The 143,470-nt window shown below is 41.8% G+C and overlaps 6 protein-coding genes across 7 annotated transcripts in view; 4 read left to right on the top strand and 2 right to left on the bottom strand.

Annotated features, from left to right (window-relative positions):
• Positions 1 to 9,528, top strand: part of lrguk (leucine-rich repeats and guanylate kinase domain containing) — a gene marked incomplete at its 5' end in the record, with an annotated part of 12,737 nt that extends 3,209 nt beyond the window's left edge. The window contains 14 exons of the mRNA XM_079183701.1: positions 31 to 174; positions 561 to 641; positions 732 to 818; positions 1,031 to 1,137; positions 1,690 to 1,809; positions 1,997 to 2,093; positions 3,882 to 3,995; positions 4,742 to 4,943; positions 5,716 to 5,829; positions 6,171 to 6,334; positions 6,611 to 6,699; positions 7,021 to 7,083; positions 8,505 to 8,623; positions 8,927 to 9,528. Of these exons, the coding sequence (XP_079039827.1) occupies positions 31 to 174; positions 561 to 641; positions 732 to 818; positions 1,031 to 1,137; positions 1,690 to 1,809; positions 1,997 to 2,093; positions 3,882 to 3,995; positions 4,742 to 4,943; positions 5,716 to 5,829; positions 6,171 to 6,334; positions 6,611 to 6,699; positions 7,021 to 7,083; positions 8,505 to 8,623; positions 8,927 to 9,141 (1,716 nt within the window). The 3' untranslated portion in view covers positions 9,142 to 9,528. The remainder of the gene's footprint in view (positions 1 to 30; positions 175 to 560; positions 642 to 731; positions 819 to 1,030; positions 1,138 to 1,689; positions 1,810 to 1,996; positions 2,094 to 3,881; positions 3,996 to 4,741; positions 4,944 to 5,715; positions 5,830 to 6,170; positions 6,335 to 6,610; positions 6,700 to 7,020; positions 7,084 to 8,504; positions 8,624 to 8,926) is intronic.
• A 12,247-nt stretch (positions 9,529 to 21,775) lies between these two features.
• On the top strand, positions 21,776 to 71,731 carry col7a1l (collagen type VII alpha 1-like). The gene is made up of 108 exons (XM_079184125.1): positions 21,776 to 21,895; positions 26,161 to 26,347; positions 29,972 to 30,152; positions 30,403 to 30,562; positions 31,848 to 31,941; positions 33,039 to 33,212; positions 33,520 to 33,680; positions 34,103 to 34,232; positions 34,348 to 34,464; positions 34,632 to 34,787; positions 35,373 to 35,489; positions 35,597 to 35,743; positions 35,876 to 35,995; positions 36,461 to 36,619; positions 37,057 to 37,170; positions 37,373 to 37,522; positions 38,024 to 38,161; positions 38,460 to 38,606; positions 38,819 to 38,938; positions 39,333 to 39,479; positions 40,063 to 40,326; positions 40,486 to 40,625; positions 41,086 to 41,209; positions 41,480 to 41,623; positions 41,777 to 41,964; positions 42,442 to 42,522; positions 42,693 to 42,710; positions 42,800 to 42,826; positions 42,999 to 43,064; positions 43,725 to 43,805; positions 43,904 to 43,930; positions 44,340 to 44,384; positions 44,568 to 44,642; positions 44,729 to 44,824; positions 45,000 to 45,026; positions 45,205 to 45,258; positions 45,423 to 45,494; positions 45,622 to 45,681; positions 45,959 to 45,994; positions 46,098 to 46,142; positions 46,320 to 46,355; positions 46,562 to 46,606; positions 47,346 to 47,417; positions 47,500 to 47,532; positions 48,464 to 48,535; positions 48,677 to 48,736; positions 48,846 to 48,881; positions 49,502 to 49,582; positions 49,817 to 49,852; positions 49,994 to 50,038; positions 50,382 to 50,453; positions 50,616 to 50,651; positions 50,940 to 50,966; positions 51,172 to 51,210; positions 51,288 to 51,350; positions 51,693 to 51,731; positions 51,825 to 51,878; positions 52,000 to 52,032; positions 52,207 to 52,272; positions 52,484 to 52,528; positions 52,676 to 52,711; positions 52,795 to 52,821; positions 52,895 to 52,966; positions 53,062 to 53,124; positions 53,376 to 53,393; positions 53,486 to 53,521; positions 53,607 to 53,645; positions 53,727 to 53,762; positions 53,875 to 54,003; positions 54,331 to 54,429; positions 54,987 to 55,190; positions 55,637 to 55,744; positions 56,507 to 56,551; positions 56,959 to 57,048; positions 57,405 to 57,461; positions 57,706 to 57,807; positions 58,234 to 58,284; positions 59,628 to 59,681; positions 59,764 to 59,817; positions 59,939 to 59,977; positions 60,080 to 60,625; positions 60,741 to 60,776; positions 61,380 to 61,406; positions 61,525 to 61,584; positions 61,934 to 62,059; positions 62,221 to 62,292; positions 62,495 to 62,530; positions 62,711 to 62,770; positions 62,981 to 63,025; positions 63,130 to 63,165; positions 63,824 to 63,859; positions 64,025 to 64,081; positions 64,372 to 64,443; positions 64,663 to 64,734; positions 64,841 to 64,876; positions 64,992 to 65,072; positions 65,147 to 65,200; positions 65,343 to 65,396; positions 65,501 to 65,563; positions 65,638 to 65,700; positions 65,858 to 65,974; positions 66,974 to 67,051; positions 67,511 to 67,564; positions 67,683 to 67,731; positions 68,380 to 68,583; positions 70,391 to 70,462; positions 71,313 to 71,492; positions 71,635 to 71,731. Exons 2-108 carry the CDS (start codon positions 26,272 to 26,274, stop codon positions 71,658 to 71,660), a joined length of 9,039 nt encoding a protein of 3,012 aa, XP_079040251.1. The 5' UTR covers positions 21,776 to 21,895; positions 26,161 to 26,271; the 3' UTR covers positions 71,661 to 71,731.
• A 4,316-nt stretch (positions 71,732 to 76,047) lies between these two features.
• On the top strand, positions 76,048 to 76,491 carry ucn3l (urocortin 3, like; the record flags this gene model as incomplete). The annotated part of the gene is made up of 1 exon (XM_079184126.1): positions 76,048 to 76,491. One exon carries the CDS (start codon positions 76,048 to 76,050, stop codon positions 76,489 to 76,491), a length of 444 nt encoding a protein of 147 aa, XP_079040252.1.
• A 2,085-nt stretch (positions 76,492 to 78,576) lies between these two features.
• On the top strand, positions 78,577 to 85,984 carry copg2 (COPI coat complex subunit gamma 2). Its single transcript, XM_079183576.1, has 24 exons — positions 78,577 to 78,712; positions 79,310 to 79,362; positions 79,483 to 79,563; positions 79,650 to 79,721; positions 79,848 to 79,927; positions 80,154 to 80,229; positions 80,362 to 80,454; positions 80,721 to 80,807; positions 80,931 to 81,088; positions 81,184 to 81,317; positions 81,430 to 81,497; positions 81,631 to 81,819; positions 82,025 to 82,120; positions 82,534 to 82,777; positions 82,880 to 82,955; positions 83,078 to 83,181; positions 83,335 to 83,460; positions 83,566 to 83,634; positions 83,761 to 83,942; positions 84,136 to 84,265; positions 84,573 to 84,670; positions 84,801 to 84,939; positions 85,234 to 85,332; positions 85,576 to 85,984. The coding sequence occupies exons 1-24, from the start codon at positions 78,676 to 78,678 to the stop codon at positions 85,704 to 85,706; spliced, it is 2,622 nt and encodes an 873-aa protein (XP_079039702.1). The 5' UTR covers positions 78,577 to 78,675; the 3' UTR covers positions 85,707 to 85,984.
• A 41-nt stretch (positions 85,985 to 86,025) lies between these two features.
• mest (mesoderm specific transcript) lies at positions 86,026 to 89,849 on the bottom strand. Its single transcript, XM_079183519.1, has 12 exons — positions 89,700 to 89,849; positions 89,187 to 89,376; positions 88,897 to 88,976; positions 88,731 to 88,808; positions 88,484 to 88,620; positions 88,315 to 88,373; positions 88,199 to 88,239; positions 88,020 to 88,090; positions 87,814 to 87,915; positions 87,645 to 87,721; positions 87,049 to 87,112; positions 86,026 to 86,666 (listed from the first exon to the last, which is right to left on the bottom strand). Exons 2-12 carry the CDS (start codon positions 89,338 to 89,340, stop codon positions 86,549 to 86,551), a joined length of 981 nt encoding a protein of 326 aa, XP_079039645.1. The 5' UTR covers positions 89,341 to 89,376; positions 89,700 to 89,849; the 3' UTR covers positions 86,026 to 86,548.
• Positions 89,850 to 94,788: 4,939 nt separating this feature from the next.
• On the bottom strand, positions 94,789 to 127,659 carry atp2b1a (ATPase plasma membrane Ca2+ transporting 1a). 2 transcript variants are annotated; one of them, XM_079183977.1, is made up of 22 exons: positions 127,585 to 127,659; positions 118,847 to 119,352; positions 111,766 to 111,963; positions 111,138 to 111,395; positions 110,853 to 110,978; positions 109,401 to 109,562; positions 108,849 to 108,887; positions 106,707 to 106,862; positions 106,260 to 106,474; positions 105,703 to 105,945; positions 105,338 to 105,579; positions 104,586 to 104,823; positions 103,423 to 103,602; positions 103,249 to 103,336; positions 103,052 to 103,158; positions 102,740 to 102,931; positions 102,138 to 102,351; positions 101,818 to 102,029; positions 101,546 to 101,653; positions 100,610 to 100,798; positions 99,920 to 100,009; positions 94,789 to 97,402 (listed from the first exon to the last, which is right to left on the bottom strand). In XM_079183977.1, the coding sequence occupies exons 2-22, from the start codon at positions 119,037 to 119,039 to the stop codon at positions 97,001 to 97,003; spliced, it is 3,852 nt and encodes a 1,283-aa protein (XP_079040103.1). In that variant the 5' UTR covers positions 119,040 to 119,352; positions 127,585 to 127,659; the 3' UTR covers positions 94,789 to 97,000. The 2 variants fall into 2 exon arrangements, with proteins under 2 accessions (XP_079040103.1, XP_079040104.1); XM_079183978.1 differs by lacking the exon at positions 99,920 to 100,009.
• Positions 127,660 to 143,470: the final 15,811 nt, after the last annotated feature.

The following is a 143,470-nucleotide window of genomic DNA, read 5'->3' on the forward strand; positions in this document are numbered from 1 at the left end:
AAACGTGTCCTCTGTCCTGTTTTTGTCCAGAGGGGGAACCAGCTGGAGAGGATTGAAGGGTTGGATACTCTGAAGTCTCTGCAGGTTCTTGACTTGTCTCTGAACCGCATCACCACTCTCTCTGGCCTCCAGAATCCCCACGTGCTGGGCTCCATCAATCTGGAGAGAAACCTGGTACCATTTTGAGCGAAACTTTCGGAACTAGCGGCTTAACAGAAAAAACATGTCAGCCTAAACCTTAAATGTGATTGAGCTCGTTTATGAGATTACAATTCAGAAACAGATGTAGATTTGTAACGCTTGTAAAAATAGGAATGCACCGTTACTGTACCATCACACATAATAGTAAAACTAGCTCAACACAGAGGTCTAACTGATGATGAAATATCCACAAAATCATGAGCAAAATGACTCAAATGCAAGTAACATCTAATACAACAACAGAATACTTTCGACAAGGTTGAGAATGAACTTTCAAGCTCAACAAGTTAAGGATTTAACAACAACAAATGAACTATTACACAGGGACTCCGCTGCATGAAGTTGTGGTTTTGTTTCAGATCAGCGAAATTCAGGAGTGCAAACACTTTCATGACCTTTCCCTGTTGAGGGACCTCAACCTGCTGGGAAACCCTGTACAGGTAACCCAACCCTTCATCGACCACATGGTTCTATGGGAACATTTATTCACTGTGTTTTTGTAATGAATGCCACGCGAATGTAATTGGTAGGAGCAACCCGATTACAGATTGGCTGTCATCTTCCTCCTTCAACATCTGACTCTGCTGGACCAAGAGAAAGTCACTGCTGAAGAAAAGGTATAAATAAACATACTAATCATTCCATCACCAGAGGAATTGTTCCAATTTAACAGCACAAACACAATATATCAACACGCCTGACCTCCATCTTTAATTAGGGATACTATTTTTTAAGCTAGAATGAAAGCCACCAACCTAATTCAACTGCTACATGTTGCATAGACGTGAGATTGCTTATGTGACACTTGATTACTGGCATTATATTCCAGGTGTCATCAGTAAACAAGTATGACCCTCCTTTGGATGTGGTGGCAGCCAGGGATCACATGACCCACCTGGTGTATCGTCTGATGCAGCCTCAGGTGCTCTATGACAGGTGGGTACAATTATGCAGCATTGTTTAAAATCCAAACCTCTGACTGGTCCTCTGCCTTGTTCTTGAATGTAAAGCTTAAAATAAAACCACCCAGTGGATTTAGTTAGTATAAAGGTTTACAATCAAATTGTAATATTCATAATCACCTTCTGAAGTCACCTGTCAGGAACGCTGTTTTCAAACATGTGCGGCAATTTAGTTGCAGTGTTTCTGTTGCTCATAATATGTACTCCCTAAAAGAAAAAAAATTAGTTTCAGCATCAGCACTTTTTTTTTGAGAACATCCATCGTCAGCAAATAAAATGCTGCAGCTACAGTCCATTTACCATTCTCCTGTGCTTCCTTAGACGGAGCACATCCATAAAGCCCACAAGGCTCCCGTTTGTATTGACCGTAGTAGCTTTCACGACTGGAGAAGCTTGTGCTCTACCTTCATGCTTTATTATACTTAACTCCTGCTCATCTCAGAGAGAACTTCCCTGTAAAGGTGTACTGTATGCACGTGTGTGTGTGTGTGTGTGTGTGTGTGTGTGTGTGTGTCTCTCCAAACAGTACTATGCCCAGTGCAGACTCTCCATATGCCATGCTGGTTCTAACTGGTCCTCAAGGCTGCGGGAAGAGAGATCTGGCCCACAGACTGTGTCAGGAGTTGAGCGAATACTTTGCCTACGGGTAAGTCCCAAACTTCCTGTACACATATCACCTGTCACATACTTAACAGTACTTGCACTGGTACGAAAATAGACTAAGTGGAATCAACTGAAAATGCACAAATAATATACAAAACAAGTGTCTCTCAAATACATTATTTGGCCGGTTATGTTCCATGAGTGTTTCTCTTCTGCGCGTGCGTCCACAGAACCTGTCACACCACCAGGCGGCCGTACGTTGGAGAGGAGAACGGGATCGATTACCATTTTGTCAGCGAGGAAGATTTCCAGAACATGATTCACATGGTGCGTTAGCTTGTCACAGACCCCCCCGGGAGTGACCACGTGGGAAGAAAATACAGGTTTCACGGTTATTTTGAACTCAAAATAATCGTCTGCGGTCAACTTTATAAATCGTGCAAACAGATTAGTGCTCGCCACCAGCTAATTAAATGTACTCTGGGTTTTGAAAGGTTTTATGCTTGAGTCACATTAACTCCCTCAGCAAGGTTCAAATTGAATCCACTCACTGGCCACAATGTTGAGTAGTTGAGATAATTAGTTTTACTTGGATTGATTGATTTGACTTTACCCGGCTGATATTTCAATTAACACGGATACATTTATTTGAATTCAGCCTTTTTTGATGAGGTGCAATTGCTATATTAATTGCATTTTGCTTACGGATGACTCACCAGAGCATCTCCGACAACATTTCCTTGCGAGAGATGATTATTAGTCTGAGATAACTGACAAGGACACACAGAGGGTTTTTATTATCATCAATATGCAGAAACCAAATCTGATTCTTTACACCAGCTTATCTTCTTGGAGTCCGAAAAAATGGGTGCTGAGTTATTGGACACATTTGTTTTCCATTTTGTCCATCTTGTCAAGCTGCCTGTTACGTAAGAGTGGGTGGGGGGTGACGGATAGAGGTCTGGGTCACGTAATGATTTACACAGCGATGGCTTTCATGCTGGAATTGATTCCTTTTGTGTACTCCGACAGAAGTGGATCAGCTTAACTTTAGTCCGGCCCTCCCTCCAGCTGATTTGTCCATTCTTCTCCTTCACCCTCCGTTCTTGAGTCAGCTACTTGGTTTATTGCCATCCTGTCCTCCCTTTCTTACCATGCCCTCATCTTTCATGTGTCAGCTGCCCTCTTTTTTTACCCTCACATGTGCTTTCGGTAACCATGCAATCATAACCTCTCGATCCCACTTCTTGCGGCTGTTCAAAATTATCCCCAATCAGCAGTCCTTGGCACTTATTACGCTCCTTACAGAGATGTAAACAGAAGGAACACCTGCTGTGCAATTTTGTCTGAACAGCGTCCGACTCTGGTAATAAGGAATCACAAGAATAATGTTTATAATCGGAGTGTTTGAATGCTTTTCAATTTGCCATTTAAGAAGGTCCAGGGACACAAAGAAACGTTCGAGGGAGCTTAAATTCCTGTTCGAATTAGTATCTTCAGGATACACATAGTATGTCTTATGAAATGAGTTTTCACCACATTATTACTATTATCATTATTATCATAATACCGTCATACTGTGAGGACAGAGTTGAGCCGTTTTTTATTGGGGAAAGGCTCCACATCTGGTCTCTGTGCTCTCTTAATGCTAAGATTTTAAAACAATACAAAAATAAACCAACAGCTGCTAAATTATTGTAATATAATTCATACAAGAGGACCTTTCCATGGGAATAATGTCTGAAGTCACTTTTGCTACCACAACCCAAAGAAAGAATTACATGTTTTAAGGATTTTAGCGTCATAAATTACGCTGTTTCAAATGAAGCTGCCCAAAGAGCCGGCAGACAAAAGGTCAGGGGGGGGTCATGTGTGAGAAGTAACAAAAGAGAGATTTTTGCTCTGACCACCAGGTCAAAAGTTCAGTTCACAGGTGGGCAAATGACTTCGGGTTGTTCCTCCTGACGGAACATGCTGGGGTTGTGTTTGCATGTCAAATATGATGTCTACTTCAGGAGATAAATGAAGCTCGTGACTGTGGTAACAATGATGAACGATGGGGCAATAAAACGTCCTCTCATTCTTTCCCCTCCATAACTGGCAATTGCCTTGTAGGGTAAATTTGTCCAGACCATGCAGAGCGGGGGTCACAGCTACGGCCTGAGCAGAGACGCCATCGAGGACGTGGCCAAAGAAGGACTAGCCTGCTGTGTGCATATGGAGCTAGAGGTGCGTGTGTAAACCTCTTGCCTGAGAGAACATCAAGCAGAGATACCAAATGTGGTCGAGTGACAGACAGTAAAGATTTAGTATCTATCAGCGACATATTCTTAAAAGGTCCTACGGTTATACATTTATCACGTTTGAAAAGGACAGATCTCCTCCAGGTTTGTCTTCCTCTCCCCTCCCAAACAAAGAGGAGTTGAATGGCAGCAACGTTAACAGAAACAGGGTTTTATTCATCTAGTATCTTGCCTAACTTTTAGGGGATCATAAGATATTGAGTATGGATTTAATTTGCAGAAGCTCCGGTTCAAAAATGAGTCCAAACTTTTCTATGGATGTCAGCTTTTAAGCCACTACAAAGGCCGGATTGTGGCCCGCAACAGACTTGGTAAAGCTTGTTTTTAGCCGTGCTGACAGTCGAAAAATGCCTTTTGCTACTGAAGCACTTATTGATCACACGCGGCCACACTAGTCGGTAAATAGGAGTGAGGAGTCAGCAGTCAATGACGGTTTATAAAACAGTCAATGAAATATGTTTTTCAAAAAATTGTGAATCACTGCAACCTTGAGCATATACCGTCATAAAGGAGCACGTCAAATATTAGGCTGCTGGGTTCCAGTAGTATGCGAGATTAGTCGCGGACGGTCAGAAACACACAACTGGACCAAAACGCATGATCTCCCCAGAGGCTTACGCCCGGCGAATATCAATCCCTCATTGTAACAGAACTGTTTGTCCATCCTCTCAGGGCGTGCTCAGTCTGAAGAACAGCTACTTTGAGCCTCGATACATCCTGCTCATCCCCACCCAGGTTGAGAAATACATGGGCCACCTGAAGCGCCGCGGCGTCTATTCCGCAGCACAGATTGACGCGGCGATGTCACGCGTAGAGCTCTACGCCGACACCAACAGGCAGCGGCTGGGATTCTTCGATAATGTTATCCCCTGTGGTACGGCAAAGAAGCCCTTTTTTCACTCAAGTACTGTCTTTATTGTGACACGGAATGTATTCATTATGGTGTTGTTTGATGCTGTACTTGTTGATTTAAGGATAAGAACGGTAATTATATGTAATCTAGTGGCTAATCGGATCCATTTTATGTTTTAGGTAATGGAAGTTTAAATGGTAGTACAAAGTGTAATTATACGTGTTCCCATTTCATTTTCAACAAGCTAAGAAAACACTGAATTTATTGCCAGGGGAGAGAAATGTTCTTTCTACTCATTCAACCTTCGGTATTGTTGTTAGTAAGAAAGAAGGTTGGAAGCCTTTGCTGTGACTGTTCTGTTCCCTGACAGTTTGTCACTGTCGTGCCTCGCAGAGCTCAAAGAAATGCCCTGCCTCACTCTGGCTTAGAGCAGCGCGAGTGTCATCGGTATGGCCTCGGATAAATTAACACACTTCGCTAAAATCCATGCACTACACTTTCAATCCAATTACCACATGTATTAAGGGCACGTAGCCGCAGAATAGCGGTGTTTATCATTCCCTCATGAAGGCACTTAGACATGTTAGCTGTTTTCTTAATGAGATGAACACACGCGGAGCGCGGAACCTCATCACTTTTATGCACTGCTAGCTACCGCCTCATTAAGCTAAGGTCATCATCCCCATATCTTTGATTTATTACTGTTTGATGGGAGATGCATTGGCTCTGTTCACGACCATATTTTTTGTGTGCGTGCGCGTGTGTGTGTGTGTGCACTTGGACGTGTGAGTAGATGACTGGGAGGAGGCCTATCAGACACTGAGGCAGAGAGTGAAGGAGTACCTGGTAGAGGAGCAGGAAGAAGGAGAAAACAACAACAGAGGATCCCCTGACAACACCTCCACTGGTGTGTATTTGTTTGTTTGCTCGTTCAGATCATCATTAGCAGACTCAAAGCGTCAGGGTGCAATAAACGCCGGCAGTAAAGTGCAGTCAATGGCGCCTTGCGCATTTTTGTTGTCTTATTTAAAGGGGCAATTCCCTTTAAATTCCCACTCAGCCTGTGAAAACAGATGTATAATACCGTCTGTGGCTCTGGAGCAGCTTTGTTGAGTCTGAAAACATTACTCGCATCCCCTTGAGTGCCTCAGCTTGGAAATGCGAGCACGGACGGCTTTAGCTCCATCCAACCAATAACCATCATTATGCGATATTACACAGTAGTGATGCGGTCTCTTCCTCTGTCAGGTCACAAGCCGGAGGAGAAGCCACTGTCGGCACGCCTGTCGAGGTCCGGAGCAGCAGGAGGACTCGCGTCACACTCTGCCACAGCTCTTGACCCCTCGGACCTGTCTTACAGAAACTACTTCAACAAGATCCAGGCAGAGCTCCGCCCTCAGAAGAGCGCCACTGTGAGTTACAATATGTCTGATGTGCATGAAGGCTGTACGCGCAAATGTTAAATAGACAACTAGACTGTAACTAGAAAATATCCTCGCTCTTCTAACAGGATGCTTTGCCATACATTATCACTCCCCCGTCCCACTTTCCTCCCCCCCTTTTCTCCTCTCCCCTTTAATCACCCTTCACTTCAACTCCTGTTCCTCCTCACCTGCTATCCCTCTCCGTCTTCCTGTTTCCTCTCAACCACTCCTCCTCCTCCTCCTCTCCGTCTCTCTCCTCTGCAGGAGCTAGCTTCCATCAGGAGGCGTGAGCAGCTGGTGAGAGAGGCCATTGTGGGGAAGAGTCCCGGGATCTACAGCCAGCTCTTCAAAAGGTTCATTATGAGTAGCGCGCACTCCACTGCACTCCAGTGCTTAATTTCAAGCGGGCACTCTCAGCCGGGCCAAATTGGTTTAATTTGTGCACTCGTCCTAACTGCGGTTTGAGGGTTTGTTTTGGGTTGTTTGTCTGACCTTGAAGGTGAATTGGCAGGTGGCCACATCATTTGAATCCGAGTGTTTGTTAATATGATGGGCTGGTGTAGTGGCACTCTGTTCTCAGTCAAATATACCTGTCACCACTCTGAATGTGAGATTGATTTTCCATATGCTTGTGGAGAATTATTCTGTTTAATCCTGATTTCTGTTCACCACAGCTCTGCTCAAGCAGCACCACCATCACTGCAGAATCCTGATCCCCAATTTAGTGAGGACAGGAGGTAAGAGCACACACACACACACACACACACACACACACACACACAAATGCACCGGATATACACTTACAAGTGCTCACACGCTACCAATGCATTTAATAGTCACAAGTGAGGCCAGATGTAACTGTATGAGAATAACAGATGTAGATACATATTTCAAAGTTGTATAAGATTTCACTCTTTATGGTTTCTAAACTCATAGCAGCACTTTGATTTAAGATGAGGGGAGAGACTCCAGAGGGAAGTCTTGTGGTTTAAAAAAAACAATGTGGAGCAAAAGATTTAGGAGCAGGAAACCACTTTTGTAGTAGTGTTCTTTACTTCCTCGGCCTGTTTTTACAACATTTATTCACTTTCAAAGAGCTCATTCTGCTGGTACAAGCCGCGTGGGGACAAATCTAAGCACACATCACAAATACACGCATAAATTCAGATGTTAAAGCTTTTGGTGCTTTTTAACTGCCCAACGTGTGCACGTAAACAGGCATACTGCACAGTTACGGCTTTAATCAGACATTGACATAGTATGTGTGTGTGTTATGTGTGTCTGTGCACACACAGCTTTTTCTCACTTGTACAAATTAGCATCAATTTATTTAATTTCTTTCAAAAGAAGACATTTAAGATACATGCAGAGATACAGTATGTGTTCAGTCTAAAGCGTTACGTTCCCCCCCCGGGGTTCATGGTCTCAGAAGGCGATTTTCGGCAAACTTTGTTGAAAATCTACAAGTTGTGTCACAGCGGTCTGAGCGATACATGCCCCCAGTATGTTTGCATTACTCAGCCCTTCAGTATTTCCTTTGGAAGATTCCAGACATCTGTCTCCTTGTTGGCAACGCTTTAAATAGGAATGTGTCTATACTTGTGTGTCTCTGTCTCAGCTATAGTAACAGAGGATCCTTTTGTATTTCTTAGATTTTGTTGCGTATAGACTTGTGAGCGTGCTTGCGTGTGTGTGTCTGCATCTAGCGTCATAGGCTAGTCTATATAACAGAATTCAATGACAAAAATCTTTACCTGTTTGTTTGTTTGTTTGTTTGTTTGTTTATTAAGAACCAAATACCAGAAATAGTCATTCCAAAATGAATGTCTCATTACTGATTTGTGGCATGCTGTCAAAAATACGGTCTCCAGCTCTGGAGGTCGTGCTTGATGTTCTCAGCACGATGGTAAAACTTCCAAAACCCATTCTGCAAAAAAAGTTCTTTTAGCAGAAGCTCCTCCTATTTTTTTGTGTTTTTCTGACTTTTGTCTCTGGTCTCTTCAACAACCCAGTTTTTGTTGAACTTCACACATCACACCTCTTGCTACATGAACTTCATCCTCCGTTTTCACTCCTTGTCTGTCTCTTTCCCCCCCCCCCCACCCCCTGGTGTTTCTCTGTTCCTCCATCCCTTCCTTTTTCCTCCTTTCACAAGCAGCTCGGATGAGTCTCGTGCCAGTTCAGCGCCGACTGTGCCCAGTTCAGCCGGGGGCTTTTCTGGTTCGGTGCAGCCGCTAGATATGTCTGTCCTGGGACACACCTTGGAAGCACTCAAAGGTTATTATTGGTTGTTTTTTTTTGTCATTGTAGAGCATTTCTGTGTTGTTATAAATAGATAGCAAAGAGAGGAGAGATGCATGAGTGGCTAGAGTCCAGGGAAAAAGACAGCTTAACAAGTCATTTGTTGTACACTTATAATGCTTTAACACACTGTATTGTTTCTTTGTTATTCCTTTTATAAACAGTCTTTACTACTGTATGTAAATTACCAAAACATTACATCTGATTATAGGATAAGTAAGTACAGTATATTCATTTCCATGTAGTAAAATATTATCATTTCAGACCTCATGGAATCAGGCAAATCTCCTGAAGCCCCACATCCAGACGCAGACCTGCTAGCTGTGGCCGTGTCTCCCTCCTCTGATAGACGTCTTGGATCCAACGTCAACCCCATCCTGCCCCCAATCCCCTCCGGGCGCAAGACCCCTGCATCACCCACTCCAGCGCCGTCACCCAGGCCCAGCCTAAAAGCAGCGGTCGAAGAGGGAGGAGATGTAGACAGAGAGGGATAGCTTCGCAAATAAAGTCAATCAATCAGTAAACGTATGAAGGTACATTACTTAGAATATAAGCTTAGTCCGTTATTAAATTACAACAACATCAAAAGTCTGAACCTTCAAAAGTTCAAAGTCAACCGCCGAACACAACTATGTTGCTGTCTAACCACAAACTACACAGCGTGTGATGTGATGAACACTTGAGGTTAGACTTAATTGTCTTAATTAATTACTGGCTTACTGGCCTACAGGTATAGTGTTGACATGTGTTATGATTCAAGCGCACACACGGCACGTCTTTCAGTCGCGAGGAATACAGAAGTGTGTTAAAGAAAATAGTTCATGTCTGCAAAGTATGCGATACATGTGTTTTATGAATGTCGCATTATATTACCTACTGTTCAGTAATCTCGTCAAATAGGATTTGCCATTGACACCTCGATGCTGATCGTTTATATGCAGCATGGAGCTGTTGTCAATGAATGATAAATACATCATTAATCTTTATCTCTTGTGATGGGATTATTTATTCAGCTGGAAATGCATTCATTTGGAAGTTGTTGACGGGTATTAAACAGTGAGCTATCACAAACAACCTAGTGTGTTTTTGTCATCAGTGTGTGTGTGTGTGTGTGTGTGTGTGTGTGTGTGTTGCACATAGCCAGGCATACAGCCATACATAATTGTGCACCTGTGTCTGTGAATTGTGCACGGTGTTCATTTTTCATTTGTTGTAAATGGAAATTGTCATCTGTCACAGATGTATGCATTGCTTATTTAACTGGTGCCTCAGCCAGCGTGCTTGTAGGTGCATGTGAATGTGCACACATACGTACGCAGAGATCCTGCACACGCGCAAAAAACACACCTGGCCATCCATCACTGTCTGTCTTCCTCTCAGGCAGCAGATGTTGCAACCCCGTCATAATTCTTCGGGAGTTTGAAACCAGACAGTGTCTTCAGGGCCCCTGGGGTCTAACCTACTTTACACTGCAGTCTGCACTGCAGCTTATCATGGACCAACATGTTGTCTTCCTGCGCATTAACATAAGTGGATGCAGCTATGTGCATGAAAAAGTTTGCGAAAGCCTTCGAGCCTAAAGAGAAGAATGACATGAGGAGCAGTTGAGTGAGCCTCTTGTCGTCGTGGATGCGTAATCATATTTACCCTCCGACGATCTACACTTAATGCATGCCTTATATGCTTATATCTATGTTTCATGCATCTGTTACTGTCTCTCTTGTGCCTACCTGTCTGCAGTGTTAGATTGCGTGGCAGCAGATACTGTATCCTATTAGTTCACAAATGTAAAAACTAAATATAGGAAATCTAATCCGTACAATATCTTGTTGCTTCTCATAACGGGCGTGGAACTTTTGCATGGAACGTGCAGTAGATCTGTCATAGCAGCTGCTCTATTTCTCTCTCTCTCTCTCTCTCTCTGCTGGTTTCTATCCATCATAAACCATAATGTAATTTAACACTTCGTCCATACAGAAAACATCATACAGTATGCGTGTACAACGCACCCCACCTGTCTCCTCTCACTTCACCAACTGTTGGAAAAGTAAACGTGTCGCACACTTTCATCCTGACATATAACTCCTCAAGACAGCAACGCTTCACCAAAGAGAGAAAGGAGAGCACATTCTCTGGCAGAAACAAAGACTTGCTTCCTGCTACGCCTGCAGGAAGGAGTTATTAAGGGAGAGATAATTATGCAGAAGCACATTATCAGTTTTCACAAAGCCGGGGTGCCTGATGAATTCATTTTTTATGATATTTGTAAGACTTGAGCTACAGGAGGAAAGAGAATGAATCTGTATTTTCATTCCTGAGAGGATGTTGCACCAAATAACAGAAGTTGCAAGAAATAACGGCACAGTCCTAAATTGTACTTTTCCATATGGTACTATGATGAACTGTTGATGTACTGTTAACATACACATTTCAAAGTAGTCTTTCAAAGATAATCCCCAGAAATGTTCCTAGTTTTTCACTGTAAGAAATGGCCTTCTTTCGACAGCTAATGTATTCAGTCATGTTCAGCAGTCAGCTTCAGTTTAATAAAACGATACTCTTACATTGCCAGAGTTATTTCCACACTCAATTTCACTGTGTTAACACAGGATACACAACTCTGGCTGCACCTGCTGTCATTCTGAGATAGTTGGGGGGAAAAAAAGCTATCTGAGCTGAATTTTCAGAAAAACCAATCAGAATTTGGTGGATCTAAACTGTGTGCTATTGTCACAGGTACTCTGTCTAAACACAGGACTTACTTAGCCCAATTTAACAAGGATCCTTCTTACCTCTTCCTGCACTCTTTTTCGGATACCAGGCCTCCCGAAGAGGTGGAAGTAAATATCACGGAGCCTTATGAGCTGCCGTTTTATTTCAAACCGCTTTCAATTCTACCCCTGCTTTTACAGCGACAGTGATTTGTTACCAGGTACAGGTTCAGCGGTTACATCTAGTTCCCTTTACTGTGGGTTTACCCTTTAAAATGTCGGGACGAGCGAGGGAGGGTTACGAGGCCGAGGATGGACTCGGAAAATAGTCTGTGAAAAAAACAATAATATGTTACAGGTGCTGCTGTAAACGGGGTTACTGCGCTTCACACATGTGGAGTGCACGGTGTGAGGGAGGGTCAGGGACATGCCTACTCTGTTAAACCTCTAACATACACATCCTTCTTACACAGATGGAATGAAACACGTCCTCCATCTTTGATGATCCTCGGCGCTCTTAACAACAGTCTTTGTTGTCTTCATTTACAATCCCTGTTTTCTCTACGTGTGAAAAAGCACGGGTGGTTTAATCAACAGACATTGATGATTGGTATTATTTCTAAGCTTGCATCAGTGATTCTTTTTTGTTGCAGATGTCGTCTTGACGGTTGCGTGAACAGATTATGTGAAGGATAAAAAAGAGCAAAGCGGTCCCAGGTGTTTTGGGTTTGTGCTGAACCTGCTGTTTTGACGACTGGACATTTGCTGGAGGTCTGTTGGAGCAGCATGGATGACTAACTGTAGCACTGACCTTCATGTCCTGGGCTCTCCACCTTCAACTTCATCTCTCTCTTGCATTCTTTCTGTGGCTCTCTCACAGCGGTGGAAAGTCACCAAGTACATTTACTCAAATACTGCATTTTTAAGCTTTACTTTTTCTTTTTGATGCTACTACATACTTTGATACTATACTTCTATTTCTACTTCTGCGTATCTCAGATCACAAACACAATCATAACAGCCAGAGTTCATGGCGTACTTTAGCCCTGTAAAAAAAAAAGAGATAATCAGGTTGTATACGTCCCCTTTTTATAACCAACCAACGGAACATTTTCTTTAGGCCTTGACTTGAAGTGTTTGTCTTTCCTTGCCAAATACTTCCTCTCAGTACGTCTCATCCCCTATCAACATAATTATGCTTCACCCCGAGGGTAAGAGCTACCGATTGGAAGCGGTTACCAAAGGCAAAGACTTCGCTATTTCGACAGAAACACTCTGGATTTATCTCTGCAACCTTTCTCCCTCCGCGCTCGTCTGGAGGATGTTGGAATAGGTCAGGGTGGTGATATAATGAAAGCTTAAATGAGACGCACACACACACACACACACAATACACAACACACACCTCTGCATTAACTCTGCCGCATGATGTGGCGCCACACTCGGTAACTATGGCAACGGCACACTGCACTGCACCTCCCTATATATGTGTGTGTGTGTGTGTAACTCCTCACTGTGTTCCCTGCGGACAGATTAATTCCCTGCCAGATTCATTCCCTGTCAACTTGCTGAAACAAAAAGTTTCTGTTTTAATTAGTTCGGTGCAGTGTCTCGCTTCATCTATCTATCTGTATAGTGTCTCTCTCTCTCTCTCTCTCTCTCTCTCTCTCTCTCTCTCTCTCTCTCTCTCTTTGACTGACTCGCTCGCTCCTCCTTCACTGTTCCTCTTGCTCTCTAGTGTAATTAAAGACAGTCAGCGTGGATAATAGAACCGTAATAGTGTGTAATTGCAATAATCAATACACAGTGCATACTGAGGAACTTGCCATTCATCAATATACGGAGAGGAGGCAGGACGTCTACTTGGCCCTCATTCATGCTACTTATGCTGTAATTGGTCGTGTCGTGTTTGTCTTAAAACTTTTGCTTTTGGTACGGCATGGTGGGTAAATTAAACACGGCAGTGTCAGTAACTAACACAGCAGACGTTCACATATTACCAAAAGACTAATTCACAGTATTTTAGGATAATACAAAGGTTTTAAGTGCAGTTCATCCTTCAGGGTTAGAGGCTACACGCTGCTGAGCTTAGCTAAGCATAAAGACAGGGGAAACTGCTAGCCTGGCTCTGTCCGACTGGATTTAACAAATGAGATGTAATGTGTTCATTAGTGAGCTTTAGAGGTGCTGGTAGGCAGATTTTGTCACCGTTAGATAGAGAACAGAATAGCTGTTTCCACCAGTTTCAAGTGTGCACATCTCACCAGCATGGGAGACGCTATTACTTTATATAATCCAAATATTTTTGATTAACTTTAAATGTGTGCTGCATGTGTAGGGTGTTGCTTTTTAAATATAGACTAACTCTATGCAGGATTCCTTCTTTCTAAGAGCTTAACCAATAATTCATCTTTAATTCCTCTGTTCATCCGACACCATGTCATGTCACAGTTTCACAGCTCTTGGTTGCTAATGAATTCGCTCAGTGATTTACTACATCAGCTTACAGTGGAAACAAAGGATTCAGGTGGCTGTTAGCTAGTTTGCGTACATTAGAAGTGACAAGCAAGCGCAGCAAATAATGCCCTAAAAAGTCAACGGAAAGAAGACTTGACTTGACAGAGCAGAAAAACACACAGACACAAATGTATGTATATGCATCTGTCTTCCTCAGGCCTCTCGTGCCACATCTGGCTGGCCCCCTCAGGCTGCCGGTCAAGTGGTGGGAGATCTAGGTGGAGGAGTTGGACGTGCCCAGACAAATACCCTTACTGGAACAATACTGCCCCCTCCAGGGTGGGCTGACCTCACCTGGAAGCCACGGAATGGCAGCCTTAGGGGGTGCAGAGAGCTACAGCTCGGCTCGGGAGGGGAAGGAAAAGGAGACAGTTTGACTGTGTTTGTGGATTTCTAGTCAGGTGGGCTCTCACAGTCTGTGCATGGAATGTGTGAATGTGTACACTTTTTGATCTCTCCTTTGATTTTCTTTTTTTTTAAGGGGCTTGACCTTTGATCATACTTTTAACCTTTGCTTTAAGGTCGGCTCTCCAAAGGGTGAGGACAGCAGTTTTCATAAACCTCCATATCTCCTCTGCACCCAGCCATGTTTCTGACTGTCTTACTCCCCCCCCCCCCCCCCCCCCCCCTCCGTCTCCATGTGTTTCTCTCTTTCTGCAGATGTTTGCTGCTACTCCTCTTCATGTAGTCTCCATCACCTCATCTCTCCGTCTCCCACTCTTTCATCTCCCGCGAGAAGTGCTGAATCATACAGTAATAGCGAGAAAAGGCTAGACCGGGTCACAGACGCACCATGTGTTAGCGATAAACGTTTTCCGGTCATTCTTTCTTTTCTTGCTCCCTTTCCTCTCTGCCTAGGATCGGATTAGGGTTAGTATTTCACGCTGTCATTCAGAAATCATTACTTTTCAGCTGTTTTCCTCGAGCCCACTCAAGTTGTTACTCCAGCCTCTCGATGCAATTCTCATTACTCTCTCCTCCGCCTCTGTCATTAAATCTTCTGCTTTTACTGCCTGTTCCCAGCCTCTCATTTACCAAAAGTTGTTGCCTTGTTACACCCACAGTCCACTTCCCATGAAATCGAGTGGTCCACTTAATATTTTCTCTTCATAGCGAGAGCCTCTGACTATGCAACAAATTACCGTTTCCCCCCCCCAACTGTGCTATGCATATTAAATTAGACCAAAGAGGGACATTTCAAAGGGCACATGATGGAGGAGAAGAGTCAAAATAGACAGCAGAAGGAGGAGAGACGGAGTTGGATTATGAGGACAAAGGTTATGTGACGGTTGTGAAAGCCCCAAGGCTTTCAGATCCCTCACCCCACCATATGCTCTAGCTCTAATATATTTGTGATCTATTTGCTCCTGGACAGTCAAAGTTAGTGGAGTTCAGTGAGCAGGGTTTGATGTAGAAACAGCCTGCGTCGACGGATGAGAGAGGACACGTGTGCTTTCTGCTTTATTTTGTTTCCATAAAATATGAACATTGTAAAGGTCAGTAAATGGCAACACTAGTGCAGTTAATGAAAACAGACGCCAGGTCGTAGATAATGTTAGGAATTATGCTACCATCTTTTTGTCGACGTTGTTGAACCACATTTACCTCTCCAGGTGTCTGTTGGCTGTCATGTTTATATGCAAAAAAAAAACTGCTCTCCTGAATCTATTACGTCAATGCTTTTGTAAAATGCACATGAAGCAGCAGCTTTCATAGCTGCAGCCCCCCCCCCCCCCCCCCCCCCCGGCCATTTTCCATTCCACTGAGTACTGCCGCAGAGCTCCAATGACCTGCTCTCTGCAGACATACAGCAGACTTGTCTCTGCTTGTGTGTGTGTGTGTGTGTCATCTCTATGCAATATTGTAAAACACAAAGACACATTCCATGGAGTTCACTGCCTGACTGATTGACGGAGTGCATTTATACTTATACAGTATACACAGACCTCAGGTATGAGCTCATATCCTGGTTCGTGTCAAAGTCAGGACTGGGTGAGGGCATATTTAACTCTCACCCATGAAGCAACAGAAGATTCTGAATATCATGTATTCATGTTTTCCTAATTGTCAACAAATCCCATAAAAAGACATGAACAGACGTATTGCTTGTGCAGCCAAAGCCTGATATAGCTATTTCTTTGTGTCACACACCTCCACACGGTCCTCAACATGGAGACGCCCGAGCAGGCGGCTAGCGGCTAACAGTGCTTACAGCATGAACAGCGCAAACGATGGCAACAGTGGCAAGGCGAACAGTGTTCACCTTTGGGGAACGACGTGGGTCGGGACGGCGTCGTCAGCGGTAAAACGCCGTATCAGCGCAGTGCAGAGCGGCGGCCATTAGCCACCAGTGGGAGACAGAGAGACCCACATGTGTGACTTTATTCTCTGCTCAGTTAGACATTACTCCATTATGTATTTACATTGAGAATAGTTGTTTGCTGCTATATTAATGCTCTAAATTTTGAATTTAACAACTTTAAAAATGTACGTCTTCAGTAGGAACCAATGGGCTGAAGGTGGAAAGCCACAGGGCAGTGAAGACCGGAGCACTAGCCTGTCCTTTTATGGGATTTGTTGATAGTAACATTCATCCAAAGTTACATTTCGGGCTACTTTCATCATAAAATTGTTCTATCCCAGGTCTAATGGGACTATACTGCATACCTGAGTAAACTCTGTTACTGTCCTTCACAGTCCTGCTCTGTGAACTCAGTTAAATCCAGTTCTGCTCTGCTCACCAAAGCTGGATTAGGTTTAGCAGAGCAGAAAAAGCACAGAATCATAAGTCTTGCAGCAAACTCCTTCAACAAGATAACCTTTAGAACTGAACTGTCTTTGGTTTCAATAAATATGACGTGTTTTTACAAGGGATCAGTACATACAGTCAACCTCTGGATTAGCTGGGTGGCACGCAAGTGGACAGAAATATGAGTTGTTTAAATTTGTATGCTTAACTGCGTTCATCGGCATAAACATAAGTGCTAAACTCAGACACTAAGTATTCAACAATTACTACAAAAAGGTTTTCTGTCATTTCCTGCCAGATGTGTTGTACAGAGGTTGCCTATGTTAAGCATCCACCTTGACACACTGTCTATTCTGTCTACAGATGTTCCCTCTGAGATAGGTCGGGTTTAATTGCCAGAGTTTAGTCCAAGTTCCCATGCAGTATTATTTCACCAAAAGCACCTGGATTTATAAATCAGTAGCTTTACCTCTCTGTTGTTTGTGCTTTGCAGCCAAACGTCGGGACTGCCAAGTGAGAGGAGTCCGTACAAGTCTGTAGGATGGAGTGATGTATCGTGTAAAATAACTTAGATCAATGAATAAAGGTGCACACACACACACACACACGTCATTGAAGATTTTTAGTTTTCCCCTGAAGCAAAGCATCGCCACATATGCACACTTAAAATTCTCTTTAGACACTGCTTTATCAAGTTTCAAATCCCCTTTGAGTAGTGTATGCAGGCAGAGAGGGATGTTTGAAAGCTAGGCATGACTTCATGCAACTTGATTCTCGAAAAGATTCTTCCTCTGCTTTGAGCTGTGAAGGTGATTGCAACATTTCCATCAGCGGGACACTTTTTTTTTTTCTGCCTGAGTGAGTGACACACCGTCACGGAAGCCGAAACATATGTCTAGCCCTGATGTATTAAAAAAAAGTTGCTCAGTCCCATATCTCCTCTTTTGCCCTCTTTCCCCATCTCCCTCTATCTCTGTCTCTGGGGTCTCCGAAAGGTTCAAAAGGCAATTGCGGACAGCTGCTGCCCTTTAACCTTCAGGGGTTGCCTAGTTCCTAACAATCCCACAAGCATGTGAAGCATCTCTCCAGGCCAGACTCACACCCATCACTCCAGAGATAGAGAGGGTTGTCTTTTGTTATCAACAGACACCATCTCTCTGAGCTTCTGTGTAAACAAACTGTTGCAACATAATCTTTAGCATTTAAATTTCCTAAAGGCCTTTTTAAATAATCCAATCGTATATGTTGTTATAATTAACATCATTGCAGTCATGCATGTCAGTGTAATCTTTATAATCAAGACATTACTGTATCTGAATAACATACAATATGTACAATCTGATGCATTACACTGATTTTCATTGCTGGTCTTAGACATGCAAACATGAACAAAAGCTTTTACAGTTATGTTAAGAAGAAAGTCTGAATTGTGGGTCAAAAATCGTTGTTGCTATGAGATCATTGACTCATATTTCGACATGTGTATCCGCAGTTTTCTCTTTGCGTTGAATATTGGATCCACTGTGACACCGTGTCTCCTTAAGCACAGTGAAGGGAGCTGGTTTTGTTCATTATTTTGATATCCTTTGTGGGCTTCAGAGTGGTAATTGGACACACACTCATGACTAATTCTTTCAGCCCAGACTTCTGCTGCATCTCAATTCTCTGCTGTGGTGCAGCTTGTCCCAACAAACCAGCCCTCACGCTGAAACCGCTGTTTTCTTCTGTTGCCATGACAGCTGGTATCTCAGTCGGAGACGGGAAGTCGCGTGGTTTATGAAATGAATTTATCATGACAAAAACTGTCTGCAAGAGGCAAGCGTCGAGTCTGTGTACGAGGGTTTGGATATGTGTGTGTGTGTGTACTTGTGTCAGTTTCTGTCTTGTGCACACCATGGTTTATCCTGTCTATGTACATCTCTGCTCTGTGTGTGTGCATGTGATTGTATGTTTGTTTGTACTGCTAAAAGGCTTGGCACAGGGGCAGACCTTTTTGTAGTTGGCAGCAGTGGGCACTCTGCCCAGCCTGTATGGTTTATGGATGCGAATCACAGTTACATTAGCCTCCGGCCAGAGAGAGACTACCCACCTTCCTGGTGTGAAACGCCAACAAATGTGCCAACACACCGACAGCATTGAACAGAAACTGATACAAGCTTCAAATACGTCTGACACACATCTCATGCTGTCAGTCTATCAATAGTTACATTACCGCCGCACAAAAGGAGGCTGGAGCGCAAATGAAATGCCAGCGTGAGAAATCCAAGTCTGATTTCACGCTTACAGCAGCAGGTGACACGTCTTGAGTCTGAAAACGTAATTGCAAAAATGTTTCCAAAGTGTCGGTGGTCAAAGTTCAGCTCGGAGTTACAAACACACTTCAGACAAAAACACACTACCATCTTCGTTTTTTAGCTCGAGCTAATGATCTTACTGTAATATACCCACCAATTATACGGAACACTGTATAAAGAAATAATCATTTCTGAATTTCAAACTGAAAGCCTCAACTTTACATAATTAAAGTGCCATGTGAGAAATCGCACAATTAACAGAGTGCCTTACAACCAGCGGCTAAAGTAATGTTTGATTCTCATAACCTCTGTAATGGAACCAGTGGAGCAAAAAAAAAAAGAAAAAAGGAGGAGGAGAAATGAAGATTTCAGAAATGTATTAAATCTGTATTTCATTAAATTAGAAGTAGAAGCTCCTTGAAAAGCTGCCACGAGGCATGAATGGTAAATGACCGCGGCTTCTCCAAACAGAATATTAATAGGTTATTATACTCACTTGTACCTCCATTTCGTACATCATCAGTGGCCTCAGCAGTAACACAGTGGTTATGGAATTGATATGGCTTTTAAAAAAAAAAAAAACGGAACTGTCACAAAAAAAGATGTCTGCATAGTTCTTTTATTCTCCATCTGCATTTTGGAAGAGAAGTGTCAGTCCCTCTGAGAAGAAGCTCTGGTTAAACCAAGGATGTGTAATTATCTGTGAGGGATATTTTTACTGGGTTGTCAGTAAAGTTGGCCAGTAAAGGACCACACACACACACACACACACAAATATTGACACGTGCATACCTGTGTGCAGACATTTTTTTTTATTCTTTTGCCTTCCATACATTCCCCCAGTTCTCCCACTCAGCCACAGTAACCCAACTCGTACATCCTTCCTCCTCAACTCTTGATGGCTTTGCTAATTTACTGTGCTTTTTGTTGCCTCGTTTTAACTCTCCCTCTTTCTCTCGACTCCCACTGCACACAATTGTGTTGTGGGTTAGCCTACAGCGTGAATTTAATCAAATCTCGCTTTTGTGCTGGCACCTAACTAGGGGGGGATTCAGGCCCAGTTGGAGAAGGAGAGCAATTAGCTGAGACAAGGCTTGTTAATATTCCCCATCTGAACACCCCCAACAGGTCCAAAACACCTTTTATTTCTAATCACACCTGCTGCTGAAAGACAGTTAGGCTCATTCACCCGTGATGTAACTGAGCCAGGGAAGCTGTTTACAGTTTATACTGTTTATGTAGTAAAGATGCTTTTTTCGGTTATGCTGTTCTTCTCTCTAAAGTGCAATCGGTATCGACACCGGCAGCTTATCTCCACACCGAGGCTCAGTATCAGAGGAGAACACTGCTGTACTGTACAGAGAGATATACGCGCAGAGACACACTCACCTTTGACTGTCTAGTGAGAGTGGTCCTGATTGATGCCCCCCTCCTGGACTTCCTTAACATATGCTGCGGGCCAGCGGCAGGGCAGCGCCTAACTCAGACGGCCCTGAGGCCAAACCATAATATACCACCTCGGTTTTATCATTTGATCCCCTCAGACTGCAGAGTGAACATTAAGAAAGAAACATACGTCAGTGGTGTTTAAAACATGGACCTCTTCTGTAGGAATTGAAATAGTTTCACTATGTGTGACATCTGGGAAATATCCTGACATTAGTTTCTTATAGATTTAAAGTTCAATCAGCCTGTTATGTCTCGAGACTACTTTAGCAGCCACTGTCATTCTGTATCCCTGTGAGAAATAGATGCTAAAGAGTATACAACAGCGTCATTGCATATGTTCACATCTCTACACCATATTAATCTGTATCTCAGCCAGAACTCACTGTTGCCCCCATCTTAAGACTGTGTGTGTGTGTGTATGTGTTGAGTTATAGCATGTCAAGACTGACAGCTGGCTAAACCCAATTAAACTAGTGACCACATTCCTGGGGTCCACCATTAAAGGTGACCCAATGCCCCTCAACACAGACCAACCGAGAGCGGCTTGTAAAACATGACAGATTTATCATCTTGCCTCTCCTTTCTGTTTTGCTCTACAAGCTATTTTCGGTTGGGTTTATGTGTGAGCATACACACCTTGTCCACGGAGATGTGAGGAATACAAGAACTCGTGATCCAACATGATCTTGGCTGTGTTTGGTGCTCTTATCATCTGGTATTTTGCCTATTTGATGTTGGATAAATACATAATCTCTTGTTTGGATTAATGGAATATTGTGTCAGGGTAGTGTGCAAATATCACAGCAGGTTTTTACAAATAAAATAAGTATTTATTGCCATGTTAAACAGCCAGATGAAAAAAAGCAGTAAAAGACTATTTCCACCACTGTTTGCAGAGGTCACCCAAGACAGTTTATGGGTGGATTTTCACATTCTTTACTCGAGGAAGATTCAACTTACAGTATGATTGTGGGTGACGGCAGACTTAAAAGTCCTTGACATCGTTTTATTTAACTGCTTATTCTGTTACCTTGAAGTGAAAGCTTGGCTGTCTGTCTGCGCCACTATTCACTAAACACATGCAATTTAGAACAGTAGGTCAAAGCTCATCAGTAACCCCCCATTTCTCTCTCTCTCTCTCTCTCTCCTCTCTCTCTCTCGCTCTCTGAGCCAACAGGTTGCAGCAGCTTCGCTCCCACCCCTCTTCTCAAACTTTTCTGTGCTACAGCCGAGCCCAGGAAAGAAAGTCTCTGTCATTCATCCACTCTTACACACATTCAGACACACCCACCTCCTCTTTTTCACGCAGACACAGACACACAGATACGCACATTGATTCTCGTGTACCATTCAGTCGATTATCTCTGATAACGCCGTCTGCAGGAGTACAATATCAATTCCAGACTTTTTTTCCCCCCCCTGACTTGGATGAAACCTTTTTGTGTATTTTAGGGGATATTTTGCCCCCTTCGGCCGTCAAGAGGTCGCCTGGATTGGGAAGATAACAATGATTCACTTGTCTGCATTGGTAAGTGAGATTGTGTGGGCCCATTTTAGGACCGTAGTCAAAACCCATAACTTTAACTGCCCTATAATATGGTGCTTTACTGAGAGTTTTGAATTCTTAACTGCCCAGATACCCTTGTTACAGCATAAGTGTCTGGACTTAAGCCAACACCTTTTATACTGAGTCTTTACTGCTGCTCGTTAAAGTACAATTTCTCCATTACTGTCTAATATTAATGTTTGCTGTTTGTCCATTTTCTTGTTGCCTGAATTGCCTTTATGTGATAAGGTACAGTAATTACCTCAAATCTGTCTAAGAACATGCACTTACAAACACACACACACCCCATGTCCATGCAGTGCAGATGTCCTGAATGCATGTATGTGTGTGTGTGTTCATCTTTGGTATGAGCACTCTGCTTCTCTGCAGGAGTTAATGCAACTATTTTACACCTCTAAACGCAATAGGAGCATAAAAACCAGATATCATTCATTTAACGGTCATGTCAGCTCTACTGTAGTCATGAATAACAAAAGAAGGCCAGGATGTTTGTACGAGCGTTGTCAGGAGATGAAACTATGTAGAATGAGTTGTGGATTTTTCCTTCCCATGCTTAGACTTGTCTGCCGCTGGCTGACTGCAAAATGCAAAGGGACATTAAGACAGTATGCTGTGTGTGTGCTTTTATTTGTTTGTGCGTGTTTCAGCTGTAGATCTGAATAGCACTGCACCAAAGACATCGGCTATCATACATTGTAGTCCTGAGCTGTGTGTGTGTAGGTGTGTGTGTGGGTGTGTGTGCCTTTTCACTGTAACCAGTTTCCCACCTACGGGGATAATCCATCCTGTGAAGTGGTGAGGTGGAAAATGCCATTATGTAGAAATAGCTGACGCGCAGTTGGACTTGCAGGGTGTGTGATGTGTGAGCGAGTGTGTGTGTGTGTGTGTGAGAGTAAAGGAGATAGGGAACAGAGAGGGAGTATCAGAGACAGTAAACTTCATTTTGCAACATTATTTAATCCTCTCGGGGCAGTGATAAACTACAGGTCTCGGACACACAATACTCTGGACAAAGTGCTTGTGATCCCAGCATGGTGTGAGGGATGGATGCAGTGTGGTGCACGTGTGTTTTTTTTGATGTGGGATCGTTGCAAGCACGTCTGACTAGCTGATCACAAACAAGGACATATTGAGGTTTTGTTGGAATGAGCTGGGATTTATAGCATGACTATGTGAATAGCAATGTCTTTCTGTCGGTCGGTAAGTCCATCACTTCCAGACAGAAATACCTCAACAACTATCCTATTGATCGCCAATGGAATTGTGTGAAGGTAGTCATGGTCCCTTGTGGATGAATTGCAATGATTTTGGCTACCCCCCTGACTTTTCCTTCATAATGCCACATTTTTCCCCAATGATTCGGTGTATGACCAAATACCTGCAAAACTAACTCCCATCATCCTCAGTCGTTCTGTCTGCTTAGTGCTCACTGGCAAATGTTAGCATGCTAACAAGCGAAACTAAGATAGTGAACATGGTAAACATAATACCTGCAAAATGCTGACGTTAGCATTTACCTCAAAACACAGCTGCTGGCAGAGCTGCTGGCAGGGCTGTAGACTCATAGTCATAGTTATTGCAATTTCTGTAGGGGTGGGTCAAGTTTTAACTTCATTGAATCTTTTCCAAAATCATTTGGATGAACTCAGAAATACATTTTGGTCAAGCTAAAACCCAAACTCTTGTATTTTCTGCATTTCTTGCATTTTTGCACATTACTGAACAACAAGGATCCGCTGCATGCCTCAGGACACTTCTGCCACCTTTGACCTCTGATGACATGAAAAGATAACGCTTTTCAAAAACAATCTCAGCGAATTTAAGCCGTTTGCCCGTTTGCTTTAATGAACACCCGTGCAAACCTATTTAAAAATCCCGCTGTAGGATAGCTACAAGAAAGTAACTGTGTACTTCTGCACTCGCTTTCATTCATCGAAACACGCGTTTATCCTCGCTAATGCTTCATGATACATGCTGAGACAGATCTTAGATCTGCATTGGTATGTGAGGGGGGGGGGATGGTCGTTTTTTGGCTGTGATACATTAGAGTTCAAGTCGAGTCAGCTCTCACTTCCATCTGCAGAGGCTGTAAACTAGTCAGCCTTAAGCCATTCTTGCTTTGTCTGATTCAGAACAGGTGGTCAATTCTATGGAATTCCGATTATTTCACATTGATCCGATTTATTTTTTTAGTGCTTTATCATATTAATTTACGGTTTATATGCTCTCATGAGGAAACATTTGAAGTGATGTGTTGGCAGATAGCTTGATTGATGTGAATATTTTCATCTCGTGTACAGCGAAGGCAGATCTCTCTTTGATTTTAAAATGTGCAAAACCACATGCTCATACAGCACAGATACTTAGGCACACGTGCACACTTATGTGGGTGCGGGAGTTAGCGAGCTAATGTAAAACACACCAGCACAAACCATTTCCGAGATCACAGTTATTGCGCTGAACATGTTGCTCTCTGATGGAGGTTCATTCATTTCAAATGGGATAATCCGTTACTGCTGCGTGATTCCTTTGCCGGGGCGATTTAAGTTTTGGATTTACTCTACTTAGGCATTGATGATGCTCACTTAACAGAATGTTTTTGTAGCCTTTTCTATTGATACATTTCTGTGGCCCTCAGTATACATTTAACACTCAACACACTCTCAGGCTGCAGGATTCCTAAACTGAATTTGAAGTGGATTAAGCCGCACGAATGCAGTAAAGACACCACAATACGTTAGTATTATTGCAGTATACTTCAATTCTTGCACGTCTCCAGGACGATATGCTGGTAAAGCAGCTGCAACGTTTCAATAGGACTGAATTGCATCCACTCAGTGTCTTATGCCAAGTCATAAGCCTGAGGCTAGTATGAGGCTAATATCATTCATGCTAACCTGAAGTTTCCTCCGTCTGCCAAAAAAGAAGAAGAGGAGGATTTTCTGTATTCCTGGAGTGTTCCTGGAGTGTTACTGGACCTCCACTTACTCTGGAACAGCTAATACTCCCTTTTCGTCAACTTGCAACTTCAATTGCTGTGAAGAACAACTCTGCTGTCACCAGTGAGACTCATCCGTCTCAATAAATCTATGTTATTTCTTTGAAACGCTCCCATGGACCGTCACCATTCATCCCACGCATAAAAATAAAACATGCTTCAAAAACATGATCCTATATACAGTACAAGCAGAAAAACAACACTACATTTTGGATTGCAGATAATTCACATGGTTCCCTTTTACCACAAATTCACTATGGTGTCACACAAAACATAACAAGAGGGGCTGATGGAAACTGTAATTAGACACACTTGGTGTCTGTTACAGATTTGCCACGGGGCTACATTTTTTTGACCAAGTGTAATGTTGGAAGCGCCACTCACACATCGGAAGCGATGAGCCGTGCTGCCCCGGCCTTTAGCCCTGTAGATAATCACCCCTGCATTGTGTGTTCCAGGGCATTGCAGGCCCTCAGGGTGTTTAGATAATCCTCAGTCTTGGACAACATCGTCCAGAGGGTTTGGCTGACCAGTCCAAATATCTTTTGCACCTGTCGACTCATACAAGAGCTTCCTTGAACCTGTCACACCGCTTGAATTTTCTGATGAGGGACAGTGCATCTCTACCCTCATCACATGTATTATTGTGTACAAGCCCAGCAGTTAGTTTGTTACCATTATGTTCTGGTACGGTAAGAAATAGGATCTTTTTTCTCACTTATGAACAGTGTGGACAGCGGCATCCATCCAGGTCAACCTTTATTGGTGCAATAACTTTTAACGTTCATGTAATGTTTACACTCAATAACTGCTTTTAATACCTGGGTTGTGGACAGTTTAAAAGCCTTTTTTGATGCTTTTATTTCCATGGCGTCATCGGAATCTGCTGTAAATCTGTTCACAGGGAATGTATAGATAATGATGGGTGCAACATTATGCTAACCTCATGTGTATTGGCCTAAATGAAAGTTTCACGAGAAGGTTTTATTGACCTGACATGTAAAGTGTGTTTGTTATCAGCATATCTGAAAGTCTTCAGTGTTTGTACAAAGACATCACCTCTGTGTTCATACATGTATTTAACACTGTGTTACTGCAGGTATGCAAGAAAGACTCTCTGACTCTTCAGAAAATCCTTTCCAAATTAAAAAAAATTGCAGATTATATTTGATCTTTTCGTGCCTCTAATGACTGTTTTCCCACTCTCTACTCATCTGTGTGCTTTCAGATAACAGGAAAGAAGAACTGGAATTGATGATTGTGGAGTGGAATTTAAGAAGGGGATTTGTGCAGAGAAGAAGAACTGGGTGGAGGAGCAGGTGATCGAAGGAGGAAGAGTATGGGCTGCTCTTCAGTGTGGATCTTCCTACTGTCCCTTTCTCTCTCTCATCAAAGCGTCACAGCACAAGCTGAAGGTAACGGTTGACAAACCTACACCCAAAGGATGCACTCAAACACACAATTCAGGAATTTGCCTCACATTATCCTCCTCTATATTCTTTTCAAATACCCATATAGCACCATCAAGCTTCTTTCTATGTTTTTTCCCATTCATTTAATCAAGATTACAGTCTGTGACTCACTCCCGCCGTCACCTTTTTCTTTGTTAGCACCATCAGTTTGGCACCTTCGGTTACTTAATTCTGAGTCAACACCATATGTCTGATTGTCAGCAATGTGCACAGATCCATGAATTAGATGACTTGATTTCTCCGGCCAAAGAAAGGGCAGGTGCTCGACGAACGCAGTCTGAGCGAGTGCGCCGTCATTAAATCTCTCCACACATGGATTGATACACGGGGCAGACACTAACCCGGCTCCGCTTTCTCTCCAGACTGTTAAACATCTGCTGGCCTCATGTAGAGTACGGCACTCTGTCTGCCAGCCTGTCAAACTCATCTCCCAGATACAGAACCTTAGCCTCAGGTGCTATTGGATGTCGCCAAAAGGTCAATCAGCCAATCAAAAGTTAGATTTCCACTACATGGAATGCGGTTGGCAGAAAGTTGGTAAAGTTGTTGGGCAGAATTATGAAAGGATATAAATAACCCAAGGACGCATTTTGAAGCTACTGTTACCATTTAACTGTAACCATTTATTCTCCACAGTGTCATCATATGACTGTCTAGCAGTGGAGGCATGTGGTCGGTTTTAAATGAATGAGCCATTAATTCATATTTTTACATCAACAATGAATTAAATGCCTTTGTGCAATGCGAGGAGCCTTCAGGGAATTTTCACCCACCTCAGCAGCTCGATGGAGCTTTTTTTTAGCCTCTTTTCAGCCACTAATTGAATGTCAGGTGGCCACAAGACTGCAAATGAATACACCACGCTGGATGTGTAAATATAACATACATTTAATATGTTAGCCGTAACGACTTCATTTGGCGGTAGCGGCCGAGCCGGGCCCAAGCAGTAAGTGTATAACTTTTAAAATGTCTTTTAAACTGTTTTAATACCATTATTTGAAAATGTTGCGAAGAAAGTTGCACAACAATATAACTATGTAGCTTATTCAATGTGCCCTATTTTCTGGCTTGCAAGCAGCATCACCCCCGTGCATCACCCTAATAAATAGCTTTAACCGTAACCTTAAATTCATTAGGCAGAGTTTAGGTGTTTGGGGAATAACCTACAGCACAATTTTGGAGAAGCACTGTTTATCTTTTAAATGTGATCTGCATAGCTTAATCTGAAAGACATAAAGCGAAGCAGTTTCTGTGAGCGTGCATAAACATAATGATTGTTGGTGCAATTGGCTGTGATGGGAAGGGGGCACCAGCTGAAATGTCGCTTAGAGCACCAAATCAGGGTCAATTCTGACAAATAGAGCCACCGCACAGAATGACCTACCAACACAATGTGCGCATGTGCAGTGATTTAAAAACTGCACTGGGCAGTGCGACGTTTATTCAGCTGTAAACGTCGCACTCACGCATCACCTCATCACGTATCAACTAAAGTTGATAGCAGAGCAACATTAGCATTCACTTGGAGTCATGTTTCTTGTCCCCCAACAAGCCAATATTCCTTCTCTTCTTATCTATGATTTGGTCTCCAACCAACTCTTTAGGGAAATACCTGCTCCACTCTGTTTACCTGCTGGTTGTTCACTTTCTTATTCTGCCGTTTGGGTGCTGGGCAGAAATGCTCAGTAGAGCTGAGGTGAAGTTCAGAGTCACTCAACATGCTATTTTATGTATTATAGGGAGTAATAATGCAAGGAGTCTGACCACATATCAGCGTAGACTCAAACAGTTGTGCAAAACAGTTCAGTAACAGCAACCGATGCAGAATTGTCCCCTCGCTTTGATCCAGGTCTCAACTTATTGTCAGCCAGCTGGTTAGTGGCTATGTGGTTCTCTCCATAATCTTTCAACTGCATTGAATTCAAATGATATCCACAACATAATGACGGGAGTAGTAGACTGACTTACTTGTTTAAACCCCCTGACTGTCCAACAGGGCAGGTACATGTCACTATAATAACACATCTTGGAGTAATGACTGCGCCTTTGTCACATCTCATTTAACATTTCTGTCCTGCGCTTTGCAGCTTCTCTGCTCCTGCTATCACTTCATTTCTTCTTCTTCTTCGATTTTTACATTCATTTGTCGGGATAGAATCTGATCCTGACGGCCGTTTTTGAGTTGTGCTCTCTGATGGTTTGCAGTAGTGCATCATTATTTCGTGGGCATTTTCTTTCCTGGCAGAATTGTCTGCGGCATATGCTGTAAGGCGTAAATCAATGGTCTAACAGGTGTACGCAACCTTTGAGATATCAGCATAGATAACCTTCAAGACAACCATTCCTTATCCCTTAGCATGTGATGACTCCTTATCCTTGCCATGTGGTTCTCACCTGCCTGTCCAGACAGACAAACCTCTGGATAATTTATCTTTTTTTCCACCTCAGTCTGTCTGTCTGACAGGGACCAGCCTCCAGTTGCTTCCTGCAAAGTCTCCACAATGTGGAAAGAAATGGAGATGACCAACGTTGTTGAATCCTATTGTTAAAAATATGACAATAAAGCTTCCATGTAGTCAGAGATAGTAGCTCAGCACCAGAGAAAGACTGCAGAATGATATTCTCAATGATATTTTGTTTCCTTGGTGTGTGGCCAGAACTGTATAGGTGTGTGAGGGAGAACATAATGTTAGGTCGCCACGGGCTGGAGACATATGTCTCCCCCAGTGAATCCTGGGATTGCAGCCAAAGGAAGAAGGGGCGAGATAATAGAGGCGGGAAAGCTCTGTAATGAAATAGAGGACAGCAGAGAAGCTGAGTTATCACTTACAGAACAATCAGTGGTGCCTCTCTCTTATTCACGAGCCTAATCAATGCTGTCGTCACTGTGGTTTATTGCATATGTAATGCCAGAATATTGACTCAGAGGACGTTTGCACTTGCAGCAGATTTCTGTGAGGAGTGTGTACGTTTTGCTGGTACAGTACTGTGCATCTATGTGGGAACATGTGCAAGGGAGTGCATCTGAGACAGAGTTGAAAGAGCTAATGTGTGTGTGTGAGTGTGTGTGTGTAGTCAATGCATCAGCGTACCTTTTTTGTGCGTCTGGCTGAACTACACATTGAAACGCATCTGAATCCTGCCAAACGCAGCGGATCCTTACGTTTAAAGCGCTTGTTTGCTCGAGCGAGGGGACTGACCCTGATTTTGGGTGTGTTTACCTTATTATTATAAGCGTTCCTCTTCGCTGTACTAAAGTTTTATTGCTGGAGTGCTCAGAATATTGATAGTCTCTTTGGCTCACTTGTGTCTCATTAAACATTCATGGGGATTTGTGCGGTGCTCTGGCTGCATGACAGAAAGCAAGTAAAAGGACAAATCTTATCATGATGGAACATGACTGCCACCTGGTGGTCAGCGTAGGGATATTTAGGAATGACCAGCCTCACCCAAAAAACGTATTTGATTGTAAAAGGTTAGGGAAAGAGCATGCAGCTATTTTTTTCCCTTGCACCTCCCTCCTTGGTGTTTGTGCGCACGCTAATTCGCACATTCTTCTTCCCTCAGCATGCAGGACGGTGGTGCAGGCGGACATAGTGTTTCTGGTGGATGAGTCATGGAGTGTGGGCCAGACCAGCTTCACCAGGGTCAAAGACTTCATCTCAACCATCGTCTCCTCCTTCCAGGATAGTGTGATGGGCAATGAGGGGGTCCGCTTTGGAGTCACTGTCTTTGGCGACGTGCCGAGGTAAAACTCAAACATAAACACGGGCACGAGATGTCAAAGAGTTGCACACAGAAAGACATCAGAAAGACTAACCATTACTTTAACAACATGTTTTTTTTCTGCATTATACAATGCATTTATATGCTTCGAGGCTAAGGAACTTTATTCAGAGAAACCGAACAAGACATAAACATAAAGCGATGTTTGTATTAGCTATTCCACTATTTCTACTTGATCCAGTTTTGCTTTCCCTGTAATTTGTTCCTTGTAGGATGCAGATTGCTTTGACCGACTACAGCTCACTGAATGAGGTTCTCAGAGCCATCAAAGACCTCCCCTCTGAGGGGGGATCCAGGAGGATTGGCGATGCCCTCCAGTTTCTGGTTGACCCTGTGTTCAGCCCCGTCATGAGTCGAGACCATACCCCAAAGGTACGATGCTTCAACCAGGGAGACGTGAAAACCAATCCAGGGTGACTGCGTATATGGATTGCAAAAGCTATATCCTCTGCCCTTGAAACATTCCCACAAGCTGATTACGCCCACTGTTACGTACGTAGGTAATATCAAGCAAGAGCAAATGTACAGCAAAGGAGGTACTTCTTTCATGCACGTTAAAAAGCTGAAGGGCTTGAATCCTGTTAAATGTATGACAAAGTGTGGAGACACAAGCAACTGGGAAGTGATTCAGGATTACAACCCACACTACTCCTTCCAGCTGGCCACTGACATGCATATGTAGTATGTTCTGGCCCTGTGCGAAAGGAAATGACGAGTCAGAAGTGTCTACGTGTACTCCAAAGAACAGAAAGTGGAGGCAAAACATTTAGCGTCTGCCACGGATTCAACATGCTCAATCGGCTGAATGGCTGTCGATAAAGGGACGACTATAGTGCCCACAGTGCCAGACACGCCGCAACAAGACCAGTCGATGGTCTGAGATGAATCTGCTTTGCCACGGGATCCTAAATGATGATGTATCAAACTGGTACTGCTCTTAACTTTGGACCCTAACCCAATTGCAATCGTCATCATCTTGATTAAACTTGTCTCATGAGTGCGTCGTCAAATATCCAAACACTCTTCCAACAGCTCTCCATTTCTGTCAGCTAAATGTCTCTGAAAGTCGAACACTGTAGTAGTAGTAGCCTCCGTATAGAAACAGCTGCTTAGCATTCCTCTCTATCTCCGAGCGTGCGTGCGAATCATCTCGCAGCAGCACACTTGACGTGGGAATACAGATAATTGAGGATTAGGCTCATATATTGAATTGCGCAGCCAGAGCACATGCAGAAAAGCAGTTACATTTTCATATCGATCATATCGTCTTCGTTGACTGAGAGGTGAACTTTGAATGAACTGGGTACCTTTTTATTAATGGGCAAAATGATCAGCTTCTGTGGCAAACCAGCATCTTTGAATTCCACTCTGTCTTTGGCTTCGATTTATTTATTATGTATTCAATTATGAGTGAAACCATCTCAAATGTCCGTGGGGGCTTTTTGAGCATAGCTGTGATTGCAAGGATATGTTCTCTTTACCCAAAGAAAATGTTGTGTGGAAGGAGGATAAATAAGTAAATAAGTAGAAACCGAGCGACTTAAACTAACCACGCTGGTATTATTATGCAAATGATGAAGTTATTGTTTGATATAGATGTTATATTATGTTTAGTGACTTTGCATAAGTGCTTTTTGTTCCTCTCTCTTTTGTACAGATCGTTATTTTGATCACAAACGGACGTTCGGACGACCAGGTCGATGCCGCAGCCAGAGCGGTGGCTGACAATGGGATTTCTCTCTTTGCAATAGGTGAGTGTGTGGAAGTTGGTATTGTGAATTCCTCCCAACACCCTCCCTGCAGCGGCCCCTCACATTTTATCCGAGCTTTGCCAGCTTATCTGCAGTGTTTGCAGTCGGAAATCCACATCGTACATTTGAATTCATCGGATTCAGTGTGGGTATTTGTGAGCGTGTGAGAGATTCTTGTTTCTTTGAGTGTCTGAGTGCACCCGTGCAGGTGTATGCACTGTATATGTATGTGCAAACATAACAACACCTACTAAATATGTATCCAGCTCCACTGTATATGTAAAAGTTCACTGTCTGATACCGTGTGTTGCATCAGCAAAGCTTCTTTATCCTATACAGTAAGCCTTTCCCCCACTCATGAATACACACCGCTGTTCACCCACAAGTGTACTTACACGTATCTTTCGCTTTCTCCTACACACACACACGCACAAGCACACAAGCCCACAACTTACTCTCCTCAGCTGGGAGCGGTGCAATAATTACTGCTCATTAGCCGATGGTGTGCTAATCGCAGCCATTATTCATTAGACGATTCAGTGTCCTCCATCTGCACCTCTGACACTGTGGCTTGCTCCTCTCGTTCATCACTCCCGCAGAGAAGCTGCGAGTTGCACTACTAGTGCAGATGCATGTATCTGTGCATGCAAACAGCTAGTAAGAAAACAAATGCACATCCTGTTCAGGTGCAGGTTTCACATAAATATAATTGTGAATCAACTCTCCCAGAAGAGTCTTTATCTTTTGCCCGTAACTTGAGATAAGTGCCAAAGAGTGTTTGAAAAGGCTGCGTATGTCTGCAGTATGTATGTGTGTATGTGTTCGTACATCTTTTCTTGATTTGAAATATATCACTCAAATTGCCACAGCTCTCCCTAGTGGTGTCTGTAGGAAAATGAGTGGAGAAGTTGTCAAACAAAGGACTTACACCACATTATCATTGCTCTGTAATTTGCTATTCACTAGCTTTTATTGTGCATTGATCAAGTAAAATCTACAACAGGTCACTCACTGTGGTAGTTTTTATCTAGCGTGTCAAATATTAGTCGAATAAGTGTGTAAAGAGTACTGATTTCTTTTGACTATGCTGTGACCAGGTGTTAGGGGAGCTGATGAGTCAGAGCTGAGGAGGATTGTGTCAGAGCCACATGAGGAGCACCTATTACTGGGCACTGACTACGCTCTCCTTCAAAGCATCCTTCCCAAACTGTCACGCAGAGTGTGTTTTACCGCCTCGGAACCACCCCTTCCTGTGAAAGCGTCCCCGCCCGGTGAGTCAATACACACGCAGTATGAAAGCAAAGTCTTTCATAACAAGCTTAGATATCCTTTCAAAGGTTCCCTCACACTGACAGCTGTTTGCATTTATTTATTTTGATGGTTTATTGCTTGAAAAGTAAGATGTTTAATAGATTTATTTTATTTCACTCTGCTGTGGAGTCTTCTCACTAAGATGGATTTATCTTGCGAACACATTTTTACATCCTTAAATGTTTTACATGTTCCCTGTTCCTTTTTTACATATATATATATATTTCATATATATTTTCCTCCCATCCCTTCTCCTCCCAATCCTAGTTGAAGAACGTGTGGTGGGTCCCAGAGACCTGCAAGTTAGCGAGTTGGCCCACGGTTCCCTCAGACTGACATGGAGCGAGGCCACAGGAGATGTCACCGGATATCGCCTCCTGGTCTACCCTCTCAGCTCCAGTGGACGCCTCCCCCTACAACAGAGACAAGTGAGGGATTACGCATATGCATGAGAATAATTGAGCTGGACTGTAACGGAGCATCGTCTTATTTTCCCACCCAAACATCCGCTACTGTGCATCCCTCAATTCTTCATCCTCAGGACTGCTAATGACCCAAAACTGCAAGTCACCTTTGTGACCAGAACTAAAATGCAAGTGAGTCATCTCTCAACGCAGCCTGAGTGATTTGTGAAAATTCCATCTGTGTGGCTCTCCACAGCTGGCAACAATGCATTTAATAGGACCAGTATGATATCCACGTCTCTAGCGCTTCTGTGTTTATGCTTGTGCGTACTGTTTTCATGATAACACTGTGGTTGTACCCTTGAAAGAACAAAAGACAGTGCACACACACGCATGCACACATGCACACACTAAGCTCCTTTCATTGTCTCCCCTGTATGTAACAGGTTGATCTGAAGGCAGATGTTAGCACAGCAGTGGTGACGGAGCTGACTCCTAAAACCGACTATTCGCTCACTGTCTACGCCATCTACCCCAGCCTCATAGGAGACTCTGCGACAATCACCGTCCAGACAAGTGGGTGTGACACGCCGTTGCCTGCTCATCCACCTTTTAGAAAATACACAAATACTTCTGCACGTTTGTTGAGGATTTACCTCGCTTCCCTGAGCAACAATGTTCTGCCTTGTAGCCCCTTTGCCTCAGGTGTCGAACTTCCGCGTTATTGAGGAGGGCCTGTTCTCTCTGCGCCTGGGCTGGACGCTTCCTCTAGGGAAGCTCAACGGATTCAAGATCTTCATCCCAAGATGTATGCCAACATTACACCATGCAATTATTATTATTGTTATTAGAAAGGTTTTTTGCAGTATTTATAATCATAATCGTATTTGTAACTCGTTGGTAAAGATGAATCATTTAAATCTAGTTGTTTGAATGTATATTTCATGTATTCTTCTGGATTTTGTTCCTCTGCAGCCAACCGACCAGGATTTACTTATGAGAACTTGCTTCCTGGAGAAACCTCTTCTCACGTGATTGACAGCCTGGAGGAGGATAAGAAGTATACCATCAGTATTTATGCCATTTACCCCCAAGGACAAAGTGAAACCGTTTCAATAGTGGGCAAGACATGTAAGTTGATCGGCGTGAAAACCCCATAATTATACACCATAATTATATTAGTTTACTTTCCAACTTTCTCACACTCAAGTTCATTTCATTTACCATCTATAACTCTCTACACTGACTAAACACTGACAGGAAAACAGCTCTGATAGCTGTAACTAATCAACAATTACAGGACAAAGTCATGTAATAGAGTATGAGACAAGCTATAATGCAAGGAAGCAAACGCCAAGGTGTAGTACCATAATAAATCCACAGCATGGTGCTGTTGTTGTAGAATAAAAATACCAGCATTATGTTCATTACATACAGTAAGATTCTCCTTTATCACAATTGTCATGTTACGCTAGAGAAATGTCTATAAAGTTTTTACTTTTATTTGAATTAAATAACATTTGTATGCTTTTTTCTTTTCATTACATTCTTTTAAATTAACCTTTTTTGCTACCAAAAAATCTGATTAAATATCCTTACTTTCTGGCGTTACTATGATTTTTTTGATCATTCTATAAACTAAAGTGAAATGTTGAACTTGTGTATGTGACTCTGTGTATATGGGTGTGATTGTGTGCGTATGGGTGTGTTTCACAGTAAAGCTGGTAAAAGTTCAGAAGTTCCTGGTCCAAAACGCCACCACAGACACCGTCCAGGCGAGGTGGGCATCAGTTAAGGGGGCCACAGGATACCGTCTGACATGGGAATCCCCAGGTACTGTGGTTCACTCTTTGCTACGTAATTGAATCCAAGGGTGTAGCAAAAAAAGAAATAACCTTGGTTTGTGAAATAAAGCCTGTGTGCCTCTGTGTGTCTTTCAGACCGCCACATCGAGAACATAAACCTTGGGGACAACTTTAACTTCTACATGATCCAGGGCCTCCACTCAGCCTCTGAGTACACCATCACCATCAACCCCATCTTTGGAGACATTGAGGGGCCCATCATCTCCACCAAATTGAAGACATGTAACTAGGACGCTTTCTAGTGGCACGAGTGGATAAAGTATTACAGACCTAGACTAGGTTAGATTTGAAGATGCCCTTTCTGTCTGTCTGTCTCTCTCTCTCTCTCTCTCTCTCTCTCTCTCTGTGTGTCAGTGGAAAGCAGCTCAGTACAAACTTTGAAGGTGTCTGCTGTGAGCACCAGTACTGCTGTCATCTCATGGAACAGCGTCCCAGGAGCCACAGGATACAGACTGGCCTGGGGACCCACCCCAGGTGAATTACTATGTCCCTTTCTCTCACTTTCATCCTTCTGATTTGTTTACCTCATACAACTATATCCTGGTTCTTCCTGTGATACATCTCATGACGCTTGTAGACTCTGGTATATTTAAATGATGTCAATGGTGTCCTTCTACCGCAAGTTTTGGATAAAATGGAGTTTTCATACGTGTATGCATGCATGTCCAAGTTTGGTTCAAATGCTCCCTTTCTCCCAGTGACCGTCTCCCTCTGACAAGAGCTTTTGAAATGCCAGCTCTATTACATTAGACCCATCCACCATGCCAGACTGCCACAGGGATGTGACAGGTGGCTAAGGCTCACTTTGATGGGGGGAAAAAGGAGGATGATGTTGGTTCCAGAGAAGGGGGCTCTGATGCTGAGCCAGAGTTTAGAGGAAGGCCAGGGGAGTAAGAAAGAGTGATGTGACCGTGCTGTCAATGTTGATCTTGTTTTCAGAGTTTGTTGGTCGGGACCGTCCCAGGCAGTTGGCCCTGAATGGCAGCACCACAGAGTACCTGCTGAGGAATGTAGCGCATGACACTGAGTACGTCCTGTCTCTCTATGTGCTGTTTGGACCTGTGGTGGGACCCGGTATCAGTGCTACCTTCAGAACTTGTGAGTAACAATACGTGTGCCTCCCACACTGAAGTGCCACTGAGGTTTAGGTGTGATCATTATGGATTTTTACAATTGGTCGACTGCACAGTCGTGCCAATATGCTGGTTTTGTCAAGCTGATGATTTCACAACTGAAGTCCAAAGTTTGAATCACCTCTGTGTCACAAAATCTAAGTAGTGTAATATTGTATGTCCTTTTCATTGATAAAATATCAATTTAATTTGAATCATTCGTATTGAAAGTGACAGACCACAGTCTTTTTGAGTGAATTAACACCGGGCTGATGACAGGAACGTGGTTAGAGAAACATTAGAAATCAATCAGGCTGTTTAATTTGTCATGAGTATTTCTGTTGCATATCATAGATGAAATTATGTAATTAACCCTGTTTTTACAAGAACATGTTATTCATGTGTCGTTTTCCTCTGTCTCAGCTCCTTTGGGCTATGTGTCCAACTTCAAGGTGACGTCGTACACCAGCACCTCCATAGATGTAGAGTGGAGTGCGATTGTTGGAGCTACTGAGTACAAACTCTCTTGGAACACAGGTGATTACATTTACTCAGCCCAATGTGGGGACTATCAATATGTTTTCACAGGTCAATCAAACAAACTTGTCAGACAACCTGTCATCCATTTTAAAGCCTTTATATCCATTTTCTGTCCAAAATAATGAAGACAAATTGTGTGCGTAGATAATCCCTACTCTGTACGTAATATTGTGTTGTGTATGTACCTGCATGCTTGCAGGTGATAGCAGCCCTCAGTCCCATTACCTGGATCGCAGTGTTCTTTTCCATCGCATGGAAGACCTGAACCCACAGTCCACCTACACAATCACCATCTGTGCAGTTTATGGCAACTCAGAGGGACCAGAACTCTCCTTATCTCAGCTCACAGGTACAGGAAGTGAGGTTTCCCAGTTTGTTTTAATCCATCATGATTCATCTTTAGATCTAAATAGCTCTGTGCAGCAGCTGCGCACCCCATTGTAATTAAACGGGTCGGGAGAGCGAAGCTCCTCATCCCGTACCACGGCACCCTCGTGCTGTCTTTGTTTGACTGACAAGTCATGTACTTTGGTCTTCCCATTTTAACCACAGTTCCTGTCGTTGACACTTGTAGTATGTGTCCCTGTGTCTAAGTCAGCAGAGCTGCTATCACTTTATCACTGTCAAAGTCTTTCACAAAGCTCCCGGTGCTACATTTACTACAACGACAAATGATCGGGTGTGTGAACACCAGCTCATCCAGCTCAGATGAAATGTGTTGATGTTTTTATATAGATTTCTGTTGCATCATGATTGGAATTGATTAGGTACGAGTGTTTTGATACTTTTGAAAACACATTTAAATGTTGTAAAGTCACCTAACATGGTTATTTGGTGGTTATTTTTCCAGCTGCTGTCTCAGGCTCACAGCCGATCCAGGCAGTGAGGGAAGTGAAGGTTGTGGACATCGGAGTCAACTCTTTCTCCCTGTCGTGGAGGAAAACATCGGGGGCATCTGGGTACAAAATCTCCTGGATCCCCTTCCTTGGTAAGGGACCACATGAACAGTCAACCATGTGTGCTGACACCCTGATACTTACATACTGTACATGCATGCACGTATGCACACATGTGTAGACATGCATCTACCTATTTATGTACACAGAACGGTAACTACGAAACCTATTGTCCCCGCACGCTCACAACAAATTGTTATTAATGGGTAATTACTCACAGCTCCTCATAGATCACTCTGTGGACTTCTAACTGTAACTGAGCACACAATCGTATTGTTTCACACTCTCATTGTCTCTACATGTTGGATTTGTATTGTTCCCTGCTCCTAGGGGGTGATGAGAAGTCCCAGGTGGTATCTGCTGCTTCCACCACCTACACCATCAACAAGCTGCGGGAGAGCTCGGCTTATAAGATCCAGGTGTCCTCCATGGTGGGCAAGAAGGAGGGAAGCCCAGTCCTGCTCACTGCACGCACCTGTGAGTCCTGCCTCCCCGAAACAGTGAGGAACAGTACATGAGATGGAATCTCAATCAGAGGTTTCAGGGAGATATTTATGCATTATATACGTAAATAGATAGTGTAGGGATGGCTGTAGTTTTGTAGTATAGCCAGACACATCGGATCTTTTTATTGTTTTGCTTATTCATTCATTTTTATTTCATCACTCATGTGTTTCTTTCTGTTTCAGTGGATCTCCCAAAAGTAAATGGCTTTGCTGCTCTGAACACCACAGACAGCAGCGCTGTTCTGAACTGGACGCGTGTGGCTGCTGTTTCTGGATACCGTCTCTCCTGGAGGCACATCTCAGGTCTGACAAAGTTTCACCTTTTTTTAATCATCGCGTGACCATCATGCAATTTTTCAGTCGCAAAGAGGTTCATTCCCATTCTGTGTACGCTGCATTGCATTGTGCATTGAGCTCCCCGTCATGAGCCCCCGCTGTGTTTAAAATTTTCATTGGTTTGAAAAATATGAGTCTATCGTGTCCTAGATTTTGATTTGCAGCGTGTTACAATTTATTGCGTCGTGTATTGAGTCTCAGCATTAGCACTCTTTTCTTGAAATGAAAAAACAAAAACATTCTCATTCATTAACATTTATTTCAGAAGGTTATTATTTTTATTGCTGTTATTCCTGGATACTAACTCATTTATATGATTGCTCTGCAACAATAACTTCTTCTTCTTTGTGTGTCTTTTCAGTGTTGGAGACTAAAACAGAGACCCTGGGCCCTGGTTTCAGCTCCTATAAGATCAGGGATTTGCTCTATGGAAGAACTTATATTTTTACCATCAGACCTCTGTATGGAGAAGTGGAGGGCCCTATAAGCACCGTGTATCAGAGAATATGTAAGACACTACTCAAATGGTTTGATTCGCTCTGTGAAACATTGACAAACCTTTATCTTGCATACTTATGCTTATTGGTTTGCGAAGGATGTTGTAAGTTGTATCTATATTTTTCCACTCTTACTGCACGCTCATAATGAATATCGTTTAATATATTGATTGCATTGTATTAGATGCTGTTCTTCGCTCTGCTCTTACTACAAGTCCACACCGAATTACACAGTGTCAGTTCTCTGTGGGTTTAAACTTAAAAGCACTTTGCACTATAACCTTAACCGTAATGAGAAAAATCACACCCCGCTGCACCACACAAACTAGTTCGTACGTTCACTTTTGTTTACACTAAATATTTTTTTTGCAATATATAAAAAACAAAATGTAAAAAAGACTGAAACACATATAAACATAATTTGAACTTTTTAAAAACTAAAATTCACAACAATTCTATACACAGAAACTATTTCTAATCATTTTAGTTCCCTGAAACGATGAACACCACCTGTTCCTTTGCTGAAACCCATTTGTTGCTGCATCAGTAGTTTTTTTTTTTTAATCAGTTATGTTTTGTCTCTGTGCAACTCAGTGGGACAGGAACCCCCGCTGGTAACAGTCCAGTCTGTTCCAGCCACAGTCGCCCCTCATATCACGACCGCCTCCATCACCGACACTACCGTCACTCACACAGTCACGAGGATCACCCGGCACCCCATCGCTGTGCCGCCAACTAAATCCATAACCACCAAGAAGCCTCCAGGTCAGCCAAGTGTCCCTGCGTCAAAAGCAGCAGAAGTCCCCTCTCTTCGATTGCCCACACTCCGTGCAGAGACAACAGCTCCGCCGGGACCAGGTATTGTTTATTCATGATTGGATATTGATTAAGCTCTACAATCTACTGTGAGAATATTCTATGAAAAGATAAAGGGTGCATATAGTTTCCACATCATACAAACGTATTATAGACATTAAATGGTGAATATGTATTTACGGTATGTGTGTGTTTTTTCAGTGTGTGGTAAGGCCAAAGCAGACATAGTATTCCTTGTGGATGAGTCCTCCAGCATCGGTGCCAACAACTTCATCAAGATGAAAGACTTCATATTCCGGGTGGCCACTTACTTCCCTATCATCGGTCCTCAGGGCACACAGGTTGGTTTCTCAGTAAAACTTTCTTTGTTTTATATTGTTCCAGCTTGAGATTCCGGTCACGATATGGCTCGTTGGCCCTAAGTTTGTTTCGAGTGGTAGGACAATAACAATCAAAAACTGGATTTTAAATGATAATAGCTGCTGCCAGTTAGCAAACTGCTCCAGTGAGACTTAAGCCAGTGCCGTTAGCAGGAGCGTAATGTGCCATTATTTCACCTGCCCAAGTGGGAAGAATCTGACTCAAACATTTGCAGAAAGGATAAACAGGGCACAATGCCACATGGCTTGTAATCATAAACAGCGGCAGCCAACTAAGAGGCACATGCAGCAAATATCTTTCTCAATATATATATATATAGTATATGTGAGGAGGATGATTCAAATGCAATTTAGAATTATAGCTCAAAGTCACAACGGATGTAATTTAGATGGTGTTTTGATGACGTGTATTTTCTCTCAGATAGCCGTGGTTCATTACAGTGATGAGCCTCGAATTGAATTCCGTCTACGTGACTTTAAAGACAGAAACTCTGTGCTCAGGGCGCTCAGAGCACTACGTTATGGAGGAGGCAACACCAAAACAGGTTAGTGACACTCAATCAAATGTGCCACACTACTTTGCCACCTATCATCCGTTGGTAGGCTATTCCTGCTTTTCATGTCACAGCCTCTAACAGCTAATACATAATATTCATGGGTTGAAGATGCGCATTGCTCACACTCTATATGGTGCATGTCCCTTGCAACGTCACTGCAGTACCTCAAAACAGTGCTGTTCAGACAAGTACATTTCGTCCCACCAGCATATAACTGAGTAAAACTCTCAAAAGTGTAATACCTCTGTGTACCACCAGGAAAAGGCATCAGCTACGTTCTGCAGGAACTGTTCCAGGAGTCTCTGGGGATGAGGCAGGATGTGGCCCACGTTCTGGTTCTGATTACGGATGGCAGGGCCCAGGATGACGTGCTGCCACCCTCCAGAATTGCACGTGCTCTGGGTCTGTGAAACCATTGGAAAAAAAATATTCAAAATGCTCCAAAATGGTGTTTCCAAAGAGTTTTACCGCAGAAAAAAACGTGTATATAGCAGAGCAATATGAATATATGATGAATAGGACTTTGAAAAGCTGATTATCATTGTTTCTCTCTAGGTGTCAGTGTCCTGGCAGTTGGAGTTTCTAATGCAGACATTGAGGAGCTGAATAAGATAGCAGCACCCACCAGCTACAAAAACATCTTCTACTCACCAACCTTTGATGACTTCCCTTCCATTGAGAGAGAATTTATCAAGATCATCTGCAGTGAGGAGGTCCTCTCCGAGTTCAAACTTAACGATGAGGTAAGCAAGAGTATTGTCTGTCACATTATTTTCTTTCTTTGTTATTAATATATGTTATAGTTCAATCACACTTGTTGGAATTACATTTCAAACAACATCTTTAAGCCAATCTCTACAACTGGCACAAATGTGTTTTAGGTGATACTCATTATATTAAAGTTGCACATGTAAAGTACATGCATGTAGAAAAGTTGGAGGGATGGAGATGCCGCCCAAACCACCGCTGGAGATGGTTCTGCATGAATGGAGAACACGTTTTACATAAATGGGAATGTAATCACTTTTTAATTGACTCACAAAGACTGGAAGGAACTCTGCAGCCGACTTGTCTTTATTTTGACGTCAGAGCGGTGGAACGGTGTGACTGGAGCTGCATTACACAGCCGTCTCCGCCACTTAATTCTATATTCTGTCAGTTGACCACAATATCTTTAACCAGTCCATAATTAATTCCTTTTTCCTCGCGTCAATTTGCAGTCCGCTCAGTTGGACACCCCGACTGAGGACCCAGAGGAGTTGGATAAGCCTCAGGGTCCCTGCTCCTCCCAGTGTGTGAAGGTTGGTAGAATCACATTTTTTTTAATTCCCTAGTACATTCAACAGCAGCACAACGTGTCGTTTCTGTGTTTGCATCCTGGTTTAAAGATCACTGATTTCTCACTGAAACAATAGTTTGATTCTTGAGTTCTTCTCTTGATTAACCAACCATCATTTCTTTGTTTATCCAGGGTCAGAAAGGGGAAACGGTGAGTGTACTGAAATGCGTTATTTCAAATTAGAAATATACACAAAAGCGGTGTTATTTATATTTTGTGTTCTTGCTCTTTTTGTTCAGGGAGATGGTTCTGGTCTCGGCGGTCTGGTATGTTTTATCAAGTGTTCTTCTCAACATTATGACGCCCGTTAAGGGATAATACTTTGTTGCCACTATGACTTTTCCTTCCACTGTCCCCTCTCTGTCCTGCATTAATGTCCCCTCATTGCCATTAATTAAACTTTTAGAATAACTTGTAGTCTTTGTTTTGTTTATGTAGAGATTTCGGCAAAGCCCTGGACAGTATGATCCTTTTGCTCCTTCCAAAGGAGAGAAGGGAGAAAGGGTAAGAATCAACATCCAGTAAAAACAAACACACCCAAAACACACTACCGCCATTGTCGTCATTAATTGTCAAGATTGCCTTACCTGTCTGCTGTCGTCATCTATTATACATTTTATCATATACGTATGTAGCAGTGACAAGCATGGAAACAAACAAAAGATGTAAAAGTGCTGCTTATATTTGGTTTACCTCCAGTGAAAGATAAATGTATTGTTCGGTTCCCCCATTTGTGCATTGTGCACTGCAACAGCTATTTACTACAAAGCAAGGGAGAGTTAGCCAGTACAACAGCATTAGTCACAGTCAATGACAGGGATATTGTATATCGCACAAAAATGAAATAATAAAAAATTAAATTTCTTAAATTAGTCCAGTCATTTTCAGTCCATCTAGAGCTGAATTTCAGTGTTGTTATGGCTTTTACTTTAAGTATATTTTCATGTTGTTTAACACTTTTTTGTTATTCGTTCTTTGACTCAGTTACAGTGAATGTTAACACAACTGCTCTGTCTCCATAGGTCCAGTATATCAAATTATTGTTGTAATTACTTCTTCATTTTCATTGTATCAAATTTGATAGCTGTGTGGGTGAGTGTGGCTTTGCTGTGTATGTCTATTATTCTATTTGCCAGCACAGACCATAATGTTTTAATACGACAGGGGCCTCCTGCAACAGATGGTATACCTGGATTGCCAGGACGACCAGGGAGATCCGGACAACCCGGTTCGGCCGGCCAACGGGTAACTTAATTCAGAAAAAAACTAAAACTCACACTGACCTGGTTAATTAATTTAGGTCTGACTCTGAACATGTTTTTTTGTTGTTTGTTATTTTTCAGGGCCCTCAAGGCTTACTCGGTGATATGGTAAGACCGACATGACAAATACATTTAGGGGACAAAAGCTTTTCTATGTGCATTAAGTTGGGTCAGCTAGCTTAAACTCAGATCATGTAAATGTGATTTTCTGTCTTTGAATGTGGTCCCATCCATTTGCTGCATGTATCATCTATTTCCAGTGTAGACTTGATGAACACATTTTTATTTTGTCCTTTCATTTTGAATTTTATATTCACCATTTTTGGGCATTTTTGCCTTTACTAGATTGGAGAGAGTAGAGAGGGGACACACAATGGGTGACATGCAACAAAGCCCCTAAAACCACCATTAACACCATTAAACAATCAGATGTTCTACACATCAGAATAATGACTTGTTCAATATTGTTTATTCAGATCCTTCTACTAATCACTCATCCTGTGTCTCTCCGTGGTAGGGTCTACCTGGACTCACTGGTTCGAAGGGACAGAGAGGAGAGAGAGTGAGTCCAACATCTGCAATTACTTTAGACTGATTGCTTCCTTGATCTTATTACCAAGTTGCCTGCTGGATTGGTCTACTTTAGTGAAAGGGGTGTGAATGCTGCAACGACAACAACGACGAGGATGAAAATGATCTGTTGTGAGTACAGGTTCAAGCTTTCTTTCCTTTTGTTACCGCTTAGGGAGAGCCTGGATATGTTATAGCTGGCGCAGATGCAAACTTCGTTCCTGGTCGAAAAGGAGAACCGGGATCTTCAGTGAGTCCTTAAAAAAACAAACACATTTTGAGTTTTCCAACAGTTAACTTCAGGACAGTTCAAATGTTTCACACTGCATGTTACAGGGTCCCCAGGGGCCTCCTGGCGTATCGGGGGTCAATGGAGCTCCAGGCCTATCTGGCCAGTCAGGACCACCGGGCTCAGCAGGAATATCCGTTAAGGTAACTTGAGAGCGATCGCTTTTTTGGGCCTTGACCCAACATTGCAATGATGATCTTGTGTTGTTTCATGGTATCATATTGCATAACGTAAAGTCAGACCACCCTAGAGGAAGCAGTATGAAGTGTCATGCACCAAACATCGACCAGTTATTTCTACTCTGTTTGCACTCCGTAGGGAGATCCTGGGGAGCTGGGAGCAAAAGTAAGTATCTATTTATTCGTCTTTTTAAAAGGTTGTACTGGAAAATGTAATTATAAAACGCATCATACATTCTGTCTACTTGCATAATGGGCCTTATGCCCAGTGATTTAATGAATCAGATGTTACCAGCTATGAAATATTCATTGTTTCATTGTCATCTGATTATTATTTTTGAAAGGGCTTACGTGGGAAGCAGGGTGTGAAAGGAGACAAAGGAGAGTCGGGAAAAGATGTAAGCACATTGTTGACAATATTCTTAGAAGTGGCAAAAGACGTTGAAAGATAAATCAGAGTTGCTTACTGAAAGTGTTTTTCTCTCCTCTTTGTTCTTCTCTCTCTCTCTCTCTCTCTCTCTCTCTCTCTCTCTCTCTCTCATGCATATGCAAACTTCTGTAGGGTATTGCAGGTTTGCCTGGTCCCATTGGCATCGATGGGGTGTCAGGATTACCAGGCCAGAAAGGGGAGACGGTAAAAGTGTTAATGATTTTAAAAAAAATACACATTTTGAACCAGTCCATTAAAAATACTTAAATATCAAAGTAGTGAGTAAGCAACTGGCTTATAAATGGCTAATAAATATTCTTTTTTTATGCAGGGTGAAGAGGGAATTGGTATACAAGGTATTCAAGGTCCTCGTGGAGAGCCGGGAGAGAAGGTACATTGCAATGGACTTTGCAAAACGAACCATAAATATGGACTATTATAACTTTATTTAGAGTAGAATATATAGTTTTTTTTTAAAGTTCTGAAATCAAAAATGTTTTGTGTTCAGTGTCCGCAACGCCACATAACGGTTTCTATCAACTAAGATAATGAGAACAGCAGGTTGATTGTTTTTTATGGGGAAGATTGTTAAGGTGGGGCAGGATCACACTGGACGCAATAATATAAAATCCCATTTTCGTTTCAGTGTTTGAACTGTTTTTTTGCAGGGATATATCGGCTTAACGGGACCAGTTGGCTCAAAGGTAAAAAACATGAAACAAAAACATTTTAACACTGAGTGTGACATGTTATGGCTAAAAGCCCAAAACCTGTTTGTAAAATAACATTTGTAATTCATCTTTTAAGGGTGATCATGGAGAGCAGGGCCTCCAAGGAATCATCGGACTTCGGGTGTGCATTTCATCATTATTTCCTGTTCAATAGCTAGCAATGAGTTTGTGCATATTTTGCCCTCAAATGCACATTTTACAGCTTAGTCTAGATGAGAGCAAACCTGTTTAAGGGTGAATATTGTGTAAGAATCGATGATGAAAGAATTCAGAAGCAGTGATTTATTTGTACCTGCAGGGGAAGAAGGGATTCAATGGGGAGCAAGGGGTCAAGGTGAGTTCATCCCACACACGCGTCCGCTCTCTCTTCATCAGGCTGAACACATTTGCTTTATAATTAATGTGATGAAGTAAAAGAATCAATTTATTTCAGCCAAGCGTTATGCTTGCAATTGATTTATCAATACTGGCGTCACACAGGAATACAAATGGGTGTACGTGAATGTGTGCGTTCACGTACCTATGTTTTTGTCCTTTTAGGGAGAACGAGGAGAGATGGGACCAATAGGAACACAAGGACCCACAGTGAGAGAGGATTTCATCTTGACGATACACATATATACACATGTTGAAGTGCTGAGACTGCTGTTGCTTACAATGTCTTACAACGTGCATATTGCCTGCACACTGGAGCACGTCATAATGTCCCACTAAACCAACTTATAATCATATTTGCCACCGACTCACCTGAGCATATTTAAATCCACTTTTTAATTCATTTTTGATTAAAAATGAAGCCTGAGGCAGAAGCAATATATTTATCAACCGGGACCAAATGGCTGGAAATGCTGTTGATACACCGTTTATTTAGTCTTTTCTAACGTCTCGAAACAGACATTTAGATTATGATGTATGAACTAATAAAGAAGCCATTTTGTTCTGGGGTTTCAATGATGATAATCATGCGCCAAATTGTCATACCTCAGTGGGTCTCTTTATCAAATGGGCCATTTTGTCATGCATTGCTGATTTTTAATTTGATGCAGTTCGTCTTTTGGAAGTGACAAATCACAAAAAAAATTGGCGTCATGAGGACCATGTTCCTGTCCTTTGTAATACAGCTTTGAACAGAACAGCTAATACAGTGCTGGCTAACAGAAGATAGCAGGGAGTGATAGTTTGTTTATATGGTGTTTTACAATTTATTAGAGCTGAATAACAAGAGATTTGTTGTGTCGATTGGCACAACATATAAAGTAGCAATCGTAATAGAAACGACAATATAGAATTCAGAAATATTTGTAATTTACCTCGATCTTTCCAGGGACTGACGGGGCCATTGGGGTTAAAAGGAGATGAGGGTCCAAGGGGAGCCGCTGGAGATCCGGCCAAGGGCGTAAGAAAACTACTTTACTATAAACTTTAGAAATAGAAGAACTTTAGACTCACAATCAGTCTTCCTTTTTTCATCCCAACAGGTAATTGGCCCAACTGGAAAAAAGGGTGCCAGGGTAAGTAACCAAAGTCAATGTTTTCTGTTGGACCATGCATCACCTCTCTTTAGTTTTTAAACACCTCTGAGCTGTGGAGCTACATCTACATTCTTCTGCAATTTTGTTTTCCGCACAATTCTTTGCTGCAACTAAGGTAAACAGAGAAGGAACCCTAAGTATTTTTCTATCACATCAATGTTTATGACATAAGAGGCAGCAAGCAAAGTTACAGTTTTTAGGATTGCTTTGATCAGATTTGATTGGCAGTGGCCTGTTAACATTAATAAACAACCCCACAGCTTTCATTGCATTTTGATTTAGATGTTAATAAACTCTGATTGGTGCATAGAAATATGTGATATCATGCTTTTTTTCTGTTTTTGGATCCTGAGCTGAGGTTTCACTCAACCAACAAGATTACTCATGGCTCCATAAACGCTGTGCCTCCAAGAAATATTTATATAATCAAAACTTAATTAGTAAAAAGTCTGCAATGGTCTCCATCTGTTGGCCACTGAGCTGCATTGACTACAGATTTGGGGTTTGAAAAGTTGTTGGAAAGTGTTGCTTGCTGGTTAGGTTTTCCCAATTAGTCCAAAGATTTAAACTAGTGACATCATCTAACCTTGTTCAATTTTGTCACAACCTTAGTTGTTTGCCAGAGGGAAGTGATGCTGTGAATGTTTTATTCTGTCGAGACATTGTTAATTAATTGGTCGGGGTATTTCTTGCACACTCAGACTCGGTCCTCTGGGTCGACTTATCAAACACAATTAAGATTTTCTCTCATTAGCTTTTGAAGTGGGACTGAATGCTCCACTGATTGGGACCCCTTTAATCTCTCAGTCTACAGGGTGCCATTTAAAGTGAAGAGTTTTGTTTTGAAACTGTCATGTTGATTGATGTTCCGTGTTTGTGTGCGTGTGTGTGTATTTTTCCTGTCGGTCAGGGAGACATTGGTCCAGTCGGCCCCACAGGCCCCCAGGGAATAAAGGGTGAACAAGGAGACAAAGGAGACAAGGTTAATAATGAGAAATAACTCTCATAATTTGTCATTTCAGCATGTTATCATTTTTCAGATTTACTAAGAAAATAATTAATCAGTTAGCGCAGAAGAAAGGTTTTATAAATATATAAGTATGGTTTGTTTTCATGTGTGCAGGGAAGTCCTGGTTTTGGGATTCCAGGACAGCGGGGACCAAAGGGAGAAAATGGCGAGAGGGTGAGTCACTGTCATTTAACAGTTAAACCTTGTTCTCGTCATATAACACTGAAGCAGAAAACAGCTGGACATTGTATTCATGTTTAATCCTTTTACATTTCATTTACAGGGAAATGTTGGTTTGTCTGGAAAACCAGGACCAAAAGTAAGAGAAAATACTTCTTTCTTAAAGCTGATCTAATCAATATTTTTCATATAAAAAATGAGTCAATGCTAAATGAACGTGAAAGCATTCGCGTGTTCCGACCCTACTAGTGACCCTAAACTCTACCTTTCAGGTTATTGTTAAAATGTTGCTGTTTTGGTTCACTTTGACCGCTCTCATCAACTTCATTACAGTCACAGCAGCTGTTTACTTGAAAAAAAAGTTGTAAAAGCCTAAACGTACATTACTAGCTTAGCACTAAACAGCAGACGGACAAAGTTGGAGACTCGCTAGTCACAGTGGAGCATTTAGCGGATAAAGAAAGATTTTTTTGGGTTGGAGACCAAACCAAACCTAAAATAAGATTATATTAGATTTTGTCAGGTGGTCAGTCACATAACTCTAAATGAATGCTAATGTTGCTCCACGTCTGCTCAAGGTATAAATATTGTGGGAAGCTGAAGCCTAACAATGGTTTACCTCCTAGTGGCTATTTTGTTTTTAACTTTCGGTATATGAAGGATTCCATTGTAACGATCAAAATCCTTGAAACATATTAAAAAATATTTTCATTTCATGGTTGTTAATGTCACTAAAACACAAGTCGTCTGTTTGTCCAGGGGCGCGATAGCTCTAAAGGTGACAAAGGCACCAATGGGTTATCCGGCAATCCTGGAGAACCAGGATTAAGAGGTAAAGATGTAAGTAAATCCTGAGTGGCTGTTACAGCAATGATACAAGTTGTTTGTACTCTACAGCACATTTCATACGTATTTTCCTAATGACGTTTTGTTTTCAGGAGAAAGCTCCTAATATTTGTTAAAATGTGAGACAAACACACAATATGGGATATGTGTGATATGTGCGGATGAGAACTGGAGCAGGAAAATGTATTGAATACAAGTATTAACAATAACGGTTGACTTTGTGTGTAGGGTGCACCTGGAACTGAAGGACAACAAGGAACCAAGGTACAGTCAGGATGTTTAATTGATGCTTTAGTTCGGCGATGTTGCACAGGAGGTTAGCTAGTTCCATGATGATTTATAATCAATGCAGTCGGATCCTGAATTTACTTACTTTAAGTGGTTACTTTGTTTTGTCTTTCACAGGGAGAGCAAGGATCACCTGGAGAGCCTGGCGACAGAGGAATTAGGGTATTTATTTTGTGTTTTCCAAGATTAAAGGCAGAATAATACACATATAAACATACATATAATACCCCTCACTATACTCACCGTCTGTGTCATAAATGAAGAGTCTCATCAACAGATTATAGAGTTGACTCTGGCACATAAGGGACAAATAAGTCGATAATATGATTGGAAGTCTGCACATTGCGTGGACCAGATGTTCCGTTTGGTCAAAGACATTGACTTTCACGTCACGTCACGTTGCAGAAATGATACACACATTTGCTCACAATCATGTTTGATTTTGTATCTACTAAGACTTTTGATGCAATATGAGGATATGCTCTTTTTAATTGCTGTTGATCAGGGTCCACTGGGGTTACCAGGCCGACCAGGAGACCCAGGAGGCAAAGGAGACACCGGGACGTCTGGCCTGTCTGTAAGAATGTCATGAGACTTAAACTCATAATGTTGCCTCTGTGGAAGTCGTCTCTGTTGAACCAAATTATTTTTCCGTAGAGTGAAAGTCGTCATAAGTAACTGGAAAAAAAATCAGCTTAACACAGCAAAGTTTCAAGATAATATTTTTTTGTTTTTGAAGGGTACTGATGGAAAGAAAGGCGACAAAGGGGAGCAAGTATGTTTGTATTCACCAATGATCAGCATGTTCATTGTTTCTCCCGGTTGATCATCCTTCTGTTTCGGTCACCATCTTCAAAACTTGCTATCCCTCTGTGACTTGATGATTTCTATTTCGATACGTTTACTAATTAAGTTGGGCTTTTTGTGTCTGCCACCCTTCAGTGCACCTACTGCTTTGCCTTTGTGTTGCAAATATGGACTGTGTTTAGCAGTGTGACATGTTAGATTTTTAACTCTTGTTTTATTGTGCTCTTCTTTTGATCGTGCTGCTGTTGTCACAAAGGGAAAACCTGGACCTCCGGGAGAACAAGTAAACAAACCTCTATTATCTTTTTTATTTGACAGCCTCTCATCAGTTCAGCCATGTTCGACAAGTGCATTCGTTGTAACAAAGCTTATAAAGGAAAAACACCAATCTCCCATATGACCGTGCAAAATTAATTTCTGTTGTCAATCTGCTGAAATTGTCCATCAATTAGCAAGTTAACTTTTTATTTATGATTTTGTCCGACCAGATTGCTGCAGACAACAACATACTGACCAGAGTTATTAAGGTAGCTTGAAGAATAACTATGCTATATTGTATTTAATTTATTTTGAACTATTAATTGAATTCTTATCTTTGCTCCAGGGTGAAACAGGAGAGCCTGGTCAGCCCGGTTTGAGAGGAGAAACCGGTCTGCTTGGGCCAAGAGTGAGTATCCCACAAACATAGAAACTGCAAGTTCAGAATCCTGCCGATCACGATTACCATAGAAAGCTGTGAAATCTTTTAAAGTATCAGATAGTACTGAAACAATCAGTCCAGTCAACTTGCAGACAATGAATCTGCAAATATTTGGATAATAAAATAATTGTTAATCATTTTTCAAGCAAATATTTGCCATTTTTTCTGGTTCCAGCCTCTCAATTGTGAGGGTTTGCTGGTTTTCTCTGATTTATATAGTCATTTGAATACTTTTGGGAAGTTATATTTTTTTGTATTTGGCAGTAGACAATTATAGTTAATTACCCCAATATTGTACTCTCTCCACAGGGTCCAGAGGGGAAACCTGGACTACCAGGACCATCTCTGGTACGTTTATACGTCGTTTGAACATTTATTCTGGTAATGTTTGTGTCAGCGATGATGTGTTTGTCTTGATGTAAGAAACTGTTTGTTTTGCAGGGTGGTTCTGCAAGAGACAGACTTGATAGTTTACCAGGAACACCTGGAATGAAGGTAACACCAACTTGTGCTCACAGTTTTACTTGTATCATTATAATCTGCCCATGATAACTCCATTGAGCTTTGTGCATTTGGAGTGTGCGCTTACTCACAAGTTGTTTCATTATAACTGCAGGGTGACCAGGGGAAAAAAGGAGAGTCTGGTCTGGTGAGTAATAACAATGTTTTATGACAAAAAATAAATAGATTTTTTATTTTGACGGTTGTGTGTATGGATATGCCATTTGTGAGTGTTTTGTACCAGTACATAATATTATGTAATACTGTCAAGAGTATTTTGATTAATAAAAGGCTTGTTTTTTGTATGTGTGCATGTGAACAGGGGGGAAATAAAGGCGATCAAGGACGGGTTGGGATTGCTGGAATGCCCGGTTTACCGGGAACTCCAGTGAGTATCACTCTGAATCACGGATCCTGCGGCTAAACATTAAAAATCCATCCTTTACATTTCTAATGGCGACATTAAGCCAATCTAACATAATATATTGTTGTTTCAGGTGTGTAATTTGCACAAGCCTTCTGCTTTTCCACCATAATAATCCATTTAAAAAGCATCTCCAGAGATTGTAATTGCTTTTTTTTTTTCTACTGCTCCACAGGGGAGACCTGGCATTGACGGCAAGAGAGGCCTGCCAGGAAAAGATGTGAGACATTTTCATCAAACAATTACAGCACTGTGCTGAATGATACCCACTGGATTACCTTTATGCTCACTGACTGTACTAATTTGACTTTTTAAATGTGTTGCTATTGTTAAGTGAATTATTAAAATGTATTTTCTTCTTTAACAGGGAGAGCGAGCACCGAAAGGAGATGACGGCAAAAAGGTCACTGACATTTATTGCAACCGACTTAAACGTTTATGAAGCTATTTTTTTTAATACATTTGTAAACTTTCCACTCATTCCAGGGGGACCAGGGAGACACGGGTGCAAATGTAAGCGGTTTTGAGATAAGACAAGTAGACATTTATGTTTGTGAGAAAACTGAGTGTTTTTCTTCCTTCTCAGGGTAAAGATGGCAGTAAGGGGGAACCAGGACCTCCAGGTCTGCCTGGTAAGCAGGTGCTTGTCACATCAGAGGTAAAAAAAATCACCACCTGCATTGATAACTCAGGACCACCTAGACCTGCCAGACAGCTTAAAGTTGACTGATTTGTACATGGATCCGTTCTCAGGGCGCCTCCATTGATGAAATCCGAGAAGCATTTCCTATCCCAATGGGTCCTCCAGGAGCTACTGTGAGTTTTGATGAGAACACAGAACACATTTCTGAATATTTATAGCTCATGAATAATGGCACTTTAATTCAGCTGTTGCATAGCATAATTCATATTTGGCCTGCATGGCATCTGAGTCATCATTCAGCGATGACTTTAGTGCTTTTATTGTGAGTTGCAATGAATCGTGCCTTTTATCTGATATGGCAAGCTTGATGTCATGCATTGTAGATGCATGTTCCCATGTCTCGCTCCTCTGTTTCTGTGTCTAGGGTTCACCGGGAAAGAAGGTAAGATGGTAATGTGGCTCATACTGAAAACTGAGTTCTGAAAAGACTTAAATGTTGGCTCTGTTGCTCATTTGTCTTCTTTTTTTTTGCAGGGTGATAAAGGAGAAACGGGCCTGAAAGGAAACACGGTAGTGTTTCATTGTTAACACACAAAATCATACGCATATGGAAATGCAAATTACATTATGGTCATTTAATTCAATGTCTCTATAGGGTGATGCTGGAGCTCCAGGGAAATCTATTGAGATGAAGGTAAACACAGGGTGTACTAATCTCTCCTCTGGGATATATAATTTGTTTTGCACCTTGAACATATGTTTCCCTCTTATTTAGGACATTGAAGTGATGTTTGAAGCCTACGGTATAAGGGTGAGCTCTGAGCATTGTTTACATTTTCAGTTTGACAGAATTTGTAACCGTATAGTACAGCCTTTGTCACAGCACAGTTTGACCTTCTCAATGAAAACTTGTTTTCCCTCAGCTGCCGTTGCTGAAGACTTTGATTGACAGGCTGCTGCAGGATGGAGTAGAGGAGCTGCTTCATGTGCTCGGCAACTCCAAGAAAACAAAAGAAAACACAGAAACCTCCAACGTCATCACTGAGTTCACAGTACGTAAACTCCAGGGAAGAAGTGTGAGAGTTATTTAAAAAGTGTCATGCATCTCACGCCTCAATGGGATTGTAAGACACTTCTACAAAACATCAATATTTTCTGAACAACGGTCTGGTTACAAATCAGTCGGAGTGATTTCTTCCTGAACCCGTATGCATTCACCGAAAAACTTTAAATTCTCTCAACTCTTAATAGTCAGTTCCATGGTCTCTTTTTCAAACAACCGTTTCAATCCCGAGTCCTTTATGTCATTAAAAAACGTCCAAAACAAAGAGCAGTAAGAACAAATTGATACTTGTTTTTCTATTCATTTGTTTCAACAGAGTTCAGTGAAGTTTGACCTCACCAGCCAGCCGCTGAAAGAGTTGGAGACCATTGAGGACCCTGATTTAGATGGGCCGCTTCCAGAGTCTTTGACAGTTGTAAGTAACTTACAAATCTTCCTCTTGAATCTTTAAACCCTAAACAATCTTAAGAAGTCTTTCTGCTGTCTTTCTGTTGTTTCCACGACAAATCAACGTATACTAGATCAGTAATGTGCTCCATGGTCTTGATTCAAACTGACAATTACAGGAAAATCCCTGAAACCGAAAAGTATACATCAGGAACAAGTAGTTTCTAACCTCTCCTCAGATTTAGTTTTAGTTTTAAGAAAAGTCCTGAACGCTCAATATGAGTGTAAATACGTCAAAAAGATTGGAAATCTTTTCAGGAGACAAGATTCTGAGGGCACCATTCTGGTTGTAATTATATTAAACTCCAACAACACTCATAGTATAAGTACAACTTAATTGTGAGACCAGCACATTTCGTCAGGGTCATCATACAACACATAACGGATAAATAAAATAAGTAACTAAATAAATCTTTCAAATTGCAGCCAGATTTTCACCCACTGTGCACTGTATATCGTGACTCACTTGCGTTTAGCTCAGGCAGACGCTACTAGTCCAAAATATTCTTGTCTTTTGGTTTAAAGGACCCTTTAAGTGAAACTGCAGAGGGTCCGACTTCATGGACCAGGTCCACCCTGAGCGGAGAGCGGGAGCTCGACAGGATTCACACCGAGTTAAAGGGCTCCAGACGCAAGGAGACGGTGGATGGGGACAGTGAAGGCATCTCTTCCCTCAAAATGAATCTGACAGTAGTCAACTCCACATTCAATTATACTGCGACACAGGAGGTGAGCACATTCTACAACAAAGTATGCCAACTTTAAATGTACAATTTACTAAACTGTTGAAAACATGCTGAGTACATTAAACATGTTCATATTTTTTTGGGTTTCTACAGAGGTAGTTTTAAGATAATTCTTCAGCAACATGGGATTAAACCGAGTTGTGCATATTCACACCCAGCAGTTTCTGAATGTTAGCACAGTGGGATATCAGTGTCTTACATTACTGATAACATTATCATTGACATAAAATAATAATCATTATTGGTATCCTTGAAACCAAAAATTAGATTTTCATGGCAGGTCTCTCCCTGTGCCGTCGCTCTCACATGCTTTGCCACGTTTTTGATACTGAAAACCTGACAAAACTCAGGTGTCAGATACAGTTTATGTTGCCTTACATTTACGTTCTGTTGATTACAAAAGGATTAAAACAAAAATGTGCCTCTCAGACGGTTTCAGGGTTACCAGAGACTATGGCGGAGACTGTCCTCCTCGCTCAGGAAGACTCCCTGAAGAAGAACTCGGGACAAAAGAAGAAGAACAGGGAACGTGGGAAGGTAGAGCAAACATGGACATCTTATTGGTGACTGCGTTTGACACTGACTGATTGAAAAACACGCATGAGTATTGTTTCATTTATTATATTTAACATAAAACATAGAATACTCTTTTGATAGTTTTTTTTTAACAAGTTGTAATAATGTGTCTTGATTGATAACTTTAGTCTGTTAGTATGTGTCATGTTTTTGCTCACCCGTCCTACTTTTCAAGTATTTACTGATTTCAGTTCATGCCAAAGTATGACAATCAACTCACAGAGTACGCTTCAACAATTTCATGAAACTTAAAACAGAAATACTGTCATGACCTAAGATCAGTATCTGCCTGGAAGGTAGGAAAGGCCTTTATATTTATACAGCACATTTCATTACATGTTGACTAAATGTGCTTGCCATGAAAGTGCACACAGCAACAAGTGACATTAGAATATATTAAAAACTAATGAGATAATCTAATAAATTCATGGGATGCCTCCAAGTGTATTTGATTTGTAATAAATGGGTAGAATCATGCAAAACCGCCAGTATGGTCCTATACAAACAGGTCTAAACCGTTTAATAACTTTAACACTAAGGCCTTCTAAACAACTTTATGTAAAGGTGTAACAATTTTTGACATTCATTAACTACCTATTCCCTTTTTATATACCACCCTCAACTTACAGTATCAACCTCATAGTGTCACGCTTGATCATAGACGTCTTAAGCATGAGAAACCTTTCATTTGTTTTTCTCTCTGACTGTGAACTTCTTAACCAGGGCAAAGGAAATAAAGGACGACATAAGAGGCAGAGACACCGCCTGGTAAATGTCCTTGAAGGGGTCCAAACTAAACCTGAACACTGAACTCGTCTTTTGCCCCAACTAAACCAAATAAAAACCAACTAACACAGCCATTAACATAACATTATGTGTGTGTAAATAACAGCTTTAGCACTTAAACTGTTTAAAAAAATCATAATAAACTAACATTTTTAAGATATAACAAGCAGAATTTTCATTTCATTGTAAACATGGTGTGGCTGGTAAAACTAAAAGCATGCATTTGTCATAACGTCCTTGTGCTTCTCATTATATTAATAACAGATTTGATAATAGTTTTATTTTGTAATCGCTTGGCATTGTCGTCTTCCAGCCATCGACACACATTATAAATTATGATGTGTAACAGTATCTTCCTCTAATTATTGTCACTTCTCTTTTATCTAAAGACAAGTGATGAGGACAAGCAAGAAGAAGAAGAAGAAGAAGAAGAGGAAGAGGAGTTTTATAACAGCGAAGAATACAATTATGAATACGAGGTAGGCAGCTGCTGCAATGAATGACTAATTCATGAACCGTGGGAAACTTCAGTTTTAAAGTGATGATCGATGACGTGGGGTTGTTACAGATTTGGAGCGCTGTCGTGGTGGGTGGCTTCTTGCTAACAGACCTGTCAGTTTTTTTTTTTAATAGCAGCGTACCATTTGTGCCCACGCTAAACACCGGAGAGAGTTGATTAATGACACACCCACTACCTGAATTAATCATTAAGAATAAATTAGTTTCTCATTACAGCTTACTGCATCTGCTCTGCACATCATCCGCTGGAGTCTCGGGAGGTTGGGAATGTTTAAAAGTTATAATGAATTTATTTTTTTTTCCCTTTTTTAAACAGGAAGAACTTTCCCCAAGTGACTCTTTAGTTTCTACGGAGAGGAAAGACAACAGACAGGTACATTTGCTTCATACAACATCTGTTTCAGCTGGATTGGGAATAAAATGTTTTGCAGCTCACCAAACGGATGAAATCCCTCTCCCAGTGGATGAAAAGGTGGAGGATTATTAATCGGTAGCCTAGATGATAACAAAAAGTAATTTACTGTTGCACGACTGCACTCTGATAGAAGGGAAGCAGAGGCAGCTGAGCTCAGTTATGAGGAATAATAACATGTGTATGCCGATTTGATCTTTTGTAGGAGGAACAATTACCCACACACAGTCCTGCTCAGTTAGAAACAATGGCGGGAGCCTCCAGTCATCCTCCAACATCCTCCACAGACAGACAAATAGATGCACAGGTGAAACTACACTCAATGTCTTGATTCATTTCTTAAAATTGTTCTCAACATTTTTTACATTGTTTCTTACATATTTTATATATAATAAACGTATATTAAACGCAACCAAGTACCAATAAAACAGGTCAAAATCCCTCATCCCAATCTATCCGCTGACATACACGGAATAAAGAAGTGTGTAGCGGTGTGTGTATATCATTTGTTTTTATTTCTCAATAACCCTTTAGATTTTTCCCCTAGGTTCTCTTGACAACCACACAGCCACTATCTCAACCCACGGGTGATATAGAAAAGGTAAGGTAAGGGTGGGGGGGGGGCAGCTGGACTTGTTGGAGTCATATAGAATTTCTAATCAACGCGGTGCTTCACTTTTGAGGCGCTATTGTCACTGTCACATTCTTATCTGTCCTCTATTGTTACGGCCAGGATGAAGTGTCACTTCCTACACCTCCCGTCACGACAGAAGAACCAGACCAGGTAGAGCTTTGGTTTGATTTGAAAGGCTTGAATCTTAACTGAATGTGTCTGAAGACCCCTTTGCATGCCTCGGAATGTGAATCTCTTTTATTAACACTAAACACAAGACACCTGAAAATGATGGACAAGTGCTGAAGAAATGAAGGATGGGCTTCACTTTCTCCCTGTCGTAATATATGTAATAACATTAAAAAAAAACATGCTTTAAGTAATAAGCACTTGGCATCATATTTCAAGAACTTTTCTTCTTTCTATTTCCTTTAAAAATTTCACCAGTGCAAACAAAGTGCACATGTTTGTATAAGGCGAATTTGAATAGAATGGGAATGGAAATATACCGTCATAGACATAACCGAAGCATGAGACAGGAGAGCATTTCTGAGCGGCATGCTTTTGGCATGATTTCTCTGTCTTGCCTGAATGGGAATGAGCAGAAATAGTGACCGAGTCTCTTCTGGAATGATTTACTGGCAAAGAAACGACTCCAGAGAGTTATACTTTTAATACTTTCTCTGTCTCATTTTTTTAAACAGGATGTCTCTTAAGTCCCAAGACACTCTGTGACTATAGGGTGTTAAGCATTCATAAGAAAGCACACACTACGTGGAGCGTGTGAATAAACTGTGAACTGTTTTGCTGGTGAGGAGCCCTGAACCTGACCAACGTTTCATGAGGAAGGACTTCTTTCCACACAGAGACCGCGTCACTCACCCAAACCTATGGCCACACCAAAGTTCATATCTTGCATGGGGGGCTTTTATTTTGAGTAGCGCTATAACGAAAATCAGGCACTGTTCAAATATATGAATTGTTTCCCCATGTCCAGTTTATTTTCATTCTTCACTTTGTTCAATGTAAACGCCAGTGTAGCCTCAACCTTATCTACAACTCCTAATTTATTTATTTAGACAAATATTTCTCTGTAACAAATAAGACATCGGATAAAACACAGACGTTGGTGCCAACAATTTCAATATATATCTCCTTTTGACAAGTTGTACTGACATTTTATTTATTAAAACTTGGAAATGTGTTGTGTTGTTACTTCACTAATGATATTATTCAGAATGTAGTGGTGCTATAATCACATCTGCAGCCAGGTCAAACATTCTTTTCACTGGTGAAATTTTTTCTCTTGTTATTACAATGTTTTGTCTGTGTTTAACCTCTCTGTGCATGTATCCTTCAGTAAAAAAAATATTGAAATAACTCTCTCAGCAAATTTGTGTCTTCCTTTCTTACATTTGAACCGTGAGCACACACATTACTACAGCTGGTTGACAGGAAGCATCACAATGATTGCGCTTGATTTGCTCATGAGAAGCTTTTGGGGGATTTCACAGGTGCCTCGATTCCAAATCAGGGTGAAGAAAAGCGCGCCTTGGCCCGACACCATGGTAAGAGTCCCCTGGTTTTGTAGAAAACAGATTGATATATATGATAAAGAAATGGCAGTAAAAAGCTTTTTTTTTATTTTAGGTGTTCATGCCAGGTGCCCCAGGTGGAAGAAGGCATTTCAAGGAGGCACAAAAAGTATGTTTTCCCGTCTTAAAAATTCAAATGTCCTACATTTCATCAAATAAAGTATGGAAATATAATTTCATGGTAACCATCCGTGGACCAATATGTGATTTCCCCTTCATTTTAATTTCAGCATCTGTCCTCTGGAGCTCAAGGTTACAACAGCTGGAATGTAAGTCTGTCATCAACTATTAAAAAATCTATATATTAATCCAAATTAGGATGTTGCGACTGATAAATACAATGGTTTGTGTTATAAAATGCGTTTCTCTAGCAAAAGAAGCAAGAAAACTCTGACCTCCAAACACATTCCAGGAGGCAGATGCAAGAGCGGAGGGAGAGGCAGCGACACATTGATACAGAAAGAGAGATTTATACAGAAACACAAGGAGGAGAGGAACCGACTGAAGTGGAGAAAGTGGAGGAGTGGGGAATGGAAAAAGAGAAAGAAGTACAGACGGATGGAATTGCAGAAACAGGCCCTGATCCTTTCTATGGGGAGGAGGAGTGGAGTGGAGACTACGACTGGGAGACAGAGGAGGACGTCGATCGAGAGAGAGGAGGAGAGGAGGAGGAGGACCTGGAGAGGGAGAGAGAGAGGGCAAGGGTGGAAATGGAGAGGGAGAGAGAGGAGCTGGAGAAAGAGAGGGAGGCCGAGTTGGAGCTGGAGAGGGAGAGGACAGAGCAGGAGGGTGAGAGAGACTTGGAGAGGGAGAGGCAGGAGTGGGAGAGGAGGAGGGTGGAGATGGAGAGGGGGAGAGAGGGGGGTTATGATGAAGAAACCGGACAGCCGTACCCTCCAGAGTACTTTCAGCTCAAGGTAAGGGCACAACGTTTTCAAAACACGCTCAACATTATGAAATACTCAACTTGTGTTTTGCACATTGGAAACTTTAATTATACAATGCCTCTAATGTACATTTCTTATGCAACAGGGACACCCAGGTGAGAATGGAACACCGGGACGAAAGGTGACTAACGATATTTTAAATAAAACTTTATTGAACATTGTCAACCTTGTAAAGCAAGACCAAATCAGAAACGTTACATTATGAAGAATTGAACATCATGTTCATTTCAGGTACTGTTATATTACAGTACTTAAGTGATTTTACCGAGCCAGTCTTAATCTCATTTAAAAGACGTAAAAATGTAAGTGTTGATTTAAAGCCAGGGTTTACTGAGTCTCTGATATCACCTCACTTATTATACTAGTTTAAATCATCACAGAGCAAGAATGACAGTCGCCACACGAAATGTGTCACCGGTCTATAAAAATATCATCGCCGCTCTCCCCACCTACCCACAATGCATCAGTGAATCACATCAGAGCTGAGGGGAGAACTTCTCTCCCGTCACGCCTGTCAGTGAAGCCATTTGAGTCCAGGCCTTTGATGTCACCCTCTGCTCTATTTCTGTGTGACTGGGAGACAGTAGATTAAAGCAGACATTAATAATTCCCCTTGTTGAACATGCTGACAATTCTTTTTTATTATTTATTGACGCTCATGAAGAACAATGTGCTGAGGTGCACTTTCTGAATGATATTTGCTCTTTTTGTCCACACTTTTTAGGGGGAAATTGGTGAAAAAGGACACAAGGTAAATACTCGTAATCTGTAATTGACATTGTTTTTAACTGTGAAAGCTGGTAGTTGTGCTTTTAATTAAAAGGAATGCCGGTGAAATATGTTATAGACGTGATGTGTTGTGGTTTCAGGGAGAGCCAGGCATTGGCCACAGAGGTCCAGAAGGCCAGGCTGGTCCTCCAGGACATAAGGTTCAAGAAAAAAGAAATACAAGCAATCTCTTCTTTATAACGTCCCTTCTGAATCAATTAATCCCCACAGTCTATTCCATCACATTCTCATTGATTGACTCTGCTTCTCGTCGCTGTTTTAATTTAGCAAATGTAATTGGCTCAGTGACTCACTCACTCATTTAAAATTGTGTGTTGAGCATGTAAATTGCTAAAGGAAATAACTGACTTTATTTGAAAACCATTATTCAAAATTAATAGAAGAACTGCATTTTTTTACATTACATGAAACAAGTGAACTTTAACTGTGTGCTTGTCTCCCAAACATTTAATTATTTTCTATCTTTCTCTCCTGTTTCCTCTTCCTCAGGGTGAACCAGGCGAGCCAGGGCCTCCGGGTGCTCAGGGCATCCAGGGTATTCTTGGTAACATGGGCCTTCAGGGCTCCTACGGACTTAGGGGTTCCCCGGGGGACCCAGGAGAGCCGGGCAGGGAGGTACATCATCAAATATCAACTAACAAGTTGCCATTTAGCTTGCTTCGGTGTGTAAAAAGTGAAGACGGCGAAATGTGAATGAATGCAGAAATGGACAGAGAAGGTTGTGCTTCTGGTGTTTAAAATAGAGACATAAGAGGTTTTGTGTGTTCATGACGCAGGGTGATCGGGGGAAAAGGGGGAAGAATGGATCGCCTGGAGCTCCTGGACCTCGAGGAGAAGGAGGACCTCACGTAAGAAAATACAAATAGATGCATGAGCTTTGCAAGCTTTTCTGACCAACTTAGCATCATACATAGTAAAGTTTTCCATGCGAAGTTTGAGTACAACTTTAATCATTCTTTGATATTAGGGACATGTTATCTGATCGTATGTCAACTGGAAATGATGTGTAATGATATTTTCCCTTTCTGCCACTGCATCTCTCTAATAAAGGGTCCTTCTGGTGTGTCTGGAGTCAAAGGAGAAAAGGTGCAAATACTGCATATATGATATTTGGGTAGAATTTATTTTTTACTTTGATTTGCCCACGAATCGAACGTAATATTGTGAGAACTTGATTTATGTTTCTAGCAGCAGCAGCATACTGTTCACGTTTGCATTTGTGCAGTGTTGATCATTCTTTATAACACTATTATGTATCCTCACCAGGGTACCAGTGCTCCTGGCGAGCCTGGTGCCAGAGGGTTGCTTGGCTTCCCCGGCAGAAGGGTGAGTTGAGCTCAGCCTATTCATCACAGACAAACCCTGTGACGGGGAACAACTCTTTGAAACATGTTTAATATATGTTTAGCTCCGTTTATGTAATGTAAACTATCACACACTGACTTTGTTCACCAGTTTGTGTGACAGCTTATCCAATCTTTCCCCGGTTTATACCTTTTAAGACATACCGTATTTACTCCTTTCTTTTCTTTCCAGGGTGAAAAAGGCACTCTAGGCATTAAAGGAGCTCCTGGGTATTTAGTAAGCAACTTTTCAAAACCATACAACTGAGTATAAAATTTCATTTAAGGCTATTAGAGTTTCACTTTTGTACAAAATCCTTTTATTTGATCCTTTTTCACTAGGGTCCAAAGGGCTGGCATGGCAACAAAGGTGAAAAGGTGAGCTGTTATTTGACATGATTTGTCAAAATTGAGTTTGAATGATGCTCTTTCTACCAAGAGACCCATAGTGCAAAGCCGCCCTGTTGGCAGCAGGGAGGATAGGTGATAGATGTTTGGATGAAGCAGGCAACATACATCCTTTGATACATTCATGCGGTTTTTCTGACCTCTTTCAGTGTGTTCTTCCAAAGGACTGCTACTAGTAACTTGATGTTTTTCTATTTATAGTGCAGTTTCTGTAAAACTCTCTACACTATGGTGTACATACTGGTGCTGCAACTTTTGAGATGGTCAATGTACTTCTTGACCTCTTGTACTTAATATTTACACCTGACTGGCTGTTGTGGTTTATTTGCATCAGCAGTGAAGAGGCCAACGTTGACATTTGCATATTTAGATCCTCGTTCACACATTTCATTTCTAAGATAACCACTAAACTGTGGTCATGTTTTGTACAACAACCGATTCACGACATTTGGTCAAAGGTGGATCACATTGGACTGAAAGCTATTATATTGTGAAGGGATTTAATGTGTGGGCTCAGCATTTTTCCTGTTACGACACCCCGAACAGGAATAACTATGAAGCAATATATGTATGACATTCGGAATTGAAATCGTATATGTGTGGGAATTTAAAAAATCTTTCTTTGCAGGGTGATCATGGGTTACCTGGAGTCAGAGGAGAAAGGGTATGATGATTTCTATGCTTCTTTGTGTCATATAAGTTTAAACAAGAAGTACACCATATTCATGGCTCCATATATATCCATTGCAAAACACATTACTTGCTTTATCGTTTATTGCAGATTACATTTATTTGCAGCTGTGTTTCACAATGTAATCACTTCCTACAGGGGAGTTTGCTTCAAATCCAAGGACCCCGTGGATTTAAAGGTTCCAAAGGACAGGCTGTGAGATCATCTATTATATTAACACAAATGAACACATTTCAATGCAACTTTATTTGTTCTTACAAAGGCAATCGTACTCCTTTCGCCACCCAGCTCAACAAATATACACACAATAAATAAGAGAAGAAGAAAAAAAACGACCTTAATGACAAAGCTAAATCAATCAAATGCTGCACACTGAAAGTAATTAGTAGGAAATGCTTTTAATAAACGTCCAAACATATCTAAAGCGCTCATAAAGTAAACGCATAGAAAGACCAATGAAGTATTGAGTGGATGTTTTGTTTCAGAGTGAGCGAGGCCCACCAGGTTTTGATGGAGATAAAGGAGAAAAGGGCGAGGATGGTCCTCCTGGAGTCAAGGTAATAAATCCTGATGTAAACATTTAAAAACCACAAAGAAGAAGAAAACTTTCCAGAAGATATTTAGAGCACGGAAATGTGACGTCAACAGTAATGTTATACTGGTCATCATAGAGTCTCCGACCGACAATTATCAGTTTGCTTCATACTTTGATTTATAATGAATGGCACTGCAACAAATACATAATAATGGAAAGTATTTTAAATGTTTTTTCAAAGGGCATAAAGGGTGATGCAGGCACTAAGGGGGCATTGGGGCGCTTTGGACCACGAGGACCAGTAGGCCAGAAGGTAAATAACGGTTCATTTTAATATCTTCACACTGCAACAACACCAGTTGAACTATTCAACACTTTTATGTTAGTACTGTGTGTGAAATGCTCTTCTTCTCCTACAGGGAGATCCAGGAGAGCCAGGACTTCATGGAGTGATGGTAGAGCTACAGTACAAACACAAGCAAACACACATTCAGTAATTGTAAATTGAACCAAAATTCAGTTCAAACTTCAGGGAATCACACACAGTAAAAACACACAATTTGATTTAAGGGTCGCAATGGAGATCACGGAGATGATGGGGCCAAGGGGGACACAGGAGACAAAGGACTGCTGGGCGAGAAGGGCAAACAGGTACATTGAAAAACAATATACAACCAATCAGGATCCTTTAGATTTTTAAAGAATCAACCTTTTCTTATTCCCAGGGTGATCCAGGAGTACCAGGCTTACCAGGAGACAATGGGGAGAACGGAGAAAAGGTGGAAGCAGTTATCATTTGTCACAGTTTTCCCACAAATTGTTTGTTTTCTCTCCACCTCAGTTCCGTATGAATCTCTTGTTGAGTTTCGGGTTCTCTGATATCACTATCTCTTGTTGTATTCCTTTCACCTGCTATTCAAGGGCTTCAGAGGTTTACCTGGACTCACTGGGAATGCAGGCCTGGATGGAGAAAAGGTTCGGCCTAAATTAGCATACTAGACCAAAGTTACACGTTATATAACAATGTCATGTGAAGAAGTTCTGCCGGTAATCTACATCACCTTGTCTTTGCAAAACAGGGCGATATGGGGTTCCATGGAATCCCTGGTGTAGCTGGGCTGAATGGACTCACGGGGCGCAAGGTAAACACTCACGTGTTTCTCTTTTCCCCAAATGTATACAAACTCACAATGCTCACCGTGTGAAATCACTTCAGGGCGATAAGGGACAGGGAGGCATCAATGGTGTTGATGGTGCTCCAGGAGTGAAAGGACACAAGGTAAGTAAATTAACATCAACATCACCGGTCATTATCCATCTCATTTTACTGATTATCTGCTTGTCACAGTTGTATATTGTTAAAATATTGTGTTTTTATCTTCCCCTGTACACAAAAGACGTCTCAGTGTGTTAATGCACTTCTTTGCTCCATGCAGGGTGAATCCGGCTTCTCGGGTTTTCCAGGGTTTAAGGGGTCTTTAGGGAATCCAGGAAGGGATGGAGATGAGGGACCACCAGCACCGCCAGGACCCCGAGGGAGCACAGGACCTAAGGTACCGTATTCCTACTCCCTCAGTGTATTTAGGAAACACGATAGTGACTTGTATATTTTGAACTGCATTAATAATGCTTTATTGTGCTGAAAAATTCAAAGAAAAATGGAGGAAAAACATGGGCTTGTTATCAACGTCATAGATTATTAATGACCTCATTATACCAGGTTATCAAGCTGTTCTCTTGATCACAACTTCACTACATCATTTTCTCAAGATAACAAATTGATAATAGTTCTCTCTAATCGACCGTTAATCTCTGTCGGTGTCCGATCACATTTCCTATCTTAAAATAATGGCGTACTTAAATTATGTAATTTATGAAAGCACAGTTTGATTTGAGAAGAAAATAACTTTTCAAACGCAGGTAAACCCAGTATATGCATCCTAACTACCGCTAACTAACTACATTTCATGAGGATTCAGGGTCTGAATCGGCTTTTAGGATACAATAAAATCAGTTTGGATGCCAGTTCAATGCCCTCGTATGAACTTATCTGTGAGAATAAATGTATTTATGAGTATCTACTTGCTTAAATATCAATAGTCCTGTATTTATTTGTTAATGCTTGTATGAGACAGAGCAGGTACTTGTGCACAAACACAGCCATCAAACTTTATATTTTTGTCCAAAAAAGTTACAAGAGGAGACTTGAATGTGACAGACCACAATGGACAGGAGGATGAGCTGAGCTTGATTACAGTCATCACCATGTCTGTGTCTTGTTCAGAGAGACTAGCCGACACACATACGTACACATACGTAGAGGTCTATTTCCGTCTGCAGCTTTCAAGTAATATCTTCCTCAATTAGGTTCCTTTCAGCTACAATTAGCAGACTTTCAGCGTTGGCAGAGAGCTGGAAACATATAATGAGGATATGCAAAGGATGTAGCTAATTGGTCTGTCTTTCATAACGCTCAGCAGGTTTTTTCTTTTAAATAATCTTAAAACTCACAAAGTGTTTTCTCTGCACACACTTTGATTTTTGTCAAACAGGGGGACAAGGGCAGAAGGGGCCGATCGAAGCAATGTCAGAGGGGAGGACCCGGGATTCCAGGACTAAGAGGAGAGAGTGTGAGAGTCTTACATGAACATTGATTACGGTGATGTAAACTACAATCTCCGTTCGCAGGACTTTTTATGTTTCCTTGTTCACAAAGTCAGGACTGAATTAAGAAAGCTTTTAGATTTTCAACACGACTTTTGCATCAGTTTGTTGACACGTGGTGTTTCTGCTGAGTGCAAGATATCCTAAACATCAGAGAGTCTTGTGTGACTGTGTTCTCACTTGGCTGTTTGTATTTACGCTACAATATGACATGAATGTGGTATTAATCTTGATTATAGATGCTGATTATAGATAATGATTGATTATAGATTATAGATGGTTGTTAGATTATAGATGGTTGTTAGCAGGGTCGGACTCTATACTCGTTTTAGTTGTTTTGTTCAAATTAAAATGCTTTGTACAAATAATTATAGCTTTAAAATATAATTAAGCTCATACATTTGTGAATGTGTTTTTTGCTGTAGGGCAAAATGGGTATTGAAGGAGGAAAAGGGGAGAAGGGGGAGCCTGGACTCTCAGTACGTGTTTAACACAATCACAAACACAAATACACACCTTTTAAAATACATACTGTACATATACAGAGTTAGATAAATGGATTCACTTACTTTGAATTTTGTCATTCTCTGTGCCAAGGCTGAAGAAGTGAAGGAGCTAGTCACCCAGGAGGTGGTTGAAAAGTGTGGTAAGATGTGTGTGTGTGTGTGTGTTTTGTGTGTGTGTTGTGTGTTGTGTGTGTAGGGAGGGGGGGGGGGGGGGCACGTTATTCACTTGTACATTTTGAACCCTCTATGTGTGCTTGTACTTTTCTGTACATTTGTCCAAGAGTGAACATTCGCGTGCCTCTAGACAGGCCACATATTGTGTGTGTGTGTGTGTGTGTGTGTGTGTGTGTGGTTGGTTGTTGTGGAGCTCCCGTGGCAGCAGCATGGCACCCATGTGTGTTTTGCCATCTGTTATGTTCTCTCACAGGAACACACACCATGGTGCTAGCAACAGCAGAGCCATTCACAAACACGAGACTGCCATTAGGAATCCACTACACACTTACGGGACACTTAAAGGACAATTCTGTGTATTGTCAACCTTTTCCACTGAAGACATTTTGACATTGTAGATACATGAGTTTCCCTGTTTGCTTTTCAAACACATAATTTCAGCAGAGAATATCCCCGCAATAACTAGTCTACGTGTTAGCTAAATGGCTGATTTATGTCCCTAAACTTTACCACTGAATACTCTAAAAGTATGTTGATTTATAGTAAAAGCATTATTAAAGCAGCATCATTATTTGGTTTTCATGATTGTGTGTATCATGTTTGTATCATTACAGGGTTGGAATACAAGTTCATGGTAAAGTCTGTGGATCCAGATGGAACAACGGCAGCGATTGAGAATAAAAAGTTGCCAGATGACGTCGTGATATCCCTCAACCGTGACCTCCATGAAGGAGGAATGGAGGAAGAAGTGGAAGAATATGGAGACAAACTGGAAGAAAGCTTTCGTCCTGCTCCTGTGATCCTACCAAACCGCACTGGTAATAACAATCTTCTCCATGTTACACATCGAAAACAAGTAGCTGTCCAAGCCCATGGGCCAAACACACAGATGCCTGGGATGTCATCGTTTTCGAATGTACTCAGTTGTCCCAACAGATTTATAGAGTATGACCGAGTGTGTGTCACAGCTAAATGATTACATGTGTCATAATTATGTGTAACAGCTGTGGTTTTTTCTACTGTGTTTGTGGGGATTTTGAATCAGTAATAATGTCCTCTGAGGTGTTTGGAGAAAGAAAATATTGGGACACGATTATCACCAAATCATCACCTCCATCTCCTCTATTGTTACTTATTGTAAGAAACCTCAGAGCATATTATCACGCTTCTATTATGGTCATTCACAGGAATAAAGAGGTCGGATTCAACACCGAGTTAAATGATAATGTAGCCTGAATCATGTTGCTATGGTTACCTTCCGTGGATACAAAAATGTACCAAGTAAAGAAATGTTTTTAAAGCTAAGCTAAGGGTGCTGTAGTGTAAGCCCTTTGGGGTTTGTGGCAAGATTTTTTTCCATGTTTGGTGGATTGGTGTCACAGTCTAATGTGCTATATTCTGCAACAATGCTTTGGAGATTACCTCAACTACATTTTGCATGAAATGGTCGAAAACGATCAAGTTGAAAGTTACTACTGTATGCCAAGTTGAGCATAGAGATCCGACGAACGCGTTAATTCTTGTTAACGTACAATCTGCTTAATAGTGAAACTAACTACCCGCTCTAAATCACTCTGTCAACTATCAAACAAAGGCAGAAATGGTTCAACAAAAAAGTACTCAGCTCTTAGAGTGCTGCTGTCACTGAGGCCATGAACATCAAGACGAAGGTCAACATGACTGAGGCTCAGCGGTGGAGCGGGTCATTCTTAAATCAGAAGATCGGCGGTTCGATCCCTGGCTCCATTGATGTGTCCTCGAGCAAGGATTAGCCCAAATTGCTCCCGAATGCTGTAGCTTTCGATGTATTTTCAGTGTAGTTATGATGGGCAGGTGGCCACTTGCGTGGCAGCCCCTTCCATCAGTGTATGACTGAGTGTGAGCGGATGAATGACATGTAGTGTAAAAGCGGTAGGAAGACTAGAAATGTGCCGCACAAGTCCATTTACCATTTGCCTTGTACCAAGTAATGACACAATATTCCATGAAGCTCAAAGCGAACACAGCCCCGAGATAATAATAGATCCGTGCAACCCAATTTATTTTAATTCTTGCTTCAGGAAAACATAACCAGAGAACTAATCAAAGAGTGAGTCTTTTATTGCCCATTGTCAACGTCAGCATGTTATTCATGAATTACAATCATTCGATTTAAAACAGTGACAATTAGGTCCTTCGTTATACAAGAAAGCTCAGTGGGCCACATTTCAATATTTACTCTTTAATTTGGAGACTTCAAAGGAATTTAATAACAATGTTCACATCTACCGGCCTCTGCGTTGCATTTAACCTCCTGTTGTTACCAAAAAATCTGTTGTATTAACCAGTGTTTCTTACGCACATAATTTATATTAACAAATCCTCATTTTAACAGCATTTTAACATTTTCTGCTTGCTCTACAAAACAGACAAACACAGTTCCTATGCCCTTAACACTGCACGGCAGAATTTGATACATCATATATAGTTCAGTCAAATTAATTAAGCATTAGTTCAGGAAAATAACTAACTGGCTCATTTACCAGCTGTGTGGCTATACGCTGATTCGCTCAACCCAACCGTTTGCTGCTGCAGCGTCTTTATTTGCTATTTGCTTCATTTGTCAAACTTGTCATTGATGTTCAGATTCTCTTGAGGGAGGGACTGCAGACTGGGGACAGAGGAAGAAAAGAGGGGTGTTTGGAACAAACACTGCTGGTGAGTGGCCAAGATAACTGATTTTATTCTTTAATCTAATTTACTTGCTCTGTGTTTGTTTCTCTTCAAATTTTCACAATCTATTAGTAACTATGGGTAATGAGTTGCTTGAAATCCCTAAATGCACAAAGTTTGGGAGAATATGAGTAGAACGTATATAAAACTGCCATGAATGTTTGACAGCTGATGCTGGATTTCATGAGGTGCTTCTTCTGCAGCGAAAACTGAATAATAGGGTTTTACACAAAACCTTGTGTGAAAAGACAGCAATACATTGATAGCATACAGCAAGTCAGTTCACAGTTACTTATTCATATTAAAGGAATGATCTGATGTTTTGGGAAGTTCACTTATTCGCTGTCTCTTGAGAGTTCAATGAGAAGATCAATATCAGTTTAGTCTCTGAGTTCACTACAGAGATGTTGGAGATGGTGGGTGCTAGGCCTACCTTAGCACAAATACTGGAATCACAGGAAACCAGTATCAAGTATCCCTTTTACAGAAGCACTTGTCTCAATGGTACTGCAGGTTTTTTATCATCTAATTTGTGAAATCTTGTCAGACGTACTCTCATATCTCCTCTTTTTAATCATACCTGCACCAGGCATTTTGCACACTAGTGTCCCCAAGTGGTCTCTACACATATTTTTTTCAGAGTGTGAAAGACTTCATCACGCAGGAATAATGTAGTCGGTGATCCCACTCGTCGAACATACTGAAACTTTTCCTACATTTTTGCTGCATATCCACAAATCTGACATAAGGGGGGGAAATAGTGAATGTACAGCATCTCAGTTTGTTTGGTGTTGTTGTTAACCTTTTCATTTTTCACCTCCACATGCAACGTCAGCAGCAGACCGCTGCCTGGAGCCGATGTCAGAGGGGGCCTGTTCAGAATATGTTCTGCTCTGGTACTTCCACCCTCGCTCAGGGGAATGCAGGCCGTTTGTGTACGGGGGCTGTGGTGGCAACAGAAACCAATTCTCCTCAAGACAAGAGTGCCAGAGTTGGTGTGGGATGGAGAGGAGAGGTAGGAACCAGACAGATGAAATATAGCCTACATTTCAACAATGTCAGATAAGTTAAAAAAAATAAAAATGGCGACATTACGACAGTACAATATTCTGGTACCCTTTTAATCGTAGTAAAACAATGTATTTACACTTCTACAGGTACTGAGCCCTGGGGAGGAAACTAGCAACCCACATGGAGAACATCATTTTTGTACATAACTGTGTAAAATGTTATAATTTTGTGTTTAGTTTTAGGATTTATTTATATATTTCAACAGATCTTGATTTGTTTTATGGACAAATTGTGTTGAAATTCAAAATGTGAATTTTTTTCATTTTTATACATGTTTCTGAAATAGACTGACTTTAAGACTGAGTGTCGAAAGTGATCAATATTTTACACTACTGAAAAATTAAATCTATCTCTTTTTGTGTGTGTCTGTGTCGTGCTCGTCTCATCTCTCTCTCTATGTAACACTCAGTCACCTTTCTTATGTTTTGTCGATTGAACCTGCATCCTGTGTGGGGAGAAAAAGAAGAAGCTGGTGGCTGATGGCCTGCTGCCACTTTCATCACTACATATGTTCCTTTGGCAGGGGGTGTTATGGGTCAGGCTGGGAGCCTGATGAGCGACCAACAGGAGCCCAGTGAGGGAGTTCACATAGGGACCGTTTTAAAAGACTTTCTCATCAGACCAACGCAGCAGTAGCAGGGGATTCCTGCGTGGGTGTTGACGTGGGGGCAGCACACATTCACGTTTTTTTTCTGGCAGTGTGACATGTGAAAATACACGACACAACTCGGATTCTCAGTGTGTCATTGGTTGACGTTTTAAAGACGATACCTTAGCGTTAGGCGTATGTGCAACATGCTGCACCAGCTCCACCACCAGGTCTCTTAAACTGAAGTCAAGTCCTCAAAAGGCATAGCTCACAGAAAATAGAGAATATTTAAAACAGAAGTTCCATTCGCCTTAAAGTGACAACAAGCTTCCGGAGGCTTTCTGTGTATTGGTCACGATTCTGCACTATATTATACTCCCACATGCGAAAATGCTTCATAGATCTGCAAGATGTGGTTTCGTAATCCACAGTGACAGGTTGTTCTTGCTAAACCGCACCCCCTGCCAACCACAACTACTCAAACGCTAAGATAGAAGCCACACTGCAAAAAAATAATGATAATTTTAGCTTTCAGATCATTTGCAAATGTCTTTATATACTTTTTAAAGTTAATATAGATATACTTCTGCTTAAAATCTCACTTGTTTCCAAAGCAAATATGATATTAAATAATTATTTAATAATTGTTCACAGTTATTTTTGCTTGCTAGTTGGCTTCTTCCCTGGCTTAATTGGCCCATTGCTACATTGGCGTTTTATGGATAAGCGTGAAACTCTTGAATAAAGTTTTGAACATTTCATATTCATGTAGGTTTAGACAACTTTAGCTCCATCAAGAAAGAATTCTCTACTTGTTAGAAATAAGACTTAATACCAAACTAGAAAAATGTGGTCAATACCCCTTCACATTTAAGCAGAGCAAAATTCTAAACATATCCTATGTCAAGTGACTAACAACACAATCCAGCATAGTAATGAAAGTGGGATTTTTTCCATTGAAGTTGAAGAGGAGCAATTAATTCCATTTCAAAGATCAATTGCAGTGTGCAAGCAAGAGTGGGAGGACATCTTATGGCACAGTGTGTCACAGATTGTGATAACTCCTGCGGTCGAGACTTATAGTCATATTAATCCTACAATGAAGTTGCTCATTAGAGCTTGACCCAACACTGTTTGATCCTCTGCCACATTGGTTTTGACATGCGACAATGTGTCACTGCAGGTTCCCATGGGGTGTGTTGTGTGAACACTCCCGAGTTTTAATTAAAACACAGTGTTCTCTGGATCTCTGGTTTCACTCTTCTTTTGAAATGAAATAGCCATATATACAGCATGCAAATCATGCATACTGTGAAAGCCTTGGTGAATATTGAACCTGTTATACATGTCACATGTATACTGAAAGAGGTGACAATGTAGCTTTTCTGTTTCAATGCCATGTTTGAAGTGCTATGCATGAATTATTCATATCAAGAGCATTATGACAATAAAAGGCATTTTGATTTTGTTAAACAGAAAAGAAGATATGTACATTGTAGCATATGGAAAGGTGGTTAAAACAAGTGATACCACGGTCTAATGAGCCACATTTTAAACTAGGCTATAAGCTGTAACTAATGACTTTATTAATGGTTAATACCTTATTTACCAATGCCTTTTATCAGTCATTAATAGAGACACGTTTGGGTTGTTTCAGGTTGTGAAAAATCTCATTGACTGTTCTATATTCTCCTTCAGCATGACACTGTCTTTGTCTTTTTTTAGCTAATTCTTTATCATCACTCCTTCATGGCCCATTTACTATATACTTAAAACATTTAAAACTACAGACTTTAGATTGTTTATTAGACATTGAGTTGTCCATGGGCATGTACTGACTGAAAATGTATTATTTACTGCAGACTTGATTGTTATTAAAAAGTGATAAACTTGCTAAAAAAAGAAAAGGCAAAGCCTTTCTGGAGAGGATAAACACCAGCCAAGTGCAATCAATGCAGTAGTTATTAACTTATCAACCCATAATGAAGGGTGTCTAGTTAAAAAGTGTTACCAAATTGGGCTGCAAGTGTTGATTTTAATTGTTGATTAATCTGCTGATTACTCCCTTCACTGATTGTTTTTCAATGAATTGTCAGGAAATAATGAAAAGAGTACATTGTAAAAACCCACAGCTTAAGATGATGTATTCAAATAGCTTGTTTTGTCCAACCATGATTGAAAAAATATATATATATTAAATGTACTATCATATATGACATAGGAAATGATCAAACCCTAATGTTTGAAAAGGTTGGAAACAGAACATGTTTGACATTTTATATTTTAAAATGTCAAAAAAACTATGTAATGCTTATCGGAGTAGTAGCTGACTGATCAATTCAATTTTGTGTCAACATGTAGCCTTTAAGAGGAGACCTTTTCTAATCACTGTGTGTGCAAATACATGTCACAATAAATCATTAAACAATGTAGAGAAAGGAAATTCTAAGGAAACTTTAGTATGACACTGGGTAAAACGAAGATTAGAATTCTTCTGTTTTCTGTTTTACATGGTTTATGTTTAATAAGGTGTTGCCTGAATGGTGGAGCTGTCCATGGTTCTGAATAGGAGCTGTCCATGGTTCTGAATAGGAGCTGTCCATGGTAAAGGTTAGGCGCCTTCCGGTTCTTAACAATGGAGCTGTCCATTGTTGAGCCGTATACGTTATCTCTACGTCACAACTCTGCATTTTAAATATGGTAACCTCAGTTCAGTGGTTGCAAAAAGCATGGCGACGGCCGTAATTCAAGATGGCGACGGCGAAATCTTCGAATTTGACGCTTCAATACGTCAGTCCACAAACCAATGGGTGACGTCACGTCAGTCTATGGTTCGGAATTATGGAACTGTGCTTGGTTTTATTGGAAGCTGTCTGTGGCCCTGATCAATCTTTGTCTTTTTTTTAAAAAATGTCTTTAATTGGCCAACAAAGTGTTAATTTGAGGTTTACTGCTTCATCATGTGAAGGGTAAAACAGACACACACAAAGTCTCAGACTTCATGAAAGATAAAACAAAGTTTGTCTTCGTGACAATGGTCGTGATGTCTGCTCACTGACGTGAAGTCATATTTACTAACTTTTTATTTTTTTTTATTTACCGCTACATCACTGCATCACAACCAATGGGCTACTTCAGAGCAAACCAAAATGTCATCGGGATGACGTTGTTGCTGGCGTAGGGCTGCAGTTTGATGGCTCCTACTAAATGAATGCAGTGGGAATGGACGAGCAATACACGCTGCTGGTCAGACAGTGCGCACTGCTGACCTCCGCACACGTTATCAGTGCATCAGGATTTCTTATCACATTTTAGCTTCAGAGGATTTCTGCCTGATTGTTTTTTCTTTGCAGGGATACGTGTTGGCTGATCCTTCTTACTGCATTCTTTATTGTAGGACACGAGTGGTAAGTTTTACGAAAATTATTACTTACATGTTTGTGCTTAAACCATTGCCCTGTGGTCCAAAATAGACATGAAATGTTCTTGTGCAAAGGCTTAAACACTTTGCTGAAGACACAGGCTGAACTTGCTCAGAACTATCGCTCTTGAAACAAAATCGTATCCCATTTTTACCCTATTTTCTCTAAAACACTATTTTTAATGAGAGAAGGGAGATATAAAAGTATTATGGAGACCATTTTGATAAATTTCAATGTAAGTTAGCCTACTATATTTAGTTATTGTGAGAGCAGTGTTAAGACTGATTACACCCTATTTTGAGAATCCCTTCATTCTCACCCCGTTTCTGTTACTTACTTTTAGATTAATACACGTGGGACTGTAAAAATAAAATAGCTTGTGGACACTGAGATGCTGTAAAGATGTTAAAAACAGAAATAAAATGGCATAAAGTCAACATTTTTCTTCCCTGTCCCTCTTCCCCTGTGTTGGTCCCAGAGGGCACAGCATGCTATCGTCCCTGAAGACCCTGCTGCTGCTCTTGGTCCTGTGCACGCCGACCTCCAGTCTGTGCCTGCGCCTCTACCAAACGCGCGACGACCTCGTGTGCGACGACCAGACGGCAGTCGGGGTCCCGAGCGACGTGGACGGCTGGGGGTCCCTCCTGCAGTCCGCGGAGTATCTCTCCTCCTCTTCCACTTCTTCTGCCGAATCCAGTCGGGAAAAAAGGACTTCAAGTCCCGCAAACTACCGCTTCATGAGCCGGACGAAGCTTAGAGGGCAGATGCTCCGCAACAACAGCAAAGGGCACCGGCGGAGCAGGCTGACCCTGTCCCTCGACGTCCCGACCAACATCATGAACGTCCTCTTTGATGTCGCTAAGGCCAAAAACCTGCGAGCCAAGGCGGCCGAGAACGCGCGCATGCTGGCTCACATTGGACGGAGAAAGTGAACATGTTGGACAACTTAGATTTCACAGCCACGACCAGTGTTGGCCTCCTCGTTACTCAAATGTAATGAATTACTTCGTATTGACTTTTGCATTAGGCTGTTGGTATTAATTTGTTTCTCCAGGGGAAGATTGTTTTCTTTCCACTCACACATTACAGGTAAAAGAAGCATTTTGCATATTTGAGTTGCTCTCATGTTAAAGGTGCTTCAAAAGTCTTCTATTATTATTATTTTTTCTCTCAAAACACTAGAAACCTCCGTCCGGACTGTGAGCCAATGAAACTCTGTTACTAAAAGTTGGATGATGATATCTGAATTTTTGGTTTATGTTTTCGGACAACTCAGCATTAAACTAATACATGATACAATATTTGGCTGCATACATGTAGTAAAACTGTACTATTTAAGTTCTTTACTCTTAACTTAACTTTTAAAGTTGTATTTATAGTCTACAGTTTTGATTAAAAGCATATTTGTGGTGGGAATAATACATGTATTTCTCATCACTATCAGAAATGTTGTAGCAACAAAGTAACTATCTGTAATCAAGGAATAAGATTAAGAGCAATACGGAGTTATTTTACTTGTATCAAGATTATGGACATTTCTGGCAAGACAACATGAGACATGATTTGCATTAACATTAATTACATGAATTGTCTCACCCTTTGGCAGATTCCTTTCATATCTGAAAAGAAGATTTTAAGGCTCATGCACTTTTTCATTTTCGCTGTCAAGATGAACATGAGCTGCAAAGCCCTTAGATTTGTGTTGTCCCAGAGTCATCGAATTTTAAATGTTGGACTAAAGAAGAAGAGCAAAGCTGCACAGTTTACTGTTCATGGGAGCCTATAATGGTTCTAGATTCTTGTTTGAAACATCAACAGTGGCAGAAACACCACACACCACACTGACTCAAATACTGTACAAACCAACTGCAAGATCCTAAAATACAGTAAAAATGCAAGTGCATGAGAATATATGTGTTCATCAGATGTCTGTTATTTTTGTACTCAAAATAAAAGATTATTTTTCCGCAAATAAAGCAGATGTAACTACACGTGCCCTTTTTTATACACATCATGTTGAACCATATCCATACAATATTCCTCTATATTTCCTCTATCGTTAACGCTAATATTAGAGCCTGAATGATACATCAGCATGGCAATTATAAGCCAATCATATATATTTATTTTGTTTATGATAGTTAAAATATCAAACAAGACTTAAAAATCTCAAATAACTGTCAATGGGTGAGAAGTGTGTTTATTGCTGCGTCTAAACATGTGGTCATGTCGTTCCCCTGTCTGAGACAAGACACACTACTATGTCGACATCTTGTGGCCATTTGACCTAACAACACACCAGGTCGTGTGTTAGCTCTGCATTATGTGCATCTACTGATCATGGTGAATACATTTAAACGTATGTTATGTCTTCTTAATACCTGTGCATGTCAATAATGTCCTCCTCTGGCTTACCAAGCAAAGTGGGCAACAGCTCTGGGACCCCAAACAATCAGGGGTCCGAAGGCTCCAGGTTCACTGTGGCTTTTAGAGGACTTTCAAATTAGTTTTGGCCCCATGACGACAAACCAAACGAACAAAGCCAACTTGGGACATGTGTATTGCAGCATAGCAGTAGTGGTTGGTTTCTAAAATTAATGAAGCTGCCATGCTTTGTCCAATATGTGCTCTGTACCTGGTTGGTACTTAGATGCAACACAGTGCACACATATGCAATGCACAGAGAGAGGGCATTCAGTGGGAAAGAAAACCGTAAGTCTCTTTTTCTAAATCCTGATAAATTATTTCCTGATACATTCAATGTTTGTATGCTTTTCACTTGCTTTAATTTGAGCTAGTGGATACCCAAACAACTGCAATATATCGGCCTTTTTATTCAATTCCAATGACTGATTATAATAACGTTTTGATAATTGTTACCAATCTTTATGAAGGACTTAGTGAGCAATAACGTATTGTACTATATTATGTGTCTTGGTTTCTTGTCAGCAGCGACCCCTGCTGGCCGTGGCGCGGAATGGTTTTGACGTAGGTTCCGTTGACGTGGACGCAATAACCGGAAGTGAGTTTTCATTTTGGCTACGTGGAAGTAGCTTCTCTTATGATCAAGGCTGAGAGCATCCGTTGCCCTCATCGGTCAGCTTCATACCGACATAATGATTAAAAAGTTTGACAAGAAGGACGAGGAGTCTGGTAAGATTGGAGAGCTATTATGTAAACACATTGACAGCTTTTGGAAAATGGAAATAGTGTCTGTACTGACGAGATATTGGACGCTTTGGAAGCTAACGCGGGGCTAGCCTGTTAGCTGACTAGCTACAGTCACGTTAATACCTGCTCGTTAATCGTGACTTGTAGGCTAATTTCTATTTATTTAACCGGTTATGCAGGTCAAATGTTACCCGATTTGCTTTGGAATGTATAACCAGTTGTGTCACGATAATGCTAACGCCTTACTTCAGCAACGCTTAGCGTTAGCATTGCAAGCTAGGCAATGTCAGCTGGATGTTGTGATGTTTTTTTTGCTCGATATAAGACGTGTCCTCTCCGAACAGTAGCTCAACATATAGATGGATGAATCTTGCTGCAGTGGTGCTTTGATTTAAAGGACATCTGCCTTCACGTTTACTAGTGTTGCTTAGCCTACATGTGTTTTAGTTATTGAGCCATCTGTATTGAATACACGTAGCATAAGCTAGTGACAAAGTCGTTTCCGTGTGTTGGCTTTGAATGACACGACAAAGGGTTCAGCGTTAACTGAACGTCTGACTTTACTTTTTCGACATTTAGGAAGTGGGTCGAACCCTTTCCAGCACCTGGAGAAGAGTGCCGTGTTGCAGGAGGTAAAGTCTGCACTTGATCTATTGCTTAAAATCTGCACACATAGAAGACAACAAGTACCAGCCGAAGAAACGACATCTTAACCACTGACATGACATGATTGTGTCCCTTCTCCTTCACAGGCGCGCATCTTCAATGAGACCCCCATCAACCCAAGACGATGCCTCCACATTCTCACCAAGATCATCTACCTGCTCAACCAGGTAAGACGTTGTTTGACACAAATGTGAAGTATCTTTTTAATGGCATGTGTTTGTGCCTGCTCACTCACGTGTCTTTGTTTATTAAGGGAGAGCATTTTGGGACCACAGAGGCCACGGAGGCCTTCTTTGCGATGACCAGGCTCTTTCAGTCCAATGACGTAAGCTATTAGTTAATGGGTTAGATACTACTTTTTTAGATTATATTTTAGCTCAAGTTGCATGTCATCAGTCTGTATGAATCAAATATAACTACAGTACGCTTATACTCTTTCTGTGTCACTCAGCAAACCCTGAGGAGGATGTGTTACCTGACCATTAAAGAGATGGCCAACATCTCCGAGGATGTTATTATTGTCACTAGCAGGTTTGTAACATGACGTTAAATATCTTTGCAAATACTGATATTTCTCCCAGGAAGTTGTATTTGTTGTTGTCCTGCAGCTTCTATTATCCAGTATATACAACATTTAGATTATGTTTATTTTAAAGAGGAGAAGAACTCTTTGTAAATGTGTGTTTGTAACTGTTTTAATGTGTTCCATTTTCTTTTAAGTCACACTGTCTTTAACACCGTGTGTGGTATTTTACAGCTTGACCAAAGACATGACCGGGAAGGAAGACGTTTACAGAGGACCTGCTATCAGAGCCCTCTGCAGGATTACAGATGTGAGTGACCCTTCACCCTATTGTCTCCCCTTCTCCTCCTTCACTGTGTCATCTCATGCGAGAAAGAAAACATCTTGAGTAGAGTATTTAATTAATATTATTTGTTATGTTGTCCTCTTTCTTTTCCCACAGACAACGATGCTGCAGGCCATAGAGAGATACATGAAACAGGCTATTGTTGACAAGGTGCCCAGTGTCTCCAGCTCAGCCCTGGTCTCCTCACTGGTAAAACATGTTTCATATTTTACTTACTCATCTAAAAGCATGTCTTATACACAATAGCATGTCTAAAAAAGTCGTAGTACAGTACAAAAAAAAGTCATATTATAGTATTTCCAAGACATAAAAATGCTAAAGAGTGACAGTAAAGTAGACTTTCTAACTGGATCTGGATTACCGATATTTGCTCCTGTGTACCTGATATAAAGTTGTGTGATTGTATCTCATATCATATGTTTGGTGGGTAATCCTTTGTCTTTGTGCGTGTTCAGCACATGGTGAAGATGAGCTACGATGTGGTGAAGCGTTGGGTGAATGAAGCCCAAGAGGCTGCTTCCAGTGACAACATCATGGTCCAGGTGGGTAATACAGACATGAATCATCTATTGTGGTTGTGTAGAGGAGAAAAAAATAAATACGTCCGTTAAAACTTTATGGAGTTCTACTTCAATGCGGTTTCCTGTGTGTGTCCCGTATTCCAGTACCATGCCCTGGGCCTGTTGTATCACCTCAGGAAGAACGACCGTCTCGCTGTCACCAAGATGCTCAACAAGTTCACCAAGTGTGGTCTCAAGTCTCCCTTTGCCTACTGCATGCTCATCAGGATCGCCAGCAAACTGCTGGACGAGACGGAGGGAGGGTGAGTAGACCGTCTGCATGCTCAAGCAGAAACACACGAGGACACCCGGGTACTTGCATTTTTACAGCGTTGTATTCCGTCTCCCATGTTTTCAGTCACGACAGCCCCTTGTTCGACTTCATCGAGAGCTGCCTGAGGAACAAGAACGAGATGGTGGTGTATGAGGCTGCCTCCGCCATTGTCCATATGCCCAACTGTACTGCTCGGGAGCTGGCCCCTGCTGTGTCTGGTCAGTAGTTTGCTCACTCCTCCATACTTTTTTTTCCATGTCTGTCTAGTTGACTGAGAATAGAATGACGTGTTGGTGAGTCTCAATGTGAATGTATTTGTCTTCCTTGCAGTGCTGCAGCTCTTCTGCAGCTCTCCCAAAGCAGCCTTGAGATACGCTGCAGTGAGGACCCTCAACAAGGTACAGCTTCACTCTCCAACCCCTCCTTCACATGGCTTTTTTTGCACCACGTTATTATTCACCTGTCCTGACGAAACACTGTATGATTAAACCAGACTGTGAGCTGCTCTGACATTCCCTTTGTGTCCACTAGGTGGCCATGAAGCATCCATCCGCCGTGACTGCGTGCAACCTGGACCTGGAAAACCTGATCACCGACTCCAACCGCAGCATCGCCACACTGGCCATCACCACTCTGCTCAAGACCGGCAGCGAGAGCAGCGTGGACCGACTCATGAAACAGATCTCCTCGTTTGTCTCCGAGATCTCCGACGAGTTCAAGGTCAGACACTGAACCAGGCAGAACTTAAAAGTTTAGAGTGGTCCTGTCCTGTCCTTCTTTTTTTTTTAAAATCACCCAGGATGTCATATTCTGTGACCTCAAAATATTAATTTCCAATATGAGATTCACTGCTTCGTCTCTCTTTTTAATCCCGTTATTATTTTTTTTCTGTGTCCTAAATCTGTCGCTTGCTTGTTTATTCCAGGTGGTGGTGGTGCAGGCCATCAGCGCTCTGTGCCAGAAGTATCCCAGGAAGCACAGCGTCATGATGAACTTCTTGTCCAACATGCTCAGAGATGATGTAAGTTGATCGTTAACAGACCACTGACCTTAACACTTTGGACTTGAGAGCTTCTTTATCAGTGCTATCCTTATCCATTAAGAGAAATGCTGCAATCACAGGTGGCCTTTTGGGAGCTTTCCTGCTTTTCTATATGTTTTTACAAAATATTTAGTATTTAAATTACTTAAATTTGGTTTATAAGTGCTGACATTAGAAGACAGAAACCCAATAGAGGAGACGTGTTTCATAACAACAGATGATAAAGTATGCATCAGTGTTCAGAGAGAAATCAGAAAATACAAATAGGTGAATGATTCATTCCACCTTACTACTGTGTGGGTCAAGCATATATGTAGCCTGTGTACTATTAGTCAGTCAAAGCCTACAGTTGTGTTTAAGACTCGCCGTGAACACGCCTCCTCTCCCTGCAGGGTGGTTTCGAGTACAAGCGGGCCATCGTGGACTGCATCATCAGCATCATCGAGGAGAACCCAGAGAGCAAAGAGACGGGCCTGGCCCACCTGTGCGAGTTCATCGAGGACTGCGAGCACACGGTGCTGGCCACAAAGATCCTGCACCTGCTGGGCAAAGAGGGCCCACGCACCCCCCAGCCCTCCAAGTACATCCGCTTCATCTTCAACCGAGTGGTGCTGGAGAGCGAGGCTGTTCGCGCAGGTGAGACGGCGCAGGGCGCTGACATCTTGGTTATTAATATTCACATCATCTTCGTGGCATTTTAGAACCAGTTGAAACATTTGTTTCTTCTTCCACCCTCAGCCGCAGTCAGTGCTTTGGCTAAATTTGGAGCTCAGAACGATGATCTGCTGCCGAGCGTCCTTGTTCTCATGCAGAGGTACTCATTTACTTTCACTTGCTCTTATGTAACTGTACTCCTACACTTCATCAAACATACATTTTTCTTCTAATGAACATGTGATATAGTCTGACTTTTAACACGCATGTCTGTTCTTATAGGTGCATGATGGACAGTGATGATGAAGTGCGCGACAGAGCTACTTTCTACATGAACGTGCTACAGCAGAAGCAGAAGGCTCTGAATGCTGCTTATATCTTCAACGGTAAACACACACACTCAGGGTACACTGGCTAAATGCGGTTCATAGTGGCTGCTGATCCATGCGTACTAAGAGAGCCGCTCGCAGGGCAAACACTCTGCAGGTGATGTCAGAAATGTTCAAGTTAACGTCTCCTCTTTTGTGTGTTGCTCTTAGGTCTGTCTGTTTCTATCCCCGGACTGGAGAAGTCCCTCCACCAGTACACTTTGGAGCCCTCAGAGAAAGCTTTCGACATGAAGAGTGTCCCTCTGGCCACAACTCCTATCACAGATCACAAAACGGGTACAACTACATAGCTATTAACCTATCTGCCCATGGTTTTATACTCCACTTAGAAACTATTACTGTCAAAAATCAGATTGTTAATGGTTTTTTTCTTCTTCCCAGATCTCACCCCTATTGCCACCAGCAAACTGCCAGATAAGTTGACCCCATCACGCCAGGACATTTATCAAGGTAAGATTGTGAACTGTCTGTCCGTCCTCACCTTCATACTCCGGGCTGATATAATTGAGTACAATTACAGTCTCGTCTGTCCTCTCTTTGTTTTTAATCGCTCTCTACTTTTCCTCCGTTTTACAGAACAACTGGCAGCCATCCCAGACTTCCAGGGTCTCGGGCCGCTCTTCAAGTCCTCTGAGCAGGTGCAGTTGACGGAGGCCGAGACGGAATATGTGGTGCGCTGCGTCAAACACACCTTCGCCAGGCACATGGTGTTCCAGTTCGACTGCACAAACACCCTGAATGACCAGCTCCTGCAGAAGGTACCGGCTGAGACGTTTCATTAACTTGCATTTTTTCTGAAGATCCATTTAGATATTTTTCTGTAATTTTATTTATCAGTTTTTTGCTGCGAAAGACAAAACGGTCAACACAATATTTGGAATTGTTTGAGGATTTCAGACAGTAGTTGAACTAAAACATGGGAATACAATTGTATCGTGTGGTTTGTTTCAGGTCGTAGTGCAGATGGAGCCATCGGAGTCCTACGAGGTGATGAACTACATCCCAGCTACCAGCCTCCCCTACAGTCAGCCTGGTTCCTGCTACACTCTGGTCCGCCTGCCTGAGGACGACCCCACCGCTGGTAGGAGCACTGGGACGTTTTTGGGACTACATTGTGACTTTTTCAATGACTGACATTTTTGGACTTATTAGGACTTTTATTTTTTCATCATGCTATACTATGACTTTCTTTGACAAACGATGCTATGACTTTTTCGGCCCACTATACTATGACTTTTTAAAATTCAAAATACTATGACTTTTTTATAATGTACAAGTTCCTAAAACAGGTTTTGAATATCAAATTTAAATCGATGCCGAAATATTAGCGCTTGAATATAAGAAGATTTAAGAAAGTTGTGTTTTAGATATATCTTCTCTGTCCCCAGTGTCTTGTACGTTTAGTTGTACGATGAAGTACTTGGTCAAAGACTGCGACCCAAACACAGGAGAGCCCGACGATGACGGTTATGATGACGAATATGTGGTACGTAATCAAAGCACATGCACAAACTTTCAACACAAGGACAATGAGTGTTATTTTTTTTTAAATTGTCCTCAATGTAAATGATCTTATTCTTGTGTTTCTTGTCCTCCTCTGCCCTGCTCTTCTTTAGCTGGAGGATCTAGAGGTGACGGTTGCAGACCACATCCAGAAGGTTTTGAAACCGAACTTTGGAGCAGCGTGGGATGAAGTAGGAGACGACTTTGAGAAGGAAGAGACTTTTGCTCTGGCGTCTGTACGAACTTTAGACGGTGAGTCAGAACTTGAGGCTGAAATAATGAATGCACATTAGAAAGTCAAAGGTCAACGTACAAAAGTTTATGTCGTCAAATAGATGCCAGTTTGTTTTATTTGAATATAACTTTCAGCATTCACTAATAGTTCACACTGTGGACTCATGCGTTCAGTACTTTTTCTTCATTTTTGCAAATATCTGCTTCCAAAGATATACAAAACATGTTGAGCATCGTCATTGAGGCTCTATGCAGTAACTGAGACCCAGTGTGTTACGTGACTCATCTGTGTTTGTTTTTTTTTTTGTACAGAGGCGGTGGGTAACATCATCAGCTTCCTGGGAATGCAGCCATGCGAACGCTCTGACAAAGTCCCCGAAAACAAGAACTCGCATGTCCTCTTCCTCGCTGGTGGGTGTTGAATGTCAGGATGGTTTTGGTCTTTTAAAAAAAAAAAGATTGCTTCATTAAAATTGTTATTTTGTCTCTCGTGCAACTTAAAAGATATTTTGCGACCTCAAATGCCGTAACTACAAGTAGCAGATAGAATTTAGAGGATTCCAAATGTCATAGTATGTCGAATAAATGTGTCGTACCTAAATTGATGTGCCGGTGAATCAAGGTTCTGACAGCTCTCCCTCCCTCTCTTCTCAGGCGTGTTCCGGGGAGGTCACGATGTGTTGGTTCGCGCTCGCCTGGCACTGGCCGACGGCGTCACCATGCAGGTGACGGTGCGCAGCGGTGAAGAGACGGTCGTCGACGTCATCCTGGCCTCGGTGGGCTAAAACCCCTGCGGTGCCGCTTCCCGTCAACGAACCACAGGACCGTTCATCTCTGCACGACAAACTCTCTGAGACATCACTTACTTGTTTTACACAACTCTAAAAGTAAAATATATAATGATATTGTGTTTATTATGCTGACACCATCCAACCTGAAACATAAATGTTTTATTACTTCTAGAAAGTGTTTCTTCACTCTGTCTTTATACCGTCTGGTCCTCATGTTTTCTTTGCAGTAAGCATATTCTTCTGTCAAATCTTCAATAAATTCTGACTGTCAAAATACATCCAAGTTTCACTCATTCAGACACTTTTTTTTATTTTACAAAACTAGTTTTATTTAAAGAAAAGCTGACATTTAGGCATTTCATTGACATCAAGAGAAATGTAGAAAATCATTCAGAAAAACTTCAATCAGAACGCAGCTGTGCAGGACAGAAAACGGAGGGAATCAAACCGATGTCCCAGATATGTTCAATAATCTCACAACCCAACAGAACCTTCAGTATCATGCTGAACGATGATCCATAAATTAACACTGTCACCATCAGGTTAGTCATTCACTTGCAGTAAGGACAGTTATTCATGTTTCTAGCTCACATTGCATGTTTTTTATGGTATTAATTGACAATTTAGGAGTTGATGCTGGTAAATTAGCCCATCACTGGCGATTAAATCTCAAACTGATGCATAAGTCGCAGCTTAGTGACAGCGTAACTCCTAATTAAAATCATTAGGAAAGGTCTCGGCGTCACGTGTGACCTTTTATCACTTTGAAGAAGTGCTGCAAAAGCACCAGATGGCGTGTTAATTCACGAACACGGGGTGTCGCATTTGGTAACCTCTCAGAAAGAGTGAATAAAATTGAAATATGCATTGAGGAAGCCGGTGGGATCTTCCAGCTGAGGATAGTGACTGATGTGTTCATCCAAAATGGTGATGGTCGACCTCTGGACCAGCTGCCTGCAGGAACAAGATACATATTTAAGATAAACGAGATTACTGCAAACATAACATTCTTCCATTTATTATGGATGCTTACTGCTGCATTTATAATAATAAACTAGATAAATCCCAATGTGTCCATCATGATGTAGTGGATACGTTGTTTTGTACACAAGGATGTTAGTTTGAATCCCAGCAGGAACCATTCTTTTCAGATATGTGGAGACATTAAATAAAGTATATTGTCCATTGTTCAGCTCAAAAATATAAGAAAAGAGACATTTTTCTGCGCAATTTCTGCCCTTTGACCTTCAGATCTGAATGAGGATCTGCCAGGAGATGAGAGTACGTCTGATAATCTGAATGTGAGCTAAAGAATAAGAGCGGCGGGGGCACTCACTGGTAAAGACGGATGAACTGGGGATGAGGGTTGACGGGGTCCAGGGGTCCGTAGATCATGTGCACTGAAAGACAAAGAGGGGCGTGAGAGGGTCACAGAGGAAAAGATGGAGGGAGGGACACTGAGAAATGGAGGAGAGATACAAAAGGGAGGGCGGATCGTTCTGAAAATGGAAGTAAGAAATAGTAAAGACAAAATCTGGATATGAGACCTAAAGTTAAACAACACATATTCCGATATTTCTGTCAGGACAGATCAGATGCTGGTGCAGATATACACTTATATACTGCAGGATGACACATTGTTTTCTTAACCACCCTCCACATTTACTCACGGACACAATGATTCAGAAGAACCCTGGCTAATGCCTTTTAGCATGAGGTCCATGTCAGACACACACACACGCGCACACACGCACTGAGCGCGGGATCACAGATGGACGACGAGGCTTCTCTTTGTAGGCTAAGCAGCTTAGAATCAGCTCTCTGGCCGAGGCTGCTGGGTTAATACACCTTAAGGGAGTGTTTGGCCCACACGACAGAGCTTCCACCCTCTGATTTATCAACAAACATGCCACGATGACCCTGTGAACTCACGTGGGACGATGGTGGAAGTGAGGGTGCCCACCCATCGCTCTCTGTGTTTTAATCTCTGGTTGATGTACTGCAGAATACTGAGAGAGGCACAGAAGACAAAACGAGTGAACAAAGATGAAGAGCAACAAATTGAATTAAGGCCATTTGAATACAAAGCAAACACACACACCTGTCTAACACTAAGTTGCCATCGTTGTAGCGTAAACCTGTCCACATGTCCCAGAACTCAGCGTCTGTGGGCTGCGTGTACGGACCGAACACGTCTCCGATCCTTCCAGTCAACAGAAAACAGAATAATATATTCATGCACTTACATACTGGTACAAACATATATTTCATATCTCTCAATTTGAAAGAAAACTCTGGTTCTCTTACCCTTTTTGGAAGATCTTATAGTTGGTGAGACGCGTCAGAAGTGGAGCCAGAAAACTAGAGTCCTTCAGAAGCTTTTGGAGGCAAAACAAAAACGTCTCAGTGAGAACTCTGACAGCCAATCAACCAAATCGTACTTTTTGAAATAGAACAAATTGGCAGGATGAAGAAAACAAACTCACCGTCTGCAGCAAACGTGGGTAATGTGTTTCTGGGAATAATCCTGTTGGAAATAAAAGAGTCAGCACTGACCTGCTATCTACAACATGACCCGAACACAATAGTGTATTCACTGTACCTCCATTGGAAAGACACAGGCTGTTGAAGATCAGGTGACCTGTGCGGTTTTGGTCACTTCTGTTTGGGAGAAAAAGAAAGAACAGACAAGAGGAGGAGGAGTGGTTAGCAATTCATCATATATACTCTGTTTTTGACATTTGCATGAATACAGTGGAACACACACACACCTGTAGAGCAACTCCAGGGCCACAGTGTCTCCATAGTCATGTGACACCAGATTCACTCGCTGGTTGCTCAGACCCAAGTGAGCCACCAGGGCCTCCACCACACTGGCCTGCTCGAAGATGGAGTACCTGTGGGGTCGCTGGGATGGGAAAAACACGCGTTAAGAGGAGTGACGGAGCATCATGCAGGAAGTATAGGAAACACGTATGCAACAACGAAGACATTTAAACTGGCACAAAATGAACTCACTGGCTTGTCACTGAAGCCAAAACCCAGGAAGTCCAGTGCAATGACTCGATGGAAGCGCTGAATGAGTGGCTCCCAGATCTGTATAGAAAAACGTGTCGCATAAAGACTTTTCTTTTTGTTTTTTTAATGGTGCTTAGCTGTGTACTGAGCGTGTGCAAGTGGGTACCTTGTTCCAGTCGAAGCTGGACGTAGGGAAGCCATGGAGCAGAATGATGACGTCAGAGCTTCCCAAAGCACCATAGGAATCTGGTTTGAGGAGAAAAGAGATGAGCATGTATGATAAGCACATGTGCGGCATTGTGAGGACGTCACTGTACTTCTGTCATGTTGTTGCACTCCCTGTTTGTCAGCCCTAGTCTCAGTTGACTACCATTACAAGACTCTTGACAACCCCATGGATGTAATTTAAGCAATACACAATGTGCATGGAGGTAACTCCAAATCCCCCCCTCTTACCTCTGTAGAAGATTTCCCTGCCTCTGAAGTGAAACACCTCCCCGGCACTGTGCCACTTCTGCAGGGAAGGGGACAGTTGAGGGGGCGGGATGTGAAGGTAGACGGCCACCAGCGGGATGCAGATCAAACCCACGTGAACCCACCACTCTCTCATCTTGAGCTCAGGGGTGATGGAGTCTCATTCCTGCCTCTGAGTGGGGTTCACGAGCAACAACAAAAGAAAAAAGTATGGTAAGTGGAGGCGTGATGCTGCCTCCAAACCTGCGGTGTTGACAGCAATACATTAATATAGCATGATAAGTGAATGTGCATCTGTGTGGGCTTCTCACTGACACTCGATTAGGGATTCAACGATGCAGTAAGTTGAGCTAAACACTGAGCGATTTAAGGTGAATATCGAATAACGTCCAATTTACGAGAGCCCAACACAGCTTTAATCCTGCATTAAACTGGTCCTACTGAAGATTACGTTTGTTTTAAGAGGCTGACACTGTAGCAGACTGCAGCACTTACAGAAATGTCGCGACTTGTGGTTAGCAGACCTTCGCCCAGTGTTTAGAGTCCATTACTGCAGAAGGAATACACGCCGAGCGGAAAGGAACGACAGTTTGCGACAAGGAGGAAGAAGAGCACGGACGTCTCACTCTGTTGCAACTTCCGGGTTCCACGCGCGTTTATTAAAATTGATCAGCGATAAAGACGTCAAGTTATAATCGTCGCCAGACTGATACATCCCAACAGCTGTGCCTCATTGAGTTTTTTTACCACCTGTTAAGAAGCCAAAGACTGATTGACTCACGTTAATAATACACAATCTGTGTTAAAAGAGCTACAAGCAGAGTCCACTGCCCTCTGCTGGTGTGGATGTGAAATGACATGTAATGTTGTTAATCCATTGCACATTTGATCTAGAGCTGAAATTATAAGTCGAAATAAGTATGAATTAATGATAGATCGTCAGAAAATTTAATGGCAAGATTTTTGATAATCTATTAATTGTTTAATTATAACTATAACTGCTTTTATTGTTATCCATATTATTTGTTCTGTGTGAGTACATCGAGAAAAATGCAAATGCATGCTATAGTAGTTTTTGACATACTATACAAGGACTTTTTTATGACTATTTAATAACTTTTTGCGACATAATATTCAATTACTTTTTTCGACATGCTATACCATGACCTTTTTGAACACGATCGGACAGTCAGACACAAGTCTTTTCAGCTTTCCTCCACTGGGAGGCGCTACAGAAACGCCAAAACAACTATGACGAACTGGTAAATCAGTTTACAACTTAACAAAAACTTCACTTGTATACAGATGTTTTATTTCTTATTTTATCGTTGGTTATTGGTGCTTTTTATATATAAACCTATAGTATTTATATTAACACCTATTTTTATAGCATGTCGAAAAATGTTAAAAACAGTCATAGTATAGCATGTCAAAAACAGTCATAGTATAGCATGTCGAAAAAAGTCAAAAACAGTCATAGTATAGCATGTCGAAAAAAGTCAAAAACAGTCATAGTATAGCATGTCAAAAACAGTCATATTATAGCATGTCAGAAACAGTCCTAGTATAGCATGTCGAAAAATGTTAAAAACAGTCATAGTATAGCATGTCGAAAAAAGTCAAAAACAGTCATAGTATAGCATGTCGAAAAAAGTCAAAAACAGTCATAGTATAGCATGTCGAAAAACAGTCATAGTATCGCATGTCAAAAACAGTCATAGTATAGCATGTCAAAAACAGTCATAGTATAGCATGTCAAAAAAAGTCATAGTATAGCATGTCGACAAATGTTAAAAACAGTCATAGTATAGCATGTCGAAAAAAGTCAAAAACAGTCATAGTATAGCATGTCAAAAACAGTCATAGTATAGCATGTCAAAAACAGTCATAGTATAGCATGTCGAAAAATGTTAAAAACAGTCATAGTATAGCATGTCGAAAAAAGTCAAAAACAGTCATAGTATAGCATGTCGAAAAACAGTCATAGTATAGCATGTCGAAAAACAGTCATAGTATAGCATGTCAAAAACAGTCATAGTATAGCATGTCAAAAACAGTCATAGTATAGCATGTCGAAAAATGTTAAAAACAGTCATAGTATAGCATGTCGAAAAAAGTCAAAAACAGTCATAGTATAGCATGTCAAAAACAGTCATAGTATAGCATGTCGAAAAATGTTAAAAACAGTCATAGTATAGCATGTCGAAAAAAGTCAAAAACAGTCATAGTATAGCATGTCGAAAAAAGTCAAAAACAGTCATAGTATAGCATGTCGAAAAATGTTAAAAACAGTCATAGTATAGCATGTCGAAAAATGTTAAAAACAGTCATAGTATAGCATGTCGAAAAAGTCAAAAACAGTCATAGTATAGCATGTCGAAAAAAGTAAAAAACAGTCATAGTATAGCATGTCAAAAACAGTCATAGTATAGCATGTCGAAAAATGTTAAAAACAGTCATAGTATAGCATGTCAAAAACAGTCATAGTATAGCATGTCGAAAAAAGTCAAAAACAGTCATAGTATAGCATGTCGAAAAAAGTCAAAAACAGTCATAGTATAGCATGTCGAAAAACAGTCATAGTATAGCATGTCGAAAAACAGTCATAGTATAGCATGTCAAAAACAGTCATAGTATAGCATGTCAAAAACAGTCATAGTATAGCATGTCGAAAAATGTTAAAAACAGTCATAGTATAGCATGTCGAAAAAAGTCAAAAACAGTCATAGTATAGCATGTCAAAAACAGTCATAGTATAGCATGTCGAAAAATGTTAAAAACAGTCATAGTATAGCATGTCGAAAAAAGTCATAGTATAGCATGTCAAAAACAGTCATAGTATAGCATGTCAAAAACAGTCATAGTATAGCATGTCAAAAACAGTCATAGTATAGCATGTCGAAAAATGTTAAAAACAGTCATAGTATAGCATGTCGAAAAAAGTCAAAAACAGTCATAGTATAGCATGTCGAAAAAAGTCAAAAACAGTCATAGTATAGCATGTCGAAAAACAGTCATAGTATAGCATGTCGAAAAACAGTCATAGTATAGCATGTCAAAAACAGTCATAGTATAGCATGTCAAAAACAGTCATAGTATAGCATGTCGAAAAATGTTAAAAACAGTCATAGTATAGCATGTCGAAAAAAGTCAAAAACAGTCATAGTATAGCATGTCAAAAACAGTCATAGTATAGCATGTCGAAAAATGTTAAAAACAGTCATAGTATAGCATGTCGAAAAAAGTCAAAAACAGTCATAGTATAGCATGTCGAAAAAAGTCAAAAACAGTCATAGTATAGCATGTCGAAAAATGTTAAAAACAGTCATAGTATAGCATGTCGAAAAATGTTAAAAACAGTCATAGTATAGCATGTCGAAAAATGTTAAAAACAGTCATAGTATAGCATGTCGAAAAATGTTAAAAACAGTCATAGTATAGCATGTCGAAAAAGTCAAAAACAGTCATAGTATAGCATGTCGAAAAAAGTAAAAAACAGTCATAGTATAGCATGTCAAAAACAGTCATAGTATAGCATGTCGAAAAATGTTAAAAACAGTCATAGTATAGCATGTCAAAAACAGTCATAGTATAGCATGTCGAAAAAAGTCAAAAACAGTCATAGTATAGCATGTCAAAAACAGTCATAGTATAGCATGTCAAAAACACTCATAGTATAGCATGTCGAAAAAAGTCAAAAACAGTATAGCATGTCAAAAACTAGTACTGTCAATTCTCTACCTTTATCAGTCGAGCTTTGTTGTCCCTAGCTGTTATTTCTATTTCTGCATATGTACTTTGAGAGGGACGCAAATAACCGCAGTCAAATTCCTTGTCTGTGCGTGCATACTTGGCCATCCTTGATTGGCCCTTAACATGCCTCTACTAAAACCCCTCAACTTTGCTCTGCTTCACTTTATTTGCATCAGTGTAATGTTCAGATGTTGTGATATGGTTTGCTGGAGGTCTTGGCTCTGCAACTGCATCGATCCAAAGGGATATTCACTCTTGGTCTGTACGATTTTGTTCGGGGGAAATAAAATCTTTCATTTATGCTGCATCCCATATTTATTGACCTTGACCCAGTAACATACTGTATATATATGTGGATGGCAGAAATCTCACAAGTTTTACTTTTAGTATGATACCAAGATGATTCAAATAGACATCTTAGTTGCAGAGATGCATGTCATATTCGAGCAGGGGCCTGCGCCAGAGGTCTAGGGGAAAGTACATTTCTTATTCACTTTCTTATTCATTCATTCATTAAAAAAAAGGATGTTATCATGTTCAATAATTGTGCGAATAAATTAAATGCCTTTCAGAGACTTTGAAATACACATTTTTCATTTTATGTTGGAGGAGATAACCGAGGATAGATTTGATGTAAACATGCATTTCCTGTTCTTTACCTGCTTCACCAAACACTCCCTACAAGAGCTGAATTGTGCAATGCTCACTGCCAACCTGCACCAGTGTCCAGCTATCCCTTCATCAGCATTTAACAAAAAGCTCCAACTTCATCATTTAGAATTACAAGATGCTGCTACAGCTCTAACATGTATTTGCTTAAGTAGACTATTCAGAGAATGTGAGTTTTTAGTATATTTAACAATGGTTTGGCTACTCTGTTACATAGCTATAAACTAATGGTTATAATACATTTTGAAATTGTGCAGTTATGCAGAAAAGCAGCTTTCTTGCGAGAAAATCCCCCTCACTCAAGACCGGGATTTTCTGCAGGATGTTTGCGTGCCTTCACTGCAGAAAGTAAAAAAGTCCTCATTTGAATACATGACTCCATTCCAATAAATACTGCACGGTAAATGAAAAACATAGCCCTGCAGTTAGGCTAAATACATTTTTTATTTTTAAAAACCATACACATTACTCGACAAGTTTCAAATGTAAATCCAATCACGATATCCATTTAAAATGCTCAAGATAAACAGACATGAAGTACTTTTATTTCCAAATGTTAAAAGATAAAAAAATAATAATCCATAAAACAGATGGAAAAACATTCTTTCCCATTACAGGAAGAAGCTACAGAACAAACTCCTCATATGGATTCCGCTCGTCTTTTCCAATTTCTCACTTTTTTTTTTTAATGCAATCCTTAGCTGCTATTTTGTCATCTGTAAAACAAAGCATTTCCTCAGAGGACGTTGTGATTTAGCATCTCGAACTCCTTCCCCTGTCCACGGCCCTAAAAAGGTGAAGCTGGCCAGAAGGCTGCAGGAATAATGTGCAGCCTGCTGCCCAAGTCATCCTGTGTGGTTGACAAGCACCATCCCAAACATTTGAGTTAAGTGTGGTAATATACAAACTAACGGAGGCTTGTTCTCTTTCACACCATTTGCACCCTGAGATGAATATTTCAGAACACACATTTTTAGTGGCCAAAACCCTCCCCATATAACGTGATTGGTGTCAAATCATCCAAAATCGGTTTCGTACGATGAAAGGTTATCATCAGTATTGTCATAAAAATACAAAGGTACACTTTTTTTATTATGATTTGTATCAAAATTATTTTTTCCCCCAAGGAACGCTATGAAATAAAGTACCCTGTGCAGATAGATACCAGTGTATGCTCTAGACTTTATTCTTGAAAAATGTCCAATTCTTTAGCGTTTCCAGTACATCAGGTGTCAAAAATATTTTACAAACAAATCAAATGCAGCAACATTTATCCACGGTGAAAGGAGTCTTATGGACAGGGTTGAAAAAAGAAAAAGCCTATTTTCCCCCACGTTTTTTTTAAAATGCCAACAAACTAGAACTCGGAGGAGTAAAATTAAGTATTCCCTAAGGCATGATCTTAAAAGATTGAATGAAATATGAAAATAATTCACTTGCTTTTTTTTTTTTTTATTTAACCAAGACAATAATTCACTATCTAAATACACAAAGTCTGAAGTTAAAAGGTTCTTTCTTTTTAGATTCCTTTTTTAAATTAAATACTTTTTCTATGCCTGAGTAAACAAATGTCAATATTGTACATTGGCAGGGGGGGGGGGGGGGGGGCGAACGTTTTGCTGAGAGAAACAAAAACATAAATTAAATGCACCAATTTAAAAAAAAAAAAAAAAGAAAAACGACGACCAGGGTCCATATTTATCAAGCATCCAGAGAGAGAAACTCTTTCACAACTGGCCCAGAAGGATCCGCACGAGGCTTATTTGGTCCTACGTTTAGCTGTAGGAGTAACAGTGTTTAATCTGGGAGGAGTTACCTGCAGGTGGGACATGACGGGACAAAGCATCGCCTAACTTGTTATTGTAGCCAAGGCACATTCATGTTAAGTCTATATAAAACTTCTTATTGAAAAATAAATAGGCGCACTGGCTGACTAGCGTTACTTTCAACTCAAATGGTCGTAATAAAAAAAAAAAAAAAAAAAAAAAGTGACAAACTTTTTTAGTCATTTTAGTGTTTTTATGAGCTTTGGCAAAAACAAATTGTAAGCGTTAACATGCATAAAGTACTGATACACTCATGAGTGTTCCCTGCATCAGATAATCTCCATCAGCCTCTTTTGAATGTGACTAACAACTACTACAAGACATTTTCATTTTACGTTACTAAGTGTTGTAAAACCACAAAAATCTACTTCTACGTCCTGCTGAAAGCGACTGTAGGAGGCTTCATGGAGGACCACACGTCCGACTCCGAGGTAAGACTTTGTTTCAGCTTGATTTCTAGGTGTCAGTCTGTGATGCTTGCTAAATACGGGCCCGGAACTATTCTCAACTCCCTTTTTAATTAGTGAACCTTTTCAACATGTGGAAATCCTTGAACACAACATAATGAATGAAAAGAGAATCCAGAACTCCAGAAGGTTTTTTTTGTGCACGTGAAAACTATCGAAGAAATGGAAGAAGTAAATATTCATAGCAATGTTAGTGGACAGAGGCCCTACTTGTCTTTCCCGTCCCGTCGCCTGTGAAAACCCCTCAACCAATGGACCTCTTTTCTATACAAGCCTTAGTGTTTATCGGTTTGGCTAGAAGGTTCTACATTTATCTACAAATATATAACAAATAAAACTTGCAGGCAAAAATAGTTAAGTTTCAATAGAAACACCCTTTTCTCCTGAAAATACAGCAGTATCTGAAATAATCCTCTCATTCATTTTTTTTTTTTATTCTGTCCCAGTTTTCTGCATCATACATCAGGAAGCTCTTTTGCCTACAAACTGAAAAAAAGTATCTACAAACTTTGTAAACAGACCTGCTTTTTCCAAAAAAACATAAATAACTCAAAAATATTAACAGCCAATGGAGCAGAAATAAGTTTTGAATGAGCAAGGGCCAAAGAGATAAATATACAACACCATTCAGATAAAAGAGAAGCTAAAAAGGTTCTTTCACAATTCTTACAGACCATCTTCAAGCCAGGAGGAGGACCTCCCCTTCTCAATTAAAATAATAATAATAATATTAATAGAACAATAAAAACAGGTCACTTTCAATCCGAGTTTAAATTCACCCCTTGTTTACCGAGAAAAACAAAAAGTTACCAAGGAGGGAGGGGTGGAGACAGAGTCCTTGTGTTGTAGCGGGGTTTGAATAAGAACCAAAAAGAAAAGAAGATTAAAGCATCCACACCAAGCCGTACATTCCTCTGAATGTTTGCTGTTCTTTTAGTCCAGCCCAAGCCAAGCTCACAAGACTGCGCTCTCCTTCTAGCCCTCCGTCTCTCTTCTCCAAGTGTTCCTTCGCTTTGTTTGAGCTCCATGGTGGCGGGTAGAAAAGTGTGGATGGAGGGTGGTGTGTGTGTGTGGGGTCAGATCAAAGGGAGGTCTCCAGGCTGTGTAGGGGGCTCCCCGGGGCCGAGGGGGTTCCTGATTTGGGGCCCTCTGGAAGGAGGTGGTTGCTGCTCTCCACAGCATTATTGTTCTGGTTGGGGGAGGGAGAGACGGGCGTGGGGGAGGGAGAGACGGGCGTGGTGGGGGCGACGGTGGTGGTGGGCGAGGGCGGCGTGGGCGTGGCGTTGCGGGGGCTGGCGGAGTTGCGCTTGGTGGGAGCGTCGTCCTCTGCGTCGGTGTCATCGATGAGGGGAATATGGGGCTCAGAGTCCTCTATCCGAAATTCAGGGTGGGTCATGAAGTTGTGGATTGATGACCGCGAATCGGGCTTCTCCATCCCCTCATAGAGGGAGATGGAGCTGCGGAATGCATTCACCACCCGGATCTGGGAGGGAGGGAGAAGGGACAGGGCGCAGAGATTTAGTCACATTCAGCCATGACGCGCGTGCGTTTTGAATTTGAACACCTGGATAACAACAGCGATAACAAACGAGGGCGCAGGTTTTATTGGGTCAATAATAGGTGAGTTTTAGGGGCAAAAATCTGTGACAGGGATAACTCTCGTGCAGGTGTGCAGTTTTTGTCAAGTTATAATACCAATGAACTACGTTGTCCTACATATTGTCTGGACTATGTTAACCTCGAAACAACCTGAAAGGGTCAAAAAAGTGTCAAGATATTCAGTTAAATTTATTTCCGCTAAACGTCTGTCTGTGTTTCACTTCCTGTTTCTGGGTGACTGTTCTGCCAATATATTTACTCTAGAGTACCACATTTCAAAATCTAGAAATGTCACCGTATTCTGTACTACAAGTAAAAGCATGAGCTAGTTGAGCCATAGAAAGACTTCAGGTAGCCGTAGTGGGTCAGAGAAATGGAAAACTGGAGTTGCATCCGGTGGAGACAAACCTTATACTTGGCGAGAAACTATTCTTAACATTCATGTGGTAAATCAGCCAGTGTCTTGCCAAGGGTACAAACCAGTGTCAAACCCAATGCAATATAGGTTTTCCTTTTTGTGAGTACAGTAGTAGTATGTCACAAAACACGTGGTAGAGGCCTGTGTCTGATTAATCAAAATGCAAAAGGAAACCGAGACAAGAGGAATGCTGTTCTTTAGACAAGAACACATCCAAAGAGAAGAGGGACAGAGGCTTGACACAAGAGTTTGCTTTTGTTGGACATGCTCAGGAAAAAGTGAGGAGAGAGAAAGACACGACAGGAAGAGACAGAAAGAAAGAACAAAAGAAAGAGAGATGAAGAGAGAGACAGAAAGAAAGAAAGGGATGGTCAGTTACAGCTTATGTTTGTGGAGTAAAAACAAAAAAAGCTGCGGCAGCCAAGCATGTCTAGAAGCTGGTATACATGTCAAAAACAGCACAAAGAGAAAAAACTCACAAACGAGACCAGAGACTTTGAACCCATGCAGAGCGTGGCGCTACCTTGTGTTCAATGGTAGTAAACCTTTGAGTATAGCCCATGACACATTTCACAGAATCTAAAGAAGAATATGTGGGGAGTCAGTGGTATTCATTTTGTTTCAGGCAAAACATTGCCAGGTGGACACATTCCGCCAACAAACAGTATTCACAGAGAAAACGTCTTAAGAGCAACCTGAAAGGAAAAGTTGAGAGTTTAGAAGCAAAGCACCAGTCAGGTCAAAGAGATTCCCAGGAGTCCCACCTGAGACGGAGACCTAAACACTACTGCAGCATTGCATCATTTTATTTTTTCTCAATATGCCAGGGGAAGAAACATCAACATTGGATCTGCTGTAAATGTGTCTGGGGAAAGTCCCACATGTTTACATTCAAGAGCACAGTCATTTATTCCATTAAGCTCTTTTCGTGACATCTGTTCGACATTTAAAATCCCCTGCTGGTCAGATGGTCTGCCTGGGAAGATCTGAAAGAGAGAAAGAGTCAACAGCCACACAGCTCTTGTAAGGGGCACAGGAGGAAGGCCTTTGGAAATACCATCATCAAATGAACCGTGTCCGCCCGCGCGACGTAGTGATCTTCTACGCTGAATGGACGACTGGCACGAAGGCCGTCAGACCTTTTAAAAAACAACTATGCACAGCCTTGCATCCAAACACACCAACAAGCTGCAGCTGCTCATCTATCGGCTTCTTTTCGGAGCCTATCCCTTGTGTCCCCCCCCCCCCCCCCCACACACACTTCTCTTCACACACACACACCCTCTTTTTCACAACAAACTCCCAGAAACAGCCACAGCTGGGAGGAGAAAAGACATCCACTGACACTCCGATGCATTTTCTCACAGAGGTCCGTGTCATGGTTTGTCTGTATCGTTTTAGGCCGTGATCATGGGCGTATACTCAAAACATTTACCCGACTAGAGAGCTGCGACACAGACCCATGGGTGCTACAGCGGCACAGAGCAGACTGAGGCAGCTGCAGACACACCTGGTTACGGTCAATCCAGAAAATCTTTTTTTTGTTGTTGTCAAATAGTAGATAATCACCCCCCCGAGATAACAGTAAAACCTTTCATTTCTGAGACCGAAGCAGAAGCAGAACAGAAAACATGATTGCACAGAGAAAACACCTCGACACTAGAAGCGACCTGGCTACAGGGTACATATATATATAGATATATATACACACACACACACACAGCAGTATTATCAAAGCAATATGGAAGATGTATTTTTGGTGTTCTTTAAATACAGGAGGGAGACATTAGAAGAGGCATGAGAGAGTAAAAGTGTCAACGAGTGGAGGAGGAAGATGTTAGAAGAACAGAAGAGATAAAAGTCTCATGCACTAGAGGAGAACACGCACTCACACCCCACAGTGGCAGAAGCGGTGTTGGCGGCAGTGGCAGTAGTGGTAGTAGTAGAAAAGGCTACATGTGTAGGGCTAGAAACATTGGTTACATCGTGCTGTTGTTGGCTGGAGTTGGAGGCCTGCCGCCTTAGAGCCCCCTGAAAGGAAGTTCCACTCTGGAACGCACTCACTACATCCATCTGTAAAGAATCAGACAGCATGACAGGAGAAAGCCCAGAGGAAATAAAACACAACACAGCCAGAGGAGAGAGAGAAAAAAAAGATAAAGAAAAAGGCACCAGTACGAAAAAAATGTCACTTGGAAATTGGATTCAGGCATTACAGTTAAAAAGAGAGAGAAAAGGGATGTTGGGTTTAAAAGGCACTGATCGGAGGGAGCTCTGACCTCACTGTCACTCTTTTCTCTGCAGAATCCTTCCATACTTCCAGCTATAGCCATGCCAATACTATTTGAACATTCAGCTGTTCCCTATTGTGCTTCCCATCCAATCCAATTCACTTGCTTCTCATCAGTACCTTCAATCTAGTCGTGTTCTAGCAGACAAGAGTCAGAAATAGGCATAGGAACCTGCTTTAGTTCAGAAGCAGAACGGAAGAAATTAGAGGAAAGGCTTTTGTTTTTAGGGCACAAGCCGTTCTTTAAGAATGCAGAGAGAAAGAACAAACACATAGATTTTAAGCTGGAAGAGCAATAGAGTTAAAGGGGTGTATGGCTTTTGATTCCCTTGGCGTTTGGGCGTCGCGCTCTGTGGTACGCAGAATCGTCGGTAGATTGTTACCTGAGTCTGGATGCGATTGAGGCCTCGGAACCAGAGGATCTGGCCTCGGCGAAGCTCCCGTTCAGCATGGTCAATCTCCTCATTGTCTTCCAGCTCGTCCAGCTCCTCGTCTGGGATCTCCTCTTTCTGGGTGCCGTGGCCTGCCGATTTCAAGAATTTTAATCGGCTGGTGGGTATCGAAGAGATTACCTGGAAGACATCAGGATTTACGTGAGCAAACACTGACTTATCACTTAGGTCACACTCAGAACGGCAAAGTGGCATCTCATTAACGAGCCACGTTTCTGGGCAGCCAGTGAGCCTGAGATAAGCTAGATGTGAGAGCCAGTTTGATGCCATTTGGTTTGCTTAGAGGCTCCAAGACCCTCCCACAGAAAAGTTACTGACTTAATAGATAACTGAGTTACTAAAAGCTGGAGGCAACACAGCCACAGTGTCAGTCCTACAACTGTCAGCTCAAGCTTCAATTTATACACACAGGAACTCAGCGCAGCCCTGTTTATTTGTGTCTTCTTGTTGAATTGACGAGAGTAGATAATGACATATTATGTGCACTGCTCTGTAGGATAAGTGTGGGCAGTCAGAGCCAACTATAAATACTGTACATCACACATTTATTATGACTGTCGCTGTCAGCAACAACCTCAAGCCTCAATCTCTCATTGTCAGGAATTACAAACAGAAGATGATATTTTATGCACAACAGAACAAACAAAGTGGAATAATAAACTCCAGATTCCATGAATGTGAAAGATCTTTGACATCGAGACAAACAAGTTCAGACAGCTAAATTAAAATTTGGAACATACTGTATTGTTACACCTGCCACCATATGTCACCCACTACGCCAACTCCAACACAGGGGGGCACTGTCATACCATATATTCTGTCTCCGGCCAATTGAAGGTGAAGCTCAGCTGTATAGTCACATCATACCTGTCCCCATAGTAGAGAGCCAAAGCCTAAGAAAGTGCACCATAGCCACTGGTCTATGGTCAGAGCCACGCAGCTGAACGGCTTCCCACCAAACTGCACTATGACGATCTAGAGGAGCAGGAAGAGAGGCGGAATTAATTAGAGACATTTCTTTTTAGATCTAACATTTGCAAGCCGCACGTCTCGTGGGACCGATGATCGTTTTTTTCCCATATGAGTCACTAAGCACATTCACACAAACTCTACAAGTTAGCCACAGAACTCTACTTTACCTGGATTATGAAGGTACCAAAGACAATACTACAGAAGATAAGGTTGTTGAAGATGCCTTCAAAGACATTCCTTTCACCATGGATCTTGCGGGCATTGATCTCGTTGAAAAGCTGCATCAGTACAAAGGTATTGAAGACAATGGTGTAGTGTTCAGAAGGCGGGGCGTGGAGGGGTGTATTTCTGCCGCTGTCTATATCGAATATCTTCTCTCCTACAGGAACAGTCGGAAAGAGAACGTGTTCAAATAAAGATGGATTTACACAGGAAACGCACAGTAAGTCCACTGGCTCTGTGTACATGGAGAACTATAGCTTCTTACCCGCAAAGAGCAGAGTGAAGATGATGATGAGCTGGAACACTCCCTGACCCAAAATGTTCTTCATCATGGTGCGGGAGATGAGAGGCTTGTTGCGGCCATATGGCTTCCTGAGCAGCAGGGCTTCTGTAGGGGGCTCTGTGGCCAGGGCTAGTGAAGCGAAGGTGTCCATGATGAGGTTGACCCATAACATCTGTACTGCCTTCAGTGGAGAGTCCTGGAGGCAGAGAGAGAGAAAGAGATGGGCACCAAATTAGGTTGAGAAGAGGGGGGAAATACGGAGGAATAAAAATACTGTCACACAAATCTCATCTATTAGAGATATTTCAACTGACATGAACCAAAATGCACGTGGAAAACTAATTATGCGTTTGTCTGCAGCACGACTGTCAGTGGTTTCTGTCCACACATGCAAATTATCCAAAAAATGACTTGATTTTTAAGTAAATCAAGACAATTAGGTCTGAGAAATATATTGTGTATTTAGGACAGATCTGCAATAAGACACTTAAACAGCTGCATTAGCCTGTTGAGTGGAAGTGAACAATCTTTTAAGAGGCCTTTCTTTATTTTATCAACACGAAACAACTCTTGTTTGTGCTAACCTGTGTGATGCAGGCTCCTGTAAATGCTACGATGACAGCCACCACATTGACAGTGAGCTGAAACTGAAGGAACTTGGAGATGCTGTCGTAGACGTTGCGTCCCCACATGACGGCCTTGACGATGCTGGAGAAATTGTCGTCAGTCAGGATGATGTCAGACGCCTCCTTGGCTACATCGGTGCCGGCAATACCCTGGAGACAAAAAGGATGATCAAGAATCTGCCCGCATCTCATTGCAGCATATTCAATCACTCATCCTTTTCTCTAGACCTCTAGTCTAATTAAAAGATAATAAAAACAGAGAAAACTCACCATTGCAAAGCCAACATCAGCTTTCTTCAAGGCAGGACCATCATTAGTACCATCTCCTGTCACGGCTACTACTTGTCTTTGTTCTAACACTGTGCTGTCAATAATACCTGGAAAAGTATGACATGAATATTCAAAATCAAAACATTGAAGCCCAAAACAATAAACTAGTTTCTATAATACCAGAATAACAGAACTACCTTTCACTAAGGTGTGTTTGTCTGTGGGGGAAGAGCGAGCCAGTACTCGTAGTTTGGGCCAAATCTTGTCAATGCGTTCTTGTTCAATCTAGAAAACATGACACAACACTTTAATAGAATCCCAACAGAACACGTTCGACAGTCCCTGATGTGCAGTGTTTCGCTGGGGCCCACCTCTCCTTTCTCATTGCGTATCCTTCGGTTGAACTCTTTGCCCTCAATGCAGAGGAAGTCATCTCCCGGCAGTAGGATGCCACACTTGGTGGCGATGGCTCGTGCCGTGTTGATGTTGTCCCCAGTCACCATGCGCACTGTGATGCCAGCGCGCTGGCATTTCTTGATGGCGTCTGGCACCTGAAGGAAAGCGAAAACCCCAATGAATGAAGAAAGAAACGTGTTTTGCATATCAGTGGGGATATTCAAATTACAGTTCAAGTTGTATAAAGTGGTCATTAGTAACGTCAAAATCTGCAGCTTTTATCTCTGTACATATCTTGGGTTCAGGTTTAGAGTCTCACTGCTCTTATCAGCCCCTTCAAAACCACAGGCAATTGATTCCAGCAAACCAGTCGGGTGTATGCTACCTGCCCGTCATAAAATGGCAGAAAGCCAAAGTAAATGAGCGACTGAAGAAGAAAGTTGAGCATCTAGCAAGCTAATGACCCTGTTCTAATTCAAATATACACTTAGTTGTTGAACCAATGCCTCAAACGCCTCAATATCATAATGTTTGTATTGGTTCAGTATTTGATGCTTGCGCCAAAGTGGAGCCACTCATCGTGTTTAGAAATGGCTGATGCAGCATTTCCTGTCATTCAATTCTCTTGCTTTACTCAGAGAGCCTTGGTTCCCAACCGTCCAGTGGAGCAAGCTAACCCGTTAAGGCTTCTTCAACAGTGCTCGTCAGATGGTCAAATAGCTAGAAACCCTCTCTGGATCAGGTAGACACGCTTCTGCCTTCAGACATGGACGCACAAAGTGTCGTACAGACTACTCCTTTTCAAGCATAACCTGATCCTTAGGGATTGGACGCTGGCACAATACCTGGAGCTGATAAAGACAACAGCACAGGCCCAAAATCCAGTCGCACTTTGTGCAGCTGAAAAAGCTCCACTATAGGATTTATCTTTCGTGCTAAACTGAACAGTTCTGTTAATGGCACTCGCATCTGTGAAATTCATTAGTGATATTCACACGCTTTCAGCGTAGCCCCGCAGGTTGCTTTTCTATTGTGAGCTGTTCCCCTGATTACAAGGCAACTCAATTAGGTTCTCTGTACGCAGTTAAATTAAAAAACAATCGTGATGTAAGCCCACCATACACGTGTAGCCACTAACCTCGGGTCTCACGGGGTCTTCAATGCCCACCACACTGAGGCAGGTCAGTCCAGAGAGGATTTCGTTTTCATTGTCCCAGTCAGGCTCGCCCTCAGAGACGGGGAAATCTCTGTATGCAAGGCAGATGGTCCTCAGGCCCTCTGAAGCCATGGGCTCGATCACTTTCTTAACCATGTCATCTCTGTCCCGAGGGCGGAACACCTTGGCCTCACCATTTGCTGTCAGGATTTTACAGCACCTGGTAGGTGAAACAAGGGATATTAATATACGAGAGTAGAGAAGCAGGTAAAAAAGAATAGCCAGAGGAAGAAAGGCATTAAGAGAGAGAGTTGAGAAATATGGATGAAGGAGGAGATGGGTGCAGAATCCTAAATTAATAAAATAATTTAGATGACAGCGGAGAAGACAAAGCGTTGGTGAGCTGCAGTAATAAGAGGTCACACTAAGCCCTCTGTGGGTTAAAAAGAAGCCTGCTTGGTTAAGAGGCTTACAGAGTTGTTACCGGCTCATTTTCTCAGCGTCTGTTTTTAAGTCGCCAAGTAAGGGGCTTGGGTGGGATGCACTTGAACTTCTTAAGACATTACACACATCATTTACTGCAAAGTCTGGCCCACCGGAATAACCTTTCACTGACAAAAATAATGTGGACAGAAGTGATCACACTTACACATCAGTGCGTGTTTCCAGGAGAAACACGGATATAAAACGCAAACCATACAATGCTAAATACATAAATCAAAGATTAAAATTACTTTTTTAGGAGAATTTCCGAGGCCCCTTTGCTGAACATACGGTAGCTGCCGTCGGCCATCTTCAACACGGTGCTCATGGACTTGCGGACCGAGTTGAAGGTGTAGACTTTGTGCAGTTTCTCTTCGGGGATCTCGTTGCGTATAGCGTGGTAGTCGCGCTTCAGGTCAGATGAAAAGCCAAGCAAGGAACATTCGGTCTTGTTACCCACTTGCCGTGGCAGGCCCCCTTCTTTCTCTGGAGACTGAAGGAAATAAAAAAAAAAAAGGTAGGAAGACAGTAAGTATGCTCCGAAAGCCAAAAACACGACAAGGCAATACTCATGATGAGACGTAAATTAGAGGCACATTGCGTTCCTCAGGCCTACCATGATGTTAGTAGTGTAGGCGCAATTGACTGCGATACCCAGAATCAGCATGTCTAAAATGGAGGCAGGGATGCTCTCTGGTTCAGGGACCTTCCTGAAGTGCTTTTCAGCGATGAAGGCCTGCACCACAGTCATGCGGTTCATGGTGAGCGTACCCGTCTTGTCAGAGCAGATGGCGGTAGCGTTGCCCATAGTCTCACAGGCATCCAAGTGACGTACCAGGTTGTTGTCTTTCATCATTTTCTGTGAGAATAAAAAACAATAAATCAAAGGATTAAACACACCTAAATGCAGAAATTGAACAGTATATTTTCTCTGCTGGACACAATATTAACATTTGGGGCAAAAATACATTTTGTGTGTAAAGGCTACAAGATTGAAATGAGTAGATGAAGCCCTCTGTTGGCTAACAACTTCAGCACAAGGGATCATAGCTTGGCTTTAGGGTATCAGTTAGCCAAGTCTCCTTGTCTTAACAGCCTGGCCGGCTAGTTGTAATAGGCTGAAGTGTAAGCTGGTCAGCATTGGCCACAAGTCACTTGGCTAGAAGACTTTACCTTAACAGAGTATGCCAGGGAGATTGTTACAGCGAGTGGTAGGCCTTCGGGAACAGCCACCACCAGAACAGTGACGCCAATGATGAAGAATTTCACGAAGAACTGAATGTAAATGGGTGTGCAGTCCTTGACCCAGGGCAGGTTCTGGATCCAGAAGGTGTCGACTACAAACAGCACCACCAGGATAACGACAGTGATGGCCGACATAACCAGTCCTGAGGGGAATGAGAGAACGAGAGAGGAAAAAAAAAAAAAAAGAGAAGCGGATCAATCAATCATTTTAACCTCATTTACTAGGGTTGGGCAATCGGAAAACTGTATCGGCTATCGGCTGATATATCAAACATTATAGAGCGTTGGAGATGTAGACAACAAAACGAGGGGATCCTAGCGTACCAGCACGTAGCATTCAGCTGTGCCACAATCACATGTTTTTGTCCAACTCACCCGCTTTGCCAATCTGTACGGCTAGTTTGGTCAGTTTGCCCTGGAGAACAGACTTCTCTTTCTTGGGAGGGCCGACTTTCTTCTTCTCCTCTGCGTCGCCTCCCTCATCGCTGTTCAGTGGCTGCATTTCCATCGCGGCCCCGTCCTGTGCTTTAGCTGCAGCAAGGAACAAGATTGAAGTTGTTAAATGAAGAGACCAGGCAGTCGCACCATTATGCGATGACATTTTAGCGGTATCAAGTGATGCGCGTCATTTGAATGTATAAAATTTAATTTTTATTTTCATATTCAAACAGATTCCAGGATTTAGAAAAAACAGTAAACCAGTCTAGTAGTTTTAACAAATCAGCATAACCCAAAGAACACACAAGAGCTGCAGCCTTCAATCAGTCGCAGCAGGAAGCCTATTTAGATTTGCCTATTTGCCTACATTTGCAAGACCTGAAATAGAAACGTCACTGTTACACCAAGGGAATGAATGAACTGTATGTGGTCAAATAACAAACAAATAAAGTAAAAAACTATTCACATTCTAACCGTCTATACTTTCTGTTATGGTTGTGTGAAGAAGAACACGTTTATCAACAACAGGTTGGGACTAGATTTGATCCCAAAGTTATTTGATTATCTGATTTAGCAGAGTCACAGCAAGATGCTTCAGATCAGCATGTACTGTTTAAAATAAAGCACTATATTTCAAGGAAAGACTTAGAAGCGTAAAAGAGATGTCACAGCACTCAAAATGTTAGTATGCTCTTGTTTTTGCCTCCCTTTTATCCATGGCACTTGGGAAATGTCACTGCAATTATGTTTGCAGTGATCTGACTGTACAATAATTAGCTGGAAGACAAGGAAGTGTAATTACCATACTCCCACCTTGAGATTTAAGTAAGAACAGGTTGACTAGCTGGTAGCATTGGGATCTGTCTGCGGAATCGCCGCCTTCGACGGCAACCACAGCAGTTATTGCCAGTTAAATCCCCATAAATCCCGTTCATCTCTTCCTCAACATCCCCCAGGACCCCCCCATCCCTCGCGTGCAGAGCTGTCAGGAATCCCAAACCCATATCTAACCAGGTAACCTTGGAAACACAAATCCTAATGGCAAAGGATGGAGGCGAGGCATTCGACAAAGCCAGCAGGGGCGGGCCTCTGTCGTGTCACTCACCACGATAAAATCATTAGCTCTGTCGAGCACTAGCGCTGCAGGACAACTGCCACTTTTCCATCTTTCTCTCATTTTTGCTGAAATTATTACTGTTTGGGTGTCATTCCTGGACTTTAGTTTTTTTTATGAGCGTAGGCAGCACGTGTCCAATGCGGAAAGCCGTATTTACTATGTTGTGGACAGATGCACGGTATTGTGTGCGAATGTATGTAGCAGGAAGAGGTAGGGCATGAACACTGGGCTACTGCAGCTGCTGTGGACTGCGGCTTGTTCTGCTCTTACATGGCCTGTGTAATCTCAGTCTAAAGGATTACTGTTGATTCCTGGCAGGCAGAGGGAATCTGTGCACCAGGGACTCACGCCAGGGTTGTGGTCACAGACCCAAGCGCAACTGATCATAGAGTCCCGGCAGGACTACAAGCCTGGCTAGCTGGCCGAGTTACCACTAAACAGCCTCATTATCATTGTTGTCAGTCTGAAATTGTGCAAGTCTTACAGTTTGACTGTGAATAGCTCAGATTGGGGCATCAATAGAAATCAAATTGTGGGGGCCTGAGGGAGAGAGATGGGTGGGAAAGCAGATGTTCTGGCTCCAGAATTGTTGCGTGGCTTTAATCTCCTCATCACTAATCGCTATAACTGGATTCAGTAGCACCTGCTGCTCAAAGCGCAATGTGCCAGGCAAGGACGAGAAAAGAGGAGATAGAGACAGAAGGGAGGGCCAGACAGTACAATGGACAGGCAAGAACAGCCAGTACCAACAAAATTATGCAACTTCTCATTACGTGCATAAAACCACTGCAGCCAATTAAAAACAAAATGAGGCTTTAACCTATATCCAGCGCTGTGAAACGGGAGCCATTGATAAAAATGAAGGCTAATACATGAAGGTAAGTGATCAGCTGTAAGACAGTTATATACGAGTGTGTGTGTGTGGTGTGTGTGGTGTGTGCATGTATGGGCAAGCAACTTACCTTTCTTACGATTTTCCACAGAAGCCTCCTGCTTCTTGTCTGTGGAGAAATGCACCGTTGAGTCAGTTGTAGTACTTAAAAAACAATTGGTGGGCAATACACTGTAGCTGTACTATTAACCACGACTTCAAATAGCATGCATGTATATCAGGTGGATAACTATGTCAGTTCTCTTTGGTTTGTCTGTGATTGTATGACAGATCATAACCATTTTTCAGCATCAACTTGGACTGTGGGAAACTGTAAAGGGCCTTTTCACTACTTTCTGACTGATGTATTAAATCGACAATGAAAAGAATGAAAAGTAACTGCAGGATCTCTTTCAGCTCACCCCTGGACCTTGAATCTGCTTCCTAACTTGTGTAAGTAGTCAAACCTGTATTATTAGTGTGCATGCAACTCTACTACTACTATTTTCTGCACAGCCCTTTCTGCTTTCAATATCAAAAAGTCTCAATGCAACATGATGACTCTTTGTGCAAAATGCAAAACCGGTGGTAGAAAATGGAAAACTCCACACAAACATGTGACCAACAGAACGCGGATACTAACTTTTTCTCTGTTTTTTCTTCTCCTCCTTTTCCTTTTTCTTCTCCTCTTCGTCGTCTTCGTCATCCTCAGCGGTCCCAAGTAAAGTGAATATAATTCCAGTTTGAGAGTTGACACCCACAGCAGTGACCAACATTTTCCCTGAGCCTTCCATTACATGGGTGCCTTGGGACAGAGGAGGAAAATAAAATGCAAGTCAGTGAGGGAGGGACAGAGTATGTACAGTATCGGACTGACACTTCATTTGTTGCTTTGACTTTTTCATTTCGGTTCAGACTAAATGTTGAGAAAGATTCCCTTGCTAACTGAGAAGGGGGCTTAGCCAGAGTTTATTCAGCTACACACAAGGACAAAATAGGTTTTCAAATGGAGGCAATGAATACAAAAAGAGAAAGAAACAGTCACAGATGCAAATATCTCCTCAAAACATTTAATCAGCAGCCTTTAATCAAAAGCTAATTGTCAGTCTGGGTGAATTAATGGGAATCTGAGAGGCTACAACAGGGTTTCCCCAGAGATCTCGTGTGTCTGCATCCCTCTCAGATTTATACAGAAAAGGCAAACAACAGAAGAGAAAACAAGCTTAAGTCAGAGGAAAAGAGAGTGAAAAGTACAAAACATTTAAAAGTTCTCTCATGCCTCTGTTAATTAGAGGATGCCTTCTTTTCATTCGTGAGAGTGAGTGCAGAAGGGACACAGCCTGTCTTAAGGGAAATCAAAAAGCAGTGTTGGAGCAATGCGCACACACACACACACACACACACACACACACACACACACACACACACACACACACACACACACACACACACACACACACACACACACACACACACACACACACACACACACACACACACACACACACACACACACACCTTCTTGGGGTCGTGCCAGTAGAGAGCCAGATGAACCAAACAAGAAGTATTTCTGCAGAATTCCTACACACTTCTTCTATGGTTGTGAGTAGAGCGAAAACAAAGCGACGCAGCAGCACAAACACAGTGCTGAAGGGGCTTTGTGGACTCTCCACACAGCAAAGCTGAACCTATTACGGCGTTACATCTGGGGAGTTTTGTACGGCTGCTAATTGAACACTGAGCAGCAGGATAGGGACCCCATATAACTTTCAATTCTAATCCAGTTCGTCACTAAAGCCATGCAAATTTAGATCACGCCATTGAATATAGATAGAGTCTTATCTCTAAAAGAATAAGCAAACTATCATCAGAGCAGGAGCTGTGTACTACACTGAATACTGATGAATTCTTGAGCTTCGTGTAGTTAATTATCTTTAAATTAATTCAGCTCAGTCAATTTTGCAGATAGTAGCACATTAAGATGCCAGTCAAAGTTTCAAAAAATCCCAACCTCCATTGTCTTCTGTTAACAACAAGCCATGAGAGAACTTAAATGATTTGATTTACGGTGAATTAAACTGAGGCTTCAGGTTACCTGATAACATCATTGGATCTTTTTCTTGCGTTTTCTTGACATGGTCCGACTCCCCTGTGAGGGAGCTCTCATCAATCTTAAGATCGTTGCCTTGGATCAGGACTCCGTCAGTAGGCAAGAGGTCGCCTGAAACGCACACACGTAAAAAGACATCTTTAAATTTGGAAGAATAGTCGACATAAAAGTTGTTTTTTAACAACCCTTGGATTTCACGGTTTTCATCCTAAGCATTCTTCATATTCTATCCATCAAAAAAACATAACACAAATCACTATCTCTTCTTACCATATTTTATTTGTGCAACGTCGCCGACCACGATCTCAGCCACAGGAATTTGGATAACTTGTCCTCCACGGACGACAGTAAATTTCTGCTCCTGCTCAATGCGGCTCTGTAGGCCCCTAAACTGCTTCTCTTTGCTCCAGTCGTTGAACGCCGTCACCAGCACAACGCAGATAACTGACAGAAGAATGGCGGCGCCCTCGATCCAGCCTGCTTCTGACTCAGTTTCATCCTCCACACCGCCAGCTGCCCTTCCACAGTCTGCAGAGGGACGGGGACGGGGACGGGGGGGGGGGGGACGGCGCGCCAATCTTAATACAAGTTCACTAACAACTCTCACATAAATCACCCCCCTCTTATCACATCATCCCATCACTCAAGACACAATTACATGCACACATTGAGAAGAATAAATGCAGTGTAAAACATTAATAAAAGAGGACGTTTCATAAGATTTTACCATGAAATAAATTAGCGAGAGGAATGAGTCAGGGGACAAGCAACTGTCAAACATTGGTTTAACATAAAACATTCAAAATAGATTCCAAACACAAATGGGTTAATACCAACAAACAGTAACACGGATCAACAAAGATAATAGGAAATAGGATTGTAATGAAGTGTTGCTTACGTTCTCTTTCGGCATCTGGAGGTCTATAAAAAGAAAGGCCTAGTGAAACTATGGCTGCCACTTCTAGGATAATCAGTGTGACATCCTGTAGCGCCTCCCACACTAACTGTAAGAAAGTTTTGGGCTTTTTGGGCGGTATTACATTTTCCCCAAACTCTGTTTTCCGCTTCTCAATGTCTCCAGGCTGTCCACTTAGACCTAGGGAGGGACACAAACAGAGGACAAAAGCATTTCATTGGTAAGATTTTCATTTCTTTAAATCTATCTTGGATTTTAATGTTGGATAGAAAAACACAAAGCTTAAAATATTCACTTCCAAAACTCACATCCTGGTTCACAGGAGGAGAGCGCGTCTCAAAAAAAGTAAAAGTCAGTGAGCTGTACTCTCGTCACTGGGCCTCAAAAACAAAAATCCCCGAAAAGAATTTCTGACAGGACACTATGGAGGCGACAATGCTGGACAACAATGACACACATTCTGTGGGCATGTCAAACATGTTCACCTCTTTCAGGTTTGCAAAGAAATGTGAGAGCAGAGGTCACATCTAATCCCGTGAACTGCCCTTTTTTTTTTTTTTTTTTTTTACAAATACAATGACCAACTGACTCGGGAGGTCGAATTCTGCTTTAGACTCACAGGTGCTTATGTATACTACTGTCCTGTCCTGTTATAGTCATCTCTCTGACACATCACACGTGTGGCCGGCCCGAGACCCAATCATCCATGTGCACAGAGAGCATTCTGCAGCCAACCATTCAAATGCCTCCACATCGGAGGCACAGTCATACACTCATAAGAGCCTTCGCACATTTGATGATGCATGACAGTTTTTTTCAGTTCTATTCACGCCGACTGACTGTGTGTGTGTGTGTGTGTGTGGGTGGCTGTGTAGACTGGATGGAGCTGTGGAAGGGAAGGGAAGAGTGACTGTGTGAAACCGCTACGGACAGGCAAATGGGGGGCTGGGGAGGGGGGGGAGGGTGCAAGGCACTCGGAATAGCAGCGTCTTAATAGGGAAGAGGGTCAGTAGGTGGCGACGTATGGACAGACGGACACGCATACACACAGACTAGAAGCACAATGCAAATCATGACACCACATTTGGATAATGAGTCCATGCAGCGAAAAACAGCTCAGGGAGTGTGAGGTGCGTTGTTTGTCTGCAAATGAGACAATTCTCTATCAGAATAGCTGTCAAACTAGACCCGTGATGGAGGACACTGAAGTAGAGAGGCCATCAACAGAATCTCACTCTCCAAGAGGAAAGGCTGGCTGCTTGTCATTCATTCATTTTTATATTTATATATATATATATATATATATATATATATATATATATATATATATATATATATATATATATATATATATATATATATATATATATATATATATATAAATAAATAATATAAATAAATAATATAGAGACAAAAATATATATATATTTTTTAACATGAATACATTTCCTTGGGCCGCTAAACAAGAACATTACCTGTAGATTAATTGAAAATGAAAATAATTGAGAGTTGCCGCCCGAGACCGCAGTTAGATTTTGGTTATTTGAGGCGAATTAAATGATTTTACCGTCACGGCAAAGTGAGAAAGAAACGGTCTGCAACTGTTTTTGTGAAGAACTGCTTGTTGATAATGAAATCATAATTAGACTTTGTACATTTATCCAAAAAAGAATTACTTTTAGCATTCCTGCTGTCTAATTAAATATTTACACACTGATTTTTCTTCTCGACTATAATCTATTGGTATTTTCTGATATCCAATGCAAGCAACTATCAATTCCCTCTTCTTGTCATGTGAACATTGTGATTTGCAGCCCCCATCAGCTGTTAAACTGCAGTAAAGGTGTATTTGAGTATTGTCTGGTGGATTGATAAATCCCTGTTAAAGTGACAGTTACATACCAAATCTAACACTGATGCTTAAATCCATTTTATGAGTCAGTATTGAAAATAACTCTCGACCAATCCCGTCATTGAAGATGCTTTTGCTGGTTTCCAATTCCAAAAGAATCAATACATCATCCATCATCATGTCATGAGCAAGATAATATGATACCAGTACAGTAATAATGAGGACGCAACAAACAGATTATTTTCATTACCAATTATTCACTTCAACAGTTCTGTATTAATCAATCATGTAAATTGTGAGAAATAAAAGCAAAAATGTCCCCAAATGAGTGCTTGATTTGTCTAACCTACAGCTCAAATGTTATCAAAGTTGTTAATTAATTTGTCCCATCATGCATTTAGACCTAATTTAATCAAACCAACGGTCTCTCCGGTTCATCTTGCTTTACCTATTGCTCACTTTAAACAGGTTTTGGTCTACTGCATTAAAGAATAAAATAATAATGAACTGACATTACAACCGGACACTATCATACTTTTCTAAAAGGGGGGGGGTGTGTGAGAAGAATGACGATGACGACTATGGGGTTTATCCTGCATCGCTCCCTGGCCGTCTCTCACCGTCTGCTTTGATTCTCTACGCCTCTAATGAAAACATGCTGACAGCTAATACCCCATTCAAGCATACACCACCTTTTCCCCTTTGCATTGGCGCAATAAATACAAGTGACAGAGGACGATCAACATGTCGTCCCTCCATCGGACACACTAACAGAAAATAGGTTGGCCTTGGCCCCCCCTCACATCATTTTAGCACCCAGAGTGTGTCTCAAGTCAAGCAGCTAATCATTAACCATTTAATTTGGATGCTTGTCCCCGGCCGACCGCTCCAAGTACTGTCACTTCAGACTTCAGCGAGGGGTCGAGGAGGTGAGCCTTCACTCTGGGCCCGTCACAAGTGAAGGAAACGGGGTCACAATTTCTCTTTTACCGCTTTTACATAACTGTGTGCAGGCGGAGATGTGCCGACACACCGTCACTCCTCACTGGACAAACTATTTCAAAGCAATCTCACTTCCAAGAGAATACGTTTCATGCACATAATACCCTGCTTTGTGTAAACAGAATGTAGCGAAGAGGGGAATCCTGCACTCGGTCTTCTTACTTGTGGTAGACTTCGACAGAACATCTGAACTTAACCGGGCCCGCAATGGGAACTCTTAATAAGAACTACAAGTATGACAAGAATGATTGAAAAAGTGAAGTGCGCTCTACTTTCCTTTCTCCTACATACAGTCCCCGTCTGAATGACCAAAGTGAGTCATGACACTCATGTAAAGTGTATACAGACGGAGCACTTTTGATTCCCAAGAGCTTTCATTATGTCGTTTTATAAAACAGGTAAATCAAAGAAATTGTTAGATTACTTAAGAATGTTTTCACGTGTGCTTTGTCAGTATTATAAAACGAGACAAAGATGTTCACATTGCTTGAATGTTAACCCAAATCTGGGTATGTTAATATGATATTATGCTTATCAAAGTCTAACATGGATAATTGGATTATGGGATTCCCATAATAGCTGCTCTAGTTATAGTATTACTTTTATCATATAAAGAGATTATTAGGTTTTGCACAAAGGTGCTTCTGGGTAGCAACTGATTCAACATCTTTCACTTTCCCTGCTATTATAGAAAATTACTTGTTTTTTTTTAATAAATACTAAAATGATCTTTGAGGTTCTTTTTTTTAATTAAACTTACATTAGCTCTCTTCCTTGTACCGTCTTTACTTCACATTGACACCCTCATGATCATTTTACCTCCAAAAATAGTGTTAAATGGGTATTACGGCGCAATTTAACCAATCATATTTTTTGGGGTAATACACCCTACTCTAGTATTCTGGATAAGACCACTGAATGAGATAAAGCTCCGCCTCGACTACGTATCTACAAAAACACTAAATATCTGAACAACTACTCAAAGTGACATACCTAACATAAATCATGGTTTAGTTGTTTTCTACTTCGCAGCTGAAGGTTCTAAAATCACCAAAACAATCACTGTTAATAACTAAATACAAGGAAAAACTAAAAGAAACAAGAATAAGTTGATCAGTGTAGCACCCCAGCTCCACTACGGGCCCTATGCTACCGGCTAAAGCCCATTATTTTGAATTCAGACATGAAGACGAGCTCCTCCGATCCCCTGAATCACTAAGTGTGAACTGTCATTTAACGGTCTGAAGCTTCCCATTGAATGAGGGGTGTTGCGTCTGGAATGATGGAGAGCCCGTCTGCTTTGAAGAATTGCAGTCCAGTTGTACGAGCCTCTCCGCCCACAGTCCATTGGATCAATAGGCTGGAACCCAAATATTTAAACCCACTGAAATAGCAATCAATAGGGAATAACTATGAAAGGGGAACATTGTCAATAATATTGATGGGAAGTGGCCTTGCCCAAGTCTCATTATGCATAGGAAACAGAAATGCTGTTGTGTCAGTAGAGCTTGCTGAAAATATTGATACTACGGTGCGATTTTTCATTCATTCATTTTCCAATATTACAGATAAACACTTTGCACCTCTGTAATGACTCTGCGGGTGTCTTTCTTCGTTATTTCTGGGCATCTACTTTCCTTTTAGCTTTTAAACATCAACTAGTTTGGGTGCCCAAAATAAATCATCCCCAAGCCTAAATACAGACATCTCGGTACAATACTATGACCCTGAGCTGTGACATTAAATGCTGAGAACATGTGATAAAAAAGGATGGGAACTGTGTTACAATACTCCAGTGATTTAGTAGTGCTCTTACTGGGGGACTCACGAGAGACAAATAAAAAAACTAAAACAAGAATAGCGACTGATTCAGCAGAGGCTCAGATGTCCTGACTCATCAAGCAAGAACAATAAGTAGAAGCCATAGAGCAGATAGAGTACATTTTCTCCCTACACTCAATAATCACCCATGTCTTTCATCTCCATACCCCAAGTACCTAATGCAGGCATCCAGTTCAAATGTGTCTCCAAACTAACCCTGGTGACAAATCCCTGGTGTTATTTTTGCATGCATGTTTGACGAAGCTCGTTCAAAAGCCGCAGAGAGCGTTTTACAATCGTTTTTTAACTAAATGAGTAGTACTCCCCATGACGAGTTAACTGATTTTTATGTGTCAAAACATGGCGGGGTTCCCCTTTAAATGATTCTAAGATTTGTATAACCGACGACAGAACGAGAAATAAAACCCAGATAAACAAATAAGATTTTGCCAATGTTCATTACCATAATTTAGAAAGCACAGTGCGCATAATTAACTATTGTAAAACTCAGAGCACTGGTATGTTAATTGTTTTAAATCAATGTGAATCACAGCCCAGTGAACTGAAATCTAAGTGAACTGGGAGATGTTAGATCTTTAGATACCCAGCCTTATATGGTAGAATTGCATAAATTACATTAAGCCTAATCCAAAAAGGCCGTGTTGAAAACTCAAAGTAGAGCGGTACAGCCACGCACAGCAGCAACAGAGAAGTTCAGTCAAACTTCTTTGGATGAAAAAAAAAAAATGAGCTTGGAAATGTGCAGGATTAGCAACGGATTGGTTTAAGATGTTCGCGAAATGACCAACCAACTAATTAGAAATCCCTTTTCAATTGTCAAGCTTCTGTAATCTTAAATGATGGCTTAATGTCCCGAGCTAATGAGGAATGATCCGATTGAGAGTGGAAGTGTCAAAACTCAGCGGCTGTGTACCAAGTGGAACAGCACCTTCCGTGAGCGGAAGCTAAACGTCGTGCTAATAAAGCTTATCGGTACAGCGCAGTTGTAAAGCGACAGGCCATTTTATCGAAAAACATTTGTTTGCATTAGGAATCTGATATTCTCTCAGACTTAAAACACGGTTGATGGTAAATAGACTGTGGATATGCAGATAAAGAGTGAGCAGCTACAGCAGAGGTTGATTTGATATTCCAAACATGTTTGCAGTATTATCTTATTATCTAAGACTGCTTTGTGCTATCAATCAAAAAGCTGATGAGCCTCAACAATCCACATTCTTCTTGTTGTAGCACAGGCTAGGTTGAATGGGCGAGGAAGGACACGCACAATGAAATGAAACAATGTCACTCGTGCCACAAATATGACAGGACTCTGTGTTCAACAACTTGACACATCTCTACACGCCTTTTCGGAACAGCTCACACTCTACCTCTCAACTGCCAAATTTCTATTTGGAAATGTCTCTTCGGTTCAGACATTGGTTTACTGGCCTTTATAACGGACGACGAGAGCAGCAAAAGAGACCGCGTGGTGTGCCTTGTACACCATATCGTCAAAGAATTAAACAGCGAGGTAGCTTCTTTGAGCACTCATATAGTATGGCATTTAATGCTTTCCTTTTGATATGATGCAGCACAGGACATTTTTTTTGTGCTTGCTTTGAGACACTGCATACAGAGGACTGCTGCTGCTGCTACAGTGAGTACGCGGTGCCGTTTTAATCTGGGATCAAACTGAAAATCCCCACCCATACGAGTTCAGTCAAGGTCATTCTGGCGATTAGGCGGACTGTCGATAGAGGAACAACTGAGACAGAGGAATAAAGACTGAGGAATAAAGACTGGTCTAAAAAGGGGGGAAAATAGAGAAAGGTGCTGTCAACCACCACTGGGTTCTTCTGCAGCTTAACTAGTACATTTCCCCAAAACTCCCTCCTATCTTCATGGTGAAGAGTTTGGTGGCGTGAGAGTCACGCAGAGGGGACATTCAAAAGATGAACTCACTCCTTCCCTGACATGCTCAAGTCATTACTAACCAGCCTTACAGCCTCCCGTTTTGTCCGCCACATGTGGGACATTGACCTGCCTGCAGCCTGGTGCTGTGCCCAGGCAGACAGCTGGTCTGTCTGAAGCACAGAGACGCACAGACACGCACACACAGAGGTGAAGAGGGAGGGACATATCCACAGGCCTTGAAATAGAGCAGGACTGGGCCAGGTCAGAGCCAGCCACCTGTCTGACATATGAGTTTTCTAAGGAAGTGATGTCAAGGTATCCACAATGTGGAGGACATGGCCAAAGACACGCCTCCGAAACTACGCGTGCGCCGCATTAGCATTCCGACAGCACTCGTTGTGAAAACATCCTGTGTTTCATCCAATTAAAACAACAGACGTTACATTGAGTATAAGGGAAACAATACTCTACCATCTATAGGTGATGTTTTCAACCGGTTGCAGAGTCCGTGAACATCCTCATAAGAATCCCCAATTTTGCCTATCGCCTCCGCTCCTCTCAGTTCCATAAGGGAGCGCAGTTCTGTGAGCGTGCAGCCAAACTCTCCGTCATGGTTGGCCTCCGCCACGGAGTTCTTCACCCCGCTGTACGAGTTGTTCGCCATTGTCTCGCCGTTTCCCCTCTCTAAAAGCGTCGCTGCTTTGGCTCAACAGTGGGGGGTGAAGAAAAAAAAAAAAAAGAGGAATTTAAAAATAAAAGCGTTGTCGTCCTGGAAAAGCTTAAATCCTCAAGAGAGCGAACGCAGTGGTAGTTCCCATACACAGCTGACAGGCCCTTCAGAGGCGGCTGGAGTCATACGGCAGGTAGCAGGGCAGGGATATTACAAAACAAGCCATTTCCCTTGGAGAGCTGAGTTCCTAGTCTTTCATGGTGACTGAGGATCACCCACAGAGGCGGAGATCACCATGAACGCAGATCTGAAAGAGAGGAGCAAACATACAAAAAAAAAAAAAAGCATCATTAGCAAGTGTTATTTCGTGTACAGCAGGGTTCCCCATGCATTCACTAATATCACACTGACAACTCATGACTGCTATTTGCACAAACCGTCAAGACAAACTTCATTTCATGTTTTATGACACACTCGGGCTGGATTATGCAACATATCTTTACTTTCATGACAGCCGTGTCCTCACAAGCAAGCAAGCACGCCTGAGCATATTCTTGTGTGGACTTTTCTGACATTCCTTTTACATTAAATGCATATTACCATACAGCTACAGTACAACAAGCACAGACACTTTTGTTTTTACTCCTACATAAGAGCAAACACGGATACCTTTTAGACAAAAACCACTTCGCTGCTGAGACAATTAGCAAAGTCATTTGCAAAAAACTGCCTACAGCCATTGCCAAGACATTTTGATGAGCTGTACTTGAGTTGTAATAAAATAATAATAATTCAGTCATCTGGACAAAACCCCCATCAGGTAATGTGCACTCTGCTCTCGGTACGTGATTGCAACTACTCTATGATTCAGTTTAAAATGCACTGCGTCTGTAAGGGCACATACCTATTTGTAGACTGACAACAGGGCTGTAATTATTGCTCAGGTAAGTAGGGGAAACTAAAGACGGGCTCTAAATGTAATGATTAGGGCCTGAGTCCATATAGCGCCTCTTTCTGGCTGGAGGGCTTTATCCCAGCGATTTATTGAAATAGCGCTCAAAGTACTTCTCAATATCTTAACATATTATCACTCAAACACCGTTGTGTGATAGACTAGCATAGCCCATTTTCTTCTTCTTCTATATTTGGGCTACTATCTATTTGTCTGACGTTGCTTGCCGTCATACTTAGTATGGATGAGCTGTTCACCACTCAATCTGACAACCGTTAGAGCAACGAGGACTACCCGTTGGAGATGCAACCAACGATTATAAAAGCACAACACTCATCAGCAACATTCTGCGTCAACCCGGCCGATCTGCTGAGACAAAAGGGCTTTTTTTTTTTTTTATGATGGGCTTTGTTACGATAGTAGCAACAAGCGTCTCCTCCATTTTCTACAGTGACGTCACCGGCGCCTTTCTGAAAAGCGGAGAGATTTTCAACTAGAAGCGCTCGGAGTGGCCGCACAAAAAAAGGCAGAGTGCTGGGTGCTGCACTTTTTCTTTAGGCGGCCACATAGGCTTTGTTGAATACTGCATTCTGATTGGTCAATTAAGGCGTATGTTATTTCTGCATGACAGAGCGCTGCTATGCATTGCTATGAACGCAGTTCTGATCTCCGTGCACGGTGAGAGGACTCCACCCCCACAGAGGACTCTTCCTCCTGTGAGATTTAAAAAAAAAATATATATATATATATATATATATATATATATATATATATATATATATATATATATATACAAATATAAACACATATATCGGAATCCCCCAGCCACTTTCCCTGCAGTGTGGGGTAACGTTGAGCAGGGACCAAGTGACCGATTACCTCAGGAAAAGCCTCGTGTTTAATCTAATTAAGACTATCTGTGGTGTGAGGGAGCTCCATGGTCCTCTACATGGGAGAGTCCATTGTAATGAGAGGCTGATGTCCATTCAGCTGTAATCAGCCAACACAATGAGGCTGAATCATTCATGACGACCAACTTGAGAGGAATTTGTCGTGGTGCAGCTCCGACGCAAACAGAGACACAGATCTACGAGAGCAACACAATCACAAAAGGATGAAGGAGGACACGCGGCAATACGTTTTAAAGGACTAGATTGTTATTGTACTTTCGGGAAGAAAACTATAATTGGCAGTGCACAGGTAACCTGGACTCAAGCATGTGATTCATGAGGCACCAGTGCAAGCAGACGGGCATGTTTTTTCTGCTGCGTTTATCTCCACTGGGGAGGTTTGAATCACTTTCTGCATTTGCCGCTATAACAAATACCAAAAGATGTTTGAGAGAACGGCCTTTCATCCGTCTTCACACCAAACAGGACTTCAAACGCGCGACTCCAAACTAACATCCAAAAACTCCAGAATACGTCAGAACTTTAAACTGGGACGCAGATGCAGAAGGAGAGAGAAAATGTAGCCGTTATTATCGCTCACTGCACGAATGAATGCTCGCAGCTTATTCCATTGACTTTCTTGGAAACTATTCTGTCACATGTTGAGATTCTATTTGGAGCCATCTGCCATGGAAAACAGGACAGAATTTATTATTTATTACGCGGCATAATTGCAGGGCCGGGTGTATTACTGAGGTGGGAGAGATCACAGAAATCCCTATTTTGAAGAGGAACATACTTCTTTACCTCTCGTACTGACCACAGGTTTAGGGGGAGGTCTTCAATGCATGTCGACATCTTGCATTAAATATTGACTACATCTTGTACAGCATGTGCTTTATCCTGTACGTTTCTGTCCGACATAAAATTCCATAGAAACTGAATACCAACATGCTATTGAGTTTTTTCTAATATCACATTTAAAGTAATTCTAAAGGGCCGTTCACACAACACTACAATGGCACTACTGCGCTCTGAAACCCATTATTTCCAATGGCTTGTGCGGTTAATCATTTCCCATACGCCTGGCTCCTTCAAATTAAATTAAAGACCAAAAGAAAATACTATACAGAGCAGAAAACTAAATAGAAACGTAGAAAAGAACGACTTGTCTATTTGTAAGGGATTTAGCAGCCTCTCGCCAATTCACAGTGAATGCATCCAAACCTTTCACGTCTAAGAACAAGAGTTTGTTCTTGTGTTCTTTTTGTCATCTTGCACCTTGGCAATGACATGTTGCCTTGCAGATGTTTCATTTGTCTCTAAGAAGGACTTATCTTCAAATAGTGGGACTAGTTCCCTTGTCTTTGGTTCCACATGGGCAGAGCATGTGTGCAGCCTATTGTAATGAATGCGCTTCCCTGTCCTCGTGTCTTACTCGATGAGCCCCTCTCCCACATTCACACCCACTAACCCCACGAGCAGCAACAACGCCAAGATGAAGGAAGTGCCAACATTTGCTGCGCTGCGACAGTTTCGGGTTGCGGAGCAGGTCAGATGTCACAACAGTGGAAAATCATTGTGATTGGATCTCCAAGCCAACAGCTGGCATGATATGGTTGAATGACAGAGGCTAAGGATAACCCCACCTTTCCACACCACAGCAGCTAAACCAGAGCTCAGCGTGCATACAAGGTGGTTTCACCAAAGGACCGGCGTCTTGCAAGTCACAAGTCTTCCTCTCTACCAAAGCTATTTACGGCTGCTATCGCACACACGCACACTGAACCCCCCCCCCCCCCCCAGCAAGAAGGTCGTGGCAAATGGGAACAAGCGGATCGGACAACAGTGGTGGGCATCTCAAAAAATATTCTCATATCTTTGTTTCCACGCTAAGGAAACCCTCTGGCAGTTTGTGCACCTCTACGTGCCAACAACTCGATGCAAGTCAAGGATAGCAATTCTAGGGATCCCTCTGCAACGGAGCCGCCTAATGCGAGGGGTGGTATTTTTAGCTTCCCCGAGACTACCCCCTCCCCCCACTGCTAGCCGTTGCTGAACTGGGTCAGGCCATGTAAATGTGGAGGGTACAAAGCAGAGACACCCAGTCCTCCTTGTGCTGCATGGCTCGCAGCTGAGAGCGCTGCTTCACCCCACAGACTGGAACCTCTACGCGGCTCTCAAACGCTGTCAGGCTGCCAATTCATACGAACACACAGCCAGAGGTGTCACCGTCAACATACTTTTCCTCTTCCGCTCTTCTTACTTCACGTATGGAGGGACACGTGATCTTAAACCATAATCTTCTGACTCAAATCTAAAAGGTGCAGCAATTATTTCGGGGATGGACAAACGTGTAGTCCCTGTATATAATTATTTATACTTTTGAAACAATAGCTTTATCTGATTTAGCTAAGAATATAAATTTTTTTAAAGTAATTTGTTTATAAATAAGTTATATTGTACATCCAGATTAATATTTCCTACATGCAACACTGAAGTGGTTTTATGCTACCGAATAAATCATTTTACTTTTGCTGTTTAACCTTTTTGCAAAGAAAAATGTCTTTTTCCCCAACAAATGCTGAACAGGAATATAAAGTGAATACCGGTGATATCTTGTCCCAGTTTTTCTCACATGGGACAATACAAAAAATGAAAGTTGCATCACAAAATCTATGCAAGTGAAGCAAATGCTAGCCTGAAACTGGTGCGGGATTTTCTCTCCTTCCATCATAACACGTACATTCTAGCGTTTTGGTCCCCAAAAATGCCCTAAAGTTTTCATTTGGACATTTGGACACATGGAGAATGACCGGCAGGTTGCTGCAGAGTGCAAATAGTTACATTGGCAAAACAAATCCATGCAAAGATAAACTCAAGATCTCATTCAATCCCTGCATGCTCTAGTGAGGTCACTGAGTTGTTCCCATTAAGTGTGTTCTTGTTAAACATGCACACAATATAAGCAAAAAAAATATATAGCCGGGTGTTTTATGTAAACCTCTTACTCATCATTTCAGCACTAAACTGTCACAAGCTTATAGTATGCCAGTGTTTCTTCACAACAACTTGTAATTATTGGGACAATGTCTGCGTAATTGGTGAGAGGTCATATGGCGCAAACAATTTACAAACAATTTTTTAAGTATCATTAATTAATTAATTAGATTTGTCCCAGCCTTTCAACATAAACCGTGACTGTGATAGTAATATTTCATTTTTCCTTTCGAGGAAAGAAAGGCAGGCGGGATGGTTTTATTTAGACGTTACAGAGACCATCATGTCCAAAGGATGGAAAATATTTCAAAATGAAGCATCTTTCATCGAGGCACTCTGAAGATGAGAGGCTCTGTGTGTTCTTTGTTGTGTGTTATTCTACATAGCAGCTCAGTGGCCTGAGGTCATGCCGCTCTGCCATTTGCTGCCACACTGTGTGACCTTGCTGTCCTTACCATTACAATTTCAGGATGCACTAGAGTTGAGCACAAAAGTCACTTTTTACCGAGACCCGTGGCAGCGAATGCAATTTGTAACGGCCAAGCATATGTGGTCGACACTATCGTCAACTAAAGAGGAAGTAAATTAAGTCTGAAAGTGAATGCTGGCTTGGGCTGGGTTGCTACACGGCACTTTTAAATTATTTTGGTGCATGCCAGCCAAAACTGTAAAATGTATTATTTACTCCTTTCATACTCGTGTTTGAAGACTGAATAACACAGGCTACCGTTGTCCCTCAGGAGGGGGTTCAATCCACCCATCCGTGCCGTCACTGACACAGAAACTGCATTCAGTGCGACTAAGCCAAACAATTGTGTGGGTGGACTCGTCTATAGATGGCGAGAGATGTGCTCTTAAGATAAGACAATCTGCAAAATCGTAAAAAAGGTCAGATAGAAATGTTTTTTTTGTTTCAATTTAGTGACACTGAAGTAACGTCACCAAGATCTTGACAGCATGTTGATTATTACTAAATAACTCGTAACATGGAAGACATTTTAAGAGACTTGATTGTTCACTCATTGACTCGACCAGTATGACATGGCAGCCATTGGCCTCTCTCCACTGGACCAGAGGCAGGGTGTCACAAAACTGCTACAATGACAGTTTGGATGTGTGGAGAAGATTACACTGAAACTATTTAGCTGTATTGGTTATGTTTTATATACCTAATGATGCTATTAAGTTTAATACTAGCCTCAATCTAATTCATTGCCATAACTAAGATAAATGTCTGAAAGGCTGACATGTAGCATAGTTAGACCTTCTAGCTGTCTTGATGACTAATTGATGATATTTAGCTGCGTGTGCCTTATGAATTATTTTAGCGTGCAGGGTCAGAGTTCATCTAATTAGTTTTACCTTCATTTTTTACAGCTAAGCATATTCATTTTTAGTCATACGTGTAGTACATGTGTCCTGCTTTGCATACTTGCATAAATAAGAAGTAGTGAATGAGTCAAAAGCTCCATGTAACCTAAACCCTCCGTTTGGAATAACCTTGGATTTACAATCCACACAGAGAAAGCAAGATAAGAAAAACTTCATCCTAAGTAAATAGTACCATAAATATGTTGCACTTTATTTAGCTTTCCATACTCAATGTCACCTTAGATTATTGACAGATCGTGGCTCATCTCTAAAATAATGTTTTATACTAAATATTACTTATTTTCTGGATGCCACGCTTGTAATTGACTGAAGTGCAGAGCGTGACAATGGGCATATCAAGCTGCTGTAAGGGCGACTCATCCGTGATGAGTTCGGGACCGACTTGACAGGCGAGAACTGCCTGGAAGAAAGTGTACTCAGTGCACTGCATTACGCAGTGACTCTCGCTATGTGACTACTAAAAACTCCCTCGCCACGAGAAGCAAACAGCACTTATTTTAACAGCGAGCTATGATTGTTAATTAGTAGGAATTACACACTCTCCAGCATGGCTAATTAACCTTGTGTGCACTTAATAGAGAATGAAAACCCAGAGTTTTTCTTGTAAGTCTAGAAATGCGAGAAGGGAAAACACAATCAAACTGAACCCCACAGGCGAGGAGGTCGATTGATCTTGCCTCTGAGATACTACCATTTGCCACAACTTATTTTTTAAAATAAGTGTTAAAAACTACTGACTCATATCCTTCAGGGTGAGCAGTACTTGAAGGATATGAAGGATAGTCTGCCATCATGAAAAAGCATGGTATAGCAAGGAATAAGAAAGGATATTTTTGGCATTCTTGAGTGACAGCAACAGTCTGAGTTCAAAGGGCTCAGACAGATAGTGGTTTGATTGAATCATTGAATCTCTGAATCTCTGTATCTAGACACTGCAACAAGGTATTTTGACTTTAATGCCTGGCCAGGTAAAAGCTTAGCTGACCTCATTATGCAATATGTCTATTATAACCATACTATCCTACAGTGACACCTTGTCTTGTTGAATCAGTCTTTTCCCTTAAACACTATTTGCAAACCACCGTGGGAGCTCAAGTCCTTACACAAACACAGGAAGACAACTGCTGGCGCTGCAGCAAAAACCTGGTGCTATTTAATTGGATAAGGAGTGATCCCTTCAACTAGACACCAACAAGGTGCTCAGTGGCTGCACTCCACATCAGCCTGGAAACGTGCAGGCGATGTTAGCGAGTGCGGAGCCACATTAAATTGTCCAATAAAAAGGTCGCGAGTGCGTTAATATAAAGTAATCAACTGACAATAGGTGGAAAGCTGAGGGGATATGCGTGGTGCATTCCGTTATAATGCATCCAACACCGAATGATAGTCAACGACTGGATGCGTAACTTTGACACCATGATATTTATTAAATTAAATATTTACTGTATCCTCTCTCTAGAGACAGCCGACACAATAACTTCAATGTGCTTACACGGGTGCCCCTCCGCGAGCTCCCCGAATTGTCCGCGTGAGCAAACGCAGGGCGTTAGAGTCCAATACTCTGTGTTTTACCACATTACCGTTATCTCACTGCCAGTAAAGAGGAATCCACGTAACGTTTAATAGACTCGATGACATCTCGCGTAACGCGCACCGCCGTAACTCGGGGATTTGAACGTTAGAATGAAATACAGGTAACCTTCGCGTGACGTTATACGAGTCCTCAATTTAAGCTGCTGTCGTTATTTCACATGCAGTCTCCAAATGATGAAAATGTCTAAACGTCCACGAGAGACTTGTAACGTGGAGTCCAACGCTTAAAAAAAAAAAAAAAAAAAAAAAAAAAAAAACCCACAGCGTTCCAGGTTAGCGCACAGCGTTAGCCAACTAGCTCCCAAGCGTTAGCTTATGCTGATTGAAAATAAGTGAAATGCACGAAGGCTACTTCTAAAAGCTTGACAAGTCGGAGAACTTCGCCCAGGGTAATGCATGAGTCAATGTTATCTAAGCACAATTTAAGGAAACCTGGTAGCATCCTGGCTGATTAGGCACCTGGGTTGGAAAAATAAGACGCCCAATGTCAGTATCTCTCCAAGATATAACGTTGGCTAACGATGTTAGCTTGGTTTAAAGCTAACTAACCCGGGCAGCTACCCACCGGTGGCTGGCCCTCGTTGGTGCTTGCACACGTAAATGAAGACTTAACCGGTCACGGTTTTCTATGCAACATCTGTAACACTTGGAAGCAGCCCTCGTCTTGCGGCATTTTGTCGCGCTAGCACAGAAATTACCAAAGAATACTCACTCCGTTCTCTGAAGAGCACCCCAGGTCCCTTTCTCTCTGTAACTCCCCCTCAGTCTCACCAGAGACTAGACTCTCTCCCCTGATCTGAGGTAAAATCCCGCCCACTGCGCTGTCACAACCACAGACGAAGTCTCCAGCCAGAACAGTCAAGATAGTTACACTCCCGTTTGAGCCCATGGAAAACCCATGTCTGCTGGACCGGAAACCACGTGACATGTGCGTAAAACTGCGTTATAAAGGTTTACTTATAACGGTTAAAAACCAAACTCATCTAAATGATCCTGATAATTACAGTAATTCATAAAAGTATATTTCATTATAGAACAGGTGCAGACCAAAATACCTGTTTTTATTCATAATTCAATAAAATAAAATGTGTTTCTCTCGTAACGCTATCATCCATTTTAACGTAAGCGTTACACACGAACATGAACGGGACACAACGTTAGACACAACAAGCTAAACAATAACATGGTCCAGTATTTGTAACGTAGAGTTTGACCAAGGCGGAAGTGGGTTGACGGGAACTATCTCGCCTCGCCTGGTTCCCTTCTGTCACAACACCGCCGGGGACATGTGATGCACGTCAAAAGGAGGATGGGTATGGACCACTGGTGTGGATTCCCATTGGCTTAGCCGGCATATCAGTCGCCTATGGAAACGGTTACGTCATGACCCCCCCCCCCCCCCCCCCCCATACTCCCCCTTTACTCCTGTGTCGATTTATAATAACAGGATTATTCAACAGTTCAACCCCATCATATGATGCAGCCTGTAAAAAGCACAAACCCGAAACCTCACTGCTGCATCGTTTTTGCAGTCTTAGGCTACACACGGCTCTTCCCTCGGCGCCTAATCAAACCTGACGTCATTATTTCCATTACGTAGCGCTTTTCTTCTTCTTCTTCTTCGGATTCAATGCCTCTATTCTTTGCGGTTCTTTAGTCCTGTTGAGAACGAGTCACACACTTGGCAATCAGCCTTCCTATAACCAACCGACAGTGAAATGCAATGAACTGAATTTCATTCCAATGTAAGCAGAGGTCACTCTTTCATTTTAACCATCCTCTTAGATAAGGTGCCAAGCACAATGAGCAGAAGTCAGTGAATTAAAAATACAAAGTTCAATATGTGCACGATACCAGTGACAGGCAGGTGAATAATACATCAGATATCTCTTTGCACGAACCACGTCAGGTAAAGACACTGCCTTGTGACAAATTACTTTATCTTAACTAGGTGGTGGACCCTACGTTGAAAAAGACACGAGTGGTGGTAGATGATAAACAGAAAACAACTTAGGTGGAGGTCACAGTGTAATATACTTGCTGTCTTGACATAATGGGATTTATCATTAACACAACAGTCTCAAGTGCACAGAAGCTTTTCTCTCCCCAGATTTGTAAACAGGGGAAAAGTTCATGTGTATGTGCGGAATTTAAATTTAGTTGGAAAATGTTGTTTCAGAACTTGTCGACTCGGGGGCAGAAAAAGAGATTTAGAAAGTAAGAGAAGAAGCAGGAAAAACTTAAATTATGTAAGTTGAATTGTGCAATTTTATGGTTAAGTCAAAAGTGGAAAGAGGAACAATCAGTCTAGATAGATAGATAGATAGATAGGTATATAGATAGATAGATAGATAGATAGATAGATAGATAGATAGATAGATAGATAGATAGATAGATAGATAGATAGATAGATAGATAGATAGATAGATAGATAGATAGATAGATGGATGGATAGATAGATGGATATTCAACCCTGGATTTTGTGGTAGCATTTAGTTGTGGTTAAAAAAATTAAAGTAACACCAGTGGAATTTTGACCAATGTTTGCAAAACCAACCATCAGTGAGATGATGCAGTCAGTTGAGTGTGGGTGTCACATATGCTTCCCCGCACCCTTCACACATTTTTCGCTGTCAGTCAATCTTCTGCTGTCAAACGTCAGACTAGAGCAAGCGCTTCAATGCTGATGCTTTTCTCGCACATCCAACAGTAACAGGCCTCAGCTGAGCTGGGACTAGCAAACAGGCGTTGCTCCGTGGACCTTCAAGCCCTGAAGTGCCGAAGTAGAGACGAGACCTATTTTTACGTCTGCCATTTTTTTTTTTACAGTTCCCTGTCGGTGGTTTTGGTGGCTTCCTGATTGGCAGCCTGCATTGCTTTGTGTTTAGCCAACCCCTGGGCAGATGTCCCTCTAACATGACAATGATGCCACCCATTTTTCTCTGTCTATCTTTGGCTGTTCATCAGTCTGTTTATCTTCCTTCTTACTTGTTCAGATACTGCTGAAGCGAGGGGACGCACCTAACAAGAATGTAATGGTAGGAATGTTAATATAGCTAGCCAAATAACAAATACATCTTGTGCTAGCTGAAGCCTTACATTTGATTTTTAGATATGAGAGTGACATCCATCTCTCCATTTAACTGTCGGTCAGAATACGAATAAGCACATTTCCCAAAATGTCAAGCTATTTCATTGAAATGCATGATATTTAAAGACAACGGTAAGTATGTAAAACATAAATAAATCAATCGATTAGAAGAGTTCATAAAACGTATGTGTATACAGTAAAAACAGCAGTTTTTAGATTTTTCCTGACAACATTTTCCTTCAACTGTCAGCGTCTGATGTGTATTCCGTATCTAAATATGACAGACAATAGACAGTATTCTGCTGTGTGTCATCAGAGACTGCTTGTTCAGTTCAAACCACTTAATCTCCGTTTCAATCCAGCTAAACACTTTGGGACCGCAGAAGTGATCAAGATGGTGAAGGCCCACACAAAGGACCTTTTAGCTGTATCCACACAACATTCTGTGGGCTGTCTGGTCTTTTGACTTGTTAATGGCGAGAATTAATTATCTACTTGTGGGGAAAGAAATTAAAAACAGAACATGTCTACAACAGAGGGTGGAGCAGAAATCTCAGGAAATGAAGCATTGCGTAAAAACATATTTCAAGTTAGTTTGAGAGAACAATCATTTCCCCAACAGCTGTTGTCTGAGTCTTGCTGTTGACTCAGTTTCTCATGGAAATTTGCCATATGCTCTGGAGCATCTTGTGAACTACTGTAAATGTCAAGTGTCATCAGCCTGTTTGCATGCTAATGTGTTGTTCCTGTTGTCTCCAGAATGCACTTGTGATGAGGCACGCCAAAACTTTCCCCAAAGGCGATATCGCCTTCAGGGTAACTTTTGTATTTATTAAAACACACTCAAAACAGAAACACTTAATTCATTTAGGTTGAAAGAGAGCACACGGTTTCACAGAGAAAGATGTTGCAGAGAACAAAAAGTGGGCAAAAGTGTACTCAAAATTGCTAGCCGTGGTTGTGTGTGTGTATGTGTGCATGTTCATCCCAACATAGAACTTTAATTACTGGGGTAGAGCTTTACACACTAAGAGACAAGATGACTTGACAAATAATTACAGGTTCAGTGGAAGAGTGTCTAGCAACTGGCAACGCGTGAGTGCGTCTGCTGTGAGAGAGGAACTTACTTGCAGACTCGGCGTCTTATCACAGTTTTAGATAGCACGCTGCTGTGAACTGATTAAGACGTTTGCACAAGTAGCTATGCACAATGGAAAAGCGAAGAAGTGAATGGAAACAATAAATCATGAGCCACAGAGAGATTATCAGTTATTTCCTCAACAGTTCCTTTAAATAAACATATGACTGCAGTGGAAATGCCTATGGTGCACTTGGAGATCATGTGCCTCTTGAGCCAGGGCAAGTGGAAAAATGCAAACGTGAAGATGTTTCAATACTCGACTTACACAATCGGGTCCTATCAGGGAGGACAGGCTTGTATGAAAACCGATTCTTTCAACACCGCTTTGCTTCTTGAATGTACGTTGGATTTTCCACTGGCTCAGCACATTGGCAAAGAGTTGGACGTGGAGCGGGAGAGGGGCTTCCTTTTTTTGAAGAGGAAGAGGAAAAATTGTGTTGCATACTTTGGAGAAAGACCTCTGATCGGGGGGGTGATGATGTGTGAGAATTTTCCGATTGCAAATTAATTAAAAGTCCTGTTGTTGACCAATTCTGTGCTTGTATTCCTTAGTTTGGAGAATGCGACATCTTCAATGCCTTATTGTTAGACCTGTTATTCCAGCAGGACAGTAGCTATATCAATCAGACAAAGTTTATATTAAGGATGGGCCTCGCACATTGTAATAACAAACCTTTGTTATCTAACACGTCATTAGTCTGCCACAATTACTGTAATCACATTTGCCCTGAAATCCACAAGAGTCCAAACATTGGTTTATGTCTGCTGGAGGAATCATCAATTATATGATTAACATTCACACACTCTGCTGACTGGCAAAGCAACTGGAGGCACAGGCGCATGAGTTGCATCGACGATGCAGGTAAACATCTAAGAGAAGTTCTGAAGGGAGACCTTGTGAAGCAGCCACACACACAAAGACTGCTTGTGTGAAGGAAAGCTGAGAGAGAGGTGGTGGTGGAAGGTGCGGCGGTGGTAAGGAGGGGGTCTATCATGACTGAGCTGCTCGCCCTAGGCTTGTGCATGTTTGTGTTTCCAACTACCCCTGGAATTTACTGCAGGCACTGGCGAGGGCAGCCACAGAGAGGTGAATGGCCTGTAGGATAAAGGCCAGAGTTGTTGGGAAAAGAGCAGCGGAGAGAAACAGAAAAAAAAATAGGGAAACAGAAGTTGTAGAAAAGGAAGAGAAAGACGGAGCAAAAACTCTGACAGGACAGACAAGGAGTTATTGTAAAAGAGTCAGCAAATAAGTGTGGACTGGAAATAGAGATGGTAAAACAAAAGATATGTGTGTACATAGGGTGTGTGTGTGTGTGTGTGCAGGGAAAAAGACAGTGGTCTTACTCAGCCCTGAGCCAGCAGCATTGAGATTATCTAGCCAAGTTTCCACTCGCAAACAATAATTCACCTCAAGTGCCCATTGAGGTTAGACTTTGTCAGGCAGGACAGCGACCCACCCAGCCCAATACAAGGGTGGGTGAGTGGAAGAGTGTATGGTTATAGTATGCCTTCACCATATAAACCTGTGTGTGTGTGAAGTCATAATGGAGCAGTAGAAGGGTGTTAGCAGGGTTGAGGGGGAAGTGCCACTGCCTTCTAGGACATGTTTTCCATGGCCTGTTTTCCGTCAATATCTGCTATATTTACATTTAGCTTGGCTAGCGGTGGAGCTGGAAAGTGTATTTCATTCAGGCCAGTGAACATTTACATGTCATAAAATGTTGGGCATATAAATAGTCTTGATTCAATTATGGCCAAGGCACAGAAACCACCTGAGATTTCACATTTAGACTCATGGAAAACGCTGCCGTTAGAGTCCAACGGAAATGAACACGCAAAATGAAATATACCAGAAATATTGCAGAGTCAAACACTGGCTTTGTGTCTGTTTGAGGCTTGAAAACAAGCTGACAAGACGTAATGTACACTTGATGAGAAAACGCAACAGTTTAAGGTGTTTATACGTGATTTATTGATAGAAGGGACAATTTATAAAAGAGAAGAAATGTTCGGCTTAAGTGCAGCGAGACGGAGGCGACTAGTTAGCTCTCTGCCAGAGGTGACTTTGGACAGGCAGTAATTACAATCGTTTTCACTGTTTAGTTGTTCAGTTAGGCGTGGAGCCCATCAGCCCTATAAATGTGCTGCTCTCTTCCCCCAAAGTGAGAGCAGTGCCACCGGGGACCAGGCAAAACAATTAATGGCAACTTAATTACAGTACCACATCTGATTTTTGCTTAACCCACAGAATGTGCAGAGAGCGAGAGAAGGGGGCACATTAAAAGTGCTCGCTTCCACAAGCCGGTGCAACGCTTTTGCAATGTCCAAAGCAGAGTGGCATGGACTGGGCACAGATGGGGCATAGAGGAGTAGATCCAATGGGAACTCGGTGCCCTTTACACCCCATTTCTTCCCTTTCGCATGGCGGCTTTTCCCCTGGGAGGGAAAGAAGGCAGGGCGAGGAAGAGAGGAAGGGAGGGTTACAGACGAAGGCCAATGACTATGATTCTTGGTGCAACAGGACCCTAGAGCACATGTGAGCACACACTCATGATGCACACACACACAAACACACACCTTGCCCTGCAGTAGGTAACGGCCCTGACCTTCCTACCATAGGGAAGAAAACAACATATGTGTGGGAGAGAGAGGTGAATGGTTTCAAAGGGAAGCCGAATGTGACGTGAACGGAATAAGGCAGAAATCAGGTATTGTATTGGCACTAGTATAGAAAAATAATCCAACAATACTCAGCATGACACAAGCAGTGTGAAACAAGCATTTTCAAGCTTTTAGACAAAACATGTAATTGAACTGATGCACTCAAAGACAGAGGCAGAAAAAATAGGGACGATCTTTAATATGTGGGCAACACCAGGCACAGTCCATCAAAATATCCTCCTTATAGGATTAGAGGATTTTAAGAACTTCAACTGTCTTCTTCATTTTATTGCGCAAAACCAAAATGGCATATTGCTCCAGAAGAGATGTAAATGTGGGTGAAATCATAGCCCTGCTTAGTTACATGTCATGTCCCCATCATCATTACCACTGGCACACAGAGAGAGAGAGAGAGAGAGAGAGGCAGATCCAGTTTGATCCTACCATAGCAGATGGATATGTCAGATATGCCTCTTTGGGCTTATGGAGATGCTTAGTGGTAAATGTAATGACCTGTATCTGTGTGTGTGTGTGTGTGTGTGTGTGTCTGTGTCCACCCCTCTATCCACTGTTCCAATTACGTTGGGCCTGTCTGGGGAAAACTTTGCTTTGCGACATTGCTGCGACAGAAATGCCGCACAGAGCCAGAGGCAGTTGTAACTTAGATTCTCCGTTCCTGATTGAGAGACCACAGAGAGGGAACTTTTGTTAGACAGAAAGAACGAAACAACTCTGTTTACTTTGCGGGTTAAAATGACAAATTACCAACTACTATGGCTGTCAGGATGACAGAGAACAGTTTAAAGCAATTTCTCCACCCTGACAGAAATGTTCAAGGTTACAACCAACTGTGTCCATCTCTTGGAGCATCATCAGCTGCATGACTAATAATCCAATGGCTTCAGTTTTGTGGTTTGGGCGAGGATTACTCTTCTTCAGAAGGCTCACTCCAAGAGAGCAGAAAAATCTCAGTTGTTTTATACAATGAACACACCGGTGCTGACCTGGTCCACTGCAAGTCAGAAAGTCAGTTTGGTCTTCTTCAGTTTATAAAGAACACAACGTGCCTTCAAATTAAATTACAGAACACACCGACAAGGTTCAACAAGGCCGTGGTTCAACTCCTCTGAGTCATAACACGTGTGATGCCGAGCAGTCATTTAAAAAAGCACTTGGCCCTTACAAATTTTCCATCTGCTGTTTGTTAATTACAAACTTTCTAGGATTTATTTTGGCACATGATGACCTTTTCGATAGACTGCTTGGTGAAGGTTTTCCTTTCATCCATCCTTTACAGAAATTTGTACTTGCTAGACTGCACAGTTCACTTTAAGCACATTCTGTTTGTTTAATTGTACTAAGAAATATATTGCCTCCTCCTCTCTTGTTCTTTAGCCTTCCCCCTCCTCTAAAGTCACAACCTTCAGCTGCTGTGGTACTGTTAATGGAAACTTTCCTCTCTGTTAGGGTGTCATGTGAAGGGCAAGGCAGGAGGTTTCCAATGCAGTGTGTCTGTAGAAATGTGTGATGCATCAGGAGCCTGGAGAAAGGAGGGCATGTTTGTCAAAGCTCTTTTGGTGGGCTTCCTGTTTTGACCAATGGGAGGGCCAGAGTTTGTGTGTGTGTGTGTGTGTGTGTGTGTGTGTGTGTGTGTGTGTGTGTGGACGAATGATTGTGTGTATTCTGTTTGGGGAGGAGGCATCCGAGTTTGTTCTCGGAAGGCTTTTTTCCCCTCCATGCCACCTGTGACGTAAAGACAATGCCTCATTTCACCGATGAGCGACACAATGACACAGGTATTAACTATAAATTGTATCTGTGGAATGGCTCACATTCAGTCAAGTTGCTCTCGCCATCATCAAACCTCTCCTTGGTATTTGTTAGATGTCGGCTGGTGCAGTCTATCCATAAGCCTTGTCTGCAAAATTCCACTCAGATCTCCAGTATGTGAGAAACCATAGAAACAGACTGGCCTTTGTTTCTCGAGCTCGGGAAAGTGTCCTGTGAGCTGAACTGAGTAATACTGCTGTGGTAGATGACTGGTCCACTCACACATTCAGTGTCAAAGGAAAAAAAAAATAACATTAATAAAAGGTGTGACATTTTGAAGGGCTGACGATGATTTTCCATCAACTCTTCTTCCTGATAAACTCTCAGGAAAAGAATCTTTGTACCAGTCAAAATCATGAATTGTGATATTTTGGATGTAATGTGATGTAAGTTTGGCCTGGCTCTGTCCAAAGTCAACAAAATCTGCCAAGCAGCCAGCTCAAAAGTTCATAAATCAACATGCAATATCTCATTAGGTTGATATGTAAAACAATCAAAAGACTATGTCTTGAACACTCTAGGATGTTAGGAGGTCCAGCCAAATAACACCCCATAAAAACAGTGAGTAGTCCACTTTTTCTACTTTGGTTTTTGTGAGTATAAAACAAACAAGATATGAGGTGTTTCTTAGTGAGCTTAAATGGCAGGCAGATTTTGGAAGGACCAGGGTTAGCTTTCCAGGTTTCGAGTCCTTACGTTAGCCTAGTTGGAGTAGTCTTCTCATAGCCTAGTTAATGAGGGCTGTACCCTACTTTCAGCGCCAATAGCCCAGTTACAAAGACACTCAGAAGAGTCAGTCTCTCCATGAGAACAGAGTCCAAATAAGTAATGGCAACTCTGAGCTAACGCTGGAGCTACCCTCGCCCTCAAATAAAGAGGAAAGAGTGGGCAGAGTTGTCACGGAGAGCAAGAACCGGGATGGGATATATTACATGAATATTTCAGGCATCTATCTGACTAGCTTGTCCTCACTGACTTACAGGATCTTTCTCAAGGACACCTTGGCAGCACACATGGCTGTTAATGAGCACTGACTGCAGTTGTAGAGATAAAACCTGTCACTGACAAGTTGTGGGATATTACTGCATAATAAAATTTTTTGTGGCAGTCTGGCCTCATATTATTTCTCCACAAACTAAAAGCCATACAGACCATAGCCTGGCTAAATTCAATATAGTAAAAAGAAAATACTTAAACGAGGCCTGGAGTGTGAGACTCACTGCATGGCATGTTAAGTGACTTAACTATATGTTAAGTCACTATTATTTATCTTTGATGGTACGACTACAATATCAGACTTTTGCCATTTTATGTGAAAAATCTTCAGTTGAATGTGTTGTAGTATTTCAAGTCTCCTTTATTACTGCACGTCTGTTTTCATGGTCTGGTTGGCGAACATTAGCCAAGACCGTTGATGTGCTTCAGGCTGGAATGAAACATGGGTTCTTCCCAGTTTACCTCCCAATGTCAAACAAGTGCCTCTTGACTGTGGAATCCAGGGGAGCAGTGGCTAAATACATTCCCCAGAGCAGTAGCATCGAGGAACTGTTTGCTATAAAAGGGAACAAAAAGACGACAGAGAGGAGACTCTGGTGTGAGGCTGCAAGTCATCATTCATGTTATCATTCTGGACTTTCGATGTGCTGAAAGCTGGCACAGCGCCAGTTTTACTAGACGCTATTTGCTATCATTATGGAGGGACTCTTTGGTCAAGGTACAAACTGTGGTGTGCTGATGTGAAATGGAAACGATCAACTGATAATAAAATAAATAAATAAATGTGAAGGCTTGATTTAGGAGGTTTTAATCATCACATACATTCCTCCCGTTGTATGTCTTATCGCCCTCCTGTTGAATTACTGCTCTGCGTCATTTCAATCCTCCACTTCCTTCCTCTTGTTTTCCGTCTCACCATCTCGTCTCTCCTCCGTCTCTCCAAGATGTCGTCCCTGCTCCCGTTTATGTAGGTCACAGCCCAGAGCGACGGTAAAGACGCTCCAGGGTGGTGGAGGTTTCTGGCAGGGCGGCGATGGCAGTGGTGTTAGTGGTGGAAGGAGAGAGCATCGGGAGCGTCGGTTCTGGAGCCATGTGGCATTGTACCTGCTCATCTATAATGGATTAGGGTCAGCAATAATGAATGAGGCTGGTGAGTAACCTGAGGATGTGAGGGACATGGAGACTTACTTCGGCCTTAGCCTCCTTTTCCTCATCCTCCTCCTTCTCCTGTTGTCGGCCAACGAACCTTTCTCAGAAAACACGGAACATGATGCTCACCCCGGACACGGCCGCATTGAAAACAAACATGGTGGCACTCAGATGAGACAAGGTGGCTAGGGATACATTTATGAGGGAATACTGCGATTAAGACAGGGGAGGCGCGAAACTATCAGTAGATAGTAGAAGAAATGCCACTGTTTTTATTAATTCACGATCTGACGTTTCTGTATTTATTATTTGAGCACAAAAAGATAAATTGGGTAACATCAACTTTAGATGACCCCCCCCCCCCAAAAAAAAAAAAAATATCAGTGGCCAAAATCAGTTAATTGAAAATCTCATTGTTCAGCTGAAATTAAATTTCCAACAGAAAGTTTGCATAGTTTGTATGAAGTGATTATTTACAGCCTTTATTTTTGTAGCTCTGGGGATTAAAAATAAGTCTGCTGCCTTATTTCTGACTATTATTTTTCTCAATCCGTCTCTTGTGGGTCCCCAGACCTGAAAGTGCAGTACTAACTCTTTAGGGCAGCCTTCAATTTAGCCAATTGAATGTTCATAACTTATATTTGGCTGGGATGAATCAGCCTGTGATCCACCAGCTAAGTATTAACTGTCCGTGATGAGATCTTTGAGTCAGCTGGCCCCTACAAAGGGAGCACTGTACCTAAACAGCTGCCACTGCCCACACCAGCCCCACAATTCACTGCAGTCATTCGAAATTCAATACCACGGGGCCCATCCCACCTTACAGTAGCAATCAATGACCGGCACTTTTGACAGGCGACACTGCTGTCTGCTGAGTAGAGGGTGACAGATGGGAAACAGGGATGGCTCTGTGTGTGTGTGTGTGTGTGTGTGTGTGGGTGTGTGTGTGTAGGAGGGACGGTGGGTGGCTGGGAGGGGGGGGGGGGGGAAGGGGGACTAGTGAAGTAGTGAGGCTCACCCTCAGTCACACTGACAATGGCATGCTTAGTCACACACCTGATGGACTGTGAGGAAAAGAGTGTGTATATGTGTGTATCAGAGGGTGTTTCAGAGGGCGATTGACTCATGGCTGCACCGAGGGTGGGCTCCCAAAAAGACAGATTGTACTGCCCTCTGCACTCTTAATCGTTCCTCATCCCCTTCCTCAACTCCTGCAATGATGCACTCCATTTATTTAATTAGAGCCCCCTCACTTCCAAGTGGGTGCCGATTGATTTCTGCCGGTGCACAAAAACTGGAGGTAATGTCATCGGTGAGTGGGGCAAGGGCGGATGAACCTTTGGGTGTGAAAGTAAAGAAGATTTCCAACATACTTTGTGTGATTACATAGCAAAGCTTCGGGCTGTGGGTGTGTAGGCACAAATCCGCCAGAAAATCGATCATGCACTCGCAGCATAATACCATGTGAGCATATGAATCGTGAGTCAGTCTGAGAGGAATAGGTGTTGGTACAGAGTGAGTGTGACTATCAGGGAAAATTAGAAAGAAATTGGGAGAACAAGCGGATACATTCACGGCTCAGTAGATAAAAAGCAACCTAACAGAAAGCTGTGGGGGAGGACTGTGACATCTTAGGCTTGTAATTGACAAACTAAAAGATTCACCACATTAATGTTTTGTTCCCGCATAAAAAGCTAATGTGTGATGTGCCTTATGTATTATCTTGTACATGAGGATTTAGCTGTTTGTAGAAATACTTTCCTCTGTGCATGTTGGTGTAGTTGGTAGAATTGGCAACATAAGTATTAAATGTCTACCACAGCCAGAGAACTGTCTGATTCCCAACTCCTACAGCTGTACTTTTCTATATAATTGCAATCCAAACAGTAATTATAACCAGTGACATGGCAGTCCTCAGATTGCAGACAGCACCTTATAAACCTGTGTGCCACAGTATGACTATTATTAAGTGTTCCTTGCTTTCTGCCATTCGACCACGCATGAGGGCTTAAAGGCCATATGTGATTCTCTGTTCATATAGGACACTCTTAAATTCAAGAAAAGGTCAACAAACAGCAAATGAAACAGCACTAGCAGCAACAGCACTAGAATCCCACAGTATGGAAAGCCTTCTCCCTGTTTGTGTGTACCGTATACATCAACCATTTGATCTTCCCTGCAACAACAAAAGAATCCCTGTTCAGCTTTCGGCACTGATAATGAAAGGCCGTGAAATCACACTTCCATTTCACACCCTCAGATTGCAAAGCCAGTGTCATGTCAGAGAAATGATTTCTGTAAATCCATTTTCCAAGTCTTGAATGACACATTGTGTGGCTGCACCCCCCCAAGGCCCTCTTGTGATGCAATTCATTAGTACTTTACAAAATTGGTACTGTTGCATAGTACAGGAATGCAAAAAACAAAATGGATAATATTCAATCTATTGTCATTTTGAAAGCATATTTGAATACTTGGGGCCCTTACATTTTAATCATTGCTGGCCTTGACTCAGACATCTTTAGTTAGTTTCCATCAGTGAATTACTCTTTTTTTCATTTCATTTAAAAGCGGAGCGGGCACTCTGCACATCTAAATCATTAAAACTGTTACAAAATGTGGTATTTTAAATGATTGCATTTATTTACATGAAGAGCTGCAGCTAACCATTATTTGCATTATCTATTACTCTGCCGATTATATTCTTGATTGATCAATTCATTGTTTTGTCTATAAAATGCCATTCATGATGTCTCAGAGTCCAAAATGAAGTCTTCAATTTGCTTATTTCGTCCAACAAACAGCTCAAAAACCAAAGATATTCAATTTACTGTCAGCAAAGAAATAGCAGCAAATCGTCACATTTGTGGGAGAATATGTTTGGCATTTTTACTTGAAAAATATCTACATTTCTTTTTCCACATGTGTGTGTGCGCTGACAGGAGAGCATCTGATTTGCCGCATACTACTATTACTACTACTACTACTACTACTACTACAACTACTACTACTACTACTGTTTCATTTGTCAGTCCCTCTACAGCAAAGTCTGGATCTGTAATTTGTGTGCAGTATAAAAACCATCAACGTGTTTGAAAATATCCATTAGCTGTTCTAAATGAACCTATCTAAGACAAACTATTCCATAGGTGTTAAAGTCCTTATTTGGCCCTGAACAGATGAAATATTTTGGCTGGAGAGATATTTGACATCTTCGGTCTGATTAAACCGGAAGATGAAAAATCTCCCATCAATCGGATTGGACGTGACACTGGCAAGGTCCCTCTGATTGGATGTTTAACAACTGACAGTGATCGATGAGTCATCACAGGCAGAATAACCCACCGGTGGCGGCAGAGTCACCCGCGGGTCGATTCCTCCTCAGATGAAACACCAGCTGACTTGTGGGTAGACGTGAATGGGGCGTCAGGGGTGGGAATATTGTATTTTGAATCTATATCTTAATTTCAACGTATTTATGAAAAATGACAGCTGTTCTCGTGTTAGAAATGAGCATACGTATGTAGCCCAGATATCCACTCAGATGAACGTGCACACTGAAACACACAGACACGCTGCTGCTTACCCCTACAGGTCATCTCATTTTAGTCGTAAGAGTCGGCTTTACGTCCCCGAGCTTAACTGCTCCCTGCACAGCCATCTCAATACAGCAGCCACCTCCCCCAACACTCATGGGTTTGATAAAATAGCAATGGAGTACAATATAAATATTATAATGTATGAGTATGAGTTGAATGCATCTGTTACAACCAAAATCTTGCACTGCTGGATGCCGATAAGCACCGCTGGAGCACATCTGTGATATTTGAAGATTCTAAAGGGCTCTCAGTGCTCGTCTGTGTGTGCTGACATTCTGGAATGATTATGATTAGCAGAACAACAATTCATTCATTATTCTGCGCGAAATATTTGATCTGCTCTTTGCAATCTTTCACATTCAATCGACACAGACTGAAAGTTTCGGGAAATGAGCGAAACAGATTGCCTGTGAAGTCTTGCTTCACAAGTTTTCTGTGTTCAAAAAGACCAAAAGCCACGACAGCATTTCTGTGTCGCAACACAATGACACCCTAACGCGTGAAACACTGCAGCTTCTGATCTGGTCACGTAAGACACATCATGAGAAAATTTTTTTATTGTTATAAATCCCCTCGGTTAATTTTCAATATCTAATGTCCCGATATGCTGTGGCTGCATCTGGTAATCCACAGTGATGTGATTGGTGAATATCTCAACATAGTGACCTATTTTCTAGTAAGTTAACACGGCTGGCATGCTGACATGGCTTAAGTGATCATGCAAACTCGTAACTAGACGAATCTCTTGTGTTGCAATGATGTAAAACGTGCCGCAGAGCAAACGTGTGCATGATCGCTGCTCCTGAGTATGTGTGCGTGTGCATTTGTCTCAGTGTGTTTGTTTCCATGTGGTGACGTGTAAGGCAAACACAGCTTCAAGGAGGAGAGAGTAGCTTGTCCTTTTATTGTATGCAGCGTCACTATGGAAACACAACAGGAAGCAGCGCGCCTGTAGAGAGGATGTGACCCCTGTGATAGAATCAAAGGTAGCGTCACTCACTCACAACCTCACGACTCTCTCGCAGTCTAGCTGACACACACATACACAAGTAATCTCCATAATCACATGTTCATTATGTCTGAATGCAGGGTTTTTTTTGACAGACGCAGGACAACCCTGGAAAGCAACAGGAGCGCTGCTGCGTCCTCATTGGGACACGAACGTAACAGGATAGGAGGCGAAGGGGGGGGGGGGGTGTTGTGCCTACCCTTGAGCACAAAACACTTTATAAATAACTAAGAGACACATGCCCATGGCTCATTAACATTATCATTCCAACACACACAAGTATGTACACTCATGCTGGTACACACACAGGACATTCAATATATTAATAACTGTCAACATGTGAAATAAGAAGGAGCAGCTACAGAAAGAGAAACTCTGTGTATATTTATACAGTGTGTGTGTGTGACCAAACTAATGTTGAAAATGATTAAAACAAACTGGATCAGAGCACAAAAATAGGTTGATCCTCAATATTAAGACACTTGGACCAAAAAACCTGATCAGGACTTTGCTGCTTTTAACTTGAGGTAGACACAAGTGCCAAATGGAGATGACATCATTATTGATTGATGTTATTATTAAAAAGGAAAGCAAAAGTAAAAAGAAGTCCCCATCTGTTCTCACATAAGAGTACCATTCATTAAAACCAGACAACCATAAGAGTCGACAGCCATGCGGTGTGAGGCTAAACTTGAAGCAGTTAACATGTCCACAGTGACCATGTTAACATGTTAACGACGAAATTGCCCTCCATAAAGCCAAGCTGACGTGGCTAATTAAAACATCTATTGGCTCATGACTCTAAAACGGCGGATAATCAATATCTAGTTGGACCTGATAGAGACTTCCCTTCTTGTAACTTTGGGTAGACAGAGACGCAAATGGAGAGCGTTTCTTTATTAATTGTCATTATGTGTGTTCTCATATATAAACGTCACCATTCCTTAAACAAAATAAAAATCAGCACATGGTATAGATGCCATTTTCTGAACAGTAATCATTCACCTATAGCTGCAGTGTAAACGGAATGGACACTTTGTACAATAATGAGGAGAAGGCCACTAATGAGGGGGGAGAGAGAGAAAGAGAAAATGAGTGGTGAGTGAGAAAGAGAGAGAGAAG

This window comes from Pholis gunnellus, assembly GCF_910591455.1.
Source record: "Pholis gunnellus genome assembly, chromosome: 22".
NCBI lineage: Eukaryota > Metazoa > Chordata > Actinopteri > Perciformes > Pholidae > Pholis > Pholis gunnellus.

Coding starts and splice junctions, on each gene's coding strand:
- col7a1l (XM_079184125.1), top strand. CDS start 26,272: ATGGGCTGCTCTTCAGTGTGGATCTTCCTACTGTCCCTTTCTCTCTCT. Junction 51,351..51,692: donor CCGGTCTGCTTGGGCCAAGA/GTGAGTATCCCA, acceptor CTCTCTCCACAG/GGTCCAGAGGGGAAACCTGG. Junction 55,745..56,506: donor AGAACAGGGAACGTGGGAAG/GTAGAGCAAACA, acceptor CTTCTTAACCAG/GGCAAAGGAAATAAAGGACG.
- copg2 (XM_079183576.1), top strand. CDS start 78,676: ATGATTAAAAAGTTTGACAAGAAGGACGAGGAGTCTG. Junction 79,363..79,482: donor AGAGTGCCGTGTTGCAGGAG/GTAAAGTCTGCA, acceptor TCTCCTTCACAG/GCGCGCATCTTCAATGAGAC. Junction 80,230..80,361: donor CCCTCTGCAGGATTACAGAT/GTGAGTGACCCT, acceptor CTTTTCCCACAG/ACAACGATGCTGCAGGCCAT.
- mest (XM_079183519.1), bottom strand. CDS start 89,340: ATGAGAGAGTGGTGGGTTCACGTGGGTTTGATCTGCATCCCGCTGGTG. Junction 88,977..89,186: donor CAGGGAAATCTTCTACAGAG/GTAAGAGGGGGG, acceptor TCCTCAAACCAG/ATTCCTATGGTGCTTTGGGA. Junction 86,667..87,048: donor CAGTTCATCCGTCTTTACCA/GTGAGTGCCCCC, acceptor TTGTTCCTGCAG/GCAGCTGGTCCAGAGGTCGA.
- atp2b1a (XM_079183977.1), bottom strand. CDS start 119,039: ATGGCGAACAACTCGTACAGCGGGGTGAAGAACTCCGTGGCGGAGGCC. Junction 110,979..111,137: donor CGTTGCACAAATAAAATATG/GTAAGAAGAGAT, acceptor TGTGCGTTTCAG/GCGACCTCTTGCCTACTGAC. Junction 103,159..103,248: donor CAAACACACCTTAGTGAAAG/GTAGTTCTGTTA, acceptor ATACTTTTCCAG/GTATTATTGACAGCACAGTG.